The sequence below is a fragment of the Haliotis rubra genome, unplaced genomic scaffold (genome assembly GCF_003918875.1).
Source record: "Haliotis rubra isolate DU_JTF1 unplaced genomic scaffold, ASM391887v1 Scf138, whole genome shotgun sequence".
Lineage (NCBI taxonomy): Eukaryota > Metazoa > Mollusca > Gastropoda > Lepetellida > Haliotidae > Haliotis > Haliotis rubra.
Window position 1 is genome coordinate 1,202,459 of NW_025765314.1, and position 126,516 is coordinate 1,328,974.

Below are 126,516 nucleotides of genomic sequence, written 5' to 3' on the forward strand. Positions count from 1 at the left end.
AACCAAGGTGTTTACGTTCAGCTACATCGTTGCAGCAGTAGTAGATATATTTCATTATTTTCGGTTATTTGTGCAAAAATGGCTTCAAATAGATTTATGTGAAGTGGCAAACTGTCCATGGTAACATTATCTCATCAGATAGACATGTATGTTTCCATATGAAATCCAGTTTGGGACATCCTTATTGACACATGGAATGCTATTTACAGTAAGCCATGTTTTCAAAACGCGAAAATCACAATCAAATCCATGTCCTGAAAATGTATAGTAATCATTTTATATACACACTTCATACTGCACGATAGTAAAATGTTGAATGCCTTTATATTCAGAACAATTCAGGCCTGGAGCATTTATCGGAAATAGTGTTTCGTGTTTATCAATAAACAATATACAGGAAATGGCCCTATAATACCGTCCGTTAACACTGCAGTATTCAGAGCGAGGTGACAAGCACTGGGTATAGGGGCTATGGGATGAGGGAGGCTGAGTCAGGGCGCTGTGTTTGCTCAATTTTCCTTTCAATTTAACCGAAACAATATTTTGTCAAAAATCAAGCTGTACCATACATTGAGGGATGCCTTGCCAAAACAGTCACCCAAATAAAGTAAATTGTTGTAATTTACTAGGAAAGCCTCTGTGAATCTGAAGGGCGTGGGTTGCCTTTGTCTGCACGGTGGGATGTTTGGGGGATACACATCCCAACCGAACCAGCTATACCAAGAAGGGCCTTCTCGTCAACAGTCAACAAACACCATAATTAATTTGTATATAATCAAATACTGACGCACCTGGACAGGTGCGCAGGCAACACTCTTGGCTTTTCAGAAAGTGACCAGTCGTCAATGAACACGGAGGAAAATGACAATGAATGAAGTTTAATGAGAGTCATTAAAGTAACCATTCCTGTCCAAACTCTATTTGCATGACTAAAATGAGTGTATTTTCCTCCCGTGATGGGGGACGATGGTCTATTGTTCCGCCACACCTGTGGAACGACTTCATCGCAGGCCGGCTTCCGCAACTTCATCCTTTCTGGAGTGAGCAGCGAAAATAAATACAGCTTTAGACATGTAAACACCTTTCCTGGTGTATAAACACGACTTGATTGTGGCATTGGAAACTGAATATATTTTAGAATCCAGGTTGGTTTAAGCTGGTGGGTTTGGATGGAATTGACCTTTGACCAGCAAGGTAAGCTCCTCACGCAATCTTGGGTGAGTGAGTGAGTTAATATTTAACGTCACATCGGCAATATCTCAGCCATATCGTGACGAAAACAATTTATACAAGAAAAAGTGAAAACATTTTGAAGATTAAAACCTGTCGACGATGGACAGTAAAAATACCAGAGAATCACAGATATGAATATAAAACTAGCAAAGCAAAGCTAAAACATTCCAATTAAAGAAGACAATACAGTATATAGATCGCCAACAACTGAAGGTAGAGCACCATACTAGGAACCATGGGGACTTACATTACTTTTGATCGTCACGATATGGCTGAAATATTGCCGATGTGACGTTAAATATTAACTCACTCACTACATTACTTCCTGCATGGACCCTAGCTGGATTTACACCATCCCTTCAGCTGGTGGCGATTGTAGGATAATTTAGCCGACAGTTAAAACAACAAAAATACTACGTTTAAAATGTGGTAATATTTTACTTTGAAAGTTTTGGGACTTATGTACCCTCTCAGTACGCAACTTCGGGAATCACACACGATGTCTTGTTCAGTCCCAGCCCACATCAACAAACAATACCTGAATCTGGAGGTGTCTTAACAGCCTCTCTAAGGCGCATGTATTCGACTCGCTAACATGTATCACCCATCGGGTGTCTATGAACCCGGCACCTCATAAACGCCATAATGGTCGAATTATTAAGGTTTATACAGTACCTATATTCACCTCACCAATGTGCGTTTATTTAATAATGTGTATAAGGATCAATAATTATTCAGATCTAAATATATATTAAAAAAAACATTTGCAGTCCATGCATTCGTTTTAACCAGCGATGCTACAATATCTCCTTCTTTCAGAACATGATACCGTTATATAATTTCTCTAATCAGCTAGTAATTACTAGAAATTCAGCAATCCATATGCTTGTGTTAAGAGGTGATGTATGTTATCGTATCCAAGTTCCGGAAATTGATGTTCGTGATGTCGATCACTGGTTTGTCTGGTCCAGACTGGTCCAGACACCGCCGTCAAACAGCTGAATAGTGTTGCGTTAAATAACAAAGAATAACACTGTACTCATACTACCAGACACCATGCATGATTTGTTCAAGGCTACGTTTCCCCTTCAACCTCGGACACGATGTACTGGTTCCATATGACTATAGGTTTTACACAGTGACACTTCTTTACTGTAAAGTTTCTTACATCGATTTACCCGTAGTTCGAGACAAGGAGAGTACCGATATTTGACCAAACTGTAACTAAAGGCTCAGTCCTCACCATATATATGTAAAAAACATATATCGACTTAAACGAATTCGACTCAGGGGTATATTCATAGTATTTCCTGTTCATATCTCTATTTAGAAGCGCCCTCTATCCACTCGTCTGTCTCACAGTCCCTGAAACACATTATTTCCCCTACTGCCCATCCCTTCCTGCAATACTAAAGCCCTAAATGAAGCAAGTCTAGATTTCCCCAGGTTCAGGAATCTCCCAACTCACTGAGGCTCTTTTTCAATTTAAATGGGTTTATTTGTTACTATAAAAATTATATATATTCGGGGACTACACGTTAGTCTATTTATCTACTACTGGTGGAGGCAGGAGTACAACAGACCCAGTTACCGATCACTTTAAACATCCGGCAGTCAGACAGGTCAGCCTGTTCCCATTAATACGTGTATGTCATTCCTGGAGACGGATCAGCTATGTGAAAAACTTCCCCCACGAGGTGCACGTGCTGCATGAGTCCACGTGTAAACTGCTGTGCGTGTCAATCTTAGGATGCGCATATGGACGTGGGACGCGTGATGTCTTTTTTACCCAGAAGTGCGTGCGATGTGAATGTTGTTAGATGGTGGAGTGAGTGAGTATGGTTTTACGCCGCTTTAGCAATATTCCAGCAATATCACGGCGGGGACCACCAGAAATGGGCCTCACACATTGTACCCATGTGGGGAATCGAACCTGGGTCGTCGGCGAAGTTAGATGGTGGAGCATTTCATGTATAGCTTTGAAGTTGTAATGATAACCTGGTCACGGTTCATTCTGGTTGCGGGCGGAATCGGTCCAGGAATCTCATGTTTGTCGTTAAGGCTGAATTAAATTGGGATCGGTTGTTCATGATATCAACCAACCGTCGAACAATTGACTTCCCTTTGCGTGTGTTTGTGATGGGATAAAATGGTGTAGCAGGACACGTGTTCCTGTTCGCGAACACCTGGTGTCATAGCTTTTGGTTCATAAAACCAGCCAGAATCATGAAATGGATTATTGATGAGATTACGAGTATGTACGATTATCAAAGATTTTGTGTGTGTGTGTGTGTGTGTGTGTGTGTGTGTGTGTGTGTGTGTGTGTGTGTGTGTGTGTGTGTGTGTGGGTGGGTGGGTGGGTGTGTGTGTGTTTTAACAGAGGTCCTTGACAATGCTGGGACATTCTTAATAGGGCGCTAAACAGCATTCATTCACAGGTTCTTTGGAGCATTATTCAAATCCACATGCTGATTTACTGAAGCTATAAACCTACCTATCTTTATTATATAAGGTAAACTTAAAGTTCCGTGAAGATCAGTGTTACAATTGATCTTCAGTGGCGACTAACGGGATTGGGTGGTCAGGCTGGCTGACTTGGTTGACACATGTCACCATATCCCAATTGAGTAGATAGATGCTCATGCTGTTGATCACTGGATTGTCTGGCCCAGACTCGATTATTTACAGACCGTAGCCATATGGCTGGAATATTGCTGAGTGCGGCGTAAAACAACGAACCAAACCAAACATAAAGTTGTCTATGAATACGTTTTGATATGTCTTCAATTATATGCACTTTAAATGAAGCCCTTAACACAAAAGATGTATCAGTACTAAATGGGCCTTTTTCTATCACGATTTTTAACATAACGTTACATCTTCTTCAACGATATTTCGACTTAAAGGAGTTGAAAAGAACGAGTTATTTCGCTGAATTAAACCTTTAATAAACGATTGTGTGGCATGATATCCGCGGATTTGCCGAGGTATCGCTGCCAGTCTATTCACGGTGAGTCTAAACATGTGTTAACAGAAGTGTTTGTGTCCAGTTCTCAACACTTAAATATCGGTTACCTTATTTATGTAAGTCTCGGTTTCTTTGGCATGAGTTGTCTCCCGTGACACCGTTGAGAGACACAGGCGATGATTCCTGATATTTATTGTAATAATACATTACGCCCAATCACAAATATTACATAATACGCCGGACTGTCGGTAGTCAAGCCTGTATATTTGGACACGTGTTTCAGGTGGAAAATAGAAAAGTATATCAGACTTTTTTCAGCCGAATGTGTTTATAAACATTTCTAATTTGACACGTGTAGCGTGAAGAATTTATGTGTGGGATCTTTGTTTCCCGTTGCACAAAATTGATAATGCATGTCCAATCATCGACCCAAGCCAAAACTTGAATCTTCCTCCGGGGCAGGACGCGTATGGCAGAAACAAGAGCTGATACGATTTCAACGATTGTTTTTCCTTTCTCGAATTCTCCTTCGCTCTCAATATATATTTATTTATCTTGTTCTCCCGATAAGTGTTCCCGAAGCACGCGAGAACGTTTTTATCAGAAATGGCGACCCCGGGGCAAAATGTCGTCTGCTCCAGGTGGACTTTCAAAATGGCCACAGGCTGCGATCAGAAAATGACGGGTCGAAAAACAAACACCTGGTTAATTTCAGTTCAAAAGTTTGTTCACATACGATAGTGTCACAAATGTGTTTAGAAAACATGGTGGTGGGTTTCAAGTAAATCTATACCGCCCGTGGCAACTTTTAAAGTTTATCAATTAGTTACAGCACATCCGCCATTTAAATGGGCAAGAATTACGACAATAAGCCAACACTATTGTTGCTTAAACTAATACAAATTAGGGCTCAATGATGATAAATATAATGTTTGTTTAGTGTGTGTATTTACCACGCTCAGTGTAAGCGGTCTTACTTTCACAGCATTTGGTCACGCCACTTCGCTGTTTGATCATAAGCTTGTTTACGACACTGTGCAAATCAAATTACTCAACCTCTGACCCCTACCAATGGGCGGCGGGATAAAGGAAAGGTGTGTGAGATGCTAATGCCAATAAACTACGGTCAATTTGATCGAATCAGGAAAATAGCCTGAATAATGAAATACATAGCACATAAGAGGATTGTGTGGAATTTCAACCATAACGGGTAACTAGCGTATAATATCAGTTTCGCGTGAAATGTTTTGTTGTGGGTATAATCTATACCATACTTACCTACAACTGAAATTGTATAGAAGTAATTATCAGGTTGTTGGGATATGTTTAATGAAAATAGCCACATATTTTAAATTAAATTGTTCTGTGTATTTATGCATGAAATAAGTAACCACTTACAACAATTCGGGTTCGAATGTCATTGGCAGTGTTTGAGAATGGACCTGGGCCTCCTTTCACAAAGCACTAAGGTGATCGTAAGTCACTAAGGTAACCTTAGTGCAATGTTAAAGAATGGGAGTCAAGGTTAACCTTAGTAAAGGTTGCTTCGAGAAAGGAGCCCCTGAGCGGAAGAACACATCTGATTTAAGTTAATGATGAATGCGTGTTTTCAACATTTAAATACGTGATGGTTTATAATAGGGAATCGACCGAGTTGAATGGTTAAAAACACTATTACACCTTTACCAAATAAATATCATATGCCATGTTACGTATTTACTACTAATTGTCATGCAAATGTCAGCAGTCAAATGTCAAACAGTTCACAATGTAATTATTCGTGTAAGCTGAACCGAGGTGTTTGTGTGGCCCGCATTCTGAAACTGTATGTTTGATTTTTATTCTACAAGTTGTTCAGTAAAGAACGCGCACAGCCCTCATGGATCACAACTTCCGGTTTACTGCATGGAGGGGTTTCTCACGCCGTTATCAAGCTAAAATGTCCTTCCTGTTGCTAACGCAGTCCGAGAGTTAGACGCGTAAATGTGGACGGTCTCTTACTTCTTTTCATTGTTGAACACAGATTATTTTAAAGTAGGTGTATGTTTGTTTTACGCCGCAATCAGTAATGATGCAGTTATAACACGACAGTCTGAAATTGAACATGACCAGACAGTGGTTGATAGAATGAACGAACGCTCCTGGCTGTCAAGACAGCTGCTATTGACCCATACTTTAGACGACTAGCAGAATGGTGCTACTGTGTACCTCGAATCCAGCTGCTTCATTATATATATCACAAGAGTGTTCATGGTCAATTTGGTTGAAGTTTATATATTTGTAACATGTGGTCTACCGTTCATTTTCGATAATCCTGAGAATTACTTCAATGAATGAATAATTGCAGTATGTGATATTTTAAAAGATAATTTTTTGCAGTCATGGCGAAGTGATGTTAACAGTTAACAATTCATCTGAAAGTTATTTTTATTTTATCATTAAGGATTTCCCATGTTTTGGGCAATATCTTTTATTGAATGAAAACGTTTATAAACCAATATTATATTTTAGAACAAGCATCCATAATTTACCAACAGAAAATGGACAATATTATAAAATCCCTCGTCAAGAAAAACTATGCAATGAGCGTAACTCTAGACTTATAAACTCACGGGCGAAAGAAACGTCACCAAAATGATTTTTTTGTTATCTTTTATCGAACACTAAGTGATTATTCATATCTGTAGTTCACACTTTCATCATTCAGAATGTTGTAAATCCATTAATTTTCCAAATATGATTGTTAAATTTCCAAAATCTGAGTTTGTTGTTTTGTGACATGTTAAATTGAGTGAGTGAGTTTAGTTATACGCCGCACTCAGCAATATTCCAGCTATATGGCGGCGGGTGACATGTTAAAAAGCAAGGTGACGTTTCTTTCGCCCGTGAGTATAGGAGATGAATTCCACTATCTATTTGATTGTACTGCTTTAACAACTCAACGTAAAAGTTTGATTAATGAGTATTATTACCAATGTCCTTCTGTAGTAAATTATAAGAAACTGATGTGTAATGGGAATATTATTAAGATTATTAAGAATTTGTCACGTTCTTCCAAGAAATTATTTGCCATCTTGTTGTAAATATTATGTTTGTTTTATGTCCTGCCGTTGACGGTAACTTTGAGTGAATAAAGATTGATTGATTAGTGGATTGTTGTCGACTTCAGCATTTCAGGTGCTTTTCCGTGTTTTCCATACCACCCCCACTGCAGTGAATCAAGAAGGCTAAAATCAAACTACAAGAAACTTTCAGAGGACAGCATAAACTGGCATTTGTTTTTCGATGCGGCAACGTCTTATAATGATTTTAACAAATTGCCATCGTTTGCTAAAATTACCAGCCTTGCATTATTTTCATCTGACTTGGCATATCAGATGGGGACAGAACGGAAGAAAATGTGCAAAAGGTTTTAATGAAACGTTCACTGGGCGGCGAGGTGTCCCAGTGTTGGCTGTTCGAGATGCAGAATAACGTCCCAAAGCCGAGATACGATCCGAAAATCGTCAACTCGAATTCCAGATTCGTCCTGAATACAATATGTTTATCAGCAATGTACCCTTGCAACGTACTTGCCTAAGTGGTAAACATCAACGTCATGTAAAATAGTGCATCACAGGGCATCATAACCAACTAAAAACAAACAAATACTCTCTAATCAGCATTTTATGCCTACAATTTAAGGAACAAACTCTTTTGGTAGTCATACACGTTTTATATGTTAAACAAGCCCACATGAAATATAGTTTTAAATTTGTATATGTACGACACATAATGAGCGTATTCATGACTGTTGACGTCTTCAGCCACGCGTTCATTTATAGACGGATCCCAGTCATTGAAGGACCACGCTGCTCATTATCCTGTCAATAGCGAGTTGTTATCCTGATCCAGCCTTTGCTTCAGATCAAGGCTAGATGCTTGTGATACATATTGGAACATCCATAGATTTCAAGACACAAATAACTCATATTCCATATTTATCTTAATATGGCGTCGCGCAAAGCCCGGCGCGTGGCGTGGCGTCGACACTGGAAGCCGCTTTCAGATCAAGGAATAAAACAGGACTGTTTTCTCTAGAAACAACGGGAGAGTCTCGTTGTTGTGAAAACACATAGACGATTAGATTTAAGAAGCTTGCCAGTTGTTCTCCGACACCAATAATTACTTTTTCCACAGAATGTGCCTCAGCAGTCATTTCCATACCACCTAATCAAGTGCGGCCAGAGACAGTTTATTTACTAATGCATAGTGCTCCGCCTAGTACATTTTATAGCTGTATTGATAACCCGGAAAGCAAACACACAAATGGAGGGAGAGTTGGTGTGAATTTTCTTCTTAATTAATGTAAATGGAGAAAACAAACTGTCAATTAAAGCTTTTTAACAGGCCGAGGAGAACTTGATGTATCTAACACTTGCTTCCTTTTAGATTTATGAGGTTAAAAATGTCACGCTGGGCAACACCAACTCTGATCTCAACAAAAACAGGTAAAACCCAGACGGGTGTAACTTCAGTATCGGTGTACTGGGTGCATGGAAACAGTCATACAGTAGATATAACCAGTTTATATATAACATATATGGTGGTGTCAGAGGTCACTCTGTTCGACTGATCGGAATACCACACGCAGACCAGTTAACACGATATGGTGGTTTATGATGAATAATTTAATGAAGCGTTAAGCTGTAAATGATAGCTAGGTACGTGGTATTTCCTCGGGTCGCCTAGTGTGGCGTGCAAGTTGAATTTAGTAATGAAATAATTATGATAATATCGGGTCCAAGTGGGTTAAAAACTCGATATGTGTAATGAATCTAATGATGACGAACTAAAGAACCAAAATAAGTCACAATTACCCAGAAGAAATATTAGTTTCACTAAGTTAGTTTCACAGCGAAATTCGGTAAGTTTTAAGTAACAATAAGGTTTTACACAAACAAAAATTAAAATTCTAAGAGGTAACATTAGTTCGTTTTACGTAATATTAGGCAAGTTTACAGCAATATAAATCAAAGTTTACATTCACATTAATATATTTTAGAATGACCTGAAGTACATTTTCCAGTCACACGGAAACGGTGCTTGTCGTAAGAGGCGACTAACAGGATCGGGTGGTCAGGCTCGCTGTCATCGGTTCCCAATTGCGCAGATCGATGCTCATGTTGTTGATCATTGGATTGTCTGGTCCAGTCTTGATTATTTACAGTCCGCCGCCATATAGCTGGAATATTGCTGAGTGAGGCGTAAAACTAAAGTCACTCACTCACTCCTACAACACAACGTGGCCTTGGACCACTATGGACGTCATTACAGGCAAACTGTGCGGGTCAGTGACCCCATGGGTCCAGCACAGGTTCCTGGACAAGTGAGGTTCCAGCTGACAGAGGTCGCCACCGCTGTGGAAATATACAGGTAAGCTTATCATTAAACTGACGTGTCACCAGCACACTTTCACTGAAAAAGTGAGCCGAAAGCGTCGGTTTGAAAAGCATTTTAGATTACATGACCAAGTGGATAGAGAACCCTGACTGACACAGGTGTCGGTTGTTAGGTGAGACCCTACAGCACTGATAGGACGCTGACAAACCATGAATCATCATCAGGACGAATACATTAGTGAGGGAGTATGGTTTTACGCCGATGTTAGCAATATTCTAGCAACTTCACGGCGGGGGACACCGGAAATGGGCTTCACATATTGTACCCATGTAGGGAATCGAACCCGGATCTCTGGCGTGTCAGGACGAATACAGGATTCGATTCCGTGATTCTGACGCGTCAACTAAACGCGATTTAAATGGCTCCACCTGTGGCCCTGAGATCACTAATAACGTGGACGACAACCACGTCTATCTGTGGGCAGAGTATTTGTACGGTATGTATGTGGGATTTTACCACACGTCATTCCATATTGTATATATCGTACTAATATACCGCCATTGTACTCATATAAAGGTGTTATAATACGTATATCATATAATTACATCGTATGATATATATATTATATAGAAGTGTGATACTAAGCGCTATGCGTTTTATACCCGTCTTACCGATTTCTCCTATTTATGTTTACACTTTGACAGTATTCTTGCCGCATCATGGCGGGAGGCACCGCACATAGGCACACTCCGCATCAATGGGGAATCGAACCCGGTCCTCGGCGATACAAGCGAACGCTTCAACACCTAGGCTGCCCATGGGCCCATACAAATATTAAAGTGATATACAGTATAACCTGAACGTTGTATTGTGTATGTCTGTAAGTCTGTGTTAAAATATGGTGGTCGTAGTGTTTATACGTCAGGATTTTGGAACGGTAAATAGGTTATCTCATACACACACACACTCTCTCTCTCTCACTCTCTCTCTCTCACACACACACACACACACTCACACGGACGCACGCACGCACATGTGTATATTAACGCTACGACCACCATACTTTAACACAGACTTACAGTCGTATCGGTGAGATCGCCTCGTGTATGCAAGTGGGCCAAGCGGCACGTCATCACCATGTATATCAATACTTAATGACAGCCATATTTGGTATGGGTAGATTGTTCAGCATCCCACACCAGTGGTGCAGCAATTCCTGCTCAGGTCGTCAGCACAGTTCCCGAGACACCCCCGATTTCCCTTCATTCTGGCTAAATTCGATACTTATTTCCCGAACACCGTGTCAAACAGTATTACTCATGACCGAAAAATGACTTGTTTCCTAATTAAAAGATCTTCTCAGAAATAGCCTCGAAATACAGTTCTGAAATAGCGTATGAAAATTGCCACTAAGCATAAATTGCAACTTGAATATAAAAAGAAATCGTGTGATATATTCAGTCTGATGTTATTGCCCTCACAAATGCCAGTACGGAGGTCCATATTAGGAAGGTAAAATGAACGCAAACAATTTGACAGAAGTTAAAGTGTGAGACACGAACAGTGACCCTGATTTAACAACTTAAAACGTTAACCGATTAAACGTCAAGGTGTGAGTGATCAAGCAGGTTCTTGAACCGTGTATAAGATTCAGGGAACCAAAGAACTTAAATCTTAAAACTTAAAAAAGACGTTGAATTTCTAAATTTGAAAAACAACCTAAAGTCTTTGAGAGCAATTCCTATGGAAAACAACCTATTGAAGAATTACATGCTTAACTGTGAGAGCACAGCGTGCAGAGAGCGCTGCGGGAGGCACGTGAAATAGGTTTGCTGTGCCTGGCACGAGCACTTTGACGACTGAGGTTATGAAATACCTGTCCGGGGCAAATATACAGCTCTTCCCGGACCAACACAAGTATGTTTATCAGTAACCTAAATAGGTATGGTTAAACCAAGTCATGATCAACACATGAGTAGGCTACTTCTTTTGTGAGAGTGATATTTATGTTTTGTATATTCACTGTAAACCAGCAGACCCAACAAACAAACAAACAGTGTTTTTCTTTACAGATTAATTACTTGTCATGACGTAAGAACATAACTTGCCGTTAGTTCCATAGTCTCGGCCATGTTGCAACCGGTGAAGATCCGGGTTAGAATTGATCTTCAGCAACCCATGCTTGTCGTAAGAGGCGACTAACGGGATCGAATGGTCAGGCTCGCTGACTTGGTTGACACATGTTATCGTGTCCCCATTGTGCAGATCGATGCTCATGATGTTGATCACTGGATTGTCTGACTCGATTATTTACAGACCGCCGCCATATAGCTGGAATATTGCTGAGTTCGACGTTAAACAACAACCAACCACCTCGCCCATGTTGCCGCGACTGAAGACTACATTTGTTCATATTCGGTACGGATCCTGCTGGTCACCCGGGATTTTCATCACATAAAACACCAGAAAACAACAAGTTCTTCCATTGCAAAGTGGCCTCTACTGTCAGTGAAGAAGTTTGAGTACTAGATGAAGTAGGTGAAGCAGCTCACTGGCACAGATGTATATACGAGAGACCGAGCGCTGTCGTCACCACACAATAGTTTCACGACTGACATGTTCTGTCGCGGTGGACACAAAGGTGGCATTGTCTGTCGGTAGCGCATCCGTCACTCGTTGGACAAGTTTCCTCTGTGTAGTACGCGTGCGTGTATACAGTACATCATTATGAGATATCTTTAAACAAGTTTTAATGTCAAGCAAATGACAGTGAATATGACATAATTAAGATACACTTTTAGTTGCAATTCTAGTTCTGCGTAATTCCATACCCAGAAATAGAAATTCAGCTGATCATGCAATTTCAAAGAGTGGACGGGTATTTAAATGTTGCAAAGTAGATGTAAACATGTAAGGATGAGAAATTCAATGACAAGTGGGTATACTGAGGAAAGTGAAGAGAGGGACCATTCTGTGTCTGACTGAGCATATTCCATGACGGTTCTATCACAGTCTGGAGCTGGGAATGCAGGCCAGAAAGTCGCCCCTTGGTAAACCGAAGCCAATTAGCCGGGACAGACAAATGTTAAATAAACGCGATCTTTAACGTTAGGTTGGCGAGGCAGGGTTTTTGTTGCTGAACACACATATCATAATATGACGTGTTTACCGTCCCGTCCCCGCTAAACCATAACATGAACAACTGGCACCATTCATGGAGAGTCCACTGGTACTTACTTATAATGGCCAATTTAAAGAATCGGTGACTTTTTTGCTTATAAAGACATACCAAACAGATAAAAAAGACAAACAAAATTGATGGCAATTGACGTTTAAGCCTATTGGACATAGAGACATTGTGTAATATGCATTGGCCAAATAGTGCATGAATTGTTTTTTCGTTTTGAATTAAATACCTGTTAGTGATAAAATTGATAACAATCCAGTTGTGAGCCCGTATTTACAAATATTGACGATTTATTGCTTCATTAAAACTATTACCACCGAAATACCGTCCGCCCTTTTTATACACACACTTCACTCCTGCCAAATATCTGGTTTAGTGAGTTAGTTTTGTGTGTATTATTAGAGTACAAAAAGACGATTCAGTTTCACACGACAATAACTGTCTGAAGAATAGAAATATGAAATGTTGGACAACTGAATCCATCTGTTTGAAAGGAGACAGGAGGAATGAGGTTTCTTTTAAATACTTTAACCGCTGACCGGACGTATATTCCTGAAATAGTTTCATGTTCACCCCGCATTGTCCAGGTTTGTTACCGTCAAACCGATACCAATGGTTAATTACACATACAGTCTTGTGATGTGGGAGACTCACTTAATCGCCTTTTGGCCACATTCAGTGGACCATAAAACCGTGGGCTAGACTAACGCTTAGTGTCTGAATATATATAATTTTGAATGTATCAAATAAACCCATTTAAATTGAAAAGGATCCCAAGGGAGACCAGAGTTTCAGCCTGGGGAAATCTAGACTTGCTTCATTTAGGGCTTTAGCATTGCGGGAGGGCTAGGCTGTAGTGAAAATAATGTGGTTCAGGGACACTGAGACAGACTATCCCATGGGCCTGAAGGACTGAATAAAGACTTTGAGCGAGGAGAACCATACGCCGAGGTTTGCACTACATCAACCATTCCTTAACTGTGAAAATCCAGTACATGTATTTCAAATACGTAACGTTGTCTGTCTACGTGGAGTACGATGTGTACGGGTATGGTTGTGACACATCAGGAAACATCAATGTGATTCTGAGATTCGAACCCACGAAAACAGGTTTCTTTCATGACTAAAGAAGGCAATTCCTCACAAAGAACCGAGGCGCCTGAGAAGACACGCGAAATGAGATGCATTGTTCAAGCACATGTAACAGGTAATTTAGAGATTTCGACAGAGTGCGGAATTAGCACTGCTGGAAGCGCTCGCAAAATCTCCAACATACCTCGTTAATGAATATGTGTTGAGGGTTAGGATCTACATCCCGTATGTGTGCAGCCAGGCTTTGTATGATCGAGTCTGGAGGAGACCAACCAGTAACATCAATGTGAGCATCAAGTCAGATGTAGCTCACACCATATAACTGTAGTGCCATGGAACAGAGTAATTGGGGTCGGGGGTGGGGGTGACGGTGGGGAGTGGGTGGTGGGGTCCCAATGTATCAGGAGAGTGAAACATACTCACAAATGTTGGGTGACACATGTACGAATGGCATCCAACTACACCCAGATACAATACAACTATTTCTGCTACTCTTTGCCGATGATATTGTATTATTCTCTAGCCGATGATATTGTATTATTCTCTAGTGCTGTTAGCGGTTTACAGAAACAAATAGATGAATTAGACAAATTTTCGGACCAATATAAATTGTGTGTAAACAGAGACAAAACCAAAATGATCGTCTTTAAGAAACGTGGAATACTCTCTAAATTAGAAAAATGGTATTATAAAGGGCAACTACTCCAAACTACCAATGTTTATAAGTACCTTGGCGTATATTTCTCTAATAGCCTTCCCTGGTCCAAACACACAAAACAAGCGTCAGTACAAGCCTTGAAAACTTGTGTTTGTAAAAATATGAGATCTTTAGGTGAAATGTCCTTTAACACATTCTTTAAAATGTTCGATATGAAGTTAAGTCTAATACTTCTATATGGCTCTGAAATATGGGGATTACAACAATATGACAGTATTGAAAGAGTTCATTTATATGCATGCAAAACGTTTCTTGGTGTAAAACCGAACACATGTAATATGATAGTTTACGGAGAATTAGGTAGATTCTCCCTGTTTATATACTCTTCCATTACAGCCATAAAGTATTGGGTAAGATTACCGCATATGCCATGCCATAGGTTTCCGAAAAAATGTTATGATCTAATGAAATTGTATGAAAAGTTAGCATCCAGTCATCCAGTGTCAATGAAGAAAAAGCAAACGACATCCGTTCTGCTCTATCTGCCGGTGAACCAAGCGTTGTGAAGGCAGCAAGTAAAACCTGCACCTTGGACGTGTTACCAACATCTGTACTGAAGAAATGTAGGGATCCCTTGGTTGGTCCTACTGCCGACATCGTAAACTGTTCTCTCGACTCAGAAACCGTTCCTTCATCCTTCAAAAGAGCACTTGTTACTCCTCTCCTGAAAAAGTGACATTAGATGAAACATTGCTGAACAATTTTCGCCCGGTATCCGATCTCCCATTTCTTGCTAAAGTTTTGGAGAGAATTGTATCCATAGGTCTCAGGGAGCATCTTAATCATAACAGCCTTGGAGAAGAATTCCAGTCTGCCTATAAGAGGAAACACAGTACCGAGACTGCACTACTGTCTGTCCAAAATGACATCATGCATTCACTGGACAATCAGGAAACAGTTCTCTTAGTTCTGCTAGACCTGTCTGCAGCTTTCGATACTGTGGACCATGACATATTTCTTCAGAGATTGGAACAAACAGTTGGTATTGGCAACTCTGCACTTCAGTGGTTCAGATCGTACCTCACTGACAGATACCTTCAAGTTCAAATTGATGGATCCAGATCACAAGAATGTGAGCTGCGCTGTGGTGTCCCACAAGGCTCTGTCCTTGGTCCTCTCCTTTTTAACATTTACATACTGCCTATAGGAAATATCAACCGACAGCACAATGTCAACTTCCATGGATACGCAGACGACAACCAGTTGTATATAGGAACAAAACCTACCCAAGTAGTTGCTTCCAAGTTACTGCTTGAACATTGTATCAATGATATTCAACAGTGGATGACAGCAAATGCACTCAAATTCAACAGTTCCAAAACAGAATTCATGACTATTAGCTCAGGAAAATTACAGTCCAAAATCCCAGATGTAACTCTTGAGATCAGTGGCAGTCATATCTAGCCAAGCAATGTCAAGTTTGACAGAAACATGACGATGAAAAACTATGTCAAGTCAACATGCAGATCTGCCTTCTTCCTGCTATTTAAGATCAGCAAGATCAAAAAATACCTTGACAATGACAGTCTGAGGACAGTTATCCAAGCCTGTGTCACATCACGTGTTGACTATGGAAATGCCCTCCTCAATGGGACTATTGGCAGTAACATCAAACTACTGCAACAAGTGAAGAACAGTGCTGCAAAGATGCTGACTGGTACCAAGAGAACTTACCATATCACCCCTGTTCTGAAATCACTCCACTGGCTACCCGTAGAGCACCGCATCACTTTCAAGACTCTTTCTTTCACATATTCAGCACTAAATGATGAAAACTCCCCAACTTATATTAAGGACATGTTACATCACTATCAACCCACAAGAGATTAAGATCAGGCGATGATAAACTACTTCATGTTCCTGAAACTAAAACAAAGATGGGCGAAGTGGGTCTATGCTTTGCAGCTCCAAAACTGGAATGTTCTACCACCGGAAATCAGAAACTGTCAAACAAAAGACTCTTTTCTAACTCATCTGAAGACATATCTTTTTTCCACTCACTTCAACAAGCGCCATTGACCAGTCATGTCCAATCTGGAAACCAGGCGCTATTCATTCATACATACTAATATTTGTATAGCGCCGATATCCAGTTCAACTGCTGAAAGGCGCTTTGTTTTTTCCCTCGATCACTGGATGTCAATCTCAACTGCAGGTCGTATTATCAATCTCAACTCTCTGGGGATCATACAACGAGTTATTGTGGCTTTCCCATCCTTACGAGGTACCCATTCACAGCTGGGTAGATTGGGACACATAGTCATAGTACTTTGTCCAAGTTTACTGCACGTTGCTGTACCCGCAACTAGGTGTTTGCACGTATTCATGTGGCCACCATCTGGTCATATACCAACGGATTCAGGGGTTCTTTTAAGTGCACAGGGTTGTGTACTGTACACTAGGGTTTGTGACAACACTGAAAGAGTCTGCACACAAAGTTGACTCCCAGGTTTTTACAGCCAGTCACAGGTGGGCTCGATCCCGGCACCTCAAGCCCGCTGGATCGCCCACCGCGCCCCCAATCATTCATACATACAGAATTGGGAATTTATTCTAACCAATGATCATTAGATCCTGGCAGGACCAGGGGAGACAAGTTTATGATATGCTGGGCTTTGGCACCCATTCAGATCCTACAAATGTTTGCTCAGTTCACTGAAACACTAGGTTAAATAAGAGTGTTATGTGGCTTTGTTTCATATAGTCAACATAGTGACATGAAGGTAACTGAACTATCTTGTCTATGGTTGTATGATCATCACAGGTTCGTGGCATGCCACCATGATGACAACAGAAGACATCTCACTTCTGTCTGACCACTATTTCTGCCATGTATTTTCCAAGCTCACTGACAACAAAACACATATAAATTGTAACCCATTTTATTACTGCAAATTCCCACCATATAAGGCCCTTTAATAATATTCCCACAAAGTTGAGACCTTTCAGCTCTACACACAGTGAACAATCAAAATGCTCAATAAATTATTTTCTGTTCATATATAACATTGAGCAGATAAAATCCAATGGAATTCGAGTTTGGATGTCTTTCACTCGAGAAGTGACTGTTTGATTTCCTAAATCAAACATAAATATGAATGTCAAAAGGTTAATGAGAAAGCATTGATAACATAGTCCGAGATTATAGACAAAATACCTAATGATTACCATCTTCAGCGGAGACATATTCTAAATGGTCAATTTCAAATGACATAACACTGATTTCCTTGAGATATATTATTCTACATGAAATAATAACCTATAGAACAGCTTACCTGAGGAAGATCTTAAAGAGATTTTCAAACTGACTTAAGATAAATCTGTTACAAAAGCTTTGATTTTCTGTATCAAAAATATTATACTGGCATACAGTAATGAATTAATACTGTTGAACAGTGTCACTGGTGCATCTGTACGCCTTTATCCATGGGACACAAGACACAGGAATGATGGAGCTAAACATGTAAATACTGGTATATCAAAACAAGCTTTTGTACAGAGGAAGGACTTCTTGAAGCAAAGCTGACCATCTGGTGTTTATGTATACTTTAGCCCAGCACTGATACATAGAGAATACACTTCAAATTCACTTATTCTGAGTAGATTAAACGTGGTTCAAGATTCACCATGTTGGGATAGAATGGAACATCATCTGCACCATAAATGACTGTGGTACCAAATTTCCCAAATTCAGCACTTCATGCATACTACTCAAAGTTAAAGAACATCCCAGTTTTTTCATTCAGTTTTCAGTAAATGTGATGACGTATATATGTTCAATAAATCCATTTGTACTTCATGGAGAATTATCTTGAAAGAAAAATCAATGCTATTATAATCATTATTACAATTTCACAACTTTTGGAGATAGACCTAGAAACAAAATTTCATGAAATCAATTTGATCTCAAAACTAATTTGTTATAATAGCAGTTTTTAGCAAGTGAAAACTATCAAACTATCAAGCTTGTTCTTGGTCCATTCTGGACGGTACTTCAGGGACATGCTTTCTGTTCTGCAGTTTTCAAAATTAACATGTACAAAAATGAATCTGACTTGCAGGTGTCAATCCAGAAAATCCTGGCTTAATTCATGAAAATACACTTCACAAACATAATGCACTGAGGAACGAGATTCTGCATTAGAGTACCATTGCATACTGACAACATGGCCTCCACATATATTTACATGTATACCAATCCTTCAAAAGAGGAAAAGGCATAAATTGGAATCTCCAGTAATTAAGTACCAAAATTACTAAACATTTACAGATATATCAAACATACAAACAACTTTGATGGTTTGGACTTTAATTAGTATTAGAGTTGATTGAGAGCAGGCATTTATTCAGATGAGGCAAGTGGAAACTTGACACTGAACATTTCAGGTGCATATATTTATTATGGAATATACATTCCTGAGGAATTACAAATGACTAAACAATGATATTTGTGATCAGCCATTTTGCATCTCAATATATATTTCTGAAGCTATTTAGCATTCAATCTCATACATGAAAACAATATTGTGTACAACTGAAAAATTATCATGGAGCAAAAATAACAACTGATATGTCACACGCAAGTGTTGCATATAGTATGGTGAAACCCTATTCAATTCAACATACAATATGGGCCAAGTCATAAATTTGATTTCTCTAATGATCTCAACTAGGTTGACTGAAGTCAAAGTTCCATCTGAAGTAGAGACGCACGGTTGTCCTGAATTATAATATAATACGTTAGGACACTGAAATATATTACAGTAGAACATAATGTGATATTGCCATTGAAATATTTTACAGTAGGACATCAAGTGATATTGCCACTGAATATATTACAGTAGGACATCAAGTGATACTGAAATATATTACAGTAGGACATCAAGTGATACTGCCACTGAAATATATTACAGTAGGACATCAAGTGATACTGCCACTGAAATATATTACTGTAGGACATCAAGTGATGATGTCACTGAAATATATTACTGTAGGACATCAGGTGATATTGCCACTGATATATATTACAGTAGACATGGTGACTGATATAGTGTTAGTGTATGTTATGGTAGCACATAAAGCAAAATCAACACAGAGATCAGTAGAACCATGCTTCAGCCATCAGAGATTCAGCCTTGAGATACACGATGTGGTTTATCAACTTGTTATAAATACTATGCATAAAATATGAATGAAAACATAACAACTTCCATGTCTGACAATGAAAACAAAGAAAAACCAAATAGCACTTAAGATGGTCCACAATATAACCCCCAAAGCTTCATACACTCAAATCTTGTCTACCCACACAAAATGGGTATTCCCTAGCATTTGAAGACTAAAATATTTTTACAAATGAAACAACAGAAATAAATTGATTTGTCATGCAGCTGAGTATCTGCAAATACGGAGGTCTAGGTACATTGTCTGAGCTAACAAGCTTTCATTGGGTCCTGGTGCATCCCAACAAGCAGCAGCAGCAGCAGCACCAACACAAGCCACAGCTCCTGAAGCCAAGCAAGAAGTGGTCTCTGTAGGAGCTGGAGCACGTTACAGATCAGAGAGCTTGATCAGTCATGCTTAGTTCATTGACTTCCTTCAGAGACGTCACTGAGAGAGCGTGACTATTGAGAGAGGATGATCTCCTTCAGAAAACATGGTTTCATTGAGGGAGCATGACGTCATTTGGAAAGCATGACTCCTTCAGATAAACAGACTTTCTTCCGGAAGCATGACTTTGAGAGAGACTTTCAGTAATAGTAAAATCCTAGTACAGAACACTGGCCCTTGAACCTCTACAGAAAAGACTTCTCCTGTGTAATGACATATCAGTTTTTGGCTACTTTACAAAACTATTTCCCTTCTACTACACGCAACAAGATTCCCCTGCTACTGTCCCACATCAGGTGAGTAGTCATCACCAACAACCAGTTTGATAGGTACTGGACAACATTCTTATCAATAAATGCTCCTTTTCTTCCAACATAAAAACACTGTACATGAAGCAGTCAATGACACAAACTTGTCTTGAAGATGGCTGACACATGTGTTCCTTATGTTTTCCTGTACCATACAGTTAATGGTCGCTCGAGACAATTCCCAGATGTTGCCACTTCCGATGCTGTCACCATTTTCTTCTGAAACATAAACATGCTGCATATTTATATATGCATCTTAAGAACTCTATCTCTTTCTTTTTTGATGCATTGACTGTGGGACCCTTGTGGAATATGTGGTCATCCGTCATCAATTGGAGGTCTGTAAGCTCAAATACCTGCATGTAGGAACAACTTCTGAACTGTATGGTCAGTTATTGGTAAGGATAACTGGTAGTCATATCAACAGCTGAACTGTACAGTCAACTGCTGACCTCTGCAAGGTCACCTGTCCATCTGTAACATCTGCTGCTGGTCTATCAGATCAAACGTGGAAGCCGGGCAACATTGATTTCTGTGTCATCTTTACAGTTTGGTCTTCCTAAATATATATATAATCTACCTCAGAGACTGTGTGATCTACCTAAATTTAACATAAGTTAGTGGAATATTACTGGACTTAAAGTCTATGAACCATACCTAGACTCACCACAAGTCCATTAGCTATACCTAGACTCACCACAAGTCCATTAGCTAGACTCTACAAGTCTATACCTAGACTCACCACAAGTCCATTAGCTATACCTAGACTTACAAGTCTATGAGCTGTACCTAGATTCATCACAAATCTTTGAGCTATACCTAGACTTATAAGTCTTTGAGCATTACCTAGACTCACCACAAGTCCATTAGCTATACCTAGACTTACAAGTCTATGAGCTGTACCTAGATTCATCACAAATCTTTGAGCTGTACCTAGACTTACCACATGCCTATGCAATTGGGTTGGCCTGCATCAGCTTCACATCAGCCTCCACCATCTCTTTGACAAGGGCCTGTAGAATATAACAGTGAGCTTAAACACACAGGTTGAAAAGTGAAAGTATATATCATCAAAATTACTGGGTCAAGACAACTCCAGAACTTGGCACATGAAAGACACATGCTGACTACAGATTACATCTGTTGACAACCTGATAAATAAACTCATATAGCTGACTATGGTATTCTCAATTGGCCACTATGTCAAACCATACATTCCCTACTGGGCAGCCATTGTGGACATACAATTCCCATACAGCTGACTATGGTATTCTCAATTGGCCACTATGGCAAACCATACATTCCCTACTGGGCAGCCATTGTGGACATACAATTCACATATAGCTGACTTTGGTATTCTCAATTGGTCCTTATGTCAAACCATACATTCCCTACTGGGCAGCCATTGTGGACATACAATTCCCATACAGCTGACTATGGTATTCTCAATTGGTCCTTATGTCAAGCCATACATTCCCTACTGGGCAGCCTATGTGGACACACAATTCCCATATAGCTGACTATAGTTTTCTCAATTGGTCCTTATGGCAAACCATACAATTTCTCCTGGGCAGCCATTGTGGACACACATTTCCCATATAGCTGACTTTGGTATTCTCAATTGGTCCTTATGTCAAGCCATACATTCCCTACTGGGCAGCCATTGTGGACACACAATTCCCATATAGCTGACTTTGGTATTCTCAATTGGTCCTTATGTCAAGCCATACATTCCCTACTGGGCAGTCATTGTGGACACACAATTCCCATATAGCTGACTTTGGTATTCTCAATTGGTCCTTATGTCAGACTATATATTCCCTACTGGGCAGCCATTGTGGACATACAATTCCCATATAGCTGACTATGGTATTCTCAATTGGTCCTTATGTCAAGCCATACATTCCCTACTGGGCAGCCATTGTGGACACACAACTCCCATACAGCTGACTACATTATTCTCAATTGGCCAAGCCCAAGCAAGCATGGGGACTGGGGGGGATTCATGCACTGAGCCTCGTGTCAGAGCTCATGTGAGACAATTAAAAAGAAATACAATCTTTTTTCTGAACAGAGAAACATCATTAGGTTGGTGAGACCTACTGACATTTATCACCATGAAACAGAATAGCTTTGAAAAATGTGAAAAAGTTGACAATGTTTGAACCATTCTGTTGTATTATTTTAAACTCCAAAGAACCTTTGTTATTCCAATAACAGTCTCCAAGTTTTTACCACATGCAACAAACTTACAAAACACAGGAATGGCCTCACAGAGCAATCCCTGTCATCACTGTTGTGAGGCCAACTGTTTACTTTTGATACCTAAACAATAAAAACACACAACTGACAGAGAGACAAGCTAACTCACATCAAACGAGTACTTCCTCTTCCATCCTAACTTCGTCTGAGCCTTTGAGCAATCTCCGAGCAGGAACTCCTACCGAGGAAAAAGGACAATTTCAAAACATGAGAAAACTATTATTGTTCCTGGAAGAAAGAAGATATTTTAGCCAACAACAAGACAGTTGACAGTTATTATTTAAATTCTTGATAAAAAAGAGTTCAAGTTGACAAAAGCAGACATTAAATTGTTTTTAAAACCAAGGTATAGGTAAGTATTTGTCACTGTGGTACTGGCAGGGAACCACATGATATTCTGGTTTTAAACAACAGCAAAACTATGTTTGGAGTTCTACAGACAACCAGGCAAATACAACAGTCCACAAAGGATGTACATATACATGACAGCCAAAGATTTGGGTGCAAGTTTTAATCCATGTGTGAGACTGTAGATAGATTTCAAAACATAATCGCAGACCATGAGACTTGTACTTAAACAAATATTCACTATTAATAAAACCTTTAATGGAGGAGGGAAAAGTCTTACACAGTCATACATTATCTCAACCCAGTTCAATACATTTTATGGACCAAACCTCCACAGTTCATGGTATCAGTAAGCTGGTGTCACCAAATATGAGTGAGTGAGTGAGTTTAGTTTTATGCCGCACTCAGCAATATTCCAGCTATATGGTGGCAGTCTGTAAATAATCAAGTCTGAACCAGACAATCCAGTGATCAACAGCATGAGCATCGATCTACGCAATTGGGAACCGATGACATGTGTCAACCAAGTCAGCGAACCTGACCACCCGATCCCGTTCGTCGCCTCTTACGACAAGCATAGTCGCCTTTTGTGGCAAGCATGGGTTGCTGAAGACCTATTCTACCCCGGATCTTCACAGGTCGTCACATGACAATTTATTATTACAAGATAATTTCAGTAGAAACATTAATGTTTCACTGCTTAATAAGGATAAAAAAAATATTTTATAAGTATTTCATGATTTTATGACAGGCATTTCAAAGATGGATGAACCTGACAACATGAATCATTGTAACAAATTATAGAGACATTGTTACCCATAAACTCAGCATTATCTACATTTAATCATTTCCTCATCATGACGTTTATAAGAGTTAATAAATACAAGGAAAACAAGGAGAATAACAGGAACTAATGCTGATGGGTATGACAATGGTTTAACTTTAGGAGGAAGAAGCAGGATACAGACAGTAGGAATGGACAGGACATGAGTTGCCACAGCAACTACACATGGGCTCCTCCAGCAGCAGCAGCAACAGCAGCTGCTGCATGGACACAGTAGTAGTTGTGACCGTCATGGAGATCCCAGCAACCCTGGACCTGGCATTCAGTTTACACTGTCAGCTGATAGTCTTATAGATATTATCTCTCCTCCAAACGCTAGATCTGCTGATAAACACGTCCAAATAAACACACAACAAGCTTCTTGCCACACTCACAGCTCAAGGGAGATAACCTGATACACTCAATCACACTCTCATATGTTGGAGGTTCACTTCTCATTCTTTGGGGAAAAGTGACAACATCTTGGGAAATAAACTATAGAACAATTTCCTGAATGTCGAAAATACTATATGTATTGTAAAAATGCATTAAAAAAAAAAACAATATTTCACATTCTATTCCATTTGAAAAGTATGTAAAAAAAACATAACAATAGACTCATTTTAACGTTTCCAAATGTTCAAAAATAATTTTAAAAATTAGCAAATATATTTCTAGAAGGTATGCTGGTTTGGGACATGTAATGTATTGCAGAGGTCACATGTTTAGGATGCAGTAATGGTATGAAAATGATGTCCCTTCCCCAATGCTTGTCTTAGTTTCGGAAGTCCCTTTCAATGTCCTTGTGCATTTTTAAACAACAATCCATAAAAAGACAGAATGTAAAAGCATATTTTGTCCTAAATTAACATGTCAGACTTTTAATGACCCTCCCCTGCCTCCTCCTTCTCACGGCTTGATGCGAGTGAGTGAGTTTGGTTTTACGCCGCTTTTAGCAATATTCCTAGTAATATAAAGTGGGGACACCAGAAATGGGGTTCACACATTGTACCCATGTGGGGAATCAAACCCGGGTCTTCGGCGTGACGAGCGAACACTTTAACCACTGACCCATCGCCCCGGGTAAGGTGTGAGTAAGGTGTGTGAATGGTATAGCCATGTTCTCCACCTGATTGTCACAATACCCACCCACTGAATATTACAAGTGTTGTAGCAAAGACATTAAAGGTCAAAGTAATTAAAGAAAGATTAAAGTAATTATATATAATCCTTTTGACTTTCACAAACACAATTTCAGCGCTCAAAATGTAAAAAAAACCCAGTGCTTTCTTTCTTCATGATAAGTTTTTCACATTTCCAGCAAGTTTGGAATAAATGATTTTTGTTTCAAACTTCATGCCATGTTGACTATTATCAGTTTGTTTATGAGCCACAGAACATGATAAACATCAACAAAAGCCTTACAACAAGAATATGTGACTAGTTGATGTTTTCAGAAGATTCTCAGATCATATCCTTTGAACAAACAAACCTAAACACAGTCAAATTGTATGAATTGACATACTTTTAGGAAGTTACATTCAATTATACCTTTTTTTACAAGCAAAGAAACCTTATTTTCTGAGCCCTGAAAGTTTTTAACACAAGACCACCAGGGAATAATGTCCATTGCCTTTAGATCATACAACTAAACACATCTGGTATTTTTAGACGAGATTTTACAACGTGCTAATCCTCAACACAGAGCCATAGTTCCACAAGTCATTACAAGACATATTACTGACAATTCGACCTTTGTATGGAAGCACCCCACCTTGGCAGTGCTTATGATCATTTAACTATTCCCTGTCTCATTCTGTCTTTGAAATTATGTTCAGTGAGGAGCAATCACAAGTTTGATGAAGCAAAATGGATGAGAGCAGACGTCAAAATGGAAGACAGCAGGCGTGAAAAAGAGGGGGGCAGATGAACACATGAGTGACAAGATCTCAGCAGGGTTATAATGTGTTTCAAATTTGGTGCACATCTCCAACGGCAAAGGATGGTACATCAACACCTTCGGCAAATTTGTTTTCAATCAGTAGAGAGTCTTCCTCATCTGGAAGCCATTGCAGTTCCTTTTACACTTGCTGCGTTTCCTCGACTTGTCTCAGGGACCCCTTCCCCATGGTCTACCATGCCATATGTTTACTCAGATCTGGAAATTATTTATCATCCAATAACTAGCCATTTGTACTGCTTGCTGCGATGCAAAGCCCGGGTGTACAACCATATTGCTGGAGTATTTGTTTGTCCTGGTGATAACCAGTTATTGATCTATTTCTTCTCAAAACTATCAAACAGGGATTTTTCGTCTCTTCACATACAGATAGCCAGGAACTCAATCCAGATGAAAAACAATAAACCCAATTTGGGAGTATCGAGCATTGAGGATGTACTCAGTATATGCTGTTGCTACTAGCCCTAAGCTTCAAATTAGTCCAATCTCGTACAGCAGTTACATGTGTCTCTGTAATTGCCTTTCCCCATCCTGCAGAGACACAGGAAGGTTCCAGTTACAACCATTTTTATCAATTACTGCAATATGTTGGGTTTGGGAATATTACACAAGTTGTATGACACCTGCTCTGCAATAAAATACAGGCAAGTCAACACTTTCTCACATTGTTTCTAAGTGAATCACGAGTGAGTTGCGTTGCTCCTCACAGAGCAGTAGGCAAACAACAGGGTGACACATAGACTACTCAGTGTGAAGTGATCTGCAGTAGTAATATCATGATAATACAATCTACTGCTGTTACAAGGAATATTACTTTGGTAATATTATGATAATACAGTCAACTGCTGTTACAACGGATATTACCGGTACTTTTTGACTAAACTATACAGCAAGTGTCTAGAACAAATAACAGAAACAGTTTGTTACATCTGTCAGCACCAACAGCACTATCATCATCACCAGCATCAGCATCAACAGCATCATCACCACCACCCTCACCATCACAACAATATTGCTGGAGTATTTGTTTGTCCTAGTGATAACCAGTTTTTTTTCTATTTCTTCTCAAAACTATAAAATAACCATCACCATCACTATCATCATCACCAGCCGCTGCCATTCTTCTTGTGATTATGATAACATCAGGGAATAGCCATTTCATCTGATGGAGTATCCTCACAATTAATTCCATTTATTTACACTAAAAACCCTGTAACTTAACACCAAAATGGAAAAATCAAAAGCAGTTAAGTCCATAAAAGAACCAGCTATCCAAGCATAACATTTATTTGAGCAATGTGCGATACGACTATTATAACTGTTGAGCATACCTGCTGCCCTGGCAGCACCTCATACATGGAATGGTTCTATGACCAGGAGCCCCTTTAACACCGTGGCCATGCTTCAGTAGGGAGTAATAAAGATATAGACTACACAGCCCAGGACAAGGTGTGGATGGGAATGCATAACAACTGTGCTCAGTCGAGTCTGTGGAATTCCACACTATGTGCCAAGACAGAGGCTCAATTGAAGTCGCTGGCACAAGAGGGCAACATCGTAAGGGAACAGGATTGCCCCATGGGATGACCTCAGTAGGTAGCGCCATCTGGTGGTCATTAGAACCCTTCCTCGCCTCTCTACCTAGTGTTCATGTCTTCATGTTCACAGTCCTAAGCCAGATTGGCTGAACTCTACAGGGACCCCTTTTAATATCCTCAAACAGAATGAACCCTTATTTTAAAAGAATTCCTCAAAATATGGAATCAATGACTCTACACAGGAGTTTTATTAAAGGTTTTAAGACATGATTAAAAATAATCAAATGAACAGAGGAAAAGAAATGTATGATATATACATGCAGATTTGACCATTTAAATTGCAATCCAGATCTAAACAACAAAACCTAAAAAGGTTTCACAAGATTATGTTTTTGTTAAGGAAATGATGTAATGAAATCAGTGGATTTTATTCGAGAAACACTAGGAATGAGTTTCTAAATTTCCAATCATCACAAAAATGGACTGTCTGTTCTGATTCATCATACAACAATTGTTGATGGTTGCTGTGGTAACTACAAATGTATAGGGAACAGCACTTTCCTCTCAGTGGGTACCTGCTTCTGCCATCCAACATTACAGGGGCAGCCGTCAGTCAGTCAGTCAGTCCTGGCAGCAGCCGCAGATCCGGACAGGGCAGCCATGTTGTCGTCTGCTCACCAGATGGGCTCAATCTAACTCCTCTAATTAAAATATCACATCCCCAAACAGACCAAAATGTCAGCTTCTCTTCTAACCATGGCTACTTCCTATAGCTGTTTTTAACAATGCCTCACAGTCTAATGACCTTAGTATATGTCAAATGTATTTTTCAGACATCCCAGTTCTTGTGTCACATTGCCTGGTTCATGAAAACCTAGAAAATATACACTACAACCTTGTCATAAAAGACAAACTCAGATCAGAGACCATATTATATGGTCTCTGCTCAGATCAACAGTATATTTCTTTTTTGAAACGTAAAAGAAAATGAAAAGACATATTTCATTTCTTAAAAGAAGTTTTACATATTTCACAATATTCTCTTTCAAACAAATACATTCAATAGACTAAATGCTACGTTATTTCGGGAATGAGAATGTAGTGTAAAAGGCTTCTCATTTCACCACCTAATCAAAGGGAAGCAACTCCATATATATTTTGATTGCAAAATAAGTAGTTTAGAACAGCCCTCATAAATACACAATATAAAATAATGACCCCTTAATAGCTAAAATATAATACTATGATATATGCTATTTACAGCTTGTAAATAATATAAACATTTTGCAAATATATAATTCTGTCAGGAAGTGACTGCATAGCAGTGTCAATAGAGTACAATGTGTATTTTTATGAACAAACAAAATATCAGGAATTGCGAAGATTCATTTGTTGACATTTAGCGGGGTAAATTGTACCATTATTAGTCAGGTCAAATGGGTGCATGACAGTGTCACTAGTCGGTTCAAATTTGATAGCCATGTGAATCAGGCCGGAGTGCAGGTGCGCCTACTACCAAATTGCTATGCAGCTGTTTTTAACTCTGCGGAAATCTAAAAACATGGCTACTATATACAGTTCCAAGCCCTTCGGAAACCACACGAGCAAACATACGGTGGGCACGCCAAAACAGTTATGACAGTGGCAACACTAGAGAACTGGGAAATTTGGTCCATACTAAACAATGATTGGATAATATATGTGAACATTTGCCGTTGCATGGCGCCCCCTACACCCCACAGCTGGGCGAGTCAAGCCGTGCACTTCACAAAGATGTTCACATAAAAAGAAACTGCAACTGCATATGTGGGAAATAGAACCCCTTCAATAAACAGAGAAATAACCTAACAATAAGGGCCCTCATTAAATTCTGTTTTCGTTGGTGGCCCAAAAAACATTGCAATAATAATCACATATGTATCATGATAGCTGTCTGGATTTTATTTGATTTCTTTAAGCGTAAACAAATACATATGACTGGTTATTTGGATGTAGAAATCATAAGTATACTGAACAACACTAGATATGTATAATAAACTGATTGATAACACCTACATTTTCAAACACAGCAATACTAACACAAATATTAACTTGTTTCCACAACAAAGACCTGATTTCCTCGGAACACTTCTGGACCATCTCCTAAACATCAAAGAAGCGTTCAAGGTTTGTAAGTTTGTAAAGCACCAGATATGTAAACTGCTTGCACTGCTGTACTAGAGCCTGGCCCTGCTATATGTGCAGTGACCCATCCGTGTAAAGCGAGTTAATTACCATATAATGACATGAGTTTTCATTTTAAACAAAAGCTAATGATTTGGAAAAGTATTTGTAATTGAATCCCCAGCCTGGAGAAGGCATGTCACCCAGTGCGTCAGTAAGACATTGACTTGGAGCGACTGCCTGACCCTTTGAAGTTTAACAGACCAAACTCTTCAGATGAAGATATTTGGCCAGATAAAATACCTCCAGTAGCTAATGTGACCCTTGACCTTGTTATAAATCACGTGTGGCTAATAAGCTGGGGACAAGGCATGACATTTTACTGCTGTGTGTGGAATATGTCCTGATCATCAAGAGATGAAATCGGTGATGCTTCTCATAAACTTGCATAAACTTGTCAAATGAGGTTTCATGACCTCCATAGTAGCAACTTAGAGATGGGGGACCACATTCGGTATGCTTTTTTGTTCCTTCAGATAAATCATACATTTTAAGACCAGAGTGTTTGGTTACAATTTAAGATACAAAAACACTTGATATCTGTCAAGATACGTACTACTGAAAAGTCGTGAAGGACCACCCGATTCTTTCATCTTGCCGAGATTGTTATGTCCTGCTATGACAGATGCACTATGGTAATATAAGGTCTGGAGGCTGGGTCAGACGAACCAGTGATTACACTTCTCAGCAACCAGGTACATCAACACGACACTGACCAACTGAGTCTGATAGCCAAACCGTTGAGTCCCCTTGTACGACTGGTTTCTGAAGACCTAAACTTGAATCACCATGGAGTTAATGAAGGACTGTTAGTAAATCAATGTCAAAAGTCAAATACAGTATGACATAATTAGACATTTAGATTTATCTCCTTACATGCTTCTTCCGGATTTTAAAAACAAAATGAAATTTTGAAAGATCAACGACAAAACGACCCGAGTACGGGTCATTTTGCCGAAAGAAGAATATTTAATAATCTGTGGAATCTGTGATCTAAACCGTCAAACATGTTGACTACCAGCGCCATTTATTTATGTAACTTCACCGCATATGTGTACAAATCTGAAAAATGTGTATATTATTCTAAATTACTTTGCATGACGAGGAGCCTCCTGGCACCTGATATCAAAATATCTACCCACGTGTCAAATATACAGCATTAAGGGCCCCATTCTGCCTTGTTAGAATATCTCACCACGAAACATGTTCATTCGGAAGAATATATGTGGTCTAATCATGACTAGAACAAATATTTGCACTGCAATAATTGTTTGTTTGTGGAGAAATCCTGCATATGGCAAGTATGTTTTAGCGATGAGGGACAGGAATAACTAATCTGTCGTCACCTTTCACTGTATGTCAATTACATCCACGTTGCTGATTTCATACCTCATGTTCCCCCCAACCCCCGCCCTTCAGTCTTTGTAATTACTTAATTCTTTAAACTGTTGGAATCGTAAATTTAGTAGAAACCCTGACAGTCTGGCCTCTGCCCAGCTGGAACGTCAATCTGTTGATAACGCAATTACCCCCGGAAGGTGGGTAATCCCAAAACATGGACTGGCAAAAAAGCGACAAGAGAGTAGATCAAAGATGGCACCAGGATGTGTGCAGTCTGCTAAACTCATAGCCCTTTGTATAATAACACAGCGCGCGTATACTAATAACCACACACTTTTCTGTTGGGCATCATTAACGATATTTTGTAGCAGGTCGTAAAGAAAACGGCTTCAATTTAAAAGACATCTGACTGCTAGGGATCTGCCGTAAGGCTCATCATGGTGATGTAGATACCTGTCACACAGCGAAAACAACAAGTGCAAACATGTCACGGGTGACGGGAGGCACGCAGCCTGACTGCACAGGTCAGGCTCATTTCATACCCACGTCGTCAGCTGGGACATTTAACACCTTTTATGTAACTCCAAACATTTCATACATGTAAAGTGTTTTCACAGTTGGCCATGGTACAAAGTGAACTTTTAGAAGCTCGTTTCCAACACAGCGGGATGCAAATGGTGCAATGAGAACTCCAGACTTGATATTTTGAAATTTGAATATTGCAAAAAGTGTTAGTGATTGTCGTATGTGCCAAAGGTTTTGGAGCCTGATCTCATCTATTGAAAACACTTTGAAAAATTCTAAAGGTAATATATTTTATAATGAGCAGAGGTTATTAGATTGAACTTCACTTAAACCTTGGACAACAGAGTTCAAAATTAACATTAAATCAACAAGGCAGGTGTAAGCTGCATGATGGGCCAAGTTATCTATGGTGTTCTATTAGGAGTTATGCTCCTTGGCCCACCAGGAATCTGTGATTGTGGGTTCGATTCAAAGGTTCGCCATGATTAGGTTTCACGGTTTGACAGCACCAAACCCATGTTCACTGGTTTCACTTCAGCAGTGAGCATCTAAGAACCGCATCATCTTGTTGTACTGCGTGACACTAAGCTGACATGCCATGATATCACTGGAATATTGTTTGAGCTGCCTTACACCTCAGTCACCAAGCGCTGTAGTGTCTGTAGTAGTTGCTGCATCATCAGTCTCCGCTAAGTGTCAGGATATAGGCACTGTTTAGTTATAGAAGTAAGATAGTACTTTGTGCAGCAGGTTAAGAACAATGAAAGAGGGATGAGAATTGAAGCTTTCAGCAAAATTCCATCCATACAGAAGCAAGGACACAGTTTAGGCTCCACAGACCACTGGAATCACTGGATGATAAAACGTACACTTCATCCACAAGGGAACCCCAAACTACAATCTGGAACCACGGAATCAGTACCAGGTATATGTGAGGTGAGCAAAACCAACAAACCTCGGACCAACTTGTTGCAACAAGGCAGCACAAGCCGTGTCCATTATGTTATCTGAAAACAAATTTCCGTAAGTAAGCATTGAAACGGAAACGCAAAACATATTGCTTATTTAGCCAGTTGTATGACCGAGGGTCACTTGCTGTTGTTGGTGGATGACACAATGTTGATTTACAGTGTAGTCAGGTGACCAATCTGGACAGTCGTCTTCACGAGCAAGGAGCCACCTCATGAAGGTGAGACAACATCAGGTCACACATCCAGCCAATCCTCATTTCTTCTGTGAAAACCCAGGTTACACCGGGTCTTCAGGTGGAGACCCAAGGTAGAACGGGTCTTCAGGTAGAGACCCAGGTTAGAACGGATCTTCAGGTAGAGACCCATGGTAGAACGGGTCTTCAGGTAGAGACCCAAGGTAGAACGGGTCTTCAGGTGGAGACCCATGGTAGAACGGTTTTCAGGTAGAGACCCAGGTTAGACTGGGTCTTCAGGTGGAGACCCAAGTTAGAGCGAGGGTAGAACATGGTCTTCTTTAGGTAGAGACCCAGGTTAGAACGGGTCTTCAGGTGGAGACCCAGGTTAGAACGGGTCTTCAGGTGGAGACCCAGGTTAGAACGGGTCTTCAGGTGGAGACCCAGTTAGAACGGGTCTTCAGGTGGAGACCCAGGTTAGAACGGGTCTTCAGGTGGAGACCCAGTTTAGAACGGGTCTGGAGAAACAAATGTGACTGATACTAGCTGGTTGTTGGGCTTGCTGACTTGGTTGAAGCATGTCATGAAATCTCCAGTGTGCAGATCCAGGTTCATGATGTCAATGTCTGGTCCAGATTGTGCCCAGACCTTCACATAGCTGAAATGCTGCTCAGTGCACCATTAAACAAACAAACTGCCTTGAAATCTTCATGGGGAACTTTTGAACAATGGCTACTAGCAGTGCAACAAACTGGCAGCTATTCATTCCAACTATCGAACCAAGAATTTTTAGAAATAAAAACACAAAATATGTTGTATCTACATGTAAATGATGAGGTTCCATTAGAACGGAACTACAGAGTTAGATACAAGGTGATGTTCACTGTCCCTTCCTCTGCCAAGAATGTTATCTCCCATCGATGAATTGTCATAAGGAAAACATGGTTGACAGCAGACGTCAAAACACGGCAAGCAATACGTGATTTATCCACTTTTAAGGTTATGAAACTGAACAAAGCCGTTTTGCAGAGCAATGAAAATTCCAAACATTTACCCCACAATGGAAAGAAAAACAAAAACCTACAGCCTTAAATCAAACGATGGTAAAAAGATTCAATAAAGCCGATGAAAAAGATGTTATTTGCCGAAACATCTTCTGGTGAACTATCACCAGAATCTCCCATTCTTACACATCATCACCTCCAACAGACAACAAGATACAAACCTGGATGTTCTAAGAAAATACAACAAGGTTCACATAAAACAAGTCTTGTTAATGAGTCTTTTATTGCTGGGTTTTGACACTACAACACGGTCTGTGTGCCATTGTCTCCATCACAGAGTACAAAACGTCATAAATATGCCCAAGCACTGCTGGAGCTTCTTGCGTTTATTCTCACAATCTGTCTATCAGTGCATCATTTAGTGAGTGGAAAAACTCCCCCGTCATGTCCGTATGTCACGCCACCATCGTTACACGCCTCATCATATACAGCAAATGAAAAAACACTACCGCGTTCAATTAGGTAAACAAAATGTACACAAATTTGTGCCAAGTTATTTCAACCCTCTATTCCACTGTATAAACACAAATTAGTGCTCGTGAAACCAATCGCCTCGGCTCCCTGGTAAACCATGCTCTTTTTGAAGAGAATCTTTTTTCTGTGGAATCGCCCATCCATGAAATTATTACTCTCTGCATCACATTCGTCAACTCACTGGGGGCCAACAAGAAGAGCTCCATTAAGATAAGAACAATCGTTTAGAAATATACAAGAAGGAAAATTATGGCTTGAATTCATGGGAAAATGCAATATTCTGCTTACAAGTATATTTTCTTGGAACTTTTTGTTGCATTATTTACAACAAATATTTTCTCTGCATATCACAAAGATGAAACTGATGATGCCATTTTTTGGCAAGGAATAATACTTTCTGAATTGTCAGTTTCCACATGCTTAATCACATGAGAAATCTGGAGATGACAAATATTTCTACATAGTCCATTGATGGATTTGATAACCAAAGCTTTACACTTGGCAGCAAAAACGTCAAGCAACTACTAAGTACAACCCCAACTAAATCATCTATTTATACATTTAATGTTCAGAAACAGTTTTGTAAAAAGGCGAACCTGTTAACCTGGACTGTATTAGACATACAAAGGCAATCGTTGAGCACTGGTCTCTGGATGTGAGTGAGTAATTAAGTCTGATCCAGACAATCCAGTGATTGATATGAGCAATGACCGCAGCCATCTTGACATGCCATTAAGATGACCAAACAACCCAGAAATCAGGAACGGTAGTTATTAAAAATAAAACATTTTCCACATCATTGACATGCTGAAATCAAATGTCTGTAAAAAGTTGGCTGTAAACTGAAGTAAACATCCCCCTCCCAACCCCCTCACCCCCACCAGTGTTGACCACCCTGGGCCTGGCAGACAATCACCAGTATTGCCGTGGTGATGGATGGGGCTTCAACCACAGCCCATCATTGTTTTCTGGATGACGCCATTCATCAGTTGGGCGACTCTAGAGTGAACCCCACACCCCTCATCGTCTCTTGATGCCCCAATCTGTACTTAAATGACACTAAACGAGGAAAATGGGATTTTATACATAATATTTTGCAATTGATAAAGAAAGCTCTGAATGTCACTAAACCCAACACAAACGAGTCTGTTTCTACTTGCATTGGTGATGCATTACAGCAAGGGCATAATATAACGTAATTAATATTGATATGGAATATGTCTGGCATATCTGCAGAAACTGGCATTGAATAACCTGTCGGCCTCACAACCATAGCCCATCACTCAGTGAGGGTTGCAAGGGAGGCGTCACTCAAAACCAATTGTCCAAGTCTCAACTTGAGAATGATAGTGGGTAGGTAGTGAGGGTTGCAAGGGAGGCGTCAGTCAAAACCAATTGTCCAAGTCTCAACTTAAGAATGATAGTGGGTAGGTAGTGAGGGTTGCAAGGGAGGCGTCAGTCAAAACCAATTGTCCAATTCTCAACTTGAGAATGATAGTGGGTAGGTAGTGAGGGTTGCAAGAGAGGCGTGGGTAGGCGTCAGTCAAACCAATGTCCAATTCTTAACTTGAGAATGATAGTGGGTAGGTAGTGAGGGTTGCAAGGGAGGTGTCAGTCAAAAGTAATTTGACCAATTCTTCCTTCAAGAATATTGGGTAGGTAATGAGGGTGGGAATGGAGGTGCCAGTCCCACTCTCAAAAGATACTGCACAGTAGAGAGTTGTGTGTAGTGAACCAGTGATGGTACGACATGAGTGCAGAGAAGATGTCAGCCAATAAGATTCTGACTGATTCTAGCGAGTGTATTGACTGAAACTAAGGCATCTGAAACAGGAGATTCCCACTTACCACTTCTGTAGGTCTGTAGTACTTGGGGTTGACCCTCACTCGAACAGTTCCAGTCTTCTTATCCTTCCCCACCTCGTTGACACCCTCACCTTCCCACCTGCAACAGTCAGAAATTGGTGAGTGAGTGAGTGAGGACTTACGTTGCTAATATCACAGCGGACAGACAGTAGTGACATATACAACTCAGCTGTTTTTGGCTGCATACTAACTCTAAAATCTACACACAGTATGGTGCAGCAAACAGACTAACTTCAAGGGCTCTCATGCCCTCATGGTGACTTGAACAGTCTGACCATGAATCAAGCAAACACCCATGGTCATGTACAGAAGTCTGACATCTGTGGTGATCTCCGTTCAAAGTCACCATTAATCTTAAAAAGTTCTGTGACAGAGCCAATTCTCTGGCAGGGATACTCAGTCCAAGTCATGTCACAGTCAAAGATTTTTCTAAAGTTATTTAAGACAGAAAATGTTCTTTCATTAATTCACAATCTGTTGCTACAAAATTTACATAAATGCTGATTATTAATCCTACATATCTACTGAAAGCAGTTGTGGAAGTCCAGTGATGTTAAGCAAACTATGTTACATTTGTAATATACATTTTACCCTCCCCCATGACAATGTTTGGTACAGTACATATCATGAATGATTCACACCCAGTTGTCATGGCAACCATCCACCCAATCCTCAGGGATTTATGTTGGAATTCAAACTCAGTGCCCCTGGCAGGCAAATTTGGAAAATAATTGTTACTCTGCTGAAACTTGCGGACATAGTTAATACTTTTCAGGGTTATTCTTATACTGCAATCGATGCAATAATATGAAACTGAGGATTAAACAAGGTATTAAAGAATACATAACTTGGACTTTGTTACTGCCATTCACAGCAGAGATCGGATTGAATATGAGTCTCTGAGTAGGTTTAGATTAATCATTGCATCAAAATCATGGAAACTTGGGCCACAGGAAACACGCCCTCCCCAAATGGGAGAACACCGAGCTAGGAATAAAGGGACATGATGGCCATGGTGAGGGTTTCCTCCTCCACGTTAGATCAGTGTCCTGACTCAACAACAGAAGTGATCCCATGCCCCAACCGTCATGCTGTTGCAGGCAGAGCAAGTGCACTAAGCATGAAAAGGCTGCAACTATGAACAGTGAAAGCTAATATTTGGTCCAAAATGTGTTCAACATTAATGTCCAAGCCCTCGAAAAAAGCACTAAAAACATAAATTCTTCTGGGGAGGTTGATGACAAAACCATATGTACAGAAGACTCCTGATAACCAAAACAGGGAAGAAGGTCTCATAAATCCCCCCTTGACAGATCTCAGTGTATGTGTGGCAAAACTGCACATAAACGTCAGTATTGGTATGGAACTAGGTGATTAATACACATGTTTTAACACACAGTGCACTCGGCGCCGGTGCCAGATCCCAGGCACACTGTCATAACGCCACATCATTTCGGCCATTCTTTCAACGTTTGTCATATTTTACTTCCTAATCAGTCCTCCACTTGTCAATTACAAACTTTTTCATTGGTTGGGTTGTGATCTTAATTGCCGTCCAACTCTAACAATGACATATTGTAATGTGAGGAAAAACTTGGTGTTCAGGGACGAAGGGCTTGTTCCCAGTTCATTTCTGCATGTTATAACTATTGCAATCATCGCTATCAGGACATATACATATTTTAATCAGAAGCACTATAGATGGGACTTCAACCATGGTCGTACATACGATAAGACAAAACGGTTTTTTCTTCATTTTTTCCCCTCATTGTTGAACATGTTTCCTTGCCACATAAATTCAACAGTTTTCTCTTTAAACTGTTCTAAATACATGGAAAGCCCGGCCAGACAGACAGGTTTGTTGATAACAGTATTGGATGAGGTGCATGGAGGTACAGTTCATCCACCAATCCATCACTTCGCAACAAGATCCTTCCATGCAATTCCACCATATACACTTGACAAACCCAAGGATTTATTGTGCTGAGAAAACAAATGTCTTCTAAATCCTAATTATTCTTACTAAAAACTGTATGTTTGTTAAAATATCTTGAAAAGATTCAAATATATAAAGTGGTGGTCATTCAGTGAATTCTGCTCCTGGCAGTATATGCATTTGTACATTCTGTGCAGTATCATGTTCGCAACTAACTACCGGTAATGTATGTATGATCGAGACATTGCAATATAAAAAGCACACATATCTAAATAAACTGAACAAACCTGTGTTGATCCATATAAATGATTAGAGAAATATAAACTGTATTTTTAATATTCATCCTAAATTGTTTATACTAATCAATAGAAGTTTACGACCACTTAGCAATATGAAAGAATTTACCGTCCTTTAAATCTTTTGGGAAGTATATCAAACATAGAATCTCCAGGCTCCATGCACCATATTCTAATATTCATATTCAAGGAATTGTTTATGCACTAAAAGAATTTGACTGAAATGATAAATACATCTCCAGCTTCAGATTTATGTTAGTCTCGAAAGGCAGAAATATTGCCAATCTGACCACATATCTAATCTATATATATATTTACAAACTGATAGATGTTTGGGTCATCCAAGGAATGTACTAGTATCTACTGGTAAGTCCCTATCATAACTGTATGTTTCCTTGCTTCTTACAAACAATCTGACATGGAGGTGAGTGAGTTGGGTTTTACGCAGCTATTAGCAATATTTTAACAACATCACTGCGGGTTACACCAGAAATGGGCTTAAAGCATTGTTCCCATGTGGGGAATCTAACCCAGACCTTCAGCATGATGAGCATATGCTTTAACCACTAGGCTACCCCACCGCCCCAATCTGACTGGGAAGTCACAGTATTGTAGATCCATGAAGATCCGGGTTAGAATTGGTCTTCAGCAAGCCATGCTTGTTGTAAGAGGCGATTAACAGGATTGGGTGGCCACATGACTTGGTTGACACATGTCATCTTATGCCATTTGCATAGATCGATGCTCATGATGTTGATCACTGGATTGTCTGGTCCAGACTCAATGGTTTACAGACTGAGGCCATATACCTGGCGTTAAAGAGCCGTGTTGAACAATAAACAAACACAATATTGTAAAAATCCAAGTTGGCTGGACTGGTATCATGAGGTCATAATAACTGAGGGGGCGGTGGGGTAGGCTAGCGGTGAAAGTGTTCACTCATCATTCTAAAAGCCATGGTTCAATTCTCCACATGGGTACAATGTGTGAAGCCCATTTCTGGTGCCCCTTACCATGATATTGCTGGAATATTGCAAAAAGTTATGTGAAACCCATGAACCTCACTCATAATAACTGATGTGCTTTCACTGCATAAAATATTATCTTTAGTTACAATGATACAAGTTGGGGGGTGGGGGCTTGCCACAATGACTAGCAATTCCTGATTTTACTTGGAATAACAAACTGGTCTCATTATTGATTAAAAGAGTTGCTAAATCTACATCTATTGATCAACAAATTCCAGAATTGTAATGAATGAAATACGAAACACGGATTCATTGTCTAAATGTTAAACAACACTGATTTGTGTATCTACAAGGCAGACAGAATTTGAATAGAATACTTGTACCCTGCCCTCAATCAACTCTGGAAGTTTACATCAGCATTTCTAACGAGGTGTCTAGAGACACAGTCACACTGATTTAACTCTCCGTGATTAATATGTACCAGTGAACAATAAACTCCTTAATTGATGTGAAATTAGCTTGCACTTACTGCCCCAAACTTCAAACATCTCACACAATCGTCGTGGCTTTGGAAGCAGTGGGCGGACAGATATGGTTATATCACCAAAGAAAAAACCCAGAACTTCACAAGTTTTTTTAAAAGCAAGATTCTAAACAAAATCCTTTTATTACATAAATAAATTCTTATATTGCCAAAGTATGTGACTGGTTATCAAAGGGCCGTGGAAATTCAATATTTATTGATAATCTTTTATCACTAACATAACAAGCGGAGGTTGATAACACTAAATATTTGCTTCCCACCCCTAGCATGGCTCTGTTAACAGGAAAATACTGGCTACAGACAGGCTGACATGCACAGGGTTCTTTTTGCATGTTTATGGACCTATCTAAACAAATCTATATATGGGGGTGAAGGATATGACACACCATGTTCAGAACACAAATCAAACAGTGAAACTATATGTAAGTGCACATTCTTTTCTTAGACTGAAAATCCAATCTCTTATTCCCTCTAAATTTCATATCTTGTTATTCACATGATAACTGCCACATAGAAATCCATTCTTTACTTCCTTCAGAAATGTGATATCATGTCACCATTATCTTTATAGAGATTATTGTTACAGAGTTGACAACAGTAAATATCGTATATGAGGTGCCACTGCATTATTCAATCTTTAATGAACATAGCACATACTTTTACATTCATTATATGTGCTATGTTCTTATGATAGGGAAGCAAATGGGGTAATAATCTTTTTATCACATACTGTCTCTCTTAAAATTTCTCTCACTAAGGAAGCTTCATAATTTGCGTATGAATACATTTTGAGTGAACTGCGCTATTTATCATATGGTGCCAACTATGAGAAGGCACTCCATTGATATGTGAGGCAAGAAAAAACTGTAATCGTAGTTATTTTCGCGTGGGATTAATTTTCGCGCTTTTAGCGCAAAAAGATCGTGCATCAAAAATCATACCAAGCGAAATATTCATGGTCAAGTCCTGACAAAATTCAGACAAATACACAAGTAGGACCAACATGCAATTTGTTTAATGCAGCCAATCAGTGATTAGACCATGTGAACAACACGTGTTCATAAACAACAAACACTACTTTATGATTTCTATGTTTAATTATTGTAAGTACTGGTATACACTCTTCCTTAATTTGTTGTCAGGTAATCTCGCATATGGGACAGGTGTTGTCATGTTGACACAAGTATCATCCCACCTCTCTCTCTGATTGTTTTAGTAAACACGATTCAATTATGGCAGCCTGCTTTGATCATTGCATGTCTATCGGTTGTGAAAACTTTGTGATGGACACCATCACTCAGGTGTTTAAAATGCGCGAAAAAACAACTGCGCTAACAGGTCTTTGGTGAACTTTCCGCGAAAATTGCACCCCATGAAAATATATACGATTACAGTAGTTTGGATTTTTATCAATATTTACCGGATCAGGATACCAAGTTAATTTGATTGGATTTTCATACAGATAACACAAGTCTTTATATATGATAAATCTCAAAAGAATAAACACATCTCATCTTTAGATAGCATGATTCAGATATGTCATTCTAATTACATAAACACCTCACATATTTTGAGAATCAGTATTGGGTGTCATGGAAAGATCATTTCTGGTGTCCACCACTGTGATATTGCTGGAATATTGCTAAAGCAGCAGAAAACTATACTTACTCACTCACGGAAAGATAAAAATATCCCCATAAAAAATGGAGCAGTATTTGTAAGTCTATTCTTGCAATGAGTGCAGGCTATTTGGCACAGGTTCTATCACACAATCCCCTCAGATCCACTGTAACAGTGGTATTGCACAGGTCCCATAGTGCTAGTCAAATCCACAGGTGTAGATGGATATATATATATCCATGCCCATGTGCCATTGTGGCCACTTAATACACATTACAGTTTACAACAAGGTCACCAAACCTGAGTTGGACCTTTCTTATACTGTGATGAAACTAGGTACCAAATATGAAAAGAATCTAGTGAACGGTTCTTAAGATATTCCAATTCGTACGTACGTACGTACGGACGGACGGAACCTAACACTATATCCCCCGCTTCGCGTTAAATGCGCGGCGGGGATAATAAGCATTAGATTTAAATTTGTCATTACAGGTCCAAATTGGAACCATTGCTGATCGTTAGAGGCCTCTCAATGGATGAGCTGGTCAGACTCATGTACTTGTTGATAACTGTAGCCATATAACATGGATCCATAGTTACAATCAGTCACTGGATAGTCAGGTCCAGATTTGATTTTTTATAGACCCACACACTTTGCTGGAGTATTTCTGAGTGTGGAGTTTTACAATCAATTATTCCAAATATACTGCTGATATACATGAAAGAAATCCCAAATATAGTTCAAACGAAAACATGTACGTACACAATGTCTACGTCGGCGATCTTGAAGGCCCTCTCGACAAACTCCCTCACACTGTGGTACTCATTGGTTGAGATTACAAAGTCTTCAGGCTCTTTCTGCTGGAGCATCATCCACATTGCCTGCAACAACAAAATACATACCATACTCTTGTTGTGTGGCAGTGTTTTCATTGTCATACAATGTTCCAAATACAAGTACCTGTTGACATTCAGGAAGGGGCAGTGCACTGTGCTATATTTACACAAAGTTCTGGAATGTACTGCAATCCTGCAACATCTTAGAATGATCTGGTAGCTTAAAATCCTTTGTACATCCCAATCTCTCTTGTAATCTAGGTCACCCTACCTCAACATAGTCCTTGGCATGGCCCCAATCTCTCTTGTAATCTAGGTCACCCTACCTCAACATAGTCCTTGGCATGGCCCCAATCTCTCATGTAAACTAGGTCACCCTACCTCAACATAGTCCTTGGCATGGCCCCATACCTCTATAGTCTTGGCATGGCCCGCTCTCATGTAATCAAGGTCACCCTACCTCAACATAGTCCTTGGCATGGCCCCAATCTTGGCTCCCTCGCTGTAATCTAGGTCACCCTACCTCAACATAGTCCTTGGCATGGCCCCAATCTCTCTCATGTAATCTAGGTCACCCTACCTCAACATAGTCCTTGGCATGGCCCCAATCTCTCATGTAATCTAGGTCACCCTACCTCAACATAGTCCTTGGCATGGCCCCAATCTCTCATTGTAATCTAGGTCACCCTACTTCAACATGGCCCCAATCTCTCTTGTAATCTAGGTCACCCTACTTCAACATAGTCCTTGGCATGACCCCAATCTCTCATGTAATCTAGGTCACCCTACCTCAACATAGTCCTTGGCATGGCCCCAATCTCTCTTGTAATCTAGGTCACCCTACCTCAACATAGTCCTTGGCATGGCCCCAATCTCTTTTGTAATCTAGGTCACCCTACTTCAACATAGTCCTTGGCATGGCCCCAATCTCTTTTGTAATCTAGGTCACCCTACCTCAACATAGTCCTTGGCCCCATGTAATCTAGGTCCCCTACCTCAACATAGTCTTTGGCATGGCCCCAATCTCTTTGTAATCTAGGTCACCCTACTTCAACATAGTCCTTGGCATGGCCCCAATCTCTTTTGTAATCTAGGTCACCCTACCTTAACATAGTCCTTGGTATGGTCCCATGGCCCCAATCTCTTTTGTAATCTAGGTCACCCTAATACAACATAGTCCTTGGCATGACCCCATCTCTCTTTGTAATCTAGGTCACCCTAATCTAGGTCACCCATACCCCAATCTCAACATCACTCAACATAGTCCTTGGCATGACCCCAATCTCTCTTGGAGTCGAGGTTCCCCAGCTGCAGCTCCTCCTGCTGACCGAGGGTGATCTTGGCCACAGCCCGGGTGATTTTACGTGTCACAAAAGTGGGACCTGAGAGTAAAGATGAACATTATGAGGTTGGATATCAATGTCTAGACAAACCCAAATCATCTTCTCTCCAAAAGATTGTGTTAATGACATGCTTCTTTCTGTATCAATATCTATTTCATGTGGACAAAATGGGATTTAACTAATGAGACCTTCAAGTTAATGAAGGAGACAGTACCTCTCAAACTGACTGACCAGATCAAACAGAATGTACAACAGATGACCAGGGGAACTCGTACCGTTCAGAAATATAGGTCAGGGGAACTCGTACTGTTCAGAAATATAGGTCAGGGGAACTTGTATTGTTAAGAAATTTAGGTCAGAGGAACTCGTACCGTTCAGAAATATAGGTCAGGGGAGCTCGTACCGTTCAGAAATATAGGTCAGGGGAACTCGTACCGTTCAGAAATACAGGTGAGGGGAACTCACACTGTTCAGAAATATAGATCAGGTGAACTTGTATTGTTCAGAAATATAGGTCAGGGGAACTCGTACTGTTCAGAAATATAGGTCAGGGGAACTCGTACTGTTCAGAAATATAGGTCAGGGGAACTCGTACTGTTCAGAAATATAGGTCAGGGGATCTCGTACTGTTCAGAAATATAGGTCAGGGGAACTTGTATTGTTCAGAAATATAGGTCAGGGGAACTTGTATTGTTCAGAAATATAGGTCAGGGGAACTTGTATTGTTCAGAAATACAGGTCAGGGGAACTTGTATTGTTCAGAAATACAGATCAGGGGAACTCACACTGTTCAGAAATACAGATCAGGGGAACTCACACTGTTCAGAAATACAGATCAGGGGAACTCACACTGTTCAGAAATACAGATCAGGGGAACTCACACTGTTCAGAAATACAGGTCAGGGGAACTCACACTGTTCAGAAATACAGGTGAGGGGAACTTGTATTGTTCAGAAATACAGGTCAGGGGAACTCACACTGTTCAGAAATATAGGTCAGGGGAACTTGTATTGTTCAGAAATACAGGTCAGGGGAACTTGTATTGTTCAGAAATATAGGTCAGGGGAACTTGTATTGTTCAGAAATATAGGTCAGGGGAACTCACACTGTTCAGAAATACAGGTCAGGGGAACTTGTATTGTTCAGAAATATAGGTCAGGGGAACTTGTATTGTTCAGAAATATAGGTCAGGGGAACTCGTATTGTTCAGAAATATAGGTCAGGGAACTTGTATTGTTCAGAAATATAGGTCAGGGAACTCACACTGTTCAGAAATACAGATCAGGGGAACTCACACTGTTCAGAAATACAGGTCAGGGAACTCACATTGTTCAGAAATATAGGTCAGGGGAACTCATACTGTTCAGAAATATAGGTGGGGAACTCACACTGTTCAGGAAATACAGGTCAGGGGAACTTGTATTGTTCAGAAATATAGGTCAGGGGAACTCACACTGTTCAGAAATACAGATCAGGGGAACTCACACTGTTCAGAAATACAGGTCAGGGGAACTCACATTGTTCAGAAATATAGGTCAGGGGAACTCACATTGTTCAGAAATATAGGTCAGGGGAACTCATATTGTTCAGAAATACAGATCAGGGGAACTCACACTGTTCAGAAATACAGGTGAGGGGAACTCGTATTGTTCAGAAATACAGGGAAGAGGTACTCGTATTGTTCAGAAATATAGGTCAGGGGAACTTGTATTGATCAGAAATACAGATCAGGGGAAGTCACACTGTTCAGAAATACAGATCAGGGGAACTCACACTGTTCAGAAATACAGATCAGGGGAAGTCACACTGTTCAGAAATACAGGTCAGGGAACTTCATAGGGGAACTTATATTGTTCAGAAATATAGGTCAGGGGAACTCACACTGTTCAGAAATACAGGTGAGGGAACTCAGTATTGCTCAGAAATACAGGTGAGGTAACAGGTACTCGTATTGTTCAGAAATATAGGTCAGGGGAACTCGTATTGTTCAGAAACATTGGTCAAGGGTACTCGTATTGTTCAGAAATATAGGTCAGGGGAACTAGTATTGTTCAGAAATTTAGGTCAAGGGAACTCGTCTTGTTCAGAAATACAGGTAAGAGGTACTCGTATTGTTCAGAAATATAGGTCAGGGGAACTCACATTGTTCAGAAATACAGGTCAGAGGTACTCACATTGTTCAGAAATATAGGTCAAGGGTACTCGTATTGTTCAGAAATATAGGTCAAGGGAACTTCCTCGTATTGTTCAGAAATATAGTCAGGATTCAGATTGTTCAGAAATATAGGTCAAGGATTCATTGTTCAGAAAATATAGGTCAGGGAACTTCATTGTTCATTATTCAGGAATATAGGTCAAGGGAACTCGTATTATTGTTCAGAAATATAGTCAGGATTCTCGTATTATTCAGAAATATAGTCAGGTTCCTGGGAACCTTATAGGTCAAGGGAATATAGTCTTTATTGTTCAGAAATATAGTCAGGAAATATAGTCAGAGTCCTCGTATTTATTCAGAAATATAGGTCAAAGGGTACTCGTATTGTTCAGAAATATAGTCAGGTTCCTCATTATTGTTCAGAAATATAGGTCAGAGGGAACTTATATTGTTCAAATATAGTCATTCAGAAATACAGGTGAGGGGAACTTCATTGTTCAGAAATATAGTCAGAAATATAGGTCATACCCGTTATTCAAGAAATATCAAGGGAAATCAGGATGTTATTGTTCAGAAATATAGTCAGGATTCCTCGTTATTATTCAGAAATATAGGTCAAAGAACTCGTGAATTAATACTTGTTCAGAAATATGGTCATCTACTCTGATGGTCAGGGGGTCCTCGTATTATTCAGAAATATAGGTCAAGGGAACTCGTATTGTTCAGAAATATAGTCAGGATTCCTCGAGTGAACTCGTATTATTCAGAAATATAGGTCAAGGCTACTCATACTGATAAGAAATTCAGCCCAGGGTTACTCTAGTGTTCAGAAATTCACCCTGAATATGTTCTTTTATAAAAACCCAACATCCTACTTCCGGTACACCAACAATCTACTTGTCCTGGATGAAACAAACCCATGTTTGTGGAGTCACCAAACATGGTCTGCATACTGTTCACTAACCCTTCTTCATTGGCACAACAAAACCAAACATATTATCACTTTTCATATCTAGTAGCCAGCTAAGTTAAACTGGCAAAAAGTAAAACCAACACAATCAATACTGGTTAAATGAAGATGGTTTCCATCAAAGTTGAGCCAAACACATACAATTGACTGACAGAGAATGGTATTCTTGATCTGCTGTAAGCAGTGGTTGAGGAATATGTCAGCCAAACGTTTTGCAACCATTGCAAAATGGCCACAACAAAACCATTCAAATTCAGTTGATGATTAAGGCCAGATTTTGTTATTTCAACTGATTTGTTGTAATGTCAACATGCAGTCACCTCCCTCTCCACCAGACATTAGCCTTACAGAGTTACACCCAGTAACAGGGCCTGAGCACTGCAAGCCGCTATGGACAAAGGGAAGCAACTCTATATGCTTGTGATGAACCTCTCCTTGGAAGATTGGGAATACGATTCCATCACAAGGTCATCAAATTCACACAGTAAGTCAATACACTACCAAAACCTGACAGAACCACTGTACAGCCTATTGCAACAAATACCACTATGCCATGTGATAAATGTTTAGAAATAAACATGATTTTCCGACAGGACTAATACACAGAAATCTTTCAAAATTCAGGAAACACAATTGCTTTTCCTCAACATATCCAATCATTAATACACTGTTGCTATTGATACTAACATTTACGAAAACCTTCCAGTATCTGAAAATGTCCAGCCCACAATAGCTTCACAAGTAGTCCAAATATTATATCTGATAGCAACATTAATAAAAGATATAAATCTATCCTAATCTATTGATCATCATCATTCAAGTGTAACACTCTTTAACAAAGCATGAAACTGTATTTAACATTTAACCACCACTAATGTTTGCAGCCCAGCTTTCTGATGACATGCTAAGTGCACGACCAGCCATCCACATACGAACTTAACAAAACACCCAGACATCTCAAAAAGCTTGACAAGGGTGCGAAGATCTTATGTTGCCTAAACCCTTGCCTTATACACACAAAGACAGCCATCTAGGCATGAAAAGAACACCTTGAGGCCAAAATCGTCAGTGTTGTTACACCCATTCAGGCAGAAAGTTTGACGACACAATGCGCTAACATAATACTATAATTACAATAATTACGGCTATCCGTACTCGAGCTCTCTCCTCCCATCCATCAAGCGATTCCTCTTTAACACACTTGATTAGTGGAGCACTTGAGGCCTCCCAGCCCTGACACTTGTCAATGGCCCCTTCTAGGGTGTATACACAAGAAGAATGGTCTTGTGATTGTGGTAATCAGTGTAATTATCATGTAACGCCTAGATAGCTGTTTCTGTGTTGATGTTGCTGGAGAAGCATATCTGACTAATTGAAAGGTAAAAGCTACTACTGGATAGTGAGATAGCTACACTGGCTGCCATGACACTCAGTACGGAAAGATACTGATCCGTTGTTTCAGGAGCTGGGATGGCAGTTGCAATAATTATGAAATGTTGATACACTTTAAACCATTTCGGGACAAATGAGGCTGAATCGTGGCATGGTAACTATTAGTATATTGCTTACCATGGTTACACCTCTCTGGCACACAGTGGGCAAAGGTTAATGGCTTGCTTCTCATGTTGTAAGTGAAGAAAAAAAGTTTACACCTGGGTTTATTTAGATATTGGGGTTCTGTTCAAACCATCTGCCACTTACACTTGTTCTTTCAAAGCTGCTGGTTGAGTGTGACATGAAGCTCACATTACACACTTTTTGTACCAGAAGATTCAAAGTTTCGGCTTGTGAGCGAAAAGAAAAGTTAAAACACTGAAGTCATCCTGGTAATACCACTGACACTTGACACACAAACTTTGCAAAAAATCTTTCTGAAATGACTTAATTGTTTCCTTAACATTTAGTACACAAGCTCTTTGAAATGACATGTTTGGCCAGAGAGAAGAAATCTATGCTTTCAGTTATGGGATCCCTGATCATATAACGAGCTAAAAAAAGGCGAGGATCATTAATATTCTGGGTGTGGAGCAGACTGAGCATACAATTTCATAAAATATATCCCATATATTATATTAATCATTCAGGATGTCGCGCACGATACATAAGTTTCATCGTATCACGATACCCATGCCACGATTTGATAAGTATCACGATACCTATTTTCACAGCATTATTGCGTTAGTTACATTTTGCGTCCCTTACATTTTGAACATTAATATTTCATATTTCATAATTGGCCATGAAAAGATCAACATTTCTTATTCTCAGAGATTAAAAAGTTCTAATTTCCCATAATTGTCCATGAAAAATAATCATTAATAACTCTCATAACATCAAAAAACATGATGCAATTGCAAAATGTAAACGATACATAAACATATTTAAACCGATACTTTTGAAAACAAAATATCGATACAGTTTTGAATGTATCGATAATTGTATCGTCTTAGAAAAAGTATTGATGTATCGGGGCATCCCTATTTATCATCACCTTCCTTATTCAGTATATCTGTTATTTCCTGAAGTTATCTGAATTATCTGCTATCTGAATTATACCTTAAAACAAAACAATCATACATTTCAAAGTTTTATGACAGATGTCAAAATGTTATCAAAATCAAAAACCTCATTTATAAAGCCACTCTTCAAATCTTAAAATTCATAATTTTGGTTATGCTAATTATTCTTCCCTATTTTGATTATTAAATAAGAACGAACAAAACCAAAGACATAAATCATTCCTCACTCTCAGTTTTGCCCAACTCAAGATGTGGCACATTTGATATATGTATATATTTTGTCATACAAGGTTCTCCTAAAAGCATCAATAGCAGTAATTTGACCATGGTTGCTGTAAATAACACTGAGCTGATACGATCTGCCATTCAGTTCAACCACACTTTCCTCAAAATTAATGTAAACAATATTGAGTACAATTTTGAAATAAATTTTATAAGTCAAACCTTCAGTTAAGATATACAAGTTGCACTTTTTATAACCAGATACTTAAATAAAATTAAATTAAATTTAACTGCCCACTTCAGTACGGCCTAGTAGATATGGCGGAACATGCTCATGGCAACGTCTGTGCATTGTGAAGAAAAACATCAAACTCATTGTACATGTTTATCATGCCACCCCATCTACACATCTGTATTTGTTTGGAAAAAGTGTGCATTATATTCAAGAAACCGCAGCAGTTCAAAGTGATGGGAAACAAGACATTTATTAACTGCAATTGAACACACTTATTAATTTCCACATGAAACACAAACCATTTGAAGCAGCCATTCAAACTTACACAACTGGAAACAGGGCATAGTTTCTTTGAATATTTCAAACATTGGTTTCTTTTCAGTAAAAGAAAAAATCAATATTTTTACTCTAAGAACCCATTAACAATATTTCATCCAAAACTTGATACTAATTAGCACTTTGCCAATTACAATACAACTTGTGCTGAGGGCGTGTTCACCACTGGCCTGAGACGCTATTGTCAAGCATGGTGCAAGCAGGTTGACCTCGTATGAAACCTGCAATTCTGGAGCCATGTCCCCTACAACTAGTCATTATGATAATAGGACGTCTGCAAATTATAGGGAACCTTGCATAGGACACAACAGAGGCAATAGGCCATAGACAACTGAAAATATATTTAGACCCAAATTTTTTAAATTGGTGACATATACAAAAGGACCAATAGCTTGATGCCTGATGAGCGCCACACGTCGCCAGGCATGATCTGCACCACCCACTGACATGCACCCAGTGTGCATGCTGTTCCGCCCTCTCATTACCCTTAAATCAAGCACAACCAATTGACTCATCAAAACTTAGTAGTCAATAATTAGAATCAAACAGGAGGTAATATATCAAAATATTTACGCATTTCACTGAATTGTGAACCAAACTACATATTGTAAGCTTCAATGAATAAATTACCTATTATTTGCTGGTGCCGTGAATCTATTGCTACCTGTTAACGATGGTTGAGCTAAACAACACAGACCAAAGTACTTTATTTATCAGGTTTGTTCAGTACACTGTTGTTGACAATGAAATGTCAACAATGAATCTGCACCACTGAAACAGCTGCTTCCTCTATGAAGAGAAACAGGAAAATGTAGCCAAATGTGAATAATATTCTCTTTTCAATCAAAATCACATTTCATTTACTGGTAAACGAATTGGAACAGATTGCCAAGTCCGTTATAAACAAGCAATCATTTCCATATGATTTCAATAAAAATACAGAGAAAATGAAAGGCAGAAACTATAAAAGAAATAATCGTAAATTTTCAAAAATTGGATTTGGTTCTCAGTTTGTTCCTATTTTTATTATATTCACTCAGATAGCTGCTTGGGACAGAGTAGTATGCTTTATGACAGCCTGATGTGTAATAAAAATCATATCAACCTAAAAAGTGTGACACAACTCACAGGGATCACGAATCCCAAAGAGCCTTTGAGATGAAACAGTTGAGAGGAGGACAGGGAATCCTGGTAATGTATCTGTTTGACAAAATTAATAGTATGTTGTATCAGCTTTCATGCAATTAGTGATCAAAAAGCAGCCTTGACGTGTCGTTAATAGGAAGGGACTAAGTCCTTTAAACTCCTGCACAAGTCACGCCTTGCGTTGTGCTACTGTCCGTAAATGTCAAAAATATCACCCGACTACCGTAACATCGCTTCCTTGTCAGTGCAAGGGGAAAGGACACATTTGCCTGCGTAAACATCGAGGCAATATGGCCTGACAGAGGAATTACGACAGGAAATCTCCCCCGATATGACTTTCCTTTGTACCCTGTCACAATGAGTAATCAAAGAAAACATCTTTGACTGTTTTGACAATGTCAAACAAATTTTAATGTTTGTGTTTCTCAGCATGTTTAAAGCAAGTACCTGTCATGGTAAAGGCTTCAGATGGGGTAAAAAGTGGTTGTGTTGTCATCTGTGGTTGGATAATCTTCTACCTGACTGTCACGTCCTCCATGTTGGCCAGCCAGCCATACTCTCCACTCACTCATGCCATTATTTCACTGATGTATCCAATTATACCAGTTTGCTGCTACATCACACACAAATTATGATCAAACGGCATTAAAAATGGGAACTTTTAAAATCCACAGTTTTGACATTTTTTACTCTTTCCATCCAACTGATCATACTGTTTTCCAATTCTGTAGTTCCATTTGTTTCATTGCCATTTTGAACATTGCGTCATGTCAGCTTCATGTACGAGGTCGGTCCAAAGGGATGCAGGTTCTAGATGGATTACCACTTTGGTGAATCCCACAAACACACCTATGGTGCTGACAAACCAACAAACATAAGCAGGATGAACAAGGATTCAAACCCATGATCACAGGGACAAGCCCAAGGGATGCAACTCTGCATAGTCACTTCTTTGCCCCTAGTCATGACCAAGTAGAGTAACGCGCAGTCCCCCTAACCAGACTTTCCCTTCAGGAAGGGGGTGTCCTTCATCACACCTCCCTATTAGACTGGTGTTTCTTACCTCTGCGTGGACTCTCATGGTTGAAGAGGATGCCATTGCAAGCAAACATGTTGTACGCCTCACGGTAGTTGATGACGATCCAGTACCCATACAGCTTGGCTACACCTGAAAACAATCACCATTCCACGTGAAGTAATGTGTCCGATACAACCTGACTTTTAAAGTTTGTGTCTCACCATCAGAGGAAGTACATCTGGATCTTGTTACACTACGGGTTTATCTGCTGAATGTATGTGCATGCATTAAGTCTTTCAACGGCATTTGGAAGTGATACACATTAAAGGTTCAAATCTATTCATGTCAACTACTTTATTATGAGGAATACAACATTTCGGAGTATATTCTTACCTGATGAAGGAGTAAAAATTTACTCAGAAACATTGTGTTCCTCATAATATAAAAGTTGACATCCAAAATCTTCATGAGGTTTTTACTGCTGCAGAATTCACGTCAGTTCAAACCTATCATCAAATGGATGTTTTCACATTACTATTTTAAAATTTCTCATGTTAACAAATTGTTAGCATCTTGACATGAGAAAGTTAATGAAGGCTTTAATTCTTGAAACATATTGTACATATGTAGATATGTAAGTATGTTCACCCAGCAGTAAATGGGTACCCGGTGGGATAAGTCATATGACAGTTATGCATACACGGAAACTGGCACTTTATAAATATCCAGTATTATTATAAAGCATTTCCTTATCAACATGTAAATCTTCACAGCAATGTAGAGCTCAATATTTATTCATCATACATGGGGTATACAAGGATGGTGTGTGGACATGTACTACTGAATATCAGTGTTTCAGCTCGGATGGTAAATGTGAAATGAATTTTCAGATAAAAACCATTGTGTACCGATATATCCATTATGTAACTCCTCCTTGAGACTAACATAGGCTTAATGACCATCTATAATTCTCACTGATCCACTCAAAAGAATCAGTGTTTGAAGTTAACCATGAAAGTTTAAGGGTTCAAGAATTAATCCTGAAGTTACAAGCAAATATTTACGGACCCCTAGATTAGAATACAACAGCACAAAAATCAAGGACTCCAGGGCCAACCTCGTTTCAAACTACCGATTTGACGCTTCCCAGCCGAGTTTAAGACAGGACCCTTGACATCCCTGTTATCCCAAGAATGAAGTAACACTCATCCTTTAAAGAATTAACCGGTAATGTTATGGTGGACACTCCCAATTCTTCAGAGTCCATGTTTACACACTGTGACCGGACCCAGCGAACACACCTAATTCACCACCCACCACTGACCATGTTTGTTGATTTGAACATAGTATCGATGTCAGCCTTCACACCTGCTCACTGACCAACCCAGCAACCAAAATGGCTACTTTCCTGGACCACAACAATTTGCCGTTTGTTGCCGGAAGATCGCAGGTATCGTTTACACCCAGGTGCTAGGGGCTAATATAATAAAAGCGGTGAGTGGTGGAAGTGAATGGAGACTGGTCATTATACCTGTCCACACCTGTGTCAATGTTCATCAGCCACTAATGAACATAGGAGACAGGTGTCATCTTACTGAGTTGACCAGACCGGCAAAAGCACAATGCAAGTTTGTTTCAGTATTAATTAAGGTGGAGCTCTCATTCAATGTTCTCCTTCTTTGAAATTAGAAATCAGAGAAAGGGCACTGCTCAGAGAAATGACAATCAATATGATCCTCCGCGACAAAGAAAATTAAATTCTTTGATCAGCAAATGTACTTTCAATCTTTGCATCTTTGCATTAACATTGATTGCAGCATGAAGATTAATCAAGGCAAACCTTGCATGTCATTGACAAGGGTGAGAATGGGTTATATATACAGCAGTTCTCCAACACTGGCAATTCCTGGACACAAGGACTGAATGGTTCCACACATTGAAGTTGAACCCACACATGGAATTCCTACCCTCAGTGAATTCTGCTCATAGCACCTCATGGATACTGAATTCTCCAAAGAGCACCCTTATTTTCTGCAAACAGCACTCGTTGTCTGTTATTATCAATACCCTCATAAATCTGCAAACAACATCACATAATTCTGCAGCCACCCTCTTGAATTCTGCAAACAGCACCCTATTGAATTCTGCAAACAGCTCCCTACTGAATTCTGCCTACAGGTCCCTATCAAATTCTGCAAAAAGCTCCCTACTGAATTCTGCAAATAGCTCCCTATTGAATTCTGCAAAGAGCCCCCTACTGAATTCTGCAAACAGCTCCCTAATGAATTCTGCAGAGCTCCCTACTCAATTCTGCAGATTCTACTGAATTCTGCAAAGAGCTCCCTACTGAATTCTGCAAAGAGCTCCCTATTGAATTCTGCAAAGAGCTCCCTACTGAATTCTGCATACAGGTCCCTATCAAATTCTGCAAAAAGCTCCCTACTGAATTCTGCAGAGCTCCCTATTGAATTCTGCAAAAGCCCACTACTGAATTCTGCAAAGAGCTCCTTACTGAATTCTGCAAATAGCTCCCTATTGAATCTCCTGCAAAGAGCTCCCTACTGAATTCTGCAAACAGCTCCTTACTGAATTCTGCAAACAGCTCCCTACTGAATTCTGCAAACAGCTCCCTATTGAATTCTGCAAAGAGCTCCCTACTGAATTCTGCAAAGAGCTCCTTACTGAATTCTGCAAACAGCTCCCTACTGAATTCTGCATACAGCTCCCTATTGAATTCTGCAAAGAGCTCCTTACTGAATTCTGCAAACAGCTCCCTATTGAATTCTGCAAAGAGCTCCCTACTGAATTCTGCAAACAGCTCCCTATTGAATTCTGAAGAGCTCCCTACTGAATTCTGCAAACATCTCCCTATTGAATACGACAAACAGCACTCTCTTGAATACTACAAAAAGCATCCTCATCAATTCTGCGAACACCAACCAAAGGGACCTTAATAAATTCTGCAAAACAGGACACAAAGGAATTCTGCTGATAGCACTGTTAAGACTACTGTAAACAGGCCCCAGTACATATAGCATCCTAATGACTTGTCAGTAAACACATAAATATGGGATTACTCACCATACGGGGAGCGTGGATAGAAGGGGGTGGTCTCTTTCTGCGGAATTTCCTGCACTTTTCCATACAGTTCACTGGTAGAGGCCTGGTAGAACTTCACTTGGTCTGTAAGTCCGGTTGTCCTGATTGCATCCAACATTCGCAGTGTTCCCACGGCATCAACATTGGCTGTGTACTCGGCCAGTTCAAAGGAAACCTGCACAACAGACACCCAGGTAAGGATGTGGTAGGATATGGTCAAGAAAAGTCAGGTAAATGACATTATGTACATTGGCTGTGTACTCGGCCAGTTCAAAGGAAACCTGCACAACAGACACCCAGGTAAGGATGTGGTAGGATATGGTCAAGAAAAGTCAGGTAAATGACATTATGTACATTGGCTGTGTACTCGGCCAGTTCAAAGGACACCTGCACAACAGACACCCAGGTAAGGATGTGGTAGGATATGGTCAAGAAAAGTCAGGTAAATGACATTATGTACATTTCCAGTTCAAAGGACACCTGCACAACAGACATCCAGGTAAGGATGTGGTAGGATATGGTAACACACATAAAAAAATATCAGGCATATGACACCACGTTCAATGGCTGTGTACTCAGCCAGTTTAAAGGACACCCACACAATAGACACCCAGGTAAGGATGAGTTAGGATATGGTAAAAGATGTCAGGTAAATGAGACCAAGTACCGCCAAGTTGTTCTCATTTGTAGACATAACTATTGAGTTGGTGCACTACAGCTTTCTCTAACGATCAAGTAAAGTTCTCATACTATTCCAGCAAAAGATAGTCATACGTACACTCCGTATTTACCCCTATAGAATATGTAAGAAATGATTCCAATCACTCTTCTTGCCAATAACTAACCATTTCATCCAAATACAAAAAAGAATCAATTTCCAACTTACATAACTGATGTTTCCTGGTTTTAAGTCTGTAACACTTTCTATCATCCATGTGTCCATACATGATGAAAACAGATTTCTTTACACATCCACACAGAATTTAAACACTCCAGTTTGAAAGAAATAAGTGAAGAGACAGTGAAAAATATCCTGTATGCCATAAAACTGTCCGTTTGCTTGAGTATCCTATCGCAAACTAACCACAAATGCTGCATTTGACCATCAAGCCTATAGAGTAGAGAGGAAGGGGTATTTTAATAGAAAACATCAGTGTTTACACACACCACACAGTGGAAACCCACCAAACCTTGCGTCAACATGGCTTTTTGACAGCAACAATCACGCTGTCAGCGCACAAACACAAACATCATATTTATGTTCAAAAGTGTCAAAGTAGTGTCAAATGCTTCACTACGTATGTTTATTGAAACATAAGCCTTTTTCCAAAACTGCAAAACCTATCAGCTTTATTGATTAATTCCATTTTCATCACCCAGGACACATTTGTAGCAAATATCACCCCTGGCTTTGAGCTATCATGTTTTAGATTTTTGGAAAGTGCTGGCTAATCCCAGTTCTACAAATTTCCTAGATTGGGCCTATCCGCCTGACTTGTCGGCAATATTTTCCTTCGCATTCATTGAATCATTTTCAAAACAAAAAAGAGCTTGGGGCAAGAAGAAGGGAAAACTTATAAATTGACCCCCAGCTGTTTCCAATGGAAGCAGCTTTGTGTGGGACTCTGGCTCCCTAACTTGCAAATGGAGTTGTCCGTAGGTTGACAGATATCACGTTTCTATTTTGAATTAATACATCACACGATTTCCTTTCGAATCAATTAAATCAAATGAGATGCTCTGAGTTAAACAAGCGCTGGCCTGCCTTAACATGGAATCAAAACAGCAGCCTCAAAGGCCGGGTGACGCTGATCACGAACGTTCATCCATGACCAGTTTCCACAGCCTGGGTTCCTAAATCAGCCCGGATCTACGGATTAATTGCAATTTGCTATAGTTTCATCTCAAGTGCTGAGTTTGGATTAGACATTGTGCTTCAGTGGAATGGAAAATTGCACAAAATATGTCATTTTCTATATAAAACCTTCCAGCCTAATGCTGATGAGTAAATCGACACGCAGATTTGTGTCAACACACGCCATTATGTTCATAGTGATGACAATAAAACTATCTGTATCAGTTCTGATTGAAATTTGGTGGTTAAAAGATTGGGATTTCATGGGCAGGAAACAGACTGGGACATGATGTGCTGAGTTTGATGAAATAATAGCACTGTGGGGGTTAATCCTATTTAAATACATACACTACCATGTCCAACTAAATTACCACTTTATAACATACAATGTCTTCAAATCATTATTTCCTAACTTTCCTTTCACCGTTGTCCAAATCTACCCACGTGGAGGTGAAAGCTCCATGTCAGTAATCTCGCAGACATGCAATGTTGGTGAGTAAATGCTTTGGGTGACCATCTGTGTTACACTTAACTTGGACTAACTGCTCAAACCAATGGTGAGTTTTCAACATCATGAATAATACTAATTATCAATGAAAAGATTTGATAATTACATCAACTATGTGAATAGCAAGTTTCTGGAAATTCAGAATACATCTACAATTGATCGACAACATAATCTGTATACTATCTGTGAAAATATATTTTGCTTACTTTTTATAAAATTGTGAACCTGCATTTGTACAGGAGTCCAACATCCAGAAATCACCTGTACATCTTATGACAATTTAGAAATGAAAAGTAATTTAGAGATAAAATTCATCTGACAGCTTTATACACGAATGTGTCATCTTGTATTAGTTCTTATGCAGTAGTAAAGACACTAATATCATGACTGAGCTGTCATCACGTGACTGAGCTGTCATCACGTGACATGGCATTACAAGTCATGAATTATTGGGGAAGCCTTGTGGTTAAGGCATTTGCTCGTCACGCCAAAGACCCCCTAGTTCGATTCCCCACTTGGGTATAGTGTGTGAAGTCGATTTCTAGTGTCCCCACTGTGATGTTGCTGGAATATTACTAAAAGCAACATAAAACTAAACTCACAAACTAATGCCAAGCCACATTGTTGATAAATATTTTCCCATTTTCGTCATTATAGTTGGTTGGTGTTTAACACTGCACTCAGCCATATTCCAGCTATATGGCGGCCCCCTGTAAATAATCGAGTCTGGACCAGAGAATCTAGTGATTAACAGCATGAGCATCGATCTGCGAAACTGGGATGTGATGACATGTGTCAACCGAGTCAGCAGGCTGACCACTCGATCCTGTTAGTCGCCTCTTACAACAAGCATGGGTTGCTGAAGACCAATTCTAACCCGGATTTTCACTGGTACTTTCATCATTAACAGTGATCTTACCTTGACATGACTCTGTGCGGCCAGGTTGTAGATCTCTGTGGGACGGACCTGGCTCACGATCTTCACGAGGCAGGTGCTGTCGGTCATGTCACCATAATGCAGGTGCATTGCTGCAACACAAAGTTCGCAAAATATACAAACACAGAAAAAAAGCTAACTCACAAAACATAAAACACACAAGATATAAACAAACAAAAACCCACCCCATTGTCTCAATTGGGAGACAAAGGTATTAACGCAAAACCACCGCAAACATGATTTCATTGATTGATAACTGTTGTGTTCAGACAGCACTATCATGATTATTTTAAGTCACAGCCAATATCCTCATGTTTTTACCGCATCTGTTTGTCTTAACTTACCAACCAATCCTCAACTTACCAACCAATCCTCAACTTACCAACCAATCCTCAACATACCAACCAATCCTCAACTTACCAACCAATCCTCAACATACCAACCAATCCTCAACATACCAACCAATCCTCAACATACCAACCAATCCTCAACTGAGTTCAGTCTGACATCATACCTAAAGCCATGAAATGGGGCTTCAATAAACTTCACTCCTGCTAATCATATTAGAAACCAATACAGTTCCAAAATGTGTTTCAAGAACAACTACAAAATTATGTCTGTATGTCATGTAACTTTGAAATAACTATTAATGTATCGACTGAAATTGAATTTGAAAATATTTATTTTGACACTTAGCAAAGTCTACATTGGTAAGAGTTGGTGGCAAAACCATCAACGTATTCAGAAGCAGCCATTTCAGTTACATCTTACAATTCAAATTTGAGAGGAAATTAAACTGTACCTTAATCGTGCATGGCATTCCGAACACAGTCCCACCATACACAGAGAGTTTTTGAGAGACATCTTTTTTCTGATATACTTAACATTTGTGAATTTAATGGCAGCATTGTTTTGCCTCCGACATTTGTTCCCCACCATTCCCCAATGAGCATCTGGCCACAATTGTATTAAGAGTTTCCCCGGCAACCTACAACTAAAGTAAACAGTTGGTCGGACTTTAATTTCTTTTGTTACACAAACACAAAGGTCACATGATTTTTGATGTTTCAAAACATAACAGGACAAAGTGGCTGGCGTCAAAATCCAAACTTTCGCTTTGGCATTATGGGAGGTACTGCTTGGAGCCATTACAACAAGATTAGCAGAAATTTCCGTATCGGTGGAACAGGGAGTTATTACATGGATTTAAGTGTATGAAAACAAACAATAAGCTATACATGAGACTGAAGAGAAATGGGCTGGCCTGCCGTATGTGTGGTCCTGCACTGCCTACATACATATCATCGACTGCGTGGCCGATCCTGGCGGAACCCGAACCACAGAACACCATGTGTCATTCATGTTCCAGTATTCAGGACAATTCCACCTGTGCAATGTCAGCAGAGATCGGTCATATTTCTAATAGAGGTGTCCTTTGTGTTTCATTAAAAACTATTCACACAAGCTCAACTTTCAACAAAAACAGCTGTATTTCTGATTCTTAGGAGAGATCAAGTGTCTTATTTGAGGCATTTCAGTAAATTTTAAGTTGTGTACTCCTATTTAAATTACTAAATTTTATTTCAAAATAAAATTTAAACAGATGTGAACATAAGTGCTTTGGAGAATAGTTTACAAAAAATGATGTGTGCTGTCAGTGTCTATAGGTTTGGGTTCATAGAAGTTATGACAACCAATTAAGATAGAACTTTTATCCATCATAATTGACAAGCTCAATATCGTCATATTTAAACTTGCATCAAGCAGTTTTGGTCGTCTGGTGAGAAAACATCATGATTACATAGTTTTAGAAGCCCAGGAAATACACTTACTTCTTTTAAGTCTACAATAACAATAACAAGCACATTTACCAAACATTATCAGAACGCAAAGATATAAGTTAAAGTTCATTTTTTAAATTTAATATTTCCAGCTCATCAAAGACATATCATTGGGGCCAAAAAACATTGATTCAAACCAGTCATGAGATTTTGTCTGATTGTGCACAGTGGTGCTCTAGTCAGTTAAAAAGTAAATTGTCGCTTTTTTGTTTCTCTAGCCAGTCAAAAAAAATTATTAAAAGTGTTGCTTTAAGATGGGATGAAAAGCCAAGTATGCACTACTCTAAACCAAAATGACACCAATCACATACACATGGTGGCCAGGTGTTGAGACTTGACCAACCTGATTTCCATCTAATTTGATTGATATTGTTGTGAGCGGTCCTGCTGTGGAAATGAGGCAGCATGTTTCTGGTTGTACCGCTGCATTTGATATACATGAACTACCCACTGTCAGCAGAGTACTAACACATTCGAAATGTGTAACTTACGCCAACAAGCCTCTTATCTCTGGTTCGGTTTGGACAGATGTTTTACATCACGTTTTAGTTGCATCTACACAGCCAGGTGAATATTGTGCGTATTTCCCTACAATGGCTGTCTGAGAACCAAGCCCAAACAAAATGGAAACAGGACATGAAAGTTTCCAAGTTTCTGTTACATTCACAAATATGTGTGTTTGTTTGTTTGTTTGTTTATTGTTGAGTGCTGCCGTCAGCAAAGTTCTAGCTGATCAAACCCAAAGAAAATATCCCTGAAACGTTTACCTGATAACAAGTATGGACAACCACTAAAACCAAACGTTTCCTCCTGACACCTTTAACACTAGACAAACTGCCTCAGGATGGTACCTTCCTGGTGACAGTGGCCTGTATATGGGCCACACAAACCAGGAGACAGATGAGCATTCATCCCAGGGACTTGGGTACAGTGGCATGCAGTCAAACAAGTCACTGCACCTGACTCAATACAAGTAACAGTGTGTTGGATGCTGAGAAAGGAGGAGTGAGTGAGTGAGTATGGTTTTACGCCGCTTTTAGCAATATTCCAGCAATATCACGACGGGGTACACCAGAAATGGGCTTCACATATTGTACCCATGTGGGGAATCGGACCCAGGTCTACTGCGTGACGAGCCAATGCTTTAACCACTAGGCTACCCCACTGCCCCTGAGAAAGGAGGAAGTCAGTGATGTTGGGCAGAGTAACGCTTATTCTCTGAAAATGTAGAGGTGTAGCAATACAGTGAGATGGTGATACGATGCATATCCCAATAATACAGGTGTAATACCATTAGTATCATGATACAGAACATCGATGAATTGTATAGAGAGACTTGCATCTTGATACAGTACAGTATTGCCATATTGCTACACAATCACAGAAAATATATAATTTTGACAGAAACAAACAATTCTAATTAAACTGAAAAGGAGCCTAGCACGTAAATCGTAAATCTATATTTGTTTCATATAGGGCTGGGTGGAAGGGAAATATCATGGTTCAGGGACTGTGAGGCAGTCTTGATGTCAGGCTTATTTCAAACTCATGACATCAGTAATATTCTCTAGTAATAAAAGTTGAAAGTGAAGTGAGAATTTAGTCTTAAAATGTGATCACTCTTAAGCAGATAACAAACCATGGACCATATTCACGACTGAGCTGTTTCAAACCCTGACCAGTGACATCTTGCAGCCAAGGGGTGGTGGGGTAGCCTAGTGGATAAAGCATTCACTCGTCACGCCAAAGACCCGGGTTCAATTCCCCACATGGGTACAAGGTGTGAAGCCCATTTTGGTGTCCTCCGCCATGATATTGCTGGAATATTGCTAAAAGTGGCATAAAAACAAACTCACTCACCCACTCTTACAGCCAAGGGACACAATTCTGTATAGTAAGTTGTCACACCTCATACTCTTGGACCAACACAAGGGTGGGCTTAACATAACATACAGATGTGGGAATCAAACTCATGACTAAGATCTGATTATTATATAGCTTTACCACTTGGCTACCCAACCTTCCTCTTAAAATTCAAATTCAAAAACCTTGTCCATACTTTGTGGCATACAGTATCAGTGTTCACTGTTCAGCGTGAAGCATGAAAACACACGATTTAATGGGTCTGAATAGGGACCCGGTATTCCAGCCCTCCAGCCATACTTTCTGTTAGAAGGTTGCCATGTCTACATGACATCAAGCACATCCACAGGGTGGATTTTAATAACCATCTCTGCCAACAATAAACACCTTCAGTCTGAAATACAGTTATCTGCTTTCAAGATTTTTTCTCAACTCAATATTAGCAAACTCGAGAGTTTTTCAAGAACTTTTCCCCCCATAATAAGACTTTACATACTCATGATATCAAGATGTTCCAATAAAGATAAACTGCCTTTAATATTTTGTTCTCAAAAGGTTCATTTTACCCTGAAAAAGACTAAAATAAACAAGGCCGAGTATTGAGTGAAAGGATGTAGTTAATCGATCGCCCAAGTCGTAACACTCGACACCACCTCAAACAAATCTCCGATGCAGCTATCTTACCCTCCCAGGCAAAGATGCTCTTTTGTCACCAGCACAGTCGTCCCCCCTTGGCTAACCTCTCTTCTCAATAGAGGAAGAAAAGAACATGGCCTTTTGAAACTCGAGATATTTCTCAACTGCATAGCTCAGTTAGCTTGGACAAAAACGACAAAAACATTCTTTGGAAAAAGAATCTGACTAAAAATTAATTTGCGCATGGCGGAAATTCTGATATTAATCAGAGTGGATGCCCAGCTAGCGCACCAAATTGGCAGGAGTCCGCAACAAATTAAACTACTCAAATAAAATTCACAGACAAAAATGGTGGAGAGAAAATTTTGAAATTTGCTGTGAAATAAAGGATGAGTCAAGCCACAACTGTTTCCATTCAGCACAAAATTAAATCATCTCCAGTGATTTGGTTGTGAACGCTACAGTAAATATTTGTTTTACCGCAAGCAACAATAGACGTATGGACGCAGAAGAGGGCGTTGGCCAAGGGGGTGTCTGGCTCCCACTTAATATTAGGAGGGACAAATCAGAAGCGCTTTTAGCAGCTTTGGCATAAACGTATCTCATCAAGATGAAATCTGGTCTCTAAAATTACTGCATTCATATCACCCTATGGTATAAGATGGCATCAAATTGTGCCTAGATTGAATTATATCCCAGCCTAAAACAAGGGCAGATGCTACAGAGTTTCTGGCAAGCAATAATTATATGCAATCTCTCTTCATAATCGTAGGTCTATTACATCATTCGCCTTACCCAAAACTTATGGTGTTAAGTTGCTATGGTACTTGCGTTTTACATTATTCAAACTTCACCTGAGCAAAAATCTTCAAGGAGAGATTTTACATTAACAGCAAGTATTGAAATATATAAAATAATCAGAATTATTGTTTATGCACTGTCACTAGTCTGGAGTACTACTGATGTAGGATATAACAGCATGTTATTGTCGTGTAAATGTGCTCAGTGAAATCTGGTCCATGTAAACATAGAGCTTCACAGAACCCTATTCTAAGTTAATATTACAACTACTTCAGAGGTGCAGATAGCCAGTGGTTAATAGTGTGAACACTAAATAATCGTTATACAATGTGTGATGAACTATTCAGACACTCAGACTAGATAAGAAACATACCTACTCTACTATAATTTACTACCTGAAAGTTGTACATCAGCAACAGTACCAGTTTAGCTTTATCTGCTGGTAACAACTTCCAAGTCATGTCATGTGCTATATTAATCATGAAAAGTGGGTCTTTTTTCTACATGGTGCTGAATGCAATCTATCACATTATGCCGTGGAATGACCATATACTGTTTAGACTGATTTTCCTCTGTGGTTTGAGGTCAAGATGGCGGGTTTAAATTGATTTTCTAATCAGTCAACTTAATAGGCTGCCTAACTCATATTCAATTCTTTTATATTTGGATGCCTTAAACCATTTTTAGAAACTCTTCATTAAAAACGTTCATTCAGTGGTGGAAATACTTTTCACAAGATAACAAAAAATTATTTCTTCCCAACTATTTAATCCTACTTCCTGAAACAAGAAGAAAGTCTTCACTTATTATGTTTCTACCCTGGCCTCAGGTTCTTAGTGGTTGTGGTTTGTTAAGAGAAAATTATTAACAGATGAAAAAAACATTCAATCACCATTTTATTAAATAAAAGGGGTAGCATTAGCTGAGTTGAGGTATTATTGTTAATGATTATACCATCCAATACTGATGAGGAAAAAGCACCATTTTTCTAAAGTATTCAATATCCATATATCAGTTTTCAATGAAAACTGTACATTAAATAGAGAATCTCACCCAAGTGTCTACTGATATAAATTATATCAACACGAGTTGATAAAGTTACTATCGAGGCTTGCCGAGGATATTTTTCCTTTTATCAACGAATGTTGATATATTTGATATCAGAAGAAACGTGGGTGAGGTTCTATTTATCATAAAAAATCACTCTTCTTTAGTTTTCAATGAAAAGTGTACATCTGAACACGGCACTGCCCAGGGACTTGCAGTGCAGCGATGTCATAGCATTGTGATGTCATCAACTTGTTGATCAGCGATGTCATAGCATTGTGAGTCATGTAAGTGATGACGTCAGGGCTTTGTACAAAATCTACTGTCAAAACGATGTCTCCTAAGAGATGTATATTTATATTTTATTACAACATTTAACACATTTAATATGTGTCAGTTGACTTTGGATATATAAGCCTTGCCTCAAAGATGAAAAAAGAGAAACATGCTTCTAAATTATGATGAAAAACTTTTTGATGAGTAAACCGTGTATAAATGTGTCATCACTCCCCAAGTCCAAATATAAACCAAACACTGCTATCTCTTATCTATATTCATCATGAATGAAGTGAAATCAACTCTGATCGTATCTTTGTCCATGGTGTCAACTATAAGTACTTGATAAATGTCAATCTCTTACTTGATTGGTGGCAAGTACATACTAATTCACTTGCCACCTCAGGGGTCAAACAATTTTTAACTCCTTAAGATTACCGTGTGTAACTGTCTTGTATATAGTGCCGGAAATAGCAATCAGCTGTGCTCACGTTTTCCGGTGATCAAGTTAAAACATATACCCAATAATGTAACAGGATGAATTTTGACGCAGTGATCGGTAAAATATAATAGCTAAAAGTATTATTTTACCAAAGAAATATATCCTAGCCTTGTGTAATTTTAATTATAAGTTTTGCTCTACATATGTTAAACATGTATAATCAACACTAAGGTTATACGGACCCTCACAAACATGGTAGGCAGAAGTTGTATGCTCATGGAATGAGGTGAAATAGACATGCCAGTTGATTATTACATCATCCAGCTACAATAAATATGACATTAAGCGAAACAAAATTTATTTGCGTATCCATTTTCTGTCAACTACACTTCATTTCGAGACGTGAGTAGACACAATATGATTGTGATTTCTGTGAATAATGCAGACCAAAGTTATAATTATCAGTAACTGCCAGTTGTCTTGGCTGAGATGAGACCCCATCGCAAGTGATCGGCTAGTGTACAAAATATACCATTTTGATACTGATTTTAACAGTCAAGTTAGGATGATTTGTAAATGTTACTTGCCACCGGGCAAGTCAAAATGCCTATTTTACCTGTCCGACACCGAATACTTACTGTCCCCGGGAGTCGGGCAATCATATTGTTTTACCCCTGCACCTAATACTTGTCTTCAGTATTTTCTGTTTATAAAAAGCAACAAGTCTCTGCAGCTCACCTGCATAAGATGAAATAATGGCAGCGATGTTTACAGCCAAGGGAATGGAAATTTGTATGCAACTGTTAGAAACAGCACAACTGGGATCAATTGTACAGTGTTAGGTCCATAGGACTGGTAGTTTAACAGATGTCAATAATGTATAAGTTGAATCAGTATGACAAGGCACATATTAGTTGGTTTAACTTTCATTTCTTTCACTTTTACCCACAATAGATATAAGAGATCACATGTATCAAAGTTTGTTTTTTTAATGTATTTGTACTTCAAAGTTATGTTTTTAAAACAATCCAACAACCAAATAATAAAAACACCAATATAAGCAATACCGTTTCCCCAACTGGAGCACTGTAACTACAAGTCCAAAATGGGTAAGTGAGCGAGTCTCACGCCATATAAAACTACCAGCAAACACATAGTACGACATCAACATGAAACAGCCCCTGTGTGAACATGTATTTGTGGGATATGCTGTGAGGCGTTAACCATCCACCATAGTCACTATTCCACGTGACCTCTTACTCGAACTGATCATGTGACACAGGACACACTTTCCTTACAAAATGGCTACCCTGCAATCTTACGCTGTCCATCGCCAGCTGGTAACTAGGACTTTTGATTTGTAAACTTATGACAATGTCACCACGACATAAACAACGCTGGTAGATATATGTATCTTGGGTATTTTGTTTTGACAGGAGCCATGTTATCATAAGTGTGTTCTTTGTCATGTGACCACCGAACAGAGCAGAATATCATATGTCTGTTACATTAAGGTCAATGAACATTGTTGACGGCATATCCCACAAATACAAGAGCAGATTTTCCCCAGAACTACTGTGTGCCAGACACATTATATAATTATATATATACTTACATCTTGGGACATTTGCTTGAAAAACAAACATAAGCACAATATGACACCACAGGAACATGCAAAAGTAGTCATGCATTAAAAATACAGACAAATACGGCTATTTCATCAATTTATGTGTGACATAAAACATAGTTCCACATAGGAACCACTATAATCTAGACCTGCCATCTGATGGATCTATAAAGTACGCAGGCAATTGCAGCAATGTTCCAGTCATATAACACATGGTTCAGCAAGAGTGAGTGACTGAGTGAGTGAGCATTATTCCAGCAATATCACAGCAGGGGACACCAGAAATGGGCAAGAGTGAGTGATCGAGTAGGGCATAATGCATGTAGTATCACGGGATTCCATGTATATCACAGGATTCCATGTATATCACAGAATTCCATGTATATCACATGTATATCACAGGATTCCATGTATATCACAGAATTCCATGTATATCACAGAATTCCATGTAGTATCACAGAATTCCATGTATATCACAGGATTCCATGTAGTATCACAGGATTCCATGTATATCACAGGATTCCATGTATATAACAGGATTCCATGTATAACACAGGATTCCATGTATGTCACAGGATTCCATGTATAACACAGGATTCCATGTATATCACAGGATTCCATGTATAACAGGATTCCATGTATGTCACAGGATTCCATGTATAACACAGGATTTCATGTATAACACAGGATTCCATGTATGTCACAGGATTTCATGTATAACACAGGAATACATGTATGTCACAGGATTCCATGTATATCACAGGATTCCATGTATGTCACAGGATTCCATGTATAACATAGGATTCCATGTATGTCACAGGATTCCATGTATATCACAGGATTCCATGTATGTCACAGGATTCCATGTATATCACGGCATTTCATGTATATCACAGAATTCCAAGTATATAACAGGATTCCATGTATATCACGGCATTTCATGTATATCACGGCAATCTATGTATATCATGGCGTTTCACATATATCACAGTATTTCATGTATATCACGGCATTCCATGTATATCATGGCGTTTCACGTATGTCACAGCATTCCACGTATAATCACAGAATTCCAAGTATATCACAGGATTCCATGTATATCACAGCATTTCACGTATATCACAGGATTCCACATGTATCACGGCATGCCATGTATATCACGGCATTTCCCATATATCACCGTGTTCCACGTATATCACGGCATTCCATTAATATCACAGCATTTCACGGCGTTCCATGCATATAACAAAGTGAGTGAGTGAGTTTAGTTTTATGCCGCTTTTAGCAATATTCCAGCAATATCACGGCGTGGGACACTAGAAATGGGCTTCACACATTGTACCCATGTGGGGAATAAAACCCGGGTCTTCAGCATTACGAGTGAACGCTTTAACCACTAGACTACCCCAGAGCTCCTGCAGTTCCTCAGACAATCTTCTACTCACACTGAACCCATGTGTTCATCCCAATGAAGCAACACCATAACCACAAGGCTACCCAAGCACCCTCAATCACAAGACACAAAACAGAGTTAATTATACAGAGAAGGCTATATCAAACATGCAGGTATTCTGTCATGGGAGAGACATATTGGTGTTATATGCTTACATCCTTCTCGGTGAGACTTGGGGTCAGCGTATAGATGTTCAATCCGGCTGGTGTTGAAGGAGGAAGACCTTCTGATAATTCCATGGACCTGAAATGTACATTATCTCATTACAAGTCACAACATCTCAGTCCTATATGTGACGATTCAATTTTGAGACAATGAACAAAATTTGGAGGTAAAGCTAAAATACCTAAAATAACAAAATTGTATTAATTTGATCAGTCAAAAGGTCAACATGTCCCTTTTCCTAAAAAAAGTCACCTTCAAGAATTCCTGACAAGAATGGAACATGAAACTGTTCGGAAAACAGTCTAAGGGAGGTAATCCAAATATGACTGGCCGACAAAATCAAATGCAGCACCAGTTGTGTCCCTTGAAATACTACAGAGTGTTATAACAATGTCAGAATTTGAAAATGAATGAGAATTCTGCATAAGGGATGGCTTCTGTGTGAGAAGCAGAGTATTTAGTATTGCTGGTCCTATATTTGTACTTAGTGGGCCTTCAGAGGACATTAGTTAGCAGTTTTACAAGATATACAAATGAAATAAGAACTTACTTCATATCCTTTGCCAAGAAGAAACTCGGCCAGGTAGGAACCATCCTGAAAATAGATAAATAAATGTCAAAATTTCAGAAAATGCACATTTTCACATAAAATGTTTAATTCTGAATTCTGCATCCATACAGCCCTTGAACCAAAATTATTGAAAGCATAACATCACAACGTTTATCTCCAAAGATGTTTGCTTTTACCCATTGGTACAAGAAATCTATATGAATCATGGGTTGAACACCTCATATCACTTAAGTATGATTCTAGATAGATTTTAAAAAATGTAGGATTATGGTAAAAATATAACTAAAGATAAATATAAATACTATAACATAATTATCAGCAATCAAGAAATAGTTGGGTTGTGTATGCTAACTTCTCAAGGCATTCTTTCCCTTCACATAATGCCGATATAATCATATATGAAATCTTGGACTGTCATTGAAATAAGCTCAAAAAGAAGAAAGTAATTATGTATACTTCAAAGTAATGAATTTCAGGTTTAATTCTCTCAACTGTAAACTAAAGACTGTTCTCTTCTCTTTTAAAGCACATAGATAAGACATAGTTTGGTATTTGAAATAAAATACAAATCTAAACACATCTCTATATCAGTTTTTATCCTGTTATTTATTGTCATCATATGAATAAGATCATCATTTTAATAATATCAAACAATCTTTTTGTTCTTAGCGTAAAGATCAAACCTCATTGCGAGTGCACAAATACATCAGGACCACAAATAAACATGTCACACCAAGAGAAAGGGAAGAGCTCGATTGAGAAAACATTTCAGCTATTTAATGTGTCAATAAGCATGAATAATAGTAATGACCACTGCCAATCGAGTGAAATAAAGTCACTCCTACATAAAAAGTCAGTTTTGAATGCTGCCAACTCGTAACTCAAGTGGTCTTCAGGGCTCCAGATAACTTTTGGGGGTGTGAGTGTACTTACACATCATATTGCAAGTGGAGGTGTACTGAGAATTTTGAAGGAGTACTGACATGTTTTTGTGTGAGCAAGTTGGTGATGTGGTTTGTCTGGACGATTTATCGATCACTATTTCCAACCATGTACTAGTATTTGTATTTGAAGACGCGTGAGAAATAACTGAGCGACCGTGTGATGCGCGAAATGTCAGGTCCTACTGGATATAAATAGGAACAATGTAGTTTTTAGCCAATCGAAAAATAGTGACGCATATCATTGCATGGCAACGCAAGTGATTCCTACTGTCGGGGTTTCCTCATGTGTCAAATCGTGTTTCGCAAAAGAAACTTGACAAGTATTATCCGAAATAGATTTCCATTTGCACGATACGCACGGAAATTAAATGTTAGACGTACAAAGGTATTTATGTGGGTACACGATACGCTTGAAATCTTATATTATGTCGTACTTGTTTGATTTTGAGGCATACATTACATCTGTACGCCCCTTATCTGTAGCCCTGGTCTTGACAGTAAACTCACACAAAGCTTGTCATAGACTCATCTCAGCACAAAGAGGGACACTCACTCACTCAGTCTTGCTGTGATCCAATGCTGTTTATATTGTTGTGTGACAGAAAAGTTTGTTTAGCCATGAAGTAGTTCTGGCAAAGCGATATTTTCACTGCAGTTTTCTCAAACTCAGAAGAAATCTCACTTAAGTATATAACAAATGAGGATATGACAGAGTGCAATGTGTCACCAAGATCCACAATTCTATGAATGGCATAGCAGCTGTCATCCTTCATTTCTCACAAGAACATCTGTACTAAGATATAGACAGGAGAAATGTTCTGTGGTGGCATCACTTCCAAATCAAGGCTATGGTTACCTTTAAATGTAAGCGGAGGTTGCCATCTGATCCTTTGGATCTTTGGTTGTGATAAAACCACCATGATTTTATGGCACTTCACTAAATCATTCATTTTGTTCAATGAACAGGGATGTTTCGACTATGAACTACTGTAAAGACTGTAAGAGTTGTCTCCCTTCAACTGTGACTCATTTTAACTTTTTAGAGGTTATCCTAGTGTGGTTATATACTGAGTTTCTGTCTATTCAGACTGTGGTGGAGCAAATGTCAATCAAGTTAATAAATTGTAAAGAAAACAATCAAATAAGGTCAAAAGCATTTTGAAGGGTTGGTTGGCTAATTGGAACCACAAAGTTTTTTAGGCCTGCAGGGTACATCAACACATGTCCCCCTTGAAACTGTGGACAACCTATAGTAACTGCCTCAAGAAGTTTGTACAGCTCATCAGAATAACATCACTAGGGGACTGCCCAACTCAAGAATCCAGTGCATTTGACACACAATTTTCACAAAATTTCTCACGCTTATATTTTCATATGATATTGTATTTCAAACAAAGGCTTCTTTTTCATCATGAAGTTTAAAAAATGCATAACAGCTCCAAAGCACGATAAATTATATAATCTCTTTTTTAAAAATTATTTAAAGCTTTTCAGTTTTATTGTATTCTACTGCACTACAATAATTATAATTGGTACCATCAGGGTTTTACAAGATGCAGAAATGTAAGTTCAATACGCACAAACAAACAAACACAATGGACACAGACAAAAATATGAGTGAGTGAGTGAGTGAGTGAGTGAGTGAGTGAGTGAGTGAGTGAGTGAGTGAGTGAGTGAGTGAGTGAGTGAGTGAGTGAGTGAGAGTGTGTAGTTTTACGCCACACTCAGCAATATTCCAGCTATATGGCGGTGGTTGGCAAATAATCCAGTCTGGACCAGACAATCCAGTGATCAATAGCATGCGTATTGATCTACACAATTGGGAACTGATGAGATGTGTCAACCAAGTCAGCTAGCCTGACCACCCGATCCCCCATTAGTCGCCTAAGCATGGGTTACTGAAGATCAATTCTCAAGTGAAGCATGAAGGTTCGAACAATACATTCAATATATACATGAAATATGGTACACATATTTCATTGAAGAATTTTCAATTTTGATGATTTTGAAAGTACCAAAGAAAAGGTGTTGAAGATGCTCTGAGTTCACTATCAAATATCACAGTCAATCTTAACTTAACTTAAAGGTCACATGCAACCAAAAAATCAAACATAATTAAAACACAATTATCACTTATTCATGACATATAATATACATTGCTGGTTACGAAAAAACATATAAACAAAATTATAAGCGTACAATCGCAGATCAAAAGTGCAATATTGTGTACTTGGGTTTACTTCCCAAGAAACGAAGCAGCCGGGATACCGAACCCAGTCAGAGCGGGTGGGTGTGCACTCAAGTGTAACGGCTGGTTCATTTGCAGATGCCCTCACAGCTCATTGTGTGTGTATATATAGAGATGTTGGGTTTTGTAAATACATGCTCATTTTTTGTGTATAACATTTTGCAATCAACAGACATCATAACATGTCATGTGTTCAAGTATCACACCTGCCTGTCTGTGTAATTACATAATGTGACAGAGACCAAACTCGGGCCATAAATCAATGCATTTTGTTTATGGTGTATAACCTGATTGGTGTTAAGTTCAAATTGCATGTGGTCAGTGATTGCAGTTGTGTATTGAATGTGGTAATTAGCAGACAGGCAGGCAGACACATAGGTGTCAATAAAACAGACATTGAGTTTTGTCTGTGACAACGACATATCTATATCACAGTTAGAAATTCTGTCAACGCTAAATAATGACACTGCTTTTAAGTATCAAACTGAGAAAGTGACTCGGTAAGAAGAACATGTGGTGAAATAGACAAATGAAATTATATAAACAGTTAATTTACTGTCATAACATATAAAAAGCTTGCGCCTGTGAAATATCAACAAAGCATTAGAAAAATAGCGCACACCAAAGCCTTCACCGAGTATTCACCGGACAACCCGCACGAACCTATTTCACTGCGCACATGCTATGAGCGCAGCCCAGCTGTTGAAACCACTTGAATTTCCCCAAGCTCTGGGGGAAAGTTAGTGAATCGTTTGAACTACGATTTCACACGGGGTTTTTCATCGCGTTATTTTTCAACTTTATAAGTTGAATTTGCATTTTTGATGATTTGTTTCAGTAAGTCCATACCGAAAGGTATCAGAATCTGCAAAGTTGTGTTTTACGTTGCATGTGACCTTAAATGTTTCTGATTTTTCATTTATCTTAAAGAAACGTACCCAATGAAGTCTATAATATCTGGCAAGTCTAGATTACGTACATTTTCAGAAAATGAAGAGTCTCTGGTCTCTTTTCATCACATTTTACTAACATAATTTGACCACTGTTTTATTTGCTAAAATATTTCATTTAGAGACTAGATGGTTGTCTGCATTAACAGCAGAAGAGGGCTTAAGGCAATGTGATCACAGTTTCTTCCCATGGACTCCTCCAGGGTTGAAAACACACGCCTGATAGTTTGGTATACCACAGCCTAAGAACATTATACACAAATAATATTCCGCCATTAAAGATGTCTTTGCATTGAGCATGCAGGGCTAAAAATATCCTGACAGTGCTTGACTACCATATATGAAAAATAGATACAAACAATACTACCTACAAGCTAAAAAGAACCCTAACTCTTGATAATGATCGTGTTACCAAGGGGTAACACTGAGGGGAAATATGTGGATGTGATCAGGAGAATAGGAGACAATCTACCACACAGCTCTACCTCACTTTCATAAACAACCATGCTCTGATGACTTTCAATGGTCACTCCTATACAAGTCCCGGTAATGCCCTTTCTGTAACGCCCTTTCTGCCTGAACAAGCATACATGATCATTGCAAGGTTTGTCTAGATCTAGACTTGTTGTTGACACAGTCCAATGCAAGGTGTGTCTGATCTAGACTTGCTGTTGAGACAGCCCAATGCAAGGTGTGTCTAGATCTAGACTTGTTGTTGACACAGTCCAATGCAAGGTGAGTCTGATCTAGACTTGCTGTTGACACAGTCCAATGCAAGGTGTGTCTAGATCTAGACTTGCTGATGACACAGTCCAATGCAAGGTGTGTCTAGATCTAGACTTGCTGTTGACACAGTCCAATGCAAGGTGTGTCTAGATCTAGACTTGTTGTTGACACAGTCCAATGCAAGGTGTGTCTGGATCTGAGTTGTTGTTGACACAGTCCAATGCAAGGTGTGTCTGGATCTAGACTTGTTGTTGACACAGTCCCATGCAAGGTGTGTCTAGATCTAGACTTGTTGTTGACACAGTCCAATGCAAGGTGTATCTGGATCTAGACTTGCTGTTGACACAGTCCAATGCAAGGTGTGTCTAGATCTAGACTTGCTGTTGACACAGTCCAATGCAAGGTGTGTCTAGATCTAGACTTGTTGTTGACACAGTCCCATGCAAGGTGTATCTGGATCTAGACTTGTTGTTGACACAGACCAATGCAAGGTGTGTCTAGATCTAGACTTGCTGTTGACACAGTCCAATGCAAGGTGTGTCTAGATCCAGACTTGTTGTTGACACAGTCTAATGCAAGGTGAGTCTGGATCTAGACTTGTTGTTGACACAGTCCAATGCAAGGTGTGTCTGGATCTGAGTTGTTGTTGACACAGTCCAATGCAAGGTGTGTCTGGATCTAGACTTGTTGTTGACAAAGTCCAATGCAAGGTGTGTCTGGATCTAGACTTGTTGTTGACACAGTCCAATTCAAGGTGTGTCTAGATCTAGACCTGTTGTTGACACAGTCCAATGCAAGGCGTGTCGAGATCTAGACTTGTTGCTGACACAGTCCAATGCAAGGTGTGTCTAGATCTAGACTTGTTGTTGACACAGTCCAATGCAAGGTGTGTCTGGATCTAGACTTGTTGTTGACACAGTCCAATGCAAGGTGTGTCTGGATCTAGACTTGTTGTTGACACAGTCCAATGCAAGGTGTGTCTGGATCTAGACTTGTTGTTGACACAGTCCAATGCAAGGTGTGTCTGGATCTAGACTTGTTGTTGACACAGTCCAATGCAAGGTGTGTCTGGATCTAGACTTGTTGTTGACACAGTCCAATGCAAGGTGTGTCTAGATCTAGACTTGCTGTTGACACAGTCCAATGCAAGGTGTGTCTGGATCTAGACTTGTTGTTGACACAGTCCAATGCAAGGTGTGTCTAGATCTAGTCTTGCTGTTGACACAGTCCAATGCAAGGTGTGTCTGGATCTGAGTTGTTGTTGACACAGTCCAATGCAAGGTGTGTCTGGATCTAGACTTGTTGTTGACACAGTCCAATGCAAGGTGTGTCTAGATCTAGACTTGTTGTTGACACAGTCCAATGCAAGGTGTGTCTAGATCTAGACTTGTTGTTGACACAGTCCAATGCAAGGTGTGTCTGGATCTAGACTTGCTGTTGACACAGTCCAATGCAAGGTGTGTCTAGATCTAGACTTGTTGCTGACACAGTCCAATGCAAGGTGTGTCTCTGATCTAGACTTGTTGTTGACACAGTCCAATGCAAGGTGTGTCTAGATCTAGACTTGCTGTTGACACAGTCCAATGCAAGGTGTGTCTAGATCTAGACTTGTTGTTGACACAGTCCAATGCAAGGTGTGTCTGGATCTAGACTTGTTGTTGACACAGTCCAATGCAAGGTGTGTCTAGATCTAGACTTGCTGTTGACACAGTCCAATGCAAGGTGTGTCTGGATCTAGAGTTGTTGTTGACACAGTCCAATGCAAGGTGTGTCTAGATCTAGACTTGTTGTTGACACAGTCCAATGCAAGGTGTGTCTAGATCTAGACTTGTTGTTGACACAGTCCAATGCAAGGTGTGTCTAGATCTAGACTTGTTGTTGACACAGTCCAATGCAAGGTGTGTCTAGATCTAGACTTGTTGTTGACACAGTCCAATGCAAGGTGTGTCTAGATCTAGACTTGTTGTTGACACAGTCCAATGCAAGGTGTGTCTAGATCTAGACTTGTTGTTGACACAGTCCAATGCAAGGTGTCTGGATCTAGACTTGATGTTGACACAGTATTTGATTCATCGTCAACCACAGTCACAGATGGCATGGATGAAAATGACTACATTCCTCAATATGTGCACACATAATTTCAACTTGAAAACTGTGGTATATTTAAAAATATTTATATAATATATGTTTTGTATTCTTTGAAAGAAAGTTTACTGTAAGAAGGCAGTGGTACAGACTAACTATTGTCGTACCTGGCTTGGATATATTCCATTTCGACTACCTTTGTTTGATAACTAACAGCCAAATTCAAGTAAAAACGCTCATTTCTACAAATTTATTCAATCCCAATGACAACGACTTGATTTCATGAAGGAATACGGTCAGTGAATACAAGAGTAAATCATAACAACCCTACTGTACGTACTTTACATTTATCGTGTCTTAAATCTTAGAAATGGCATTGAAAACTTAAAGACTAACAATTCTGAACAACTGAACAATTAACAACTGAATAGAAAACACAGCAGGCTTATCTCCTAAATATTTGCTAAGGTCATTATCTGTTCTCACCTGAATAGTAAATGGCAGGTGTGCACCAGGAAATGAATTAAATCAAAACACTCTGGATTAACAGATACACCTGACAGAATCAATATCTAATTACCTCAACTGTCTTCAACATGAATCGATGAACAAAGTGACAATGATTTCTCCAAACACATTGGTCTATGTCTGAAAAGCATAGCTGTACAATTGCAGGTGTTACGTTGTTGAGAAGTGCATGATTAACAAAAACAGCATCTTATTATTGGTCTTGCTAGAAACAGAAAAGAAACTGTGATTACGCCTTATTTCAATTATTTCAGTCTATAGATTACAGTGCTGCTGCAGCTTGAAGCATACACTAAGCACTGTTTCATGCAATCTGAACAATCTTGTACTGAGTGTGCTGGACTAACACTAAGTCTCTAAATACATGTAATTTTGATAGAAATAAACAATTCCTTTAAAACTGAAAAGGAGCCCAATGCAATCCAGACTTGCTTCATTTAGGGCCTTAGCATTGAAGAAAGGGCTACACAGCAGAGAAAATAATGTGGTTCCTTATGAGACTGTGAGACACACTATGATTGTGGTTTAATCATGAGATTTCTGTTTCAAGTAACACCCTCATGTTCTGTAAAAGGATCCAGTGACAGCAAACCGATCTGTCTGATGTTGTAATTCTTCTAACACAATAACATGCACATGACTGCACTTTCCAAACTTGTCCTAGTAATTTTATGTCAACAATGTATGACATTTCAGCTAATTAAAAGAACTGTCTGGGTCAGCTAATGCTAACATCTCAAAAGGTACTTCATGGTTTTATGCTAACATCTCAAAAGGTACTTCATGGTTTTATGCTAACATCTCAAAAGGTACTTCGTGGTTTTATGCTAACATCTCAAAAGGTACTTCATGGTTTTATGCTAACATCTCAAAAGGTACTTCATGGTTTTATGCTAACATCTCAAAAGGTACTTCATGGTTTTATGCTAACATCTCAAAAGGTACTTCGTGGTTTTATGCTAACATCTCAAAAGGTACTTCATGGTTTTATGCTAACAACTCAAAAGGTACTTCATGGTTTTATGCATGTGTTTGTTGTTGCCACACTCCACAATAATCACGCTGTATGATAATGGCTTCATAAATGTTCAAGTCATTCCAGAGATTGATACTATGAGCAAGAATGACACACTTTCAACCAAGTCACAAGGCATGATCATCTGAGCCAAGAAATTGCCTCTTCACTATTACAGTGATCTGAGCTAACCCAGTATCAGCCACTGGGGCTTGTATTGCTGATACACTCATTCACTGATAGCCATCTACATAATTATAATTAAGCAGGGGTAGAAATAACTTTAAAATTTCTAGTGTACTCCAGTACAGTGGCACATGTAAAATCACTTGCCCTGATAAGTTTTCCACTATACCATCCGTTTTCTTGTTGATTTTTTAAATAAACACCATTATTAACATTGGAGAGTCAACTGGACACCGGTACAGCGTGATATACAAATCAGAAAAAAGCACTGGACTCAGAAGTCGGGCAATGGGTTATTTCCACCCCTGATAAGTCGTAAATGGCTAAATTCGTTGGTATATGACCAGATGGTGGCCACCTGAATACGTGCAAACACCTAGTTGCAGGTACAGCAACGTGCAGCAAAGTACTGTGACTATGTGTCCCAGTCCACCCAGCTGTGAATGGGTACCTCGTAAGAATGGGAAAGCCGCAATAAGTCAGTGCGCCTAGTGGCTGCAAGAGGTGTATGATCCCCAGGGAGTTGAGGTTGATAATATGATGTGCCGTTGAGATTGACATCCATTGATCAAGGGAAAAAATACCAGCCTACTAGTTGCGCAGTGAAGCATATATAATATGTGTGCCGTAGGGATGCCACGATACATCGATGCATCGATACTTCGATAAGTCGATACAATTATTGATACATTCAAAACTGTATCGATATCTAGTCTTGAAAGTATCGGTTTAAATATGTTTATGTATCGTTTACATTTTGCAATTGCATCATGTTTTTTTATGTTATGAGAGTTATAAATGATTATTTTTCATGCACAAAGATGGGAAATTAGAACTTTTTAATCTCTGAGAATCAAAAATGTTGATCTTTTCATGGACAATTATAAAATATGAAACATTAATGTTCAAAATGTAACTAAATTTACGCAATAATGCCACAAAAATAGGTATTGGGATACGTATCGAATCAAGACAAGGGTATCATGATACGTATTGATTCATGAAACTCATGTATCGTGACATCCCTAACGTGCACTATATATATATATCCTATAATAATAACACATGGGACACACTGACAAAGTGCTGGTAATGCCAAATACTGAAACACGTCTGGATTCCGTGCAATGTTTTCAACACCACCTCCAGACACCTTCACAACCCATAATCAGATCTTAGTTATGATCAGATCTTGTGATGGCCCAAGGACATCCCATTACCAGATTACAGGCCATGTCAGAACTGTGACTGGCCAATGAAATGACCAAGATTGTACAGCAGTAGTTCTTATTGGCCATGTATATTATCTCTTCCCACTTGATCCATTGAAGTGAGGGAGAGGTGATGATGTTGACAGCCATCACAGACAACATCTAACATTTGGATTACACTGTGTTTGCCTTTTCCAGGTTGCATGATAAAAATATACATTCTGACTGTCTCTTTCCAAATCTAGTTTGTTTGTTTGTTTGTTTGTTGTTTAACGTTTCACTCAGCAATATTCAGTCTATATGGTGCCGGTCTGTAAATAATAGAGTCTGGACTAGACAATCCAGTGATCAACAGCATGAGCATCAATCTATGCAACTGGGATACGATGACATGTGTCAACCAAGTAAGTGAGTCTGACCTCCCGATCCCGTTAGTCTCCTCTAACGACAAGCATGGGTTGCTGGAGACCAATTCTAACCCGGATCTCCATGGGTATCCAAATCTAGTAAGCTACCCTCTGGTTGGTCGGATGAAAGGTCGTTCTGAAGTGACCATTATGGGATGTCCTCACAACCTTATTTAGAGTGATGATTAAGATCTGAATTTGCTCAAAATGCTCACAACTATTTTGGTAGTACAGCAAGCATGTCCAACAAAATCTGGCAATCAGTTTTAGAGGAGAATCAAAAATGTACATATTGGTTGATTTAGTGTCAATATATTAATATCAGCCCTCAGGGAAGCTACCATATAATTCATTAAAAACAATATTACGGATTTAGATTACAATATTGAATTAAAAAGTTAGAATGAATTAATGCAACGTTGCATTAGATCGACTCTCGCACCCTCTACCAGCCGAACAATAGTTCAAGTGAACCCCATAGAGTCATGTCCCTTGGAGAGCTCTTTACGAATATCCTATGCACAACTTGTCGGCAAACACTGACAACATCGCGTGTGACAGTTTTCGATGGACACAGCAATTGTTTACATTCCATATTAGGCAAGTGTTCTCTGTGTGGAAGCTGTTCGCACAAAGTTCAATTATCGATTTCAGGCAAGTCGTAAGGGATAATAAGTGTTTTATTGCATCAAAGGAAAACTAAAGTGAGTGCATATGCCCCAGTATATATAATATAGGTCAAAATATTGTCAAAAATGTGTGACATTGTGCCTTTATACCAAACGCTTTATACTCAGCGTGGTTTGGTCACTCAACCGCTTGCTGCGACAGTACAGTAATTACCAACATGTTTAATGCATGCAATCAATATCATCTCCTTCCGGCCTCCTGTGGGCTGGAAGTACAACATTGTAGTATCCATCACTTGATGTCCACTTGTCACACCTCCCAGTCAATGGACTATCGAAACAGCACTGTTTCTATACTTTGGGGAATATTTTCATTATTTTATTTTTTCTTGGTTAAACAGACATTTTAGATAACCTTTCTGTAGTTTAACAAGTGATAAGAAATATTTATATCTATTTGTGTCTTGTCAAGAATTCAAGAGTGAGTGAGTGAGCGAGCGAGTATAGTTTTATGCCGCTTAAAGCAATATTCCAGCACCACCACAGTGGGGTACACCAGAAATGGGATTTAAATAAAGACTGGGACAGGGCACCAAGCTTACACATGTTCCACGCTGACCTTTAGCCAATATATAAACAACTGGCAATGGCAGGATTGCAAGCTCTGAACTGGTCCCCAGAAAACCACGTGGGTTGTAAGAGGCATCACAGTGGACAACATGGTCAGTCTCGGTTAATGTATTGTTAGCATGGCAGGTGGTGTGAACTGCTGTCATAATATTACACTAGGAGTGTCTATGATTGACCGACAACCACCATATAGCTAAAATATTGCACAGTGTGGCATTAAACAACACTAAACAATTGTAAATCAAAGACATTTAACTCAGAAACAACCAAATCATCGCCTTGTCCTAAATTCCCAAACATTTATACCATGTCAAACACTACCCCTGAGTATGTCCAATTAATGATTTAGACAGGTTCGTAATATCAAACACTTCCAACATTCAATTTCACAATTCAGGTGAAAATCAAGAAAAATTACAAACTTTGAGTTTGCTCTGGTTTTCCGAATGTTCGAAAATGTCAGGGTATGTCTTAACAATAACCAGGAATAAATGTGAGCAGATTGATTTGTCACTTGAAGCACAGAATGTGTGAAACCACCCATCCAAGTTACCATGCCACATATAAAACAAATAAACAGCATTGTTAAGAGTGAGTGAGTGAGTGAGTTGGGTTTTCCATCGCTTTTAGCAATATTCCAGGAATAACATGGCGAGGGACACCAAAAATGAGCTTCATAGATTGTACCCATGTGAATCGAATCCCAGTCTTCGGCATGATGAGTGAACGCTTTATCCACTGGACTACCCCACCACCCCTGCAAGGTTCAGTAGTGTGCCAGATATGTCAGCATGCTATAGGTTGTGAATGAGTATAGTTTCACGCTGCTTTCAGCAATATGCCAGGGGAAAGCAGGAACGAGATCTAAATATTGTACCCATGTGGGGAATCGAACCAAAGTCAGTCAGCTGCAACAGCTGAATCTTATCAAAGCCATATTTAGATCATAACATGAGTCAGTATTGTACGCCAACATATGTTGCCACAAACTGGCAAAAATTATCTTTCTACTGCTACTTTTTATCAGATATTATTGCTCATATTGATTTGAATATTTCTGAAAGCTTTGTAACATATTGCACCCTTTGTAAAATAAATCATTAAACTGGATTTCATGACATTGAACCTGTAACAACCAACCAAATACAGATCATTTTTTTTATTGAAATCATCATTACTGTCAAATGACGTGAGTGAGTTCAATTTTACGACGCACTCAGCAATATTCCAGCCATATGGTGGCAGCTGTGAAATGATGAATCCAACTAGTAATAATACAATAGTTTGTTGTGAATTAATTGATTAAATTTTCTCAAAGGTGATTTCATCGATGCTAACATCAAACAGGGCAAAACAAAATGTGCGATATATCCACCTGCTGATCACACATTAAGTGAGTGAGTGAGTTTTGTTTTACGCCGCACTCAGCAATATTCCAGCTATATGGTGGCGGTCTGTAAATAATCGAGTCTGGACCAGACAATCCAGTCATCAACGGCATGAGCATCGATCTGCGCAATTGGGTCAACCAAGTCAGCGAGCCTGACCACCCGATCCTGTTAGTCGCCTCTTACAACAAGCATGGGTTACTGAAGATCAATATTCTAACCCGGACCTTCACGGGTTGATCACACATTAAGCATGTAAAGAGGTATCAGTACCAATTACTGAGCGGCTAATTAGGTTTTTAGTAACAAACTTCAGAGCTCATTTCCTTAAAACTGTTTCTCTGATCAGTTTCATATGTCTTCATTGTCTTGGTCATTGCTTTATTACAATGAGAATGGTAACGAACCAATGGCAAAACATTTGGAGACAGATTTGGTTACAAAACCTGAAATTCTTAAAGTCATTCGCCATCAAGGTGATTTAATCCCTGTGAAACAAAGGACACTAATTGTATTCTTGTTTCAACAGTCTGTAAACACATTACTTACAAGAACATCACACCAGCATCTCACCCATAACGAGCGGGATCAGCTCGTGAGTCTACTATCGTGTCTACCTTGAAAGAATAATTGACAGACAATAATCCCAATTACACTAAAGAAGTCATGAAAGGCCAAGCAAGTAATTTTTTTTTTTTACTTGCCAGGCAAGTAATGACCTGGAAAACTAAAACCAGATCTCATGTTGTCATGGTGCATGTTCTGGAGGAAATGCTCTATGCCCTTAATCAAGCATTAACCATTATCACAAAACATAAACAACAATATTCAAAAATAAATTCCATAACATATGAAAATAATGAAATTATAAAAGAAACTTCAGTTATAAAGTTCTATGTAGGTGTTGACATACACACTCTGGTGTGTTGGTGGTACAACCTATTTCAGGATATTCTGACATACCTCTAAACATGAGAAATAAGGTAACCATGTTTGAATACACATTAGATTATAAAAGATATATTGTCTCCAGGTAATTTACCATCACTAATCCCCGTGAAATAATGCACAGCAATTGTAATCCTGTTTCAATAGTCTGTAAACACATCACTTAAAACAACATCACAAGAACATTCGACCCATAACGAGATGAACCGTCTCATGAATCTAACTTGAAAGAATAATTGACGTACAATAATCCTCATCAGTCATTAAACCAGTAATTAGTGAACAGGCTAATTAGTAATTATAGCAGACACTAAAACAGATCATATGTTGACTGTTATGAAAGAAATGTTATTGGCACAGAGATAATAGAGAGCTGTTGCGTCACACAGACATTGTAAATTCGTGAATAATATCTTGAGCTTTACATAAATTTATCTTCAATAAGTTAAAATGACATGTTCATGCGATTATTGTGACAACAAATGTTCTCAGGTGTCTGATTAACCCATAGGAGGGGGATTATATACAATTCATCAGTCAAGCATTTGTGGTGAGGTTTGTCATATGTCCAAAAGATATATCATTTACTGTTAACTAAATATTTCACTAATAGGAAGTGTGCCATGAAACTTCAAGGATGTAACATGTTATGTTTGGAATAATTTTAGAAATGGCATTGTGAATTCATAACTTTAATGATTATTATGGAATTTTGATTGTACTCACAAACTGTAACTCTGAAACATTCAGTATAGGTAAAGGCACTTTGGAATATTTTATTTATCTTTCTTTAATACTAATAGGAAGGGGAATACATGTCAGTGATACAAGATGTGTGAGAAGAAAAAGAGGATGGATAGAAAGGGGATGGAAGCCTACAGCTTATATGTGCTCAATATGTTATCAGAATATCACTACCAGTAGAATGGGTTTTTTTTAAAAAAAACAACAAAAAAACATTATTCAAAGAAAAAAACCTCTCATTGTCTTGCAAATACTTTCATGGTATAATTAAGTCATGTTTGTTCTGAGCTCTCCTGTAAAGCAGTCGTTATTCTGCTCTTAGCTGTATAATGGGCCGCCACCGCCCCCACCCCCCTGTATGCGAATAAAACATCATTCAATTAGAAAAGGTAGCCAATTTGCCTTTGAAATAAATAGTTAAGAAATCGTTATTCACAATCATACTCATGCTGACAGACATGTTAATAATTCCGGGTGAATGTTTCGTTAGTTAGAGATGTTGGATATTATCCTTACTGTTAATTCCTGCGAACGTTTCATTCAAGCTTAATACATTTTGACGGGTGTTGAGCAACCGGTATGTCTCGTTACAACACGTACCTGCACGTGAAGCAATCATTGTATGCAACTTGGAATCTTATCCAAATCACGTTTCACTGATAAGAAAACACAGTTTTGTATATATCAAACTCCCATTACAAACATCTGTCTTTTAAAACATAAAACCAATACCTGTCCTGTAATACCGGTGATAAGAGCAACTCTTCGTTCGCTTGCTTGTGAAGACGCCATCTTGCTGTCGTGGATTCCCTTCAAAGTCACGTGGTTCATCTAAATATAGCCTTTTGGATATCACGTGACAGTCCACGTTGTCGCTGTGCTAAGAATAGCCCGATTACTCGCATGCTGGGTCTAATTTTAGACCGGATTTTCCACAATCGTAAACGGCAAATTTTCAACCCATTTGCGAGTGTCAAAAGGTGATTGGCTGTTTCCTAGCAACCTGAGACGCGTCCCTTTGCTCTCGACCAATGGAATGTTGATTGTTTGCCCTGCTTTGTTGTCCCTTGAAAGCGACTGAGGGCACGATAGCGACATGTTGTAAATAAGTAAAGGTATTAACAGTTATCCTCAGCAGTTAAACGGATGCATTTTACCCGTTAGGATCGCATTTGGACGATTATAATCAACCATGAACGAGAATGAACTCGCGATGTCTCGTGGTGTGGATTTATTTCTCCAGTCGATCGGATTACAAGGATATATATCCAGCTTTCTTCACAGAGGTTACGATCGCGAGACAGACCTACAGTATATAGGGGAGGACGATTTAGATGCAATGTGCATTATGGATCCCTCCCACCGGCGTGACCTACTTTCGGCAGGTGAGTAGTCCGACAGCTGACAGAATATCGGGTACTTTTAGCTCGATAATCTTACTGGGGCTTAAGGATCTTATCGACTGATAGTATGATCTATGTGCACAGTCATAATCTGTCTTAGTGCGATAGTTAAACAAGGGGTGATAGGAATATATTTGCATATACAGAGATTTCTGAAATTTTGCTATAATTCTATTTTCAGGTAGACTACAGGCTGTTTTGTGTCTAGGTTTATGTTTGTTTTTAAGCCTATATTGTATCATGGATGTCAGGCGGTTTAACCTACGTAGGTAATAGTTTTACCCACAATGCAGTGTGATATTTGTTATTTGCGAATGTTAGGAATATATTCCAAATGTATATCTTATCTGCTAGTTGTATGCTGGCCTTGGAGTACATAACATCATGGTGAATGAGGCCAGGTGACTGTCTAACGAGACAGTGAAGATGTTCCGCTTGACTGGTTTCGTGACTTGGGTGCTCATTTGAGAGCGTCAGTTGTCTGACAAACTACCCGTAACTGTTACAGTTTTACCCAACACAATCACGCGTTAATGACCCGAGGTGTGTGGTGTTGATTGGTGATTGCACAATCAATCCTGCACGTACCGCTAGATGGTCGGTACTCAGTGATAATGAATGTGGACTGTCTACAGGGGTCTTGACACAAGGATGACGTAAACAATACACTGTTTGACATAGCTGATATAATTGCACGACAACGTCTTAACACCCAGTGTATAAACAATGTATATACAATTAACTTTGTGTCTTTCGGGTGGGTTTGTTAATGGGGCATTGGGATGTGTCTTCACATGGGTTTGGTAATTGTGTTTCAGAATGATATGTTTGTCTGGGCATGTTGAAGGTACATGCATATCGCATGTATTGGTGGCACATGAACACAAGCAATTATCCTTGAAGATCCGGGTTAGAATTGATCTTCAGCAGCCCATACATGTCGTAAGAGGCGACTAACGGGATCAGGTGGTAAGGCTCGTTGACTTGGTTGACACATGGCATCGTATGCCAATTTGCGTACATCGATGCTCATGCTGTTGATCACTGGATTGTCTGGTCCAGACTCGATTATTTACAGGCCGCCGCCATACAGCTGGAATATTGTTGGGTGTGGTGCTGAACAACAAGCAAACTTACTGGCATTAGTGGTAGAAAAGGGTAAGTTTTGAGTGAGTGAGTAAGTATGGTTTTACGCCGCTTTTAGCAATATTCTTGCAATATCACGACAGGGGCACCAGAAATGGGCTTAACACATTGTACCAATTTGGGAATCAACAGCCGGGCCTAGAGAGTTACTTTAACCATTAGACTACCCCGCCGCCTCGAGTCAGTGTTGCTTTTATTGCAACTAACCCAACGCAATGGTGGAATTAGAAGTGATGGATTACTGTTTAGTAGTAGTTGTTGTTGTTATTGTTGTTGTTGTTGTTGTTGTTGTTGTTGTGTCAAACTCATCAATGCCGGTGCTCCTTCTTCACAGCTAAGAAGCACAAGATCAGCGTGGAGAGCAAGTTGCTAGAATGGCTGCGGGGGTATGAGCTTGAGCATTACTTCGTCGGTTTCATCGGCAGCGAACTCGTGGACCTGGACGACATCGCACGTCTCAGTCTTCCCGACGTCAACGTGTACGACGAGCTGGAGATGACAATGCTGGGGCACCAACGGCGACTAGAGAGGGCAGGTGCGTAGACCAACTACATGTAGTTCTCCACTGTCCTACACTGGTACCAGACTGTAACAAGTCACGCACAGGAACAAGCGTGAATGTAACACACCAACACTTTCAAAACATCCATAACTCGTTCTAAAGTCCTTTTAGGAAGCCGAAGTAAACAGTACTTGGCAAAAAAAGTATACATTTGATCAATGGATTCGAACGAAATATTTAAAACGTTATCAAAGGTTATACGGATGAACAAAGTCTCCGAAACTGTTGTCCAGAACACAACCATGTATACATGAATATCAAATACAGCGAATACAATGGCAGTTCTTGATTGTTTCATTTTTAGACACAATTAAATATGTGCCTAGAATATCCTTTACTTGCGATATACAGTGAAACACTTATGTATTGCCCTGTAATGTTTGAAATAAAGTGTTAGAAACTTTTTGTATTTCACGAATACTATCACATCAGTTCAGAAAAAGGATCGAGGTATTTCCACGAATCATAGAAGCCCCAGCTAAGGCAATAATTGTCAACCTGTCACATGACCAATGGATGTTCACGTCATATTTTACACGGTGGTGCAGAGATGTAATTAGTGTGTAGACCTAATAATATGATCTTATCTCGCTGATGTTTTTGTTTGATATCATCAAGAAATAAACAAAAGATATTATTTTCACTGTAACAGTAAACTAAGTTGATACGTTTTCATTCATTTTGAGAACCACCTGAAAACTGTGCTTTTTGAAGAAGCTTGTCTTATCTATTCTTTTTGAAGAAGCTTGTCTTATCTATTCTTTTACCTCTTCTTTCTTTTCTTCTTCAAACCTCATCTGTCACACAGACCCTGAAACAAATATGCCCAATACATCCCATCTAGAATACTGGAAAGTATAGAATATTGGCAAGTCTATATTCCACAGTGTCGGAAAATGGAGAAAGTGTCATGGCTCCTATCTAATATACTTTATGAAGATAACTATGGAACTATTTCTGTAAAATATGTTTATTTCAGATATTAGATTTTATTCAACCAATCACTCTATACTCCACTCTTCCCAATCAAGGCGTCAGTGAAATACGACCGGCCCATGTACAATTATGAGAAATGAAAGTCGTTGGAATGCACGGAATGTACAGTATAAGCCAACATAGTATAGATTCTTCCCGACAGCTGATACCGTCACCACTAAGACTGTAATCACTACCTACGGATTAAAACGTCATGCTTAACTGGCAACAGATGGTTTAGAAGCCCCTTCGAACTTAATCCCGTGGAGTGAGATTTTACAGATTTAATTCCGTTTAACAATATTTTCAGAGAAACTATTAATGACAGACCGCTGCCTTTAACGCGGCAAACAACTATTGAGTAATGGCGACAGTGTGCTGGTGGTGATTGTGTAAACCTGTTCTGAAACCAAAGACCACAAATCTACTCAGGCATACCGATGTTACACCTTCATTCTTTTGAAAATGATATGTATGTCATGCTATCATGTCAGAGGTCAAATCATGACTGCAAAACTGCATCGTTTAACATATGTTCCCATGAGAAACTTTCATAAGCAATACGAATAGACGTATGACGTAACTAGGTCAAGCTATATATATATTTTAACCTACATTCGCGTGGGCTTGTTTACTTCCTCTAAGTGTATTGGACTAGGTGTCGTACTTCTAAACCAATACCGTGGACTTGTGAGAATGGCATGGTTTGCTATGCATTGTGAACGTGGTCGTATAATCTGCTCTCTCCACACAACATACCCGTAAATCTCAGCAATTACTGGCTTGTGTTCACCGTGGGCACGCTTCCTAACTGCAAAAGGCAGTCGGCGACCTTGAATCTTGAATCTGGGCCAGGAAAGCGTTAACAGTTTCAGCAATGTTAATAACCACAAACATCGTCCTAAATCGTCCTCTCAATCCTCATTTTATCATCCAAAACAGTGTTCCACTGGAGATATTGCTTGTGTGGGATCAAACGATATATCCTTGGATTTTGTACAATGCCCTGACCTCATCAGTTACATGACTCACAATGCTATGACGTCAAATACCTGATGACGTCACAATGGCATGATGTGGCTGCAGTGCCGTGTTCAGATGTACATATTTCATTGAAAACTAATGAAGAGTAATTCTTGATGATAAATAGAATATCACTCGTTCATAAAAGTAAAAATATTCTCAGCAAGCCTCGGATATTTGTAACTTTATCAACTCGTGTTGATATAATTGATAGCAGGAGACACTTGAGTGAGATTCTCTATATCTGAGACGTTTACGTAAAACGATTTACGACTAGATTAGAGCACTCTGTGGTAGGTCTACGTCACCATACAAGAGTGCAGCATTACATACGTCTGTCGCAAATCTACGTATGTTTCATACATCAAGAACTTTTAACACTAACAGTCTTACACTAGGTTTACTGGGAGTATGGTGATTACACGATCTAATACCCAACAATTGCATGCATTGTTTCCAAATGTACATTGTATAATACAACCATTCCTATAGCAGGAAGCTGCAGTGAGCTATATATATATTGTTTATGTTGTTTCGGCAGTGCGCCAGTTGAACAAGCGTCGGAGGACCGAAGACTCGGATCTCGAGGTTCCCGTCGCCGAGGGGTTCTGGGGTAAACCCACCAACCTCGACGACGCCAAGTACGACTTCCTCTGCGTGGAGGCCACCATAGCATCGACACGGGACGCCTCCAGAAGTCACAAAATAGGTAAGACAATGCTCGTACACAAACTGTGCAAGAGCGATCCACTCAGGTGTCTCCATTTAGCAAACTGTAACATCAGTAAGTGACCAGCTTATGTGAGATCAGAATATATTCCACGATCTTCATATTCGATGACTTAAAGAGTGTTTGATTAGCCTTTCGAAAAAAACACACTCTTTTTCTGGCGTTCAAATGATCGGCCTGCATCATCACTTCCGGTTTCCACATCAGCTTTCACTAAAATAAAGTTACAACTGTCATTATATAACTAAAATAAATTTATTTATTAAAGTTACCGTAAAACAAGCCCACTTTCGCATCAATCTACATATGCCATTTCTCAAATTGTAGCAGTGTAGACACACATTTCCTCTTCACGTGTGTGTCAGGGCACTTAGTGCGTCTCAGGTTCTTGCTGTTTTTGTTGTGCCCCATGCCTTTTGGTGAGGTTTCCATGTCCAACAATGTGCTTGTTTCCACAGACTTCATGGTCGATTCCGGAAGTGACGTCACAACGTTACAAGAAGATCTTTTGTACACCTTAAACCCGGAGCTCATCGGACCCATCAACAGCAAGGGAGTTCACTCTTCCAGGAGGAAGAGCCTGTACAGAGCCAAACTCACCATTGGAACTCAAGACCTGGAAATAGAGGTAAATTATCAGCCTTCGACAAAGCGACGTGAGACGTTCACGACACATTCATATGATTGTATTTTTATAAAACCTGTGGGGTTACATTTTGTCGAGATTTAAGCAATATTTGAATAAGTAATATTATATATTTGAAACATTGACATCCCCTTTCTTTGACACTGAGTAAGGACTGTGAATACTGTTGATGTTCTATTGCGCGAATCACCTACTAGAAATACGTTTATTGGCTTTTTCAGGTTATGGGAGAATCTTATAATTCACTGGGAAGTCGCGTGCTACGTCATTTCCGGCATTACATCACGGGATCTAAACATATATGGCTACCTGGTGACTTCTTTGACCCAACGATGTCGTCTGCCCTAATGAACGCAAGCCGACCCGATGATTCTTCCGAATGCAAGAAACAAGCTCCTACCATTCACGAAACAGGCGAGTCGTCCAAGAAACAGTCAGGCGAGACAAACACAGTGACGTCACAAGATACCACCATGACGTCACACAATACGCCCACGTCACATCATACGTCAAATTCCCCTGAAATAACAGACGACAATATTGTTCATATAAACCAACAAGACGTTATAACACACGATAATGAAATAGCAGCTAGGGGTTCTGCTCTGGAGGTCAGTGCACCCTCAGATAGTGATAATCGTGACTCGGGGGATTGTGTACGTGCAGCAGAACAGGTTCGCGAGTGTTTCAGCGGTGGCGGAGGAGAAACAGATGGCAATATTCCCGGAAAGCATTCAGTACATAACGGCCAGATATTACACAATGGAGACACTAATTCATGATGAAGACAGGGAATGAAATACTTCCCACTGACGCGCCAGCCATGCTGTATTCAGCCATTGTGATGAAGGCATCATGAATGACAATGGCACCGATGGCGGTAAAGTAAACACTGGACACAGCTCGTTGTGTTCTCGCTCGATGGCGACTGTATGGCATAGTTTGATGATTACAGTGAAACAGTAAAATTGTTTCGAGACACGAGTCACACTCTGCTGCCTGGGACCAGGAGTTAATACTCTCTACTGGTGGAGATGCATCACTGAGGCCGAATAGACTGGATAATCGAGACTGCAGGTCTGACGTCCTCTACCTGTTCTTTCTCAATGCTAATTCATAACGTGAACACAGAGCTTGCAAGCATAATGGTGCTACTATTTAAATGATATTTGCAGATGAAACTGGTTTACGTGTTACGCCACATCCCCGATTGCTACAGTGAAACAAAGACTACAAGTCTATGGAGAAACAATGGGGACATTACACTATTTGACCCTTTCCTCAGTAGTGTGGGAATGGCGACATCAGTGTCACTACGTTTCACCGTGTGCAATTAAAAACAACTAAAATATTTGCATAACCATACAAACTCCCATCTTAACCCAGTGTCCAATGTAATGCATCAGAAGCGTGTGCATATAGATCACCGTCAGATAGCGATGACACCGGGTGTTCGGGAAATGTGACACCCATGGCATCGAGATCCCACATGAAACACCCCACACCCCTCTGCCCTGCTGTACAGGTCATTTCCCCAACAAGTGTTGATCTGTATTATCGATGTTGTCCTACTGCTAGACGTGTGATCATGGTGTTATTTACACCGAACTCCAGCTGGCCCTTTCTATACTCAGCCCTTTCTATAACCTGCCCCTAAATAACACATGGGGTGGCATGTTTATAGATAACACTAGTACGATGAACATTATTTATCCTACTGTATATTCACATGCAGTATTGTTATGACGTATATTTAATATTACAGTTTGTTATCTATTCAGCTGTGTTCAAGCGGTGATGATGAGCATGTCTGATCGATGGTTCTATAACCGGTAATACATTGTGTCACGAATACGTAACGTGTACAAGTGTAGATTGCAATCAAATGAAGTTGGTACTAGATTGTTTAGACACTATGTAATTTCTTAACAATTAGTTTTTACCAAAGATGCATATTTTCATAGCTATTTTAGAGCATTTTTGTTCAGATGTTTTTATTATCCAGATATTTTGGCCTAAAATACGTTATTTGATCAATCTACATGTGTAGCTTCATAAGGCCATTCGGTACCATACTTGCATCATTGACTTCTCCTGACATTCCGTGCTCATGTTCACGATTCACATTTCAATGTGCAATTAAATATTGCTCAAGTAAATGTTAACATGTAATATGTTATTTATAGAAAGTACGTTTTATTTGTTATTGTTTTGTACTTGTAAACATAAACTCTTACTTGTTCTCACTGGAAGAATTTGTTGTTTATCGCATGTTTTTTCTTCACATTCAAACATGCCGAGAGATGATTTTAAACCCTACTCTACACGTGGCTGGGTTTTTACCCCGAAGATGGCGCGCGGTGTGGTGGGACAGTGGTTAAACCGTTAGCTCATGCCGAAGGTCGGGTTCGATTACCCACAAATGTGAGAAGACCATTTCTGGTGTCACCCACTGTGATACTGCTGGAATACTGGTAAAAGCGGCGTAAAACCAACTCACTCCCTAAAAGCACTAGGCGCTCACGAATGCTCGCGTACACACAAATACACGATGTGAGATCTAAAGTGAACCCATCCGAGTAGATGGGTGACCTGGGTCTTCCTGGCTGAAGTGAGGACGCGTAAGCTGCAGATGGCAGGACAAAGTCCGCAGTTTTCGGTCACACGTGGTCGTTGGGCGTCATTTTACTTTAATATAATATTGGCAACAACGAACAATTATATTATAATTAATTTACAGTTAATATTTCGGCGGGGTGGGGGGTGGGGGGTTACACTTTCTTAGGAAGGAACATAAAATATGACCGGGAGTGGGGGTGGTTTTTATGGAGAAACATGTACAATGTGAATGACCCCCCCCCCACCTTGACCATCTTTATGTACAAAATTGATGACCCCCTCTAGTACGTGTGTACAAAATTGAAGAAGAATGGAGTCCATTCCCGATTCGAACCAAAACTCTCAGCTAGGGTACCAGACCCCCATCACAGGGACAGTGATCTCAGACACCAAGGCTTCCACACAAAAGGTCTGCTGACTGGTATGTATGATCACACACTTTGTGTGCCCATTTGCACAGCTTGTGTTGCCGAAAACTCTGAATGCTCTTGGTGCTCTCCATCAGGGTCCTAAATCTGAGACTCTCGGTTCGAATCCCGGCAGATACTCAGCGCAGTAATGTTCTCCAACGTGTACTGTACTAAGGAAACCTAATCCAAAATATAACAGTTGTTACATTTATTTTCCCAGTTTCTAAAAGGCATTGTGCATTTGCAGTTATATAATGTCCTGCTTGGTAAAAAACTGTATTTCTTGTGTATTCATTAGATCCACGTTTTGAGGCTAGGTCTGAGTGAATTTGAAATGAAACAAACCTCAACATATACGTTACGCGTATTTTAAAACTAAGCGTCTTGTCAGAAGCTCCCACAAGTGCAGACAATAGGTACATTTTAGATGTATACTTAACAAAAAAGAAACGCATAACCCAGTAATCTGTCGCGAAATGTTGTATTTTCAAAAATGTATAACTCGCCCACAAATAGACGATAGACAGTTTAGAAGAATGAAATATCTATACAACCAAGTTTATAATGTTAGATAACGAAGACGTTGAGCGCCATGTTGACGACGTAGCACGGGCCCGACGTCGGATCTCCTGGCTCTCAGTCCAATCTCTCTCAACCTGTTCCGTACAGTTTGACCGGATATCTTCCGAAGTCCAGGCACCCTGGCTGCTGTGCTCTCACCCGTGGAAGTACGATCACGCAATTGTAGTACCCGGTTGTACCGATCTTGGGCTACAGTGGTGACTCTCGGTCTGCATGTACGGAGACGGTCATTTGTTATGCCTGTTTGGTTGTAACGAGCTGTAAGCCGAGATATCGTGCTCAGACTAATATTCAGGCGCCTGGCAACAAAAGGGTGTCTTCCCATACCGCCTACAGTTCCAAACTGCCTACAGGTTAAAACAACATGATAGGTCCAGTGATCAGGAAGTGAATACACCGCTCTGACCTGTTCTACCCCTGCTTAAATGAACTTGACCAGTTACTTGGTTAATGAACTAACCTGTTCTATGGTGTCTTCCCACTCTGCCTACAGAAGTTTAAAAAATGACAAGTGTTGGTTGGTTTATTCATTCTGAGAATTCTCTGTCTTTACATAGAGACATGGATTCAGCATCCAAACCTGTGTTCCACAGTAGATATCGCTTGTGTGAGATCAGACGATATCTCCTAGGAAATATCGTTTTGACAGTAGAATTTGTACAATGCCCTGACAATGCTATAACGTCATGAACTTGTTGACGTCACAATATTATGACATCGCTGCACTGCAAATCTAATGGCAGTACTGTGTTCAGAGATGTACATTTTCATTGAAAACTAATGAAGAGTGATTTTTTATGATAAATAGAATCTCACCCTCGTGTCTTCTGATATCAAATATATCAACACTCGTTGGTGGTATAGTATTCTCCTGTATATGTTATTTATTAGATCTTATGGTCTTTTTGTTGTAGAGTAAATTATGAGAGCCCGTATGGAGCTTAAGGAATCCGTAAAAATGCAGATGGTAGTGTTTGTTTGGTCAGATGTTGTTTGCAAGGCCTGATCTATGGCTGCGAGTTCTGCTGTGAAGATACTGGAGTTTGCCGGGAGATTATAGGATTGTTTAACGCTTTTTGGGGTATGTAGATACCAAAACCAGTAGTACTCTTCTGATTTCAAGCACATTCTAACAAATTCCAAATTAATTAAACCACTCACTAAATATCTCATTCATACAAAATTATACCAAACAATCTAGCAACAAAAACAATATATACCTTACCTTTTATATATTTATCATTATTCACTTAATAAATATGTTTTTAAACATGGGTTGGTTAAACAATACAATAACAATAACCATTTACTACACCACATCTATATTAAATTCAAAATCTCTAATACTCTCTACCTATTTCATATTTCATTTTACCTTTTTAATTCGGCATCTGATTCAACTTTCCCTTAACACTCAGTTGTTGAGGGTTTTTTTGGGCGGTAGTAACACCACTCTTTCAAAATTTCTATTGTTTGTTCCCCTCATTTCTTGTATAAGTGTACTACCCCGTCGCCGAAATACCTTAGTTGTGCGTGCGACATTAAATAAAGCAAATAACTACTACTACCTTACTCCAAACGACACATCCCTTCTTCATTGATAATTGGGCTGTTCCATTATTCTACAGGGCAAAAAATCATTTCCCAAGCTGCCTACAATATATTTTTTGGCAGTTTGGAACTGTAGGCAGTATGGGACCTAACCAACAAAAGATTGGTAATCTCCAGCGTGCATTCTTTCAATGGCGATGTTCCGTGTCGTAGCGTCAAGACGTGGCGTAGTGATTTGACCTTGAAACTCCTTCAGAACGAATGTCAATTTCCGAAAGTAATCTGGATTTTATAGCCAGACAGTGCATGCTCTTTGCTGCACAATTTCAACTGGTAGGTGATTTCTGTTGCGTTGTGGTGATGCATTTATAATTAATCCATGTAAGAAATCTCATCAAAATCAACCTTTTTAGGTAAAGTCGATTTTTTACTTGTGCAATTGTGTAAAATCATGTTATCAACACTTTTATTACATATTTTGACGATTGTTTGAACACAATAGGTAAATAACAGATTTCTAAAAAATACAAAACGCCTATGCGTTTCCTTTTTGGATACTTGGAGTAGTATATATTCAAACAGAAAAACAAATGGTTGAATGACAGCACTCCTGGCTAGAGAGCAATGGCACTTTAACTATAGTAGTTAAGGGCAAAACTGTACATTATTGCATTATATGTAGAGCGAAATGTTATTCTTATGCCAAGCATCTTATTGAATTTATAATTCGAATTCATTGGGCAATGATGGAGTGGTAATAAAAAAATTCAACTCTGTTAAAATATATTTGGCAGCAATGAATCCTACAATGGTGGAAGCATTGTTAACAATTCATTGATATTGGATACAATATAATGTATTATAGTTAGTGTATGAGTCACATGAAACTGCGTCGTGCTTTTCTATTCCTTTTCCGATTCATTTATGGTTCGCTTTTCGTTATTGCAACAAACCGGAAGCAGTATCAGGCGGGAGATTAAGGTTTGCGAAAAGCGAAAGGTGACAGCATGTTTTTCAAAGTGCCTAATAGCGCTTAGTTTGCGAAATAGGTAAGTGTTTTTAACCTTGGTCATAAGCATATTAGTGTTGATATACATATCGATGACTTCTACACGATGTCATGAACAAATGAAAGAGTTAAACCAGTTGACAGGTAGCTGCGAGTTGAACCCGCACTCTGGACAAAGTCTGCTTAGGCATCGCCACACGAACTTTTGGAATACGTGTGTGTTTTTGTTAAAACGACCTAGTTTATAAGAGACATGTCTAGCCATCTAGAAGGAATGTTTTTCATATGGAGATAAATGTATTGTGGGAAAGACTTCCGCCCGTATCCCCCCTTACATTTCCTTCAAATCATGTCAACAGAATCTAACATATATTCCTCATCTGATAAAGATTAGTTTTAACATGTTTTTTAATTGTATCTGAACATATTGAAACACATATTCAACTTCTAAAAATGTCACTCAAAGAAATGTCCTCATCGTTAAAATGTAAGGGGGGTACGGGCGGAAGTCTTACCAGATAATTCCCATTTTGTAGTAAGCTCCAGTTTATAAAACCAATATTTTTAACAGTTTCTTGCATTTCGCTTTCAACTTAAGTTATGCAAGTAAATTGAATATAAATGGGACTTAACAAACATATACCCTTGTGTCATGTAAGCTCGGTCACTTTTCAAAGTTATATTCATATAATCTTATTTTCAAATCTCTTACCTTTAAACTTGTTTATTTATGTCAAACATTTCCAAAATCCTGGTATTTTTACTGCTTTTCACAATCGCGGCATGGCCACCCTCTCAATGTCAACACAAGTGATCCAGAAAGCTACTGTAAACGTAGTATATTTCGCGCAGGTTTTATTTTCGCGCGTTTCGCGCAAAACATTTCAGTCTAGCCACTCTCGCCCCTGAGTTGTTACCATAACACATCAAGTTTGAAGACAGAAATCTACGGGAATCTTAAAATGACGACTGATAGTAGCATAAAGAATCAAACTTAACTGTCGCTGTAATGGATTTCCAAAAACATAATTAAATAGTGAGCCAAACCCCATCGCTGAATTAGCGAAAACAGCAATGTGTGTTGTGGCCGCCATGGAAATTGGTCACATGACAGATGGTTTGATACAAAACAGATTACCACGAAAAAGACTTCGGAAAGAAATAATACAGCAGTATTTTATTTATTTATTTAGATACAAACGTATCATCATGAAGCAAATAGTCACTAACACTCAATCATCTCATTCACAACAACCCGGCTTGTTTGAAATCACGAAGAGCTTCATATACAGTATAAATTAATTAGTCAGATCGTCAGAATTGAACATAATACTGATGTGTTTTTCATCTCTTCCGGGAGTAAACGGGTTACTGTGTACTAGTATATCGCACAGATAGGGATTTCCTGTGAGTAAGTAATAAATGCCGCCTGACAGGTTCAGCCACTCTGTTTGTTTTCACTGCTATTAGTGGCGGCCAAAGAGACAGCTGGCAGTTCCGTCAATTACTGATTGCGCGAATAATTGACCGCGCGATGTAGTCTAAACTGTCAATTCCGCGAAAATTGCACCACGCGAAAATAAGTACGTTTACAGTATGTCACACAAGTTCGATCATGTGATTGGCTGGCTTGTCGTGTAAACAGGATGACTTGTATGGACGATCTCTTGTGTCAAATTCAGAGTTAGAGCAGTCCCAAGTAATTTTATGGTACTTATTTCCATGAAACGTTCATTTTATGTTTCAATACTTCAAAAAACGATGAAAAGTCACAAATATTCAGCTTATATAGAAGTATTATGCAGGGAATAATTCTTCAGGCTCGATGTGACGGGCATCAAACCTCAGAATGTCGACAAACACCACGAACTGGCTTTCAGAAACGTAAATGTGTTTTGTGCTGACATGTAGGGTGGGTACATTGTGCCCAGCTTGTTGTATCAATCAATGAGGCAATAGCTCGAACATCATCAGGTGAGTGAGTGAGTGAGTTAAAATTTAACGTCACATCGGCAATATTTCAGTCATATCGTGACGAGAACATTTGACATTGAAATAGAATATATATAGATATTATAAAAACCTGTCGACGAAGGACAGTAAAAATACTAGATAATCACAGATATGAATATAAAACTAGCGAACAAAGCTAAAATATTCCAATTAAAGAAGACAATACAATGTAAAAATGGGCTATAGATCGCCAACAACTGAAGGTAGATCACCATACTAAGGCCCATGGGGACTTACATTACCTTTGCTACCTGCATGGACCCTAGCTGGATTTACACCATCCCTTCAGCCATTGGCGTTTATACCGATAATTAGCCATACATTAAAATGACAAAAATACTACGATTAAAACACCTGGATCCGGTTGTATCATTGCTTCATTAACTAATGTCAACATTAAACCCTAATGATACATTAAATCCTTAATGCATCATTAGTTTATGGCATCATTAAAAACGGTTGTATCAAACACTTATTAGTGTATCATTATCTAATGACGTCCTAATGTAAATATTTTCATTAAATCCGGGAATTCCCCTAATATTTTCCCACAATTCCGCGCTGTAAACATGTAAGTGTTACTCTCCGTCGTCTGTCAAAATGGCATCTTTGGGGCTAAACCTCGAACAATAACAAACATTTCGACTGCTGTGAAGAAACACGTCTAAATAATTCTGAAATGTTGCCGATAAACCTAGAATCGGTTGGGATGTTTTGGAATATACCTACGAACCACGAGCAACGAAGTGAGCTTTCCGCCATATTGGATAGTGTTTACAAAATCAAGTTTAAGCTAAAGGCCAGTCATAGGGCGCCTATTACATCATGTATATTTCATATTCAGTTGTGACAAATGCATCGCTGAATTCCTCATACATTTTAGAATCAAATTCCAAATGGTCTTTGTCACTATAACAAAGTGTCTAAGAAAAAGCGAAACATATTGGGTGTGAAAGCGGGACGTTGTGCTCATTACACAGCTTGCTAGAAATATAAACAAAGCAAAAATAAATACTGTGCAGCATTTTCTCAATTTTTAGACATCAGTTAGATCTATTAAGTAGCATGCATGAGCTCAATATTTTTAGAATATGCGCGGAAAGAGTATCGTAGCAAGAACTAGAAAACTTAAAACAGATACAATACTGAAATTTCCTATATTCACACACGAAAGTTCTGTGCAGCGTGTAGCCATGTGAGACCTTAACATCATGGAGAACGACATAGGCAATTATCGGCATTTCTGGCGTTTTCAATGAAAACAATGAAAACAAACAACCATACAGAGATAGTCAGAATGTTTCCGATTACTTACATCATACATTTATTGACAAAGGTTCCCTCGCAAAATCGTGGGCACCCATATCCACGAAGCCGCCATTTCATGAGAAATAGGTCATCGGTAGTGATGTCATACATCAACATTGTTGGACGATGTGGCAATTTCTTTGAGGTGAAGGTCGGTTGAATAAGAGTAAACACAATCACACTGTCCTGCGGATTACACTTGTATTATTAATGTATGCTTAGCGTGCTCGTTCACATATGGTTTCATGAAACTAATTTCATTATCAACATTTAGTATTTTAAACCTAAGTAAAACTGACATAATAAATTAAAATGATTTATTTATTTCATGAAATATATATGCACACACGTTTTAAAGGATATGTCTTGTTCATTGAATTTGTTTATGTTGTGTTATTGACAAAACAATGGCGTATAATCATTGGCCAGGTGCGGCGTTTTGTCACAAATGTTTTGAGTATCATTGTTTTCGATAATTCTGTGAACAAAACATCACGAAAATATTGTGTCCTTATTCACAGCAAATTCTCGCCAAGTGATCTGAGTTACAATGACTTAGTATTAAGCATACCGGAGTGAGGCCCCCTTATCTTTATAAGCGTGTGACCTTTATGTAGCCATTTGACGTCGTAGGGGAAAATCCATTTTCAACACATATTGCGAGTCACTTTTAAGATTGAGCGTATAACGTTATACATAAGCACACAAACTAATTTAATACATACCTATGTCATTCAGGTATCAGGTAGAATTTTGTTCGCTCACACTTTCCGTAAAGATGCCAAATTGAAAATATAGTAGCACAGTACTTTTATCAGTGCATGATAAACAGCAGAGAAATTTACTGTTTTTAACGCAAAACAAAATTAGGCGTAACATTTAGCAGTGTCTACTTTTCAAACTGAGTTTATACCATGCGATACGACATTTAATACTCTACATTTCTGTGTAATTTTTTAGCTGTAGGTAGATCCAGTCCGGCGCAAACAAAATTCTGGCGCAATGTTCACTTTTCCAGGACGTTTAATGATGCTCTAATGATACCCCAGGACCTTCATTAAGTTAATGACGCACTAATGACAACAGAGCATCATTAAAACGTTAGTACAACAGAATTTAATGATACATTAGTTAATGAACGTTTAATGGCACGTTAATGCTTCATTAAAGTTTGATACAACCGGGTCCTGGTATACCTAAATGTACTTGAAATGTGTTGGGACTTACGTACCCTCTCAGGAGGATCGAACATCATCAGGTACAAATTGACGGAAATTCTCAAAAAGCATGAAGTTTTCTATAAGAAATGGCCCTTACTTGTTTCCAAAGTTTTAAATTTTTACGAGGATATCATGTGTCTGGACATCTCACAATTAGACCAGCAACATAAACAAACAGAAGACAGGTGTGCTGTCAATTTACGTGTGAAATAAATACTGTTTACATTTTATTTGAGCTGATAAAGTTACATTATTGATCTAGGGTTAAAAAGTAGTTTTTTGCTGAATATGAGCTATAACTTACGTTTGGTAACTTGACACGAAACATTTTCCGGTCCAAACGAATGAAAGTGGTGTCACCAGAAAATCAAAGCTGCAGATATCGTAAGTTATCGCAATGTATCGCGACAATTTCCATTCAAAATGGGTGATCGAAGTTACATGTTGAACTTGTGTGACTTGACGATAAATTGTTTTCATTCAGCAATTTGCATTATAATGCACAGTGATGTAATTTATTGAGTATATTAATCAAACCTGCACACAAACTCCAACATTTGCCTTCACATCTACTGTGGAACATCTTTTGCAATAAATCAGTTAGTTCTTTAGGATCTGGTTTAAGAAATACAGTTCGCTCTTCCATCAAGTATAGTGTAATAAAGGACACTTTCGCCCTGAACTATTATAGTTAAAGTACGAGGACGTTTGCGTCCGAGAAATATGCTTTTGAAATAAAGAACTAAAGAGAAATATGCTTTTGAATTATTTAGATGTTTTATTTAGAAGTTTACCCACTCAAAAATTGACTTGATGTCAAATGTCTCATGTTCGTAAACTCAATGCACTGAACACGGAATAATTAGTTAGCAAACCGAATCACCACACTGCTGAAATTTTGACACAGACGAGAATCGTTTCTTTTCAGCAACCACACACAGGCGGTCAAGAAAAGGGCGGAGCAAATGTCAATACAGATCATTTGTAGTGATAAAACAAGGTTGAGTCAATTGTCCATGTTTGGTTGGGTGATCGATAGTCTAGTTATGTTTCACTTGCATTGAACCATGTCCCTTCATGAATTCAATTCAATGGATATCTGTGAGACCCTAGTAGTTTTGCTGTTCTTCGTCAACAGGCTTTTATTTTCTACATTTATTTATCTATAATGTAATTATTAATTTTCTCGTCACGATATGGCTGAAATATTGCAGATGTGACGATAAATATCAACTCACTCACTCGTGAATTCAGTCCATTTATATGGACACTAGAATAGAATATTTACTATTTTAACTATTTTATTTTTTTGTTTTTGTTTATCTAAGTGAGATATGTAAAATGGAGTATATTAAAGCCATGCAGTAGCATAACTTGTGTCATTTTACCAAGGCCCCAGACAGCTCTGTTAGTAGTCTCAAGGTTATTAGTTACCTGTAAGAGTTTTTCAGCGATAACCTCTCCTTAGGTAAAACTAGACCAGATTATTGGTGTGGTACTCATATTTTGATTGCGAACTGCACATTGTGACTCATAGAGATTGGCTGTAGGATCCTTTGACCTCTTGACACAGATGCAGAGGTACAGATAAGCTGCCTATCTGTGAAAACTCATTTCCTGTTATGTCTGTGGCGTATGCTTGAATTTTTGTAAATACTCAATAAATTTGATCTTACATGCCGACACACAATATAGATGAAATAACTGAGGTATATTGAGACGTTGTCTATCAGCACATGAACTTGGTAACTTGCAGTCTTTCTTATCGTTTCTCATATTACAGATCAAATATAAATAACAAACACATAAACCAACATTTAAACTTTATTATATTTTTACAGTTAATAGAAAATGACAAAATACCCAATTGAGTTTGAGGGAGGTGGGTACAGTTTATTAGGTTACTCAAAGGAAAATTAGGATACCAAATTGAGATGAACACAAGCGAGTACTTAACTCAGTGATCCAAAAAGTTATCTGTAGATCAGCAAATGACATGAATGTCTTATCTCGCACAGGCTAAGTTGCAACTGGGAGTTGTGTGTGTCCATAAGTTCCTTAACCAATAAGTTTTTTTAACAAGCAAAGAGACGTGATAATTGATATGCTCTGGCTACTTCAATAGCAACTTACATGAGCTCACAAATACAGCTTTACTGAAGTGATCGTTAAATCACAGGAAATTATCAGAGCGCTAAACACACTGCAGGTCTCTCCACCGGCTGCACAGGGTTTTACATGACTCAGGTTTTGTGAGTTTTTGACACAAGAAATCATAAAATGACTCAAATTAAAAGTGGTTGAGTCACCATTGATGCAGTCTGATGCACAAACATAGAGGATTTTTTTCTTGCATTTGTGATGAAACCAGTAAAGTTTGATGTTCATGTACATGTATGTGATTAAATATTACATGACATCTTTTGCAGTTCAAAATAATTCGTGCTATTTTACGCATGGGATAAAAAAAAAAGACCTATGACTCAAATTCTTAAACTGACGGTCAAATTAAATTCCTGTGCGCCATTTTTGACTCTCATTTCCAAATGGTGAGGTAAATCCCAGGCTGCATGAAGTAGTGTTGGGAATTGGTTTAAATCTCATAATTGATGATTGGTTCATTACAACCGATCAGTCATCAAAAATAATTGGCTAGCATCATTTATCAAATTTTCCTGGTTATGTTTGTTAATGCACAAAAATTAAAGAAAAAAACATAGTTCTTTCGTTTTCAGTGCAAATTGCACAAAATGCATTTGCAAATTTCACATCTTTAAAGGATGACTAGCATGTTAGGAACATGAATTTCTTGGAGTCTTTAAAATAATTTCAATCATGAATTGGAAGAGCTTGTAGTGCTAATGAAATCTAACAGACAAAGCCAACCTTGTGAAAAATATTGTTATTGCAAACAAGTGTTCTAAAATTGATTGTGTTCGATTATGAGAAAACATGATCGATTGCTTGGTTGTTTTGTCATTGCGACCAATCTTCGATTATTCCAATTAATCGGACCACCACTAGCATGAAGACCCCTGCCGGCCACCCAGTCACAGTCGTGACCACTGTCATGAAAACACCCTCCAAGGGTCCACCAGTACTGCAGGCCTTCTGACCACTGGTAGCACACCACTACCGGACCCCTGCTAATGAGAGTAAAGGCGCTTCACCGCAATCACTAATCTGACAGTCTGATGAGAATGATTTGCTTAAAAGTCACTAGTTCATTTGAGATTGTGCTAAGAAATTAGCCTCACACCTCAGGGTTTTACGGGACACGTGATTCCTGCGTATTAGACGCAGAAATTTGATGGCGTACCCCCAAGCTAAAATCCTCTGTGGACGCAATATAAGTTTTGTTCTGGGAAAGAACTTTCTGGTTTTGTAGTGATATCCCATAATTGGATATAAACATTCTGTTTACAATCATTATTCTAATGATATTGAAAGTAACACATATTATAACATGATCAACATCAGATGGGAAGCATCCATGATCACTGATTTCATACAAATTTTGGGAAATGGATTCTCCAAAAAATATGTCCCGAGTCCCCAGGACTCCCAGTTTTGAAGATCTATGTAAACCCTGCACCTTAAACTGAGTTCCAGTTGGTATGAAAGCATTCCTTTTGTGCGTTCTGCCTTCTTGAAGGTTAGATAATGAATTTCAATCTTCTTTGTGTTACCCAAAAGGAGTACTTGTTAGGTGGTGCTCCACTCTTGTCTGAAGATGTCAACACCAGTAAGACTGCTAGCTGTGGCCAGTGCTCCACTCTTGTCTGAAGATGTCAACACCAGTAAGACTGCTAGCTGTGGCCAGTGCTCCACTCTTGTCTGAAGATGTCAACACCAGTAAGACTGCTAGCTATGGCCAGTGCTCCACTCTTGTCTGAAGATGTCAACACCAGTAAGACTGCTAGCTGTGGCCAGTGCTCCACTCTTGTCTGAAGATGTCAACACCAGTAAGACTGCTAGCTGTGGCCAGTGCTCCACTCTTGTCTGAAGATGTCAACACCAGTAAGAGTAAGACTGCTAGCTATGGCCAGTGCTCCACTCTTGTCTGAAGATGTCAACACCAGTAAGACTGCTAGCTGTGGCCAGTGCTCCACTCTTGTCTGAAGATGTCAACACCAGTAAGACTGCTAGCTGTGGCCAGTGCTCCACTCTTGTCTGAAGATGTCAACACCAGTAAGACTGCTAGCTGTGGCCAGTGCTCCACTCTTGTCTGAAGATGTCAACACCAGTAAGACTGCTAGCTGTGGCCAGTGCTCCACTCTTGTCTGAAGATGTCAACACCAGTAAGACTGCTAGCTGTGGCCAGTGCTCCACTCTTGTCTGAAGATGTCAACACCAGTAAGACTGCTAGCTGTGGCCAGTGCTCCACTCTTGTCTGAAGATGTCAACACCAGTAAGACTGCTAGCTGTGGCCAGTGCTCCACTCTTGTCTGAAGATGTCAACACCAGTAAGACTGCTAGCTGTGGCCAGTGCTCCACTCTTGTCTGAAGATGTCAACACCAGTAAGACTGCTAGCTGTGGCCAGTGCTCCACTCTTGTCTGAAGATGTCAACACCAGTAAGACTGCTAGCTGTGGCCAGTGCTCCCTTTCCGCTGCTGCTGGAACCAAGTGGAACAGTCTCACTCTCACACTTGACAGTTTCTCCTACATTCCATATGGACACTTATTGGACTATTATTAATTATTATCATTGCTGTTTTTATATTTGTTTATATGTTCTTTTATAATGATTTTTGTCAGAATTACATTGTGACTGTTGTTGAATTCAGATGTAGAAGTAGTTGATTGTACAGGAAGATGGCGGTCTGCCCGAGACTGAACAACAGTGGTCTACCCCTGTACCACCTGTCCCGGATCGGACCCCCAGCCTCGCTGCCTACAGTGCCTGATGTCATGGAGTAAGTGGGGAGTAGCTTACATGAGGTTAGGGGCCGGGGGGGTAGCCGAGTGGTTCAGGTGTTCGCTCGTCATGCTGAAGACCTGGGTTCGATTCTCCACATGAAACAATGTGTGAAACCCGTGTCTGGTATTCCTTCTCTCCTTCCCTCTCTCCCCTCCCCTCTCTCCTCTTCTCTTTCTCTCTCTCCTCTTTCTCTGTCTCTCTCTTAATCCTCTTCTTTCTCCTCATCCCACCGCCCACCGCCCACCCCCCATTTGGTTGGTTTCTTCATATGATTTAATCATGTAGCATGTAGCAGTTGTCAAACGACAATGGCAATCTAAAATTCGTTCTTTTTTCATGAAGAATCTTCTTGATATGAGGGTTGGTGTGGTGGCCTAGTTGTTAAAGCATGCACTCGTCCCGCTGAAGACCCGGGTTCGATTCTCCACATGGGTACAGTGTGTGAATCCCATTTCTGGTGTTCCCTGCCGTGATATTGCTGGAATATTGCTAAATGCGGCGTAAAAATAATCTCACTTCACCACATGAGGTTTGCTTCAGCATTGTCAAGTTGCTGTTGAAACTTAGGTTGTATGTTTGACGTGCCTTCCTTTTACTAGGGACTATGTACCACGGCATGGAATCACCCTGAGATGACATTGACTAGTCAGCCTGCTGACAATGTTAACCTCATTAACATTTGCTAGAGTTGACATTTGAAAAAAACGCTATCCAGATTTATGTTATTTTCTTGAGTTCAAGAAATAGTGTTTTACATATTTTGTTTTCTAGTTGGTTTACATATATATTTCCTGAACGTATTTGCTGCCCTAATAAACATCACATGTCCTTGCGACATTCACACGTTGCATGTAGCTGTTTTGTAATTTTCAGCTTGTACAGGGTAACCACAGTTATTGGGCGGAACCCTAGGCAGGCAAACTATGTCCTAGACTCGTCCAGTCCGGTACAGAGGGGCTACATCTCCAGGCTGCACGCACGTATCATCCGGGAAGGCAGTCAGCACAAGCTCCACGATGACAGCATGAATGGGGTTTTCATCAATCACATCAAGATTACTGGTAGGATGTGCTGCGTTAACTTCTTATAAGAACATGCAGGAGGGTTGGGAGAGGTAGCCAGTCTAAGTAAACTTAGGCTCAGTATTATTCGTTACACTGCTACACTGAGTCTAACAAAACCTTGTGGAAGGTCGCATCAGGTAACCTTTTCAATTGACCAATCAGAACACAGCTTACCAAATCGCGAAAGTTGACATTCGCACATACCTTTTGAACTTTTACCTCGAAAAAGTTTTGTACCCGAACGATTCCGAATGCCATTTTCCGTACGATCGCTTCCGAGTGATGCACATGGAGCACGCCACAACAATGAGTAAACAGTCGCTGAAAATAGCGTTTTGTCAGTATTCAAGGATGTCAACTTGTGGAAATATTAGCTAATGATAACCATGTCAACAGAAACCCCAAAGCGTATACTCTGCAGGTCATATGTCTATGTTTTATGCGGGTTTTCATTTGTTGTGACATTGGTGTTGGCGACTGGGGAAGAGAAAATACATTTTGTAAGTCCCGCTGAACCATAAATAGTAGCTGTTGTCTAACTGGTTAAATCCATTCGGCCATCTCGCGTTTGATTGGACGGTCATTGGTCGCTCAAAGGTTACCTGACGCGACCTTTTCACAAGGTTTTGTTAGACTCAGTATAGCAGTGTAACGAATAATACTGAGCCTAAGTTTACTTAGACTGGTGAGGTAGCCTAGTCGTTGTAGAGTTTGATCTCAACACACAACATGTTTCAGTTCTTGATATCACTGCATCAAGGCTAATGGTCACATGTGGGGATATTTTGTCTAGTTCGTAGTGGTCAGCCAAGTGGTTGAAGCAGTGTCTCCAGTTGTAGTATCACTAGAACATCGCGTAGTGGTCAGCCAAGTGGTTGAAACAGTGTCTCCAATTGTAGTATCACTAGAACATTGCGTAGTGGTCAGCCAAGTGGTTGAAGCAGTGTCTCCAATTGTAGTATCACTAGAACATCGTGTAGTGGTTAGCCAAGTGGTTGAAGCAGTGTCTCCAGTTGTAGTATCACTAGAACATCCGCGTAGTGGTCAGCCAAGTGGTTGAAGCAGTGTCTCCAGTTGTAGTATCACTAGAACATCGCGTAGTGGTCAGCCAAGTGGTTGAAGCAGCGTCTCCAGTTGTAGTATCACTAGAACATCGCGTAGTGGTCAGCCAAGTGGTTGAAGCAGTGTCTCCAGTTGTAGTATCACTAGAACATCGCGTAGTGGTCAGCCAAGTGGTTGAAGCAGTGTCTCCAGTTGTAGTATCACTAGAACATCGTCGTAGTGGTCAGCCAAGTGGTTGAAGCAGTGTCTCCAGTTGTAGTATCACTAGAACATGTCGCCGTAGTGGTCAGCCAAGTGGTTGAAGCAGTGTCTCCAGTTGTAGTATCACTAGAACATCGCCACTAGAGTGGTCAGCCAAGTGGTTGAAGCAGTGTCTCCAGTTGTAGTATCACTAGAACATCGCTGTAGTGGTCAGCCAAGTGGTTGAAGCAGTGTCTCCAGTTGTAGTATCACTAGAACATCGCGTAGTGGTCAGCCAAGTGGTTGAAGCAGTGTCTCCAGTTGTAGTATCACTAGAACATCGCGTAGTGGTCAGCCAAGTGGTTGAAGCAGTGTCTCCAGTTGTAGTATCACTAGAACATCGCGTAGTGGTCAGCCAAGTGGTTGAAGCAGCGTCTCCAGTTGTAGTATCACTAGAACATCGCGTAGTGGTCAGCCAAGTGGTTGAAGCAGTGTCTCCAGTTGTAGTATCACTAGAACATCGTGTAGTGGTCAGCCAAGTGGTTGAAGCAGTGTCTCCAGTTGTAGTATCACTAGAACATCGCGTAGTGGTCAGCCAAGTGGTTGAAACTCCAGTTGTAGTCACTCCAGTTGTGGTCAGCCAAGTATCACTTGTAGAGAACATCATCGCGTGTAGTGGTCAGCCAAGTGGTTGAAGCAGTGTCTCCAGTTGTAGTATCACTAGAACATCGGCGTGAGTGGTCAGCCAAGTGGTTGAAGCAGTGTCTCCAGTTGTAGTATCACTAGAACATCGCGTAGTGGTCAGCCAAGTGGTTGAAGCAGTGTCTCCAGTTGTAGTATCACTAGAACATCGCGTAGTGGTCAGCCAAGTGGTTGAAGCAGTGTCTCCAGTTGTAGTATCACTAGAACATCGCGTAGTGGTCAGCCAAGTGGTTGAAGCAGTGTCTCCAGTTGTTGTAGTATCACTAGAACATCGCCATGAGTGGTCAGCCAAGTGGTTGAAGCAGTGTCTCCAGTTGTAGTATCACTAGAACATCGCGTAGTGGTCAGCCAAGTGGTTGAAGCAGTGTCTCCAGTTGTAGTATCACTAGAACATCGCGTAGTGGTCAGCCAAGTGGTTGAAGCAGTGTCTCCAGTTGTAGTATCACTAGAACATCGCGTAGTGGTCAGCCAAGTGGTTGAAGCAGTGTCTCCAGTTGTAGTATCACTAGAACATCGCTGTTCTGTACTGTCAGAACACTGTTGTGTTGACTTACAGTTGTTTCAAAGTAAAAGCTTGGTGCATTCAAATTCCTCGATTAGTCATCCTTTTGGGTTGTGTCGAACCCTTGGGTAAGTCGAGACCATATACTGATGGTATAAAGTCATGCATCACTCTAATCGTACCTTCAACATCAAGCTGACATGAAATATTAAAAAAGTACTGTTACAAATAACTGGCTCAACTTGCTGCGTGATTGCTTGGTGCACTATTCACAGGGGTGGAAATAACCCATTGCCCGACGCCCGAGTCCAGTGTTTTTTTCTGTTGGGCAAGCAAATTTGTATATCACACTGTACCGGTGTCCAGTTGACTTTCCAATATTAATTATGTTGTTTATTTAAATAATCAACAAGTAAACGGCCAGTATAGTGGAAAAATTATCAGGGCAAGTGACTTTACTTGTGCCACTGTACCGGAGTACACTAGCAATTTTAAAGTTATTTCCACCCCTGATTCACTCTATTTATTCTTTTTCACTGACTCGCAACCTCACTCACTCAACAAACAAAAAGATGCTTGACAGTTTTTTTGTGGTTGAGGTTTGCAGGGAATATTCTTTCCCCCTGCCCTGATAAGAAAGACGTAAGATAATTAGCATCATTGGCAGTGTGTTTTCCTTGCTTACAGGTTTTGCTATTCTACAGGAGGGTGATCTTGTCACATTTGGCCATCCCAACGGGATGAATGTTCCAGCTGGGGCCAGGAAGAGGCAGTCTGAATCGGAATACCAGTTTCTGGTGAGCAGATGGGCACATGTTTGTGTTTGATCATGTTCTAGGTGTTTGATAGAAGTTGGATATTTCTACAGCAGTACTGTTTTGAATCTAGACTTGTAGGTTTATCTTTGCATTATTTAAATATGCAAATAATTTGAGTATGAACAGATAGGAACATTTCTGACAAGACTTAAAGAAATTCCTCTTCACTCTGGATTTGGACTAGCTACAGACTGAACCTGCCTTGTTGTTATCCTTTATTGTTTATTGATAAAATGTCAGGCATAATGTACAGTCTTGTTTATGTATAATTCTGGTCATGTGATAGTTCTGTCACAAACCTTGTGTCTTGTGGGGGCAATTTTCCTGGCCTCACTTCTTGACATGAAACTGGGGACCAGAGGGTCTCAGTGGCTGAACTTGATGGGGTGGTGATAAGTGGCCATGAGTTATACCACGTTTTGTAATGACATCATCGTAATGTTGATCACATATTGTAATGGCGTCAACATGATGCTGATCCAGGGATCGAAATTCCCCTCATTTGCGTGCCGAGGGTACGGGTAATTTGAAAATGGCACGGATACAATTACTCAGATGTGCCATAATGGCACGCTTAAAATTCACCTTACCGTCTTCATTTTTTAATAAAACTGACAAAAGTGTTTACTTTTGACATTCTGGCATTCAAAACGTATCCCAAAATGAAATCTTGCAACGTCTGTTATTTGTCATGCTCATGGGCGCCGCCATTTTGGTTTCAATTACGCATGACAGGAGGTAACATGACGTCATTCTTTGCATTCTGGGACAGGATGTTTACACCATGCGACGAAGCAGACGATAGATCTAGCTAAAATATCCGAGAAGAAATACAAAACAATTTTAAATTTCTTCAAGCCAAAGCAGGCCAAAATAAATGAAACCTCTGAAAGTGTTAACTGGCCTTCAACAGAGCCGACAGGCACTGGTAGTAAGTGTAACGTTATCTGCCACTAATGAAACTGAAACTGCCGATAGCGATGCTGAATGTGTCCAAACATGTAAGACCGAAGATGACAAGAAACAGACACGAGGCATTCCCCAAAGCTGGCCTCCGCCAAATACACAGTAAATGGCTTATTTGTGACAGGAAAGGAATCTGCTATTTTGCAAAGTTTGCATGGAGTTTGACCGTCCGGTTGGAAGAGATGGAAAGCCGAATCACTTTGTGACAGGTTCACGGGGATTTAGAACAAGTAAACTGGAAAACCATGTGGCAAATGATGAACACATACTTGCACTTAGTGCCCAGTATGCTTCAGAAATTAAACCAGGCCAGTCAGAAATTGAAAAGGGGATGATAAATCTTAATGAAAGAGAGACAGCAAAATTAAGCAAACTATTTGTAACAGCTTTCCACCTCGCACAACATGAAATGCCCTTTACAGAGTTTGTTGAACTTTTGAGACTTCAGACCGTGAATTTTGATGTAGATCTTATGAAAAACTATTGTAGTGATAAAAAGGCAAGAACATTTGTGAAGTTTATTGCACAAGACATTACAGACACAATTATGAATAATGTGAAAGGGGGCTGCTTTACAATTTTGTGTGATGGTAGTACTGACAGTTCAGTGACTGAAGAGGAAATAATATATGTGAGATACATTGAGCAGGTTGAATGTAAACCAGTTACAAAGTTCTTGTGTGTTTGGGGGTTAGAAAAAGCAGATGCAACAGGGATATATGAAGCTATTGACAAAGCTTTGACAGAGATTGGAGATTTTCCTAACTGGAAAGACAAAGTTGTCTCTTTTACGTCAGACGGAGCACCAGTAATGATGGGCAGAAAAGGAGGGGTGGCGGCAAAATTAAGAAATGATGTCCCACATGTGATACCCATTCCATCATCGCACACAGATTGGAACTGGCCATGAAGAAAGCTGGGAAAGATCTATCCTTGTTGAGTTCTCATGGAGGACGTCTATAAGTTCTACCATTATTCTCCACTAAACTGGACTGGACTACAGGAAACAGGAGAAGCCCTTAGCATTAAGGTGGTTAGGCCAGTGAACATATATGGGACAAGGTGGGCAGGGCATAGACACAGAGCCCTAATGGCACTGAACACTGACTATATAGCTATCTACACACACTGTACTCAAGTGAGCATGACCAACAGAGGTGACTCCGGAGCCAAAGCAAGGCACATATTGGATTGTTTGAAGTCACTAGAGTTTGTCCTATTCATGCACATGATGCTGTTTTACTTTGCTGCGTGTGCCATGTTATCAGATGTTTTCCAGGACAATGACACCTCCATTGATCTCATCCCAGTCAGGATGCATGCTGCCTGTGCCAAGATGACAGAAACTGATGTGGATAAGATGGCTGTAGATTTTCTCAATGAGGAGATAGTTGATGGTAAATACAAGACTGTAAAACTTGAAAAGAAAAAGAGGGGCTGTTCCACTGAAGCTACTGTCATAAAAAAAGTCAAGACAGAGTTCAAAACACTAACCAAAAACACAGCTGAATCCTTGTATGGTAGGATTGCAGAGTTTAAGGCAATAGTGGTGTGATGGAGGCCTTCCACATCTTCACTCCTGTAAGTTGGCCACAGAATAAAGATGGGTTTGCTTCGTTTGGGAAGGAAGAAGTAAAACAAATCACAAACCACTTCAAGGAATACCTCATGAAAAATGATATATCCAAGGAGTCATGCCTCACTGAAATGCCAGATGTTCTCATGGAGGCCTCAGATCTCTTCAAGAGAACTCCAAACATACCCTACATAGATCTTTGGTCTAAAGTTATGAGACGAGACAAAGTGTACAAGAGGTACAGTAACATACTGTCCCTTGTACAGATATCTCTTGTTCTAGCTGTGTCCTCTGCTGAGTGTGAGAGAGGGTTCTCCATGATGAGCAGAGTAAAAACAGACTGGAGATCCAGGTTGAAGCCCTCCACCCTCTCTCAACTCATGACAGTTGCCCAGTGCCAGACCCCACTTGCAGACTACAACACCAGAGGGGCTATAGCAAGATGGATGAGGGGGGGTAAAGGTCCAAGGAGATGGACCCCTGCTTATGGCCCTAGGCTAGAACTGTCAGCTTAAGTAATAGCTCTAGTATTGATGTTGAAGAGTCAAGTCAGTGAGTAACTAAAGTTTTCTTGATGCAAAATTAACAATCCCTGTAGAGTACAAAAGCTTTATGTGACAGTGTGTTTAATTAAAAAGAACATCAAAGTCATTTTCTGTATTGTTTATATTGATAAATCTTTATTACAGTGTCATCATGATCCTTGGCACACTTCAATGTGTTAGGGCACACCTGAATTTTACATTGGGTGCCCTAAGGCACCCTTGGAAAAAAATACATTTCGATCCCTGTGATCACATATAGTAATGACATGATCATAATGTTGATCACATATTGTAATGACATCGTAATGTTTATCACATATTGTAATGATGTCACCATGATGCTGATCACATATTGTAATGACACCATCATGATGCTGATCACATTGTAATGATGTCACCATGATGCTGATCACATATTGTAATGACACCATCATGATGCAGATCACATATTGTAATGACACCATCATGATGCTGATCACATATTGTAATGATGTCACCATGATGCTGATCACATATTGTAATGACACCATCATGATGCTGATCACATATTGTAATGACACCATCATGATGCTGATCACATATTGTAATGACACCACCATGACACTGATCACATATTGTACGACACCACGCTTGTAATGACACCATCATGATGCTGATCACATATTGTAATGACACACCATCTTTGATGCTGATCACATATTGTAATGACACCATCATGATGCTGATCACATATTGTAATGACACCATCATGATGCTGATCACATATTGTAATGACACCATCATGATGCAGATCACATATTGTAATGACACCATCATGATGCTGATCACATATTGTAATGACACCACCATGATGCTGATCACATATTGTAATGACACCATCATGATGCTGATCACATATTGTAATGACACCACCATGATGTTGATCACATATTGTAATGACACCATCATGATGCTGATCACATATTGTAATGACACCACCATGATGCTGATCACATATTGTAATGACACCATCATGATGCTGATCACATATTGTAATGACACCATCATGATGCTGATCACATATTGTAATGACACCACCATGACACTGATCACATATTGTAATGACACCATCATGATGCTGATCACATATTGTAATGACACCATGATGCTGATCACATATTGTAATGACACCATCATGATGCTGATCACATATTGTAATGACACCACCATGATGCTGATCACATATTGTAATGACACCATCATGATGCTGATCACATATTGTAATGACGTCACCATGATGCTGATCACATATTGTAATGACACCATGATGCCATCATGATGCTGATCACATATTGTAATGACACGTCATCATGATGCTGATCACATATTGTAATGACACCATCATGATGCTGATCACATATTGTAATGACACCATCATGATGCTGATCACATATTGTAATGACACCATCATGATGCTGATCACATATTGTAATGACACCACCATGACACTGATCACATATTGTAATGACACCATCATGATGCTGATCACATATTGTAATGACACCACCATGATGTTGATCACATATTGTAATGACACCATCATGATGCTGATCACATATTGTAATGACACCATCATGATGCTGATCACATATTGTGGCGTCATGACACACACCATGTAATGATGTCACCATGATGCTGATCACATATTGTAATGACACCACCATGATGCTGATCACATATTGTAATGACACCATGATGCTGATCACCACCATGATGCTGATCACATATTGTAATGACACCATCATGATGCTGATCATGATATTGTAATGACACCATCATGATGCTGATCACATATTGTAATGACACCACCATGATGCTGATCACATATTGTAATGACACCATCATGATGCTGATCACATATTGTAATGACACCATCATGATGCTGATCACATATTGTAATGACACCACCATGATGCTGATCACATATTGTAACCATCATGATGCATCATGATGCTGATCACATGATTGTAATGACAATGACATCATGATGCTGATCACATATTGTAATGACACCATCATGATGCTGATCACATATTGCTGATCACATATGACACCATCATGATGCTGATCACATATTGTAATGACACCACCATGATGCTGATCACATATTGTAATGATGTCACCATGATGCTGATCACATTGCTGATCACATATTGTAATGATGTAATGACGTCATCATGATGCAGATCACATATTGTAATGATGTCACCATGATGCTGATCACATATTGTAATGACACCATCATGATGCTGATCACATATTGTAATGACACCATCTTGATGCTGATCACATATTGTAATGACACCATCATGATGCTGATCACATATTGTAATGACACCATCATGATGCTGATCACATATTGTAATGACACCATCATGATGCTGATCACATATTGTAATGACACCACCATGATGCTGATCACATATTGTAATGACACCATCATGATGCTGATCACATATTGTAATGACACATCATGATGCTGATCACATATTGTAATGACACCACCATGATGCTGATCACATATTGTAATGACACCACCATGATGCTGATCACATATTGTAATGACACCATCTTGATGCTGATCACATATTGTAATGACACCACCATGATGCTGATCACATATTGTAATGACACCACCATGATGCTGATCACATATTGTAATGACACCATCATGATGCTGATCACATATTGTAATGATGTCACCATGATGCTGATCACATATTGTAATGACACCATCATGATGCTGATCACATATTGTAATGACACCATCATGATGCTGATCACATATTGTAATGACACCACCATGATGCTGATCACATATTGTAATGATGTCACCATGATGCTGATCACATATTGTAATGACACCATGCTGACCACATATTGTAATGCTGATGCTGATCACATATTGTAATGACACCATCATGATGCTGATCACATATTGTAATGACATCACCATGATGCTGATCACATATTGTAATGACACCACCATGATGCTGATCACATATTGTAATGACACCATCATGATGCTGATCACATATTGTAATGATGTCACCATGATGCTGATCACATATTGTAATGACACCATGATGCTGATCACATATTGTAATGACACCATCTTGATGCTGATCACATATTGTAATGACACCATCATGATGCTGATCACATATTGTACTGACGTCATCATGATGCAGATCACATATTGTAATGATGTCACCATGATGCTGATCACATATTGTAATGACACCATCATGATGCTGATCACATATTATAATGATGTCAGCATGATGCTGATCACATATTGTAATGACACCACCATGATGCTGATCACATATTGTAATGACACCACCATGATGCTGATCACATATTGTAATGACACCATCATGATGCTGATCACATATTGTAATGACACCATCATGATGCTGATCACATATTGTAATGACACCATCATGATGCAGATCACATATTGTAATGACACCACCATGACACTGATCACACATTGTAATGACACCATCATGTGCTGATCACATATTGCTGATCACATATTGTCATATTGTAATGACACCATCATGATGCTGATCACATATTGTAATGACACCATCATGATGCTGATCACATATTGTAATGACACCATCATGATGCTGATCACATATTGTAATGACACCATCATGTGCTGATCACATATTGTAATGACGTCACCATGATGCTGATCACATATTGTAATGACACCACCATGATGCAGATCACATATTGTAATGACACCACCATGATGCAGATCATGCATTTTACTGCCTTCATCATGCTGTTGGTCATTGGTGAACAATGCTAATCATCTCCACACCTGTAGAAACAAGCCTACGTGACTTGGGTTCATCATGTTCAAAGTGTTTATACAGTTCTCATATGTTCTAAAGTAAAATTGTTGAAGTCAGTGATACCTAACTGACTCACTTGCCTACACTTAATGAATTCACTGCAAATAATATGGAATGTCAGCCGTCAGTAAATGTAACTCAAATCTGCTAATGTTTGTTACAATTGTTGAACATGTTGCAGTTTGGGAAGTGTGACTGTGGGCTCTCCGGACTGACCCCTCCTGCTTCCACACAGCATGTGAGTATTTGGGGAACATCACACTATGTCCATTACAAGCAGATCCCTTGATGGTTAGAATTGGCCGCCACCGACCCATTCTTGGAAATGACTACTTTTTTTTTTCATGAGGTCAGACCAATTTTATTCCTTGTTTTACGGAAGTTTGTACTCAGAAAACTTCAAGGCACGAGGGGGACAAAAATAAAAAAATAAATAAAAATAAATAAATGCTAAAAGTATTCTACTTTTGGCTATTTTTGACGTGTATGTGGGGCAAAACACAATCTGAAAAAACACACCTTTTCTTGTAAATTACATTTTTGACTAATGAAACACTAGGATTGTATTTTTTGAGCGGGGAATCTTAACTTCTTCTTTTTTTTTCTTATTCTTGAAAAAATACGACTGGCGGATCCGGAAAACAAAAATTAAAATTGGTCTGACCTTACTCATGAATAATTATTGAACAAATTGAAGTCTGGAAAGTATGTATTGTGCAGTGTGTGTTAACATTATACATCATCTGGGTCAGTGTTGATATTTGTACGCTTTGATTGCTTATCATTATGGAATGTTTTATCATCCAGGGCCAAGATTTTCAAACCTCTTTTAGATTCAAGATAGTCAAAAGTTAATGTTAATGTATGGCACTTAAAACCTTCTTAACACTAGGAAAGCTTCGAAAATCTAGGTCCAGAATAAGATAAAAAGATATATCACAGCACTGATGTTGCATCACAGTGCTTTGCACTCCTCCGTCATGTCACAGTCAAATGACATCACAAATTCAGAGTTATGAATAGAATTTCATCATCCTTTAGTGTTTTGATATGAATTACACCAGTACTGGTAAACAAATTGTATTGATGACTTTATTCCTAAAGATTCTTTGTATGTCAAATATTTGCATGTATGTTTGCTTAGTCATGCTTCCCCTTGTCAGCACTTGAAATAATCGCCGGCCCAGAGACCCAGCGCCGCTTGTTTTTGTATCGGGATTTCCAGAGCTACAGATAACTTTTTGGGCCATTCAGTTATGTACTCGCTTGTGCTCATCTCAGTTGGGTATCCTCATTTTCTTTTGAGTAACCAAATAAATTCTACTCACCTCACTCAAACTCAACTGGGTATTTTGCCATTTTCCATTAATTGTCAAAATATAATAAAGTTTAAATGTTACTGTTTGTTATTTATATTTGATCCATAATATGAGAAACGATAAGAAAGACTGCAAGTTGTCAAGTTCATGTCCTGAAATAGTACCTCTTCAGTTATTTTATCTATCCACCAGTACGCAAGCTATGATTTGACATTTTTGTGTGTACGCATGTAAGATCACATTTATTGAGTATTTACAAAAATTCAAATGCAATGGACTCAATAGGAATTGAGTTTTCACATAAATATTTGCGTAATTTACGCAGCTATGCAGCTTTTCTGTACCTCTGGCTGTCAGTTTCAAATACTGGCAGGTCCTTGTTGCCTTCAGTAAATTGTCTGTCTTTTTTTGTCTTTTCAACTGGAGTCTTTCCCACATTTTGTTTCTTTATTAACATTCGAGAATCATCCATGATCCATCATGTTACGATAACTTACAGTTTCACTTCCTGGTATTTCGCCGCTTTGTGCATAGGAATGTCAACACCAGTCTTTAACAAATAAAAAGGTCTCTCTGCACCATAGGCTTCGCTAATTGATTTTGTAGAAACAGTGTACAGTGTACTGGTAGTCTGTTTTGTTTTTATTGGTTTGATTTTAACAAAATAGGCCTGCAGATTTCATTCAGGGCCTGTAGATTTTAAGGCCTGCAGGCGGCAGCAGGCCCTAATGGCCCACTGGCAAATTAAAGTATTGCAAACACTGACCCTTGTAGCTTTACATTTAAATATAATGTTGCCAACATTAGTGAACGCAGAGCGAAAGAGCCTTGCGACTCTATGTCTAGTTTGTATGTAGGTTTCTGTTTATCCAGTTTTCTAAGATGCCTAGCTGTTAGAACAATCGAAAAAAAAATACATTATGAGACAATAAAGGTATAGTTTTTTGATGACGTAACAATTGAATGACGTTATCCCGTCACTGCGCCATTCTAGTGTGCCCCCTCGTGATCGAATTATTTTACATTACGTCACAATGTAAGTGACGTCACGATGCATGTCAGTTGTCATCGCCTCGTACGGCCTCCTACAGTAAACTACTCCGTTGCATCCCGTTTCTTGGTTTGCAGTTGTTTCACGCAGCTAACATCACTGGTGGAAACATTACGTTTATGTTTTACGACGGTTAAAATGTGTCAATTCGACTCACAAGTTTTCAGCGACACGTAGCGTTCGCAATGTTTACATTCCCACAATGCAATCGTGGAATGTAAACTTGACTTCTCAACTTCCTCTGGATGTACTGATCTAAACTTACGCTGATAGTAGAAATGCAACGTTCATATTGCCCAATATGGTTTACGTTAATGACAGATGTAATTAAAATAATTCAGAGAAGATATTTAATCCGAGCGTAAACCGTCATCAAACTGTTATCATTTGTTTATTCTGGTAGCGTTAAGTCTTAGCGTAGGGGCAGACACATCAATAGAACAAGCGCACCAGTTAGCCCTGTCGCGAGGATTCTTAATTTAGGTCACCGACACGTCATTTGTTTTCTACCTTAAATTAATCGTAATTATCCTTAGAAAGTATTAAATTTAGCATCTTAGAAAAGATGTAAAGTTAAGCTCTACCCCAATGTGTTTTTGTTATAAAGTATAGTTTTGCCCTGAACTATTATAACATCAAAGCACTTTCGGACTACCGTCCTCGTGCTTTAATTATAATAGTTCAGGGCAAAACTATACTTTATTACAAAACACATTGGGGTAGAGCGAAGTGTATTTCTTAACTCAAGCACGACGTTAAACCCAATTTCACCTCACCTCATCTCTGTTTATCCAGTCCTCAACACCAGCAGCTATCCCAGAAGTCCAGGTTCCTACACAACCACTTGAACTGAGGCAAGGCGAAGGACCGACAACCAGTGCTGGCCTTCAAGATAGTCCTTCTGTAGGTCAAATTCTCTTGAAAATCAAATTGAACCAAACTCAATCATTAATCTCATTTGCTTCTGGCCAGTTTCAGGGGGGGAAAGACTAATGACTCAAGAGAGTTAGGATGATAAGATGTTCTTACAAAGATCCACATCTAAAATACAATCCACACAACTGTTATTACATTGCCTGATCAGCTGTTTTCGAAATGTCCTTTGTTTTAGAGTTAGTGAGTGAGTGAATAAGGTTTCACAATGGTTTTAGCAGTATTTCAGCAACATTGTGGTTTTCGACACCAGATGGGGGCTTCAGATATTGCTCCCATGTGGAAGTTCAAACCCAGGTCTGGTGTGATAAGCGAACATCTTTCACCTCTAGGGTACCTCACCACCCCTACCCCTTTTGTATTAGAGGGATGATGCCGAAGACAGGTGTGCTTCCTTTTGTGGATTCAATGTGTGTACACTGGATGTGATTTTGCTTGAATATTGCTGTAAGCCAGCTAGAGCCATACTTTCCCACTCCCTTTGGTGCAGTCATCTAGTTCCTTCAGCTTGGCCATTGTGTAGGAATTATTCTTGTATTTGTGGATTTGGATTACAGTTTTGGTAAGTGAAACAGTGAAATTTCATCCATCAAAAGTGGAATGTTTGACATATTTGTTAATCGAAGACCATGAAAGCCATCAATGTATTTAATGCCATGCTGAGACTTTTCAAAGTAACTCTTATTATCCCCCCGGCATGTAATGCGGGGGGATATAGTCGACGCCTCGTCTGTCCGTCCGTTCCTCCATAATCATTTTGTTTCCAGAGCATAACTTGGTAGATATATCAAACAGAACCTAAAGTGGTGCCTTTTGCTGTTTGCAGATTTTTGTCATTTTTATTTTTCTTGGTTTCCTTGGAAACGAGTTGAACTTTATCTCAAAAGGGAGGGGTGACCTTCGTTTCCCGTAGCACAACACGAAAACCGTTCAATATCTTTCTTCAAGACTTGGTAGATATATCAAACATAAGCTAAAGTGGTGCCTTTTGCTATTTACAGGTTTTTGTCATTTTTGTTTTTCTTGATATCCATGGAAACGTTTCGGACTTAGTCTCAAAAGGGAGGGGTGGGCTTCGTTTCCGGAGCACAACTCAAAAACTTCTTAATATCTTTCAGTAAAACTTGGCAGATATGTGAGGCACATCCCAAAGTGGTGCCTTTTGCTATTTACAGATTTTTGGCAGTTTTATTTTTCCCAGTTTCCATGGAAACGATTCGGACTTAGTCTCAAAAGGTAGGGATGGGCTTCGTTTCCGGAGCACAACTCGAAAACTTCTTAATATCTTTCAGCAAAACAGGGCAGATATATGAGACAGATCTTGAATTGGTGCCTTTTGCTATTTACCGATTTTTGTCATTTCTGTTTTTCCTGGTTTCCATGGAAACGTTTTGGACTTAATTTCAAAAGGGAGGGATGGGATTCGTTTCCGGAGCACAACTCGAAAACCGTTTAATATCTTTAAACAGAACTTGGCAGATTTATGAGTCAGATCTTGAAGTCGTGCCTTTTGCTATTTACACATGTTTGGCATTTATATTTTTCATGATTTCCATGGAAATGATTTGGACTTAGTAGATTGCAGATTCTGATACCTTTCGGTATGGACTTACCGAAACAAATCATCAAAAATGCAAATTCAACTTATAAGTTGAAAAATAACGCGATGAAAAAAACATGCAAAATCGTAGTTCAAACGATTCACTAAATTTCCCCCAGCACTTAGGGGAATTCAAGTGGTTTCAACAGCTTGGCTGCGCTCATAGCACGTGCGCAGTGAAATAGGTTCGCGCAGCTTGGAAGCGGGTTGTCCTGTAAACATGATTTAGTTCCGAGTAGTAAATGTTCCAGTTCGGAATAAATGCCGTGAAATTGAGAATGGATGACACGAATAAAAATTCCGCACATACGGCAAATATTCCATCAAATAGGAACAAATACCGTAGGCCTATCCTATTCCAGTTATTATTGAATGCAAAATGGACTCATCCAACTTGTCAACATCCGGGATGTCTACTAACTTCAACTTGGTTACATGTTGACTGTAACCTGGCTACTAACTGTAACTTGGTTACATGCTGATTGTAACCTGGCTACTGACCAACTGTAACTTGGTCACATAATGACTGTAACCTGGCTACTGAGTGACTGTAACTTGGTTACATGTTGACTGTAACCTGGCTACTGACTGTAACCTGATTAATGAAGGTAACTTGGTTACATAATAACTGAACTCTTTTTAACACAAGATTCATTTACAATCATCAGTTCGCATTCTGGGGAATCTACAATGTATTTTCATAAAAAAAAATAAGTAACTTTCACACATGATAATTGCTTCTTGATAGCCACATGATTTGTTCCATATGGAACAAATACCGTAGGAAAATCTTTTTTTCCTTTCTGTTCCCCCCACGCCCCAATTTTTAAGACCACCCCAACAAAGAAAACCCTCTTTTAGACTTTTTATGATGTGTGTGGAAGTTCCTCTTTACTCGGAATAAATTCTGTGTGTGCGGAACGAAATAATTGTTCCGCATGCACTATTACAGGAACAAATGTTGGAATGAAAAGTTCCACCGGAACTTTTACTATGGGGGAACCAAATCTTTTATACAGTCCGGTGAATATTCGGTGAAGGCTTTGGTGTGAGCTATTTTTCTAATGTTTTGTTGATATTTCACAGGTGCGAGCTTTTTATATGTTATGACAGTAGATTAACTGTTTATATAATTTCATTTGTCTATTTCACCACACGTTCTTCTTACCGAGTCACTTTCTCAGTTCGATACTTAAAAGCAATGTCATTATTTAGCGTTGACAGAATTTCTAACTGTGATATAGATATGTCGTCACAGACAAAACTCAATGTCTGTTTTATTGACACCTATGTGTCTGCCTGCCTGTCTGCTAATGACCATATTCAATACACAACTGCGATCACTGACCACATGCAATTTGAACTTAACACCAATCAGGCTATACACCATAAACAAAATGCATTGATTTATGGCCCGAGTTCGGTCTCTGTCACATTATGTAATTACACAGACAGGCAGGTGTGATACTTGTACACATGACATGTTATGATGTCTGTTGATTGCAAAATGTTATACACAAAAAAATGAGCATGTATTTACAAAACCCAACATCTCTATATATACACACACAATGAGCCGTGATGGCATCTGCAAATGAACCAGCCGTTACACTTGAGTGCACACCCACCCGCTCTGACTGGGTTCGGTATCCCGGCTGCTTCGTTTCTTGGGAAGTAAACCCAAGTACACAATATTGCACTTTTGATTTGCGATTGTACGCTTATAATTTTGTTTATATGTTTTTTCATAACCAGCAATGTATATTATATGTCATGAATAAGTGATAATTGTGTTTTAATTATGTTTGATTTTTGGGTTGCTTTTGACCTTTAAGTAACTGTCAGATGATTTGTTCTTTCAGATATGTGGGGGCCGGGGGGATATGTCATCTTCTGTTGACTCTTGTTAATTTACCTGTCAAAATATTTTATATTTTGCAAGAGTTTTCTTTCATCACATTTCAGAGAGACCACATTACATCAGATTCTGTCGACAGTACAGCTTCTCAGCAAACACCTGCTGTCCCAGTGGCTCAAGCCAGTGAATCTCAGCAAGGGGGAATAACTGTGTTTGATTCAGGACCAAAGACCAGACGAAGTGATGGTGCCAGAAACTATGATGATGTTGCTGCATCAAGTGGCACAACTTTGAGAAATAGTCCTGAAGTAGACTATGAATATTCTTGTCCCGTTGACAGTAAAATTGTTTTTACTAAAGTCGAAACAGACACAGAAGACGTATATCCTGTCCCAACGGGCTACCAAACTGAAACTGAAAGCATTAAATGCCTAACTGATGAAGCACCCATAGAAGTCATTGATATTTCCAGTGATTCTGAAGAGGATCAGAAAGATGACTTCATGAAAGAAGAGGAAAGTGGAATCTCTGTTAAAAGAGAGCAGACAGGCAGTGTTGAAGTTTATGATAGTGACACAGATACTCTAAGGAACTATCATCAGTCAAGTAGTTTATGTGTCAGTGGTTGTAGCGATGTTCAACCCTTGACAAAAAGATTGAAAATTGAGTCTTCAGGCAACAAAAGTGATGATAAAACGTTGTCAACAAACACTGAAGTGTTTTGGGCTAATTCAACTTCTCCTGTGTTTTCAACTTCTGGTAAAAAACGTAAAGTTGTCTCCCACAGGAATTCCAGAAACAAGAGACCAAAACACCACTGGACATTTTCTGCTCCAATCGAAGTTGCTTCTGCAAGTTACAAAATGCCAGAATCTTCAGAGGAGAGTTACCCAAGCAGTGAGAGTGAAGTAGCAGAGCACACTGTATCTCTTGGTAGCTCTCCTGAACCTTGGCTTGAACCATCAGAAATTAATTCTGTACCACCAGGGTCACCTCAGCATTCGGAAGATTCTTGTAACATGGAACAGACAAAGAAAGGTGTTCCAGAACCTTCCTTCGAAGCACTAGAGGATATTTCTGAATCTAAAGAGTCATTTCAGCACTGTAACATGGAAAAATCAAAGAAGGACACAACCTCATCGGGTGCTCCAGAATCTCAGTTAACTGCTAAACCTTCACGTTCACCCTCTTACATTCCTAGTGTTCAATGTTTAGAAATTCCGGAAGATGTTCCTTGGACAAATGAGAATCATTCTGTGGAAGCAAGCAGGAAGGAAATGGATGCAAAACGTATTTCAGAAAAGCCCCTTACTTCTTCTGTTGTTGATCGAGAACCCTTGCAAGCAACTCTCTCACAAACACCAGCAGATGGTAGAAAGTATTCAGTAGGACAGGGACAAGAACCTCATAAGCCCCAGGTGTCATTAATATCAGCAGACAGTTCTGTTCTGCCTGTGTCTTCAAATGCTGATATGCCCTTAATTGATCCCCGTGCCCAAACCAGAATCCATCCAAGGAGCTTTAGCTGGACCTTTAGAAACTCCAGCAGATGGTGGAGAGGATTCATTAGGTCAGAGACAAGACTCTAACGAGTCCCTTGCATCAGAAACAAGAGCAGGTATATCTGTTCTTCGTGTGGCTTCACAGACTGATGAAGAACCCACTGTTGAACAGTCACCTCCAGCTTTAGAAACTGAAATCAATGATGTCGATGTCGATGCTGTACAGGAAGTAGTGCCAAAGATTGATGCTTCCATGCAACTCAGACCATCAAAGCCAGTCTGTAATGACATCCAAGTTACAGAGATCAAATCAAATCAAATGGGAGAAAAAGCTGATTCTGAAAGCTCTGTGCCTTTTAGTAGTGGAATTACTGATTCCAGATACTGCTATCAGGAATCCAGACCTTTGGACACCAGTCTGGCAGATAAAGAGGCAAACCAGGACCATGACATCCCGAGTGATGTTGTTGATTCAGATGGAAATGACAATAAAGTGTCCATTGATGTGACAACTCAACCTAAACCTGTACTCAACTCTGTCCACCAAGAACATACCCTTTGTTCCAGCAGAGATGTTACAAATCCTGTACCTTCAGATGAGGTTGAGAGAATAGCTCTGTCCTCAGTATCTTGTGAAGGGGACATTAGAGGTGTTGAAGAACATGAACAAACAGGGGTAGTTGGGAGAGGTGTTCATGATCATGAACGATATCTTCCAATGTCTTCAGAATGTTTGGAGAAATATAATGTCACCAAGGAGCCAGAGGCAAGTTTGGTTTGTGAACAAGATGCGGTGCCAACAAATTCTGAGTCAAATGGCATTCATGTTCAAACAG

The 126,516-nt window shown here is 39.4% G+C and overlaps 2 protein-coding genes across 3 annotated transcripts; one reads left to right on the plus strand and one right to left on the minus strand.

Annotated features, from left to right (window-relative positions):
* Window positions 1-17,446: 17,446 nt before the first annotated feature.
* LOC124268413 (GDP-mannose 4,6 dehydratase-like) lies at window positions 17,447-84,806 on the minus strand. 2 transcript variants are annotated; one of them, XM_046703381.1, is made up of 13 exons: window positions 84,704-84,806; window positions 69,312-69,356; window positions 68,752-68,839; window positions 67,132-67,146; window positions 58,593-58,702; window positions 55,293-55,485; window positions 52,257-52,361; window positions 43,524-43,649; window positions 42,194-42,314; window positions 36,049-36,145; window positions 22,870-22,938; window positions 21,442-21,511; window positions 17,447-20,717 (listed from the first exon to the last, which is right to left on the minus strand). In XM_046703381.1, the coding sequence occupies exons 1-12, from the start codon at window positions 84,800-84,802 to the stop codon at window positions 21,449-21,451; spliced, it is 1,131 nt and encodes a 376-aa protein (XP_046559337.1). In that variant the 5' UTR covers window positions 84,803-84,806; the 3' UTR covers window positions 17,447-20,717; window positions 21,442-21,448. The 2 variants fall into 2 exon arrangements, with proteins under 2 accessions (XP_046559337.1, XP_046559338.1); XM_046703382.1 differs by lacking the exon at window positions 67,132-67,146.
* A 214-nt stretch (window positions 84,807-85,020) lies between these two features.
* LOC124268412 lies at window positions 85,021-92,702 on the plus strand. Its single transcript, XM_046703380.1, has 5 exons — window positions 85,021-85,356; window positions 86,855-87,055; window positions 89,622-89,789; window positions 90,269-90,438; window positions 90,678-92,702. Exons 1-5 carry the CDS (start codon window positions 85,164-85,166, stop codon window positions 91,236-91,238), a joined length of 1,293 nt encoding a protein of 430 aa, XP_046559336.1. The 5' UTR covers window positions 85,021-85,163; the 3' UTR covers window positions 91,239-92,702.
* The last annotated feature ends 33,814 nt before the right edge of the window (window positions 92,703-126,516 follow it).

Excerpts from the sequence above, each read along its gene's own strand:
- LOC124268413 (XM_046703381.1), bottom strand. The coding sequence starts at position 84,802 with ATGAACCACGTGACTTTGAAGGGAATCCACGACAGCAAGATGGCGTCT. Across the intron at positions 55,486-58,592 it reads CCGCACAGAGTCATGTCAAG|GTTTCCTTTGAACTGGCCGA; the intron begins GTAAGATCACTG and ends TCTGTTGTGCAG. Across the intron at positions 22,939-36,048 it reads ACTACAGACCTACAGAAGTG|GAGTTCCTGCTCGGAGATTG; the intron begins GTAAGTGGGAAT and ends TTTCCTCGGTAG.
- LOC124268412 (XM_046703380.1), top strand. The coding sequence starts at position 85,164 with ATGAACGAGAATGAACTCGCGATGTCTCGTGGTGTGGATTTATTTCTC. Across the intron at positions 87,056-89,621 it reads ACGGCGACTAGAGAGGGCAG|TGCGCCAGTTGAACAAGCGT; the intron begins GTGCGTAGACCA and ends TTGTTTCGGCAG. Across the intron at positions 89,790-90,268 it reads CTCCAGAAGTCACAAAATAG|ACTTCATGGTCGATTCCGGA; the intron begins GTAAGACAATGC and ends TTGTTTCCACAG.